The sequence below is a fragment of the Sceloporus occidentalis genome, unplaced genomic scaffold (genome assembly GCF_023333645.1).
Source record: "Sceloporus occidentalis isolate IW3139 unplaced genomic scaffold, rSceOcc1.0.p SCAF_3, whole genome shotgun sequence".
NCBI classification, from domain to species: Eukaryota; Metazoa; Chordata; class Lepidosauria; order Squamata; family Phrynosomatidae; genus Sceloporus; species Sceloporus occidentalis.
The window spans coordinates 115,084,261-115,207,962 of record NW_028316983.1 but is presented as its reverse complement, the minus strand read 5'-3'; the positions used below and the strand labels follow the sequence as shown (position 1 = coordinate 115,207,962).

The 123,702-nt window shown below is 41.6% G+C and overlaps 1 protein-coding gene across 6 annotated transcripts; it reads right to left on the bottom strand.

Moving 5' to 3' along the window:
• Positions 1–45,293: 45,293 nt before the first annotated feature.
• On the bottom strand, positions 45,294–108,511 carry RGS8 (regulator of G protein signaling 8). 6 transcript variants are annotated; one of them, XM_089515886.1, is made up of 7 exons: positions 108,213–108,511; positions 104,932–104,961; positions 86,587–86,645; positions 69,918–70,019; positions 68,144–68,208; positions 52,033–52,199; positions 45,294–50,941 (listed from the first exon to the last, which is right to left on the bottom strand). In XM_089515886.1, the coding sequence occupies exons 1-7, from the start codon at positions 108,321–108,323 to the stop codon at positions 50,759–50,761; spliced, it is 717 nt and encodes a 238-aa protein (XP_089372012.1). In that variant the 5' UTR covers positions 108,324–108,511; the 3' UTR covers positions 45,294–50,758. The 6 variants fall into 6 exon arrangements, with proteins under 6 accessions (XP_089372012.1, XP_089372013.1, XP_089372017.1 ...); XM_089515887.1 differs by having other exon boundaries at positions 68,144–68,205; XM_089515891.1 differs by lacking the exon at positions 104,932–104,961 and adding an exon at positions 81,528–82,022 and having other exon boundaries at positions 108,213–108,230.
• Positions 108,512–123,702: the final 15,191 nt, after the last annotated feature.

Sequence of the window (123,702 nt, the reverse complement as noted above, 5' to 3'; positions counted from 1 at the left end):
GGGGGGAAAGCAAGTACACTTCCCAAGATCCTAGTTACCTAGGCCATTTAGGAAAGATGTCCATCTGTTCCAGGACTGTGGAGCTAAGACAGTAAAAGAACAGGGGGTCATGCCCTCATGTTACCTGGGCCACTAGACACCATAACTCCCTAAGGTGATTCTATCACAGGTTTTTCTTGGCAAGGTATGTTCAGAGGGAGCTTACTCTTCATTAGAGGCTGAGAGAGTGTGACTTGCCTAATGTCACCCAATGGATTTCCATGGCTGAGCAGGAATTTGAACCATGGACTAGAGTTAGCCCTCCACATTTATGGCTTTGACTTTTGTGGATTTGATTATTCACAGATTTAATTAATATATTCTCTTTAGGAATGTCTAGATCAGTGGTTCCCAACCTTACTAATGCCACGACCCTTTAATACAGTTCCTCATGTTGTGGTGACCCAAACCCATGAAATTATTTTTGTTGCTATTTTATAATTGTAATTAAATAGGTGTTTTCCAATGGTCTTAGGCGACCCCCATGAAAGGGTCATTCGCCCCCCAAAGGGGTCCCGACCCACAGGTTGGGAACCACTGGTCTAGATCCTCCACTGTGACTCTATGGCTGATGCAGGTTGCACATGTTTGCTGCTCAGTTTGCGTTCCTTGCAGCTGATCTCTTCTTCCCTTTTCTGGAACCTTACTGAGGGAGGGGGGAGGTGCCATTATAATCCATTATATTTTGCACCCAGTATGGACTGTCCACCCCCTTCTGTTGGTCCACCTCTGCACACAACATCAGAGATGGTTATTAATGAGGAAGAACATACAAGTAAGAAGAAGCTGCAGCAGTTTGCTTTGCCTGAACTGTGCAAGATTCCTCTTCCTTTTAATCTTGCTTCTCCCTCCTCCTCTAGTTAATTGAATGCAAACTACTTTTGCACTTGAACTCAGTTTGCAACGATTGAAATAAGCTGAGAAAAGTGGGGGAAGGAGAGAGAAACTAGGGCCCGGTACATACAGGTGGGAAGCTGCATGCCAATTCTAGGGTTCGGGAGTGCACAGCAGTCGCACGCTCCTGAACCCTAGTACATACGGGCGCCATCATCATGGCGGCCTCCCATCCACATGGGGGCCGGCATGATTACGTACGCGACCTGCAGCGTATAGACATCGCTGGCAGGAAGGGGCATCATAGAGCTGTGTCGCAGTACATATGACGTCTCAAAAAAGAAGCCGCCTGCCTGCGCATCATTGCAGCACAGTTTGATTGCTACGGCAATGATGCACAGCAAAGAGAGGTGGTGTTTCGCCACTTGTCTGTCCAGGGCCTAAATTCTAGAACATTTTAAAAGCAGCTTAAAAAGTAGGATGAAAGAGGATTAATTGGGACTGTCCCTGCCAGATAGGGACAGTTGGAAACTATGGATTATTCCAACAACCCCACCTCTCCCTGGTTTTATTGAGGTTTCTGGTAAATTTCCACTACATGACTGTGCCGCAGTGCTGCCCTCTATAGCAGTATAGTAGTATAGCAGTATAGCTCTGTAGTAGAATGCCTGGCTTGCTTTACATTCACACAGTCCCATGTTCAATCCCTAACAACTCCTGCCTGAACCCTGGAGAACTTCTGCTACCAGTCAGTGACAATAATACTGGGCTAAGTGAAGTGACGCAGTGAATAGCAGTTTCCTATATTCATATGAGAAAGAAAAAATCTTCCTTGCTTTGGAGAGGGGCAGGAAGCTGTGCGGAAATCAGCGTACATCAAAGGCACTTTGACACACAGATGTGGCTCAGAGAAGCAAAAAAAAAATCCTGCTTTTTGTCATTCCATATGCTATATTGTCATAGAAGCCTCTTGAACGAGAAGGAGAGAAAAAGGGAAGCAGGAAATAGGCACAGATAGGCTGTCAATTGCAGGGGAAGGTATCTCAGGAACAGGATGAGCCAGAGGGAAAAGGCAGGAGGAGAGATGAGTGTTTACGGTAAATGAGGTGTGGATGTATCAGAACAAGATGTGTGCAGTGAATAGGGCTGATAATTGTTTCTATGCAAAACAGGGATCCTGTGGTCTTGACTGTTGCACAAAAGGGGGGATTTTAGCAGGTGTTCATTCTCCCATCAGAATAGTCAGGAAGCTTTTAGTTTTCAGAGATCCTTTTCATTGGACATAAAGAATATTCATCATTATTTAAGTATTTATTTATTTATTTGGCACAATTGGTATACATGATGCTTTACAAGAGCTGTTTATAGTTGTTAATTTAGCTGTTCCTTGCCCTGAAGCTTCAAATCTAAAGAAACTCAAAACAAAAGGAAAAGGAGATGATAGCTAGGGAGGGAATTAAGTCCAGCAGATGCTGGCTCCTGTTCTTTTCCTCCAAGGCAATGGCAATTGAGATGGAGGGAGGGCCTTTCCTCTGCTTCTGGGCCTTGGCATAGTGGAGCTGTGTCTGCTTCTTCTTCTCTCCCTCCGCGGCAATGGCAGTTGAGATGGAGGGAGGGCCTTCCCTCTGCTTCTGGGCCCAGGCATGGTGGAGATGTGCTTGCCTCTTCTTCTCTCAAGGCCAAGGCAGAGACAGTTGGGAGGGAGGGCCTAGGTTTGTTCACTAAATATGGTCTTACAAGATTATAGGTTGATATCAAGCTGAATATGCACTCAGCAGCAAATGTCAGTAGTCCATAAAACTTTATGTCTTCATATATTTGACTCTTGTTTTGGCCCTATGTTGTTATCTATAGGGGAAAATTTATGTAGATGCTTAATTAGATGCTTAGTTTATGCATGTCGTCACCATTGCTATAGCTTGGTTACATTTTTCATTCTCCCAGTAGCCTAAAATTATATAATCATGTGTTAGACTTGAGTATTATGAGAAATGTCCATGTTACTGCAGCTGGTCCTTGGGAAGGTGTGACACTGATGTAGCCACTTCCGACATCATCCTATTGCATGATGTGTACCCTGAAAATTAAGAGTGAAATATCATTGGAGACCCAGCATCCATGAAGAATGCTAACAGCCATGTATATTTCAGACATCATACAGAGTTCCTGCCTGGATGAGGCTCTGGCTGATATACTGTCCATACATTTGTTAGAGGGGAAGGCTCCTGAGAGATTTTTATTATTGTAGTTTAAAGTTTATTAGAGCCTTTGCTCCATTCACAGCACAGGTGCCCATCTTAGGTTGGTGAGTTTGAAAGAACCAAATTACATGGGGGGGGGGGGGAAGAATCCACAACAGAAGGGATATTTATTAAGGAAATACATCCTTGGATACAAATAGTCTGATCATTTCTAAATTAATCTAAAAAGAGAAGTGGATGGGAGGGAGACATGCTGCAGCATGTCCTCCCCCATCAAAGAGAAGACAAGTTAAGTCTGGGCTGTTTCTTTTTCTTTTACAATAGAGGGCAGTGACTGAATTAATCCTGAGTGAAACCCTGAAACAGGCAATTTTATCTACCCCAAACACTTTTGGGATAGGTGACTGAAAGAGGAGAAAAAAGCAAGCAGGAAAGGAAGACAAAAGATGTGAATCCCCTTCTGTCTGAGCCATCTCATCCCTGGTGGACAAGAGAGAAACAAGAACAAGTGCAGAAGCGTCTTTCAGCAACTTTGTGGATGCAAAGTGAGGAACAATGTGACAGGCAGAATGGGTAATGCACATACCACTTTTTCTATCTGCCAGTTTTCCCTAATTGACACAGCAGATGTAGATCTGATACTGTCTTGCTCCTTATGGTGTTTTAAACTCTTCCTTGGCTTTACTCCACTTTCCCACCACTTTAACCAGTACCAATCCTTCAACTGAAACTATATCTGCTAAAATTCTCCCTCCTCTTTACAGTAATGAAAGGGATCTTGTCCTGTGCTATATCACTGTCTTTTCTGGTTATTTAATTTTATAGATAGCTTCCCAACCAACCACTCATTCTGTTTGAGAGTTGGTGAATGAACAGTGATAATGCTAAGCATCCTTGGTTTTATCCTCTGCTTCTCCCCTGCAAATAAACTCCCCCCATAATTTGGCAGTGAATTGCCAGGAACAGCCAGGGCCTCTGAGTGATGTCTAAGTGAAAACAAATATGATCACTTAATAATAATAATAATATTGCATAATAAAAATTTTATTTGTGTTTCCCTGCCAATTGGATCGAAGTGGGGTTACAGACTTCTGTCTTCATGTGCTTCCTCCTGTCTTCACCATTTCCATGACAGATGTGGTTTATGTTAAAGTAAATGCTGAACTGAACACTAACAGCCACTATTCTCTAACTCCTTCCTAGAATGCCCAGCATTTCAGGGAGTCTGCTCACCTGTTTTAAAATTATTTATATAATGTGCCAGATTAGTTTTTACTTGTTTATATATCCAGCCTTCTTAGTATTTTTAAAACTAAAGCATCTAAAAAAAATTCCGCAAAACTGTGCCAGAGACATTTTGTAATGTCTCAAGCCCTATCCAATTGATGTTTCTGGTTTCTGCCCACTTTTGGTGCCAACTTGGAAATTTATTTATTTATTTAGAAAAGAATAAACCTTGAAGAAGGTGCATTTGGACTGAGAGCGGTACTGTGAGTGCTTCCAAACTATCTTCAGTGCTCCAAAAGTAATTTTAAACAAAATTAAAACCAGGCTACAAAGTGGCTCTCAGTGTTGAGCTCCATTTAACAGAATTGAATTAGCATCTGATGGTTTGTACTCATCCTTTGTCTCAAAATGTAGTTCCATCCTTTTAGCCAAGGTTAAAATGGCCCACCATTTTGCTTATATGTGGATACACCTTTAAACGTATTTGCCTGTAATGTGCTGTAATTTAGCCCCCCCAGCCCTGAAATGATTTTGATTTCCTTCCAGCCCTTACGATTCTACAACATAAAATAAAAAAGAGGGGGAGATTAATAAATCAAGGTTTGAGGGCAGGTAGCTATATCATACAGACCCAGTAAAAAGGTTTATAGGCTATCCTATTGCAAGGTTTGTAGACAGCTAGCAATAATATATAGATCTAATAAAATGGGATTCAGACGTTACAACCTCTCTGAGGAGTTTGCTGAATAATGCTTCTATATGATAGTGTGGAGCTCTGTGCAAAAATGTTAAGTTGTTCCTCACATTTATGTATTTAATTTCTGTCCCAGCTTTGGAGGCAAAGGATCTCAAAGTGGGTTAAACAAAATACTGTACTGCTAATTATTTGAAAAACAGTTAAAGATATTCCACTAAAAACACCAAACGTGTAATGTATTTGAAAGTATATACCCTGCACATCCACACATACACTGCATATTTCCCCCAAGTTTTCTCCTTTTTCCTTCTTCTCTCTCTCTGTTGAAGGCTGGCAAAGAAGTAACTCCATACCCTTCCTTGGGCCAAGAATCCTACAGAGTAAAAGCCATGGCAAAAGTATTGTTTTCCAACCCAAATGGGCCCAGCTGCTGCAGCAGCTGGGAGAACGCCCCTTTGGACTGCAGGATGCAGCAAGTGCCTTTTCAGTGTTTGTTCACGTCCGCCTCTTGTGTCCACACACACTCATCAATCATAGTGGCTTAAGAAGGAAGGCAGCAGGGAATAGGGGAAAGCTTCCTGCTCCGAACTGGGCAGCTAGAACCCAGTGGAACAGAGCTGTGGAGTGGGGTGGGATAGGGATGATGAAGAAGGCAAGAAAAAAAAGTGCTATTTAATTAACTTATTTAATTAACTTGTGTGCCTTTCCCATCTTGTCACTGGTGTATAGCACACACTGATGGAACAGGAATAAATAGAGGGACTTGGGGGCCATTCACATTACAATTTACCCCGGTTCTGAAATCGATTCTTGCATGTGAAGTTCATATTCACCCCGAATCCCCCACAAGCGAATCAGAGGCTTGCACACCCGTTCCGTGGCAAATGCCCCTTAGAGCGGGTTAAAAGAAATCAGCGCAAATAGCGTTTCTTTTGAGAAACCCCGGGTTCTTTGGAATATGAACTTGCCCCCGATCATGACCGGGGCAAACTGAGGGAGGGATTTAGATCAGAGGGTGGGCAAAGGGCAGGGCATTCCCTCCCATCATCAGAAGGGGGGGAGGAGGAGGAGGAGGAGGAGGAGGAGGAGGAGGAGGAGAAAGGGGCGGTGGGAGGAAGGGAGCCATGGAGGGGATCCTAAAACGGAGCAGGAGGAGGAGGAGGATGAAGGAGCTGGGGGAAAAGGTCAATGGGCATCCATGAGGAAGGAGAGGGTCTGAAGGAAGGAGGAGGAGGATTTCAAGGGGGAATTGGGTTGCAGGGCTACGCTGGGGGATGTAGGGAAATCAGACTGCTTGTTCTAGTTTTATTTCCTCTTGCTCCTGGATTATTGTCAGAGGGAGGTGGGGGGTGGTGGAGAAAGCTGAAAGGGAGGAGAGGGTTGGAAGGAAGGAGGATTGCCCAGGGAAGTAGGGCTGAGGGTCCAAGCTGGGGGATGTAGGGAAATCAGCCTCTTTTGACAATTTATGCACATTATTTTTTGGGTGCTTGCTTGTTCTACTTTCCTCTTGCTCCTGGATTATTATTATTGTTGTTGTTGTTGTTGTTGTTATATGAGGATGCTACAGGAATGCCTGTGCTGCATTTCCCTTTTATTCCCAATTCATTCCATGGGTCTACTTTAGTTGAAACTGACAGGTCATTCTCTCTCAGCCTCAGTGGAAGGCAATGGCAAAGCCCCTCTGAAGAGAATGTAGCAAGAGGAAAAGAGTCAGTTCATTTCAGGTCAAAGGCAGGGCATGAATGGAGCTCACATCAGGCACTTCTCCTCCCCCTTTTCATATTTTTTTAAAATTATTTTTGACCAAATATGCGCATGATTTTCTTTCTTGAGGCAGATAGAGCAGGGCTAGCGCCTTGTGCACTTTCCCTTTCATCTGCTCGCTTCCAGCAAAGGGGAAATGTTGGAATGCAAATGTTACAAATGTTGCAAAGGGCTAGACTTACAATTCGAATGTTACATTTTTTGCTCTTGTCAATTAGACAAAATGATACATGCTTTTGCTACTGAATTCAGAGGCAGCCCTGAATTGCTTTTAAAAGCAAAAAATAGAATGCATGGCAATTGCATCCTTTTCTGGCATTTCCGAGGTGAGGAATTTATTATTATTATTATTATCATCATCATCATTATTATTATTACATGTGTAAGAGGCATTCTGGGGGGCAAGGAGTGCAGGATGCATTAGCTTGCATGGGATTGAAAATGGGGACAGGGGCAGATCTGACCCAAATGCCCACATATACACGCAACACACAAAAAAGAGGTTTTTAAAAAAATGACACTTTGGGGCATTTTGTGCATGGCTCTTTAAAAAAAGGAGGAGGGAGGACACTTCTGATGCCCCTGCAAAACATCACCATGATGATCGCTTGATTGACAGCAGGCACCTTTGGCAGCAGGCAGAGAATGCATTCGATTTAAAATGCCCCTCTTTTTGTAGTGGGCACTTGCTAACAGAGAGATTCGGGGGAGGGACATCCGAATCAGCCCAGTTCCTTCCAATTCTTTGATGCCAGTCTGAATGGGGCCTTGGGCCCCTTTCACACTATGGAAATAAACCGGTGTGGAACCAGTTCATTTCCATGAAGTTCACACTCACCCTGACTGCACTTGGCGCAGTTGGCAGAGGGGGCACTGAAAAGCCCACTTAAAGTGGTACATTTTGCACCAGGCCTCTTAGCGGTTCTTTTTAAAAGAGCCACAATGATCTGCATCTTCAACAGTGTGACCACACTACCAAATCCCAGAAATGGAAGCATCTCTATTTTAAATTAATAAGTGGCAAACATAAACTGCAACAGGCTTAAAATGGCATGGAAAGATTCGATTGCGGTAAATGTAGTGGGAACACTGAACCAATTCTGAATCGGTTCTGAATCTGCACGGAGGTGCAAATCTCTTCGTTCAAAAAAAATAAGTGTGAATGACCCCCTTGGAAGAGTTACACACACACACACACACACACACATACACACACACACGAAGCTGTTAATCTTTGTTCACAGTTTGTTGTGTGCCTTCAAGTCTTATGGAGGCCCTAAGGTGAACCTATCATGGGGCTTTCATGGCACAGTTTATTCAGAGGAGGTTTGTCATTGCCTTCCCATGAGGGTGAGTGAGAGCATGTTACTTGCTCAAGGACATCCATTGAGTTTCATTAGTATATGTGTTATTCTCCTTTTCCCTTCCATTCTTCCTCTTCTGGTCATCATTGAAACTAAACACCCCACCCCTTCTAGGCATGAATGTTGATGTTAAAAGAATGCAGCTTACTTGCAGGCACAAAGCATAGAAAACTGCAGGCTGGAATGGTAGTCCCTTAGCTCTGGAGAGAAAATGTTTTGTATTACACGGTGACAGATGTGTTTCCACTATGTGTATCTTCAAGGATCACCTGCTTCTGTCTATTCTTGGCAATGTGGCTGTTGAATATAGAAATAATTACTTTATAGGGCATAGTCCTGTGTGGGAGTATGTGTGCGAGTGTCCATGACAGAAAGCTAGTCTGGGTCTTTGTGAAAAGTTCATTCACATGCAGGCGCATGTGAGAACTGATTTTTGGTGGGAGGTTTGATATACTTTGATCCATAAGTCTTGCCTATCACCTGGAGCCCAGCATGCAAGGTCAGCATTTGGGGTCACTTGCAGAGAGAGGTGCATTTGCAGATGACCCACTATGAAGAGCAGCAATTATTAGCAGCCACAGCAGAAGTAATAACAACCTTTAATGGAGTTCTTTGTATGCCATTGGCTCATAGAGGCAAGACTCCAGGAGGGTTTTTTTATTAATGTGATTGTTCTCTTTGATGCAAATATCTAGCTATTCCAAATCAAACTACAGTGGTAATAATTGTTGCATGTGCTGAGCTTATTGAAAGGATTCTTAATTAGGACTCACCATAGAAAGTGGGGCTGCTGTTGTTTTCAATTTATATTTTTCCCCTTCCCCCTATGAATAGATTTCACTTGGAGCAGCTTACTTCAGCAATTGCTTAGCCCACTTTCAAGTGGTTCACAGTGCTATAGCCTGCCTGTCACCTCTTTCCTTCACTTTTTCCCATCATAGTCACTCCCAAGGCCAGTTTATCAATGGTTCAGTTAATGCAATTGACTCCTTGCAAGATAGGGGCCCAGTACTAGTTGTTGTTGCTGCTGCTTTGTACCTTCTAGTCATTCTGACTTATTTCTGACCATAAGACAAACATATCATGGGATTTTCTTTGCAAGGTTAGTTCAGAGGAAGTTTGCCATATCCTTGCTCTGAAGCTGAGAGAGTGACTTGCCCAAGGCCACACAGTCAGTTTTCATGGCTGAGCTGGGGTTCAAATTTTGTTCTCCAGAGTCTTAGACCAATCCTCAAATCACTAAAGGAATAGTTAACTTCGGCCCTGAACAGACCGGCGATAAATGCCAGCATCAGGGCAGAGTGGGGACATGATGACCACCTGCCATGCTCCATCCCCCTTATGGCGTAAGATGGCATGCCCCACCGCATGGTGGGAGGCATCATGGTATTTCCTTGGCACAGCATGTACATGTCCTGCACCAAAGGAGAACCGAAAAGCCATGGCACCAGCAGCTATGGTGTCCTTTCCATGGTGCAAAAGAAAAAGGTGCTTTTTATGGCTTCTTTTTGTGCTGTGGACCTGCCTGTTTGTGGGTGTGGCATGCCAGGGACGTAACCAGGAGGGGGGGGGTTCATGGGGTCCGGACCCCCCTTCTGTTAAATACAGTGAATGGTGCATGCTGCTGTGCCGCTATGCCGAAGCCCCATTATAATAATGGCACTTAGTCTGGACCCCCCCCCTCCCCAAAATCCTGACTATGTCCCTGGGCGTGCAGTTGCTGCCTGTAAAACCCCAAAGTTCCTCTTCTTTCCCAATCACTTCCTAGATCGCCTTGATGTTTTTGTTATGATCAACATGTTATGTAATTGGATGTAAATACATGGCATCACAGTGATAACCACACAGAACTTATGTAGCCCAAAATGTGTTTACACTTGATGATTTTTGTCCTCCTGTCTACTGTATTTTTTTAAAAAAAAATATTTTATTCGTTTATTTGTTTATGCCACTATTCCTAACTGCATGGGCATAAAAGAAGCCTTATTTTGGGAACTGCTCCATGTTGTCCTTAGAGGCCTAGAGCTCTTGGAAGCAGGAATGTAAACTAACCAAAAGATTGGTGGATGTAAACACAGAGCTTATTCCCTCTCCAAGGTTGCAAGTAGGGTTGCCATAATTCCCTACCTCAAAACCGAGCAGAGTGCCCCTTCCTCCAGTCCCAGGGAGATCTAGCTAGCCACGCTGGTCGGGGCTGCAGGAGGTGGCGCTGCACTTGCGGCCTTGGTCTCAGCCTCAGTCCCAGCGTGGCCGGCTAGGTGGCACCTCCTCCTCCAGTCCCGGGGCAGGGAGGACCATCCTGGAGGGGGGAGGAGACGGAGACAGGCCTGAAGGAGGTTTTCTGCCTTGTTCCAAGCACATTTTCTCCAGTAGATATACAAAATGTGGCCTGGAGCAAGGCAGAAATCCAGGATTGGAGGGTCAAAAATGCCCATCCGGGACGGGACCTTTTTTGACTCTCTAATCCAGGATTGTCCCAGCCAAAACCGAGATATGGCAACCCTAATTGCAAGCCAACTGTCCTAATTATTATTATTAGTAGTAGTAGTAGTAGAAGAAGTAGTAGTATCCCATTTTCCCCCAAAATTGGGTCTCAAAGCAGCTTAACCTTCCCAAAGGCCCAAGAGAAAAGAAATTGAGTCAAGAAGTGTGGTGTAGTGGTTTGAACCTTGGACTACATGTCTGGAGACCAGGGTTCAAATCCCCACTCAGGCATGGAAACCCACTGTGTTACCTTGAGCAATTCACACTCTCTCAGCTTCATATAAAGACAAAAGAAAACCCTCTATGAACAAATCTTGCCAAGAAAATGCATGTCAGAAATCACTTGAAGGCACACAACAACAGCTAAGCATCCTGTAATTATGTCTAAACCATTGGGCCTGCTCTCAAAGTTTATACTCCAGGGTCCCAACCAATCACCTTAATTCAACCTCAGCCTCATCACAGCCATTTAGTCGGATTGATGCCAACAGCAATAACCCCCCCCCCCAAGTTCCCCCATATGCACGATGCACAGGATGTACAGGCACAAAGTGTGAAAGCCAGAGCTTAGTTGGAGTATAAGGCTACCACATGCAAAACCAGAGGGAAGGGATGGAAAGAGAAGGAAAGAGGAAATGGATGACAGATGGACAGAGTGCTTGGCAGAGGATGAGGAAAGGAGGAGAAAACGTGGGATGCAGGGAAGTGTAAAGTTGATTTTTAGTTGTATTCGTATGCTATTTATTTTGATGTTTTGTTTTGTGGAAGTTTTGCCCCACAATGTCATATAAAAATAATTTAAACATTAAAAAAAAGGACAGGCTGAGTAAGGACATCCAAGCAGAGTTGCTGCTTCATCTTCTGGCTGAGGCACTCCACTCTTGGCCTCAGAAGAACAAGCCGGTCCTGGGAAATGACATCAGGAGCAACAATACTTGTGTGTGGCACAATATGTGTCATGTGTGTGACACAATATGTGTCATATGTGTGACTGCCTACATAATGGGAAGAAGATGGGAAGAAAGTGGAACTGAGTGAAGATAGCATACAGACAGGAAAATTTGGAGTAGGAGGAGGGAAGAGAGAGGGTGTATCTCATCTGGTAGAAAAGGACTGCAGGAGGATTTTTGAAGAAAATTAATGAAGTAAAATGTTCATATTTGTAATCATAATAATGATGACGGTAATACAAACTTGGTACAGAGGAAAGAGGAAAGTTGTTATAGGACATGAATATAAAACCAGCAGGAGAGAATGATGATGAAGAAGAAAAACTAGTAGCTGGTGACAGTGTGAAAAAAAACGGGGAGAAGAAATGGTAGGAGATGAGTAAGAATATTTTCAGAGTATTTTGGAGGGGGAAAGAAATAATATAGGGATTTGCCAGTTAGAACCTCTGGATTGGCAAATTCTGCCTGAAATAAAGAGGCTGAGCCATGATTCTTCTAAAACCAAGGTCTGCCTTCACTTGAGGAAAGGTAAATTGTGGAACTCTCTCCTACAAGGAAATATAAATAGCAAGAAATGTTCACTGTTTCCAAAGAGGGAACAGATATCAATACAAAAAGTTGGAACTTCCTTTATACCAAATCACTTGATTAGCCTAATGTTATCAACACTGACAGCAGGTCTCCAGAGTTTCAGACAGGAAAATCTACCTGGAGAGGCACATATGCAAATGTAGTTTTGAGGCAATTGAAATGGTCAGAAAATAAGTTTAAGCAGCCACTTCCTGCTTTTAAAAGGAATTCTAAGTTACAATGTAAACTATTTGTAAAAGTGAACAGGCTGATCATGGAAATCTGTATGAACATTGATGCAGTATCTGTGGCAAAAGGGAGATAGATCTAGAACCTATATATTTTGGTTTTAATGAGAGATGTTTAATATTTAAAGGAATTTTGAGGAATGACTGTTATGACATTGATGTTGCTGCTTCTGTTGCAAACAGTGTGACTCAATGCAACCATAAAGACTGTTTGAATCTGTGGCTCCATAGACTGAACCATTACAATGTATGAAATTGGCCAGAAACTTGCAAGAGACTTAAGTTTCAAAGTATGCTGTAACAATAGGAACCTTTATTCCCCCCTATGTCCCTTTGCCTCCCAGGCTCTCTCCAGTGTCTTCCCAGACTCCCTCTGGGAGAGGGAAAAGGGAGCCACCATTCCCCCAAGTCCCTTTGCCTCCCCCATTGTTCCCTGGGCTGTTTGGGGGGCAATCAAGCAGTCATGTAAAAAAAGAAAAAATAATAGTTAAAAATGTTGTTCAGTGGGTCTCCTCACATGTCGATCTATGCATGTGGAGCAGGGGGGAGGTTGTAGGGGGAAGTAATGTGTTTACCATATTTGGAGGTCAGTGTAGCAATTTGCTATGTTTGGAAACCCGACAGAGCGCCTAAGCGATCGAAGGCTTAATTTTTAAAAAAATAAAATTTGTCTACACATGCAATTGCCTTACCCTGCTTCCCACTCCACCGAGGGAAAGGCTATGCGAACGGGAGAAAATGGTGCAGGTAATGCAGGAAAGGGAACAAGCAGGTGACACCTCCAGGCCAGCCCCTTGAGCACTGCTCCTCCCATCCCCAAGTTCCCGAACTGAACTCAGGAGGCACAGGAAAAACTTCTAAAAATGTGCACTCCAGATCCAAATTCCAATGGGAATGAAATCGGCGCAATGAGAATCAAATGTGCGCTCAAATGGGAACGATGCACCCATAATTTGATTCTTGATCCGCGTTATAAGCCAGTGGGAATGGGGTGCAAGACTATCAAATGTAGTGGCACCCCCATGTCTTTGAGCGCATTCCATTGTTTTTCGTGATCTATTACAATCAAATGTTTTGTGGTAGTCTATGAAACACATGTTGATTCTTTTTGGTTACATATGTAGCCATAATTGAAGAAGGAGTTCACAGTAAGCATAAAACAGAATTGGTAAATAATTGTCCCTGCAAATGTTGTTCAGGTCCAAATGTCATCAGCCCCAGCCAGCATGGAAAATGTTGAGGAATCATGGGAGCTGACAGAGGAAATGGAGATAGAGAAAAGCAAGTATCTTAAATGTTAAGGGGATCCCTTGCCCACTTCATGAACTTTCCTCCTGCTACAAAAAAAAACTGGAGCTATTTTTCAAATGGAGCTGCTCAAGACTGGCAAGCAGATCATTAAGCAGTTTGCATTCTTGAATTTATGTTTTTACCAAACAGTAAAAACACAAAATACAGTGAATAATAATAATAATAATAATAACAATAATAACCAACTGAAGCAATTAACACTAACAATGAAGATAATATTAAAATGATAAATGAAATACTATCTGTTTCAAACATAAAATTAATTTGTCAAGAAAAGGGAAAATATTTAAGGACCAATGTAGTTGGAGTACAAGTGCCAACATCCCACACTACTAGTCATGTTGGCTTGGGCCATAGGTTTCCTGTTGCTGTGCTTTATAATTATGGAACATTTGGGTTCAAAACTGACAGATGTCTAGTACTATATAGGTTTAGATTCATTTTATGGTATTTTTTTACCAACCAGCCATTATACATTTTTCAATACATTCAGAAATGAAATATTATATGCCAAGGCATTGTTCAAATAAATAAAACCATATACAGTATACTAAAATGTAGGGTAAGAGTGTCCATTATTCCTTCCATAGACTGGAGCACCCGGTACATGGTTGTGAAAGTCATCCCTGGAAAATACTGTGTCTGAAAACATTCTTGACCTCACTACAGATTTAAATTGTGAACAAAGAATGATCAACATGATCACCAGAGCGGTGATTTGAGCATTGGCCTACAACTCTGGAGACTAGGGTTAAAATCCCTGCTCAGCCATGGAAACCCGGTGACCTTGGACAGATTACATTCTCTGAGCTTCAGAGGAACACCACGGCAAACCACCTCTGAATAAATCTTGCCAAGAATACCTTATGATAAGTTCACCTTAGAGTCACCATAAGTCAGAACTGACCTGAAGGTACAGAACATGAACTACATCCAAGGGTACTAAAAGAACTGGCAAATGTAATATCGGAGCCATTGGCAATCATATTTGAAAACTCCTGGAAAACAGGAGAAATCCCAGCAGACTGGAGGAGGGCAAACGTCCCCATCTTCAAAAAGGGGAAAAAAGAGGATCCCAACAATTATCGTCCAGTTAGTCTGACATCAGTTCTAGGAAAGATTCTGGAGCAGATCATTAAACAGAGAGTCTGTGAACATCTAGAAGGCAATGCCATAATCACAAAAAGTCAACATGGGTTTCAGAGAAACAAGTCATGCCAGACAAATCTAATCTCTTTCTTTGATAAAATTACCAGCTTGGTAGATGAAGGGAATGCTGTGGATATAGTATATCTTGATTTCAGTAAGGCCTTTGACAAGGTTCCCCATGACATTCTTGCAAACAAGCTTGTAAAATGTGGGCTAGACAAAGGAACTGTTAAATGGATCTGTAATTGGTTGACCGGCCGAACCCAAAGGGTGCTCAACAATGGCACCTTTTCATCCTGGAGAGAAGTGACCAGTGGAGTCCCACAGGGCTCTCTCTGTCCTGCGTCCAGTGCTATTCAACATCTTTATCAATGACCTGGATGACAGAATTGGGAGCATACTATCAAATTTGCAGATGACACCAAATTTGGAGGAATAGCTAATACTCCAGAAGACAGGATCAACATTCAAAATGATCTGAATAGACTAGAAAGCTGGGCCAAAGCTAACAAAATGAAATTCAACACAGAGAAATGTAAGGTACTGCACTTAGGGCAGAAAAATGAAATGCACAGATATAGGATGGGGGGACACCTGGCTGAAATAAACTACATGTGAAAGGAATCTGGGAGTCCAAGTGGACCACAGGTTGAACATGAGTGAACAGTGCGATGCGGCAGCTAAAAAGGCCAATGCAATTTTAGGCTGCATCAATAAAAGTATAGTGTCTAGATCAAGAGAAGTAATAGTGCCACAGTATTCTGCTCTGGTCAGGCCCCATCTGGAATATTGTGTCCAGTTCTGGGCACCACAATTCAAAAAGGACATTGAGAAACTGAAGCGTGTCCAGAGGAGGGTGACTAAAATGGTGAAAGGTCTGGAAACCTTGCCCTTTGAGGGGCGACTTAGGGAGCTGGGGATGTTTAGCCTGGAGAAGAGAAGGTTAAGAGGTGATATGATAGCCCTGTTTAAATATTTGAAAGGATGTCATATTGAGGAGGGAGCAAGCTTGTTTTCTGCTGCTCCAGAGAACAGGACCCGGAACAATGGATGCAAGCTACAGGAAAAGAGATTCCACCTCAACATTAGGAAGAACTTCCTGAAAGTAAGGGCTGTTCGACAGTGGAACACACTCCCTCGGAGTGTAGTGGCATCTCCTTCCTTGGAGGTCATTAAGCAGAGGTTAGATGGCCATCTATTGGGGATGCTTTGATTGGATTTCCTGCATGGCAGAATGGGGTTGGACTGGATGGCCCGTGCGGTCTCTTCCAACTCTATGATTCTATGAACAACAACATGTGTAAGGACAGACTGCATGTGTGTGTGACAGAGAGTACACTGGGCCAATTCCAATTGCTTTATTTGTCCAGTGTTTTTACAATATTTTTAAGGGAAGAATCCATGTGAAAATACATTACAAAGGAATGCAGAGACGCTATTCCCAGACCATGCACAGCAGTCTTGGGTAGAATCCAGAAAGCACTCTGTTGGTAGAAACTTTGTTCCTATTTGTGGGGTTTATGTAATTCTTTTAATTCTCTCCCAACTCCCACTTTAACTTATCATTGTCCTCAAAGGGTGTTCTTTATCTTCTAAAGAAGACAAGCAAATATCCTAAATTACTATGCTATTGAGGGCAGAGTAGGCTCTTCCAGCTTTCTTACTGAGGGATAAAGGGTGCACAGAGAGCAGAAAAGGCATAGATCACAGTTAAATGACAGCAGGTAACATTTATGTTCTGACTTTGGATTTCAACAATTGCTTGAACATTTTTTAAAGATGTTCATATTTCCCTCTTGTCCATTAGTAACATACTAGATGGGAATTTGCCATCTGATTTGGGAAGCTAAGCAGAGTCAGCCCTGATTAGTCCTTGGATGGGAGACCACCAATGAGGACTAGGTGCTGTAAGCTGTATTTCAGAGGAAGAAACTGGCAAAACCAGTATTCCTTGCCTAAGAAAACACTATGAGATTCATGGGGCCTCCACAGGTCAGCAGGCAACTTGAAGGCACATACAAACTAAACACAGGAATTCTGAATCATTCCCATACTGTGCCATCTTTATTTTGCTTCCAGGGAAGCATGGGTGAATGGTGGCTTTTCCAGATCTAAATTAGTGCAAGAGGTTGGCCCATGCACCAGTATATAAGAGGAACAAGTTGGTGGTGTGTTCATTTGGAGACAAAGAAGGGAACAGCACTTGGGATTGTGACAACAAAACCATGATTAGGAGGCCCAAGTGAAGAGCACATGACCAGCACCAGATGCTCAAGAGGTTGGGCAGTCTGTGCAACCTTGACCCATGAAGGGGTTCATTCACCAGAAACTAATGCTGCCATCTTGGTTCATACTTGCTAAAAAGCCCACCAGCAGGTGGAGGTGGGTTTTGAAGCATCTGATCTTGGCCAGCCCAGCAGAAGGAGCACATGCTGCTATCCAAATGCTCTATGTGGTACAATGATCCTTTCTGGCATCCTCTCAGTTTATTCACTTCACATTGGCTGTTCCAATAGTCCCACCCTCAGATATGCTGCATTCCCAGAATAATGTAAAGACTGGAAGAAATTCAACTGGCCACCTGCAATTTGTAGCACAGGTAGAAAATACTACCCATGAGGGAAGTCAGATGTGGATATTGTCACTTTATAGTGAGTGGAGTGTTTGTACAAGGGGCATTGCATTGTTGTTTTTTTCTGAGCATTCAAATGACACAGTCTTTTTCCTAATTTGTTCAACTTCATTTCCCATCAGCAACTACTGTTATTTTCCTGCTGTGAAAAACCAAATGATTTAAAATGAAATGTGTTGATCATACTCCTCAGTGTGTTTCTCTAGCCACAACGTAACACTTTGAGGGAAATGTGTCTCATAGCATCTGTGCTGAGGAGGTGACTGGGTGTCTCTCTCCTTTGCCAGCATCTCTTTGATGATGATGATGATTTCTGATGACCTCACAGGAATGACCTATTCCAATGGGGCAATCAATCACATGGCAGCGTGGTGGCCCCAGCATTTAGCTGAATGCCAGGGGCACCTGTATTACCACGCTTTTGCCCTGCCAGAGTAGATTGGAGTAGATGCAATTACAGTATATCCTTCACTGTCATAGAGGTAAGAAAGCAAAGGAGGAAAGCAAAAGAAGAAATGGTGGAATCAGTTTTCCAGAAAACTGTGAATCAGATGTTGAAATGGATTGCAATATGCAATCCAGATGCATTACAACATGACGGACATGTGGAATAGTGCCAAGATTGCCCCAAGATATTACAGTTCAGCTAAATGTTATGCTGTGTGCTGGTGGTGGGATAAAGCCAATGTCATATGTACTTTACCACCTTCCACCACCCCCAAAACACTCCAGAGGTGTTTTGACTCATCAGGTAAGTTCTGGACCCACACTGGGTCAAGCTAGTATAGTAACAAAAGTGAGGGAGACAGTAGTGCTTTCTACATCATAGGACTGACCCATGTTTACTGCCCTGTCCCCCACTGGTGAACCCTCAAACTCTCAGGAAGAGGAGTGATAAATGTCAGAAGGAGGTCTCCATTGAACAAGGAGGTGGGGAGAAAGCAAGTCCCCAAGTGGTGCAGATTGTCAAAAGCAGGACCCTGGTTCCACCTACTTGGATTGACATTGAGGAAGGAAGATGACCTGTGTGACCACTAAATTGCTGGTAACATCACAACAAACTACTTGTCTGCTTTTCCTCTAAGTTGAAACAGGATGGCCATGCCAGTCAGGGTGACACCTAAATGTAATCTAACACTTTCTAAAGATTTCCACAGAGGTAGCCATGTAAGTCCGTTGTAGCAAAAAGAGTCCTGCAGCACTTAAAAGATTTAACAGACCTCTTGTACAGTGGGCCCTTGTTATCCACTAGGGTTTGGTTCCAGGACCCCCTTGTGGATAACAAAATCTGTGGATGCTCAAGTCCCTTTAAATACGATGGCATAGTAAAATGGTGTCCCTTATATAAAATGGAAAATCAAGGTTTGCTATTTGGAATTTATACTTTTTTGGAATATTTTCAAGCCGTGGATGCTTGAATCCGCGGATAAAAAAATCCGTGGATAAGGAGGACTGACTGTACCATGATTTATTGTTGGCTATAGCCCACTTCTGTACATGCTCTCTGCCTCAGTTGTACAACTAGGCAATGGCTTCATGGGAGACAACTTTCACATTATGACAATGTGGGCCCTAAAGCCCTAAGCACCACTGATTCAGTTTCTTGTTCTCAGAGAGTCAAATCAAAAGGGGTTAAGGGCTCCTCAAACCAGCCACTGGCAAGTACTATTTGCAGTCACCCCTTTTTGCATCTAGTTAGCAGTTAAGTAATACCCTGGGCGAATGAGAAACAGCCTGAGTCAGAAGGTTCCTAAATTCTTCTCTCTCAGCACCTTTCTGGAGCAATTTATAGCTCTGCCTGAGCCACTGTCTGACCTCCAGGCCCCAGCTTCTCCCTGACGCTTGCATTGCCAATTGTACATATGCTTGAGTATTGCAAGGCTGATGTGCCATCATCTTATTTTCGGATGGCCTCTGCTTATAATGATGTCACTGTGTCTGCTTCATTATGTCATCATTGAGGATTTCCAGCTCCTCATGAGAGTGTTTGCCCTTGGCTTGATTCAAGTGGCTATTTCCTAGCAAAAACGGTGCAGGGATCATGCATGACTGGCAAGCCCAGCTTCCTCATCCCAGAAGTGTGGGGGTGGTTTGTCATTGCTCAGAGCTGAGCAAGCTACACTTGGCAGCCAAGCACAGGCTCCCTGCCTCCCCCCCCCCCCCCGGGCGGAAGTGTTAATTTAATAATGGAAAATCTGGGAACTGAATGTTCCATTAAAAGCACCCACAGAGCTTAGCTGAGATAGGGCTCTTTTTTCCCCCAGTCTCTCCAAAACATATTAAGTTGCAAGAAGATTACCCCTAAGCATATATGAACACGGTGTTCTATAACAGCCTTTCCAGCTGTATATGTGTAATGCACCGACTTTTGCTTCGCATCTCAAATGTGCAGTCCTTCCGTTGAGGAGATACTACAGATGCTTGTGCTACAGCAGTTCAATCTGGAAATTTGGGAAGAGAGACTGTGGGACTTCAATGGGGACTTCCTGATCAGAGTTTCTTTCTCTAAACTGCCCAGGTCAGATCCTATTAGATCTAGTTGCTAGAAGAAAGGGAAGAGGCACCTACCACATTAGTATAAAACATGTCCGTTTTCCAGATGTCTATTGGGATGGACATTTCTGTGTTATTCTCTCAAGTTTTACCAGGTCTTATTTATGTAGTTATATTTTTTGGTAAATAATGGAATTAGAACACCAGTTTCTCCAGCACTGTGCTTTTAAGAAGAATTGTTCCTTCAGTTGAAAGATTTCATTGTTGAGACCGAGGCCTGTTACAGACTGCCAAAATAAAGCTGCTTTGGGTCTCTTTGGAGGCATGCTGTTTGGTGCTGCTTCCTAAGAATCTGGAAGCAGCACCAAAGCTGCACTCCAGTGCTTTGGAATGGAGTGTGGCTTTGGTGCAACCTCCGGACTCTTAGGACCCATGCATCATTTAAATAGCATGCCTCCAAAGAGACCCGAAGCAGCTTTATTTTGACAGTCTAACAGGCCTCTGTTGATTTCCTTGCTTCCATGACCAGTGTGCCTAGGGGAACTGGCATAGCTCTGACTGTTCTTTAATCAGATTTTGCCCTCCATTGACTTTTAAAGCTAAAAAGAAAGACAAAAGCAATGTAACACATGCACATGAACAGAGAGAAATTTACAGGGCAGAAAAGCTGACTAAATGAGGTTTAGTTTAGCACGAAACCTCCAGCTAGGCCTAGCTATGAAACAATATAATCTGTCAAACAATATCATGAGAACTTTCAAAAGAGCATTGGGCATTTCCTTTTCTGGGTGGAAATTACTTGCTTTTGAGTAGACATTATAGAAGGAACATCATGAAGGTAACTGCGATGAAGTGGCTTTAGAAGCTGAACTATTTGGGGGATGAAGTAGAGCTTCATAGCTGTTTGTCAGGCAATGGATTGCACAGGAGGAGTGAGATCCACCCCAGTTGTGTTTGATGGGAAAAGCCTCCTAGTAAGTGGCGGATTTTAAAAAGCAGAATTTGGTTGTGACAGTTGATCTGGTCTAGTCTGATCTGTTTGGTGGTTCTACTAAGAGAGATGGGAGGAAAAAAAAAGAGCTGACACAGAGATGTGGATAAAGGGTGGCTAAAAACCTGCCGAGTGTTTGATTTTAACGTAACCATACTGAGCTTGGTTAATTCACATAAGATACTGAATTTCTGTAAGTTCCTCAGTAAAAGTTATTGTTTATTTTATAGTGGTTGACTCTGACTGAATTGATTATGATACACTAAAAAGAAGAAAATACATGCTACCTAAAATATTAACATTGGTTTATGGAGACACATGGAACCCTAGCTCTTATACATTTGTGGTTTGTGTTAAAGCAGTGAAAGTAGGGCAAGTTCTGAGGTTGGAAGGTGAAATTAACCTATGTCTTAAAGAATGTACCATCACAGTAACCTTTTCTCCACAATCAAGTCCTAAATCTGTCATCATTTTGGGAGTAACAGTTAAGGATATTTTCCTCAGGAGAACAGGAAGCAGAAAGTTAATTCTCCTCATTCTGTTTACATTCTGTGGTCTAATATTGACCTTCTCCCGATCTACTATTTAATTTTTTAAAACCCAATAAATTAATTGCAATCATGCAATTAGCATCACATATAATTTGATCTCTATAGTCTTTGTGTTTCTAGTGCATAAAATGTCAAAGATGAATGTTCAAACACACAAATTTTAAAGGAGCTCAGATCTTGTGCCCTAGAATTCAACAAAGGCCTGTTACAGACTGCCAAAATAAAGCTGCTTCGGGTCTCTTTGGAGGTATGCTATTTAAATGATGCATGGGTCCTAAGAGTTCGGAAGTTGCGCCAAAGCCACACTCCATTCCTAAGCACTCGACTGCAGCTTTGGTGCAGCTTCCAGATTCTTAGGATGCATGCATCATTTAAATAGCATACCTCCAAAGAGACCCGAAGCAGCTTTATTTTGGCAGTCTGTAACAGGCCAAAGTCTTTGTTCATACTGCCCCAAACTAGCAAATAACTACACAGTTCATGACCTCTGTAGACATTCAGTTCCATAGATAACATCCATTGTGCTTAATCTGAGCCAGGGTTTGGTCTCAAAACCTTGTCCACAACAATGCCCCTGAGAAATAGGAATGAACCATGAAGAGCAGGCACATGATCACAAACAATATATTTTTCCCCAATAGTGCACAACCATAGCCACAACTCCCATGCATACAGAGACAGAGTTAAATATTCCAGTTAGCTTACTGAATTTGCTGCCAAAGAATGTGAAGGCCACTGTTTTAGAGAGGGTCAAAAGGGACAAAACAAGTATGTGAAGGATATGTCTCTGGCCAGAGCTTGGGAAAGTTATATTTGTACAGTATTACAGGATCTTGATTCCCCTAGGCAGCAGGGCCAGTGGGAGATTCTGGGAACTGTAGTCTACAAAAAAGTAACTTGAACAAGTTCTGCTATCAGTTTTGATAGCCAAATGGAACCTCTTTGCTCAGACACAGCATGTCTTTGAGTATCAGATGATACTGGAAACAAAAATAAGAGAAGGGTTTTCCTCCCTGTGTGCACATGGTGGTTAGACTTATGGTCTAGGGATGGACCCTCAGTCGGAGTCAGTGGGGAAGCTCTTTCTTCGTAGGCTTCTGATGCTGTAGGCTTCCAATTTCATTTTGTAGATTAATAACTCTCCTTTTAGAAGTCAACTAGTGCTTTAGGACAACCAAATCTTCATGCTGTGTGACAGATGGTAGGAAAGCTGCACCCCGCCAGCCAAAATTTGCAATTGTTCACTGACAGCGGCTTCTTTAATCCTGCTCTCTGACACTAACGCACATATAGTATTTTTATTTTACTTGCGAAAAGACCACAGTTCTATGCAACGTCTGACCTATATCTGATAGACCTCTTCCCCATAATAGACCTGCTCTGTGTTTAACATTGTGTCATCAAAGTGGCCTATTTTTGTGAGCCCTACACTTCTTCATGCTGCTCTGGGCTCCTTTCCACCACCACCCTGATGCCTATTTACTGTGCTGTTGCACTGGTAGGCAAATCACATACCCACTTAGTAGCTTCATCTATTATTGACAGCAGATTTAGAACTCAGAGGTTATTTTGCATTTAAGATTTGATGTTTCTGGCTGCAGTCCCTTCTTTTGAGCTCTGTGTTGACAGTACTAGGCTAACTGTCTTTCACGGGGCAAAAAAAAAAAAAAATGCACTGAAATCACTTTAACATACTGCTTCGATGTCTGGTTCCCCACTATCACCACCACCACAACTGAAATAAAAAAAACATTTTTTGTACTGAATAACCCAGAGATGGTCTTTAGATTTTAAAAAAATGTTTACCACAATATATCTCTTAATGCCTGAGTAGTGATTGGTAAAAGGGGTTTGCAAAGCAAGAACAATGGCTATAATGTTCCTTGACAAATGTAGGTGCAGAAGGTACAGGGAAACTTGGTGAACCTGCATTTTGATGAAATAAATGCATGATTCAGACTAAGTTCAGGCTAGGAATCTTAAGGAGCAATTGCATAAATCAGATGCAGGTTCAGAAAGTAGATCAGAGGCCAGATGCTCATCTGGTGTAAATTGGTATGCTCCCATCCTTTCCAGAGAAACAACACCAATCTACACAGGCAGGAACACTAAGCCAAATGCCTGACTAACACAAGGATAGATTGTATTTATGCCCTATTTATGTCTTATTGGATCAGAGAGGTTAAGTGGAGGCAGATGCCTTCCCTGTCTGTTGAGCCATGAACCCACTTTGGGTTTTATTCCTAATTTAAAGGAGCTGTCCACGGTGGTAAACTCTATTTACTTCCTTTAGACTAAAGTCTGGAGCAGATTCTACACATCACTGTCAAAGAGACCACCACCCGCCTTTGGTGGGCTTGCTGGTTCATCTGTATGTGGATCATATCTCTGGTCTCTGCCCATATATGAAGGATGGATTCACATCCAAAAGGGATGCAGGAAGGTTAATCATGCAGAAAGTACCCTCCCAGCTGTTTTTCCTCTCCACCACCAAAGTGGGATGCTAAGGTTGATGCAAGTAGGGCCCAAAGCCATACAACTGCATTCTTCAAACATTACTGGAGCTGCACAGGATCCACCTGAAGTGCAATAACTGCACTATATCAGTTACTTATGGGACTACTTGATTCACACACACACCTCTGCTCACTTGATATGTGTGGCCTGCTGTGAGTGCCATCCCCACCTGAGTTTGGATGGATGACAGGACCTTTTCTTCAGTGACTCCCAGTCTGTTGAATCCCCTTTCCTGTTAACCCTCCATTTTAGACAACTACCCTGTTTAAAAGAGTTTTTTAAAAAAGAGCAAAAATCAGTGGCTTATATGAGGATTTGATGCTGTGCAAATCCTGAACTTTTAAACTTTTAGAAAATAAATCATTTTGCCTGCAAGCTTGCAATCTTTTAGTGACTTATGGATTTCAGGTTTTTGGCTTTGTTTTCTGTTATTGGATGGTCTACCTGGGATATTAACAGCAAATGAAGAGAAATGCATTTTTATTTATAGTATCTCTACATTATATTAAAAGTTTTCCTGCTTGTTGTTCCTATAGCATATTTATAGGCCTTTAAAAAGTGGATTGAAGGGAGAGATGAGAAAGAGAGAGACCACAGGTTCTAGATGGAGAAGAAGAAAAGCACTGATGGTGCAGGAACAAAAAATGGATGAAAAAAGAGATGATGAAACACTTGGACATAGTTGAAGTGATAGGGTTCTGGGGAAAAAACTATGAGAAGAGGAAGACCATGCAAAGGAACATGTGCAGGACCTTGATTTACATCATACTTTGCAAAGAATAAAAACTTTAGAGGAGGGTGTCCTCAAATGCCTTCTAGATGGTGGGAGACACTTTTGCCATATTTGGGCCCCCATAAGCCTTTTCAAGCCCAGGAGAGGCCTTTTTTCTAACAGCAGATGTCTGGGTTATTTTGTCAAACAGTCCTGGGGAGGCCAAGCATATGGCAAACTTTCCTCCCACACCCACGAGAGGGAGCATTTTGGGGTATTTTAAAATATTGTGTGTGCGTGGGGCACTGGGTACACCTTAACTCAAACTTTTTACTCCGTGACGCCCTTTTCATCTACATGTGGATGTTGTGCCTCCCTCAACGTAAAATATTTTGTTTATGTAGTGTGCATATTTTTGTTTGCGTCATTGGTGGCATCCTATTGATAGTACCCCCCTCTCTCACATACACCTCTTGTGCCACATGTGCCGTCCAGCTTAACTGTGAGCTCTCTGCCTCTTCTCTGCCTCTTCTTTTCATTTCCCTCCCTTACACCTAAGAAACTGTTTCATGCTCAGTAAGGGGCATGCACCTGCTCCATCAAAGACAAAACCTATAGAGAAGTTGAGTAGGAAAGTCATAAAAAGGAAAACTGATTTTTGCTATGCTTGAGACTGGAGGAAGGCATAATAGGGAAATGTGCAGATGTGGCCATAGAGCCTTTTTAGCAGCCTTGTCTTTCTCCTTTCTTCTCCCCCAAGCTGGGCAAGTTGGCCTCATGCACCTACTAGACCAACAATGGAAACTCTGGAAAAGCTGAACAAGAAATGCATTTAAAAAGGAAAGCTATATCTGAGGTTGGAAGAAGGTGCAACATCGGAACATGCTTAGTGTCACTGTTGCAGGGACCAGTCAGTCCACAACAATGCATGCACACACACATGGGCTTGCCCTTCTTTTTTCACATGTACTGTACTCGAAGGCTGATTTTCCTTGCAGTCCCCTCTTGAGCAACTATTGTATGCCCCCCTGAGGGGCGGTTATCCTGTCCCACAGTTTGCTCACCCTTGCTTTAATCCTGATTTCCTGAACTCCCCCCCCCCCGCCCCCATTACTGCTATGACAATCTGTTTCTATACATTATTATTCTGTATTAGATGCATATTCCATTCTTCTTTCACAGGTCAAGAGCTCAGTGCTGCTCTCCTTCTCATTTCCCTTCATGAGATGAAGGCACATCTTTAACCCTCATCCAGGCAGATGGCACATTTTAGTCTCCGAGGGTCACATTTTGTCACCGAATGCACACAGAACTAGACCTTCAAAGTGAGCATTTTATGACATTGCCAACTGAAGAGTTGTCAGCGCTGTCCTCAAGTTCCAGCCATCTGCCATCTACAGATGTCGTTGCTGTTGCCGTTCTTGTTAATGCAGACCAAAAATGCCTGGGACTAAATTGTTCTCCTAGATCTATTCCATTTATGTTTATTACATTTTTTGTTGCTGACAGCTGCTAAAAACAAATACCCACCATCTCAGGGAAAACATTCATTTTCTGGGTCTGGGACTTTGCCTTTGACTCTGCACCCACAATCACTTCTGTGTACACAAGGCAATTTTATACCCTGCAATAGCCTGGAATTCTCACTGGGCCCAGAAAATGCCTTACATTAAGGAAGTACATTACATTACACTAAAGGGGAGGTAATTTTTTAATAAAAAATCTGCTTGGATGAAGGGAGTTATCTTTGCACTACAATTACGGTTATGCAAACATTCCACCTCAGCTGACTCTCTAGCCAAAAAGAGGAAAGAGCTGACAGGGAGTGGAGGACAGCATTTATTATACAAGCCATTAGATCATAGATCAAGTGACGCAAATGCTGATGATTTCTTTTTGAACAAACAAACAGGTAGAACTGAAGGAGAACTGAAGGAGATAAGGAAAGCACCAATGACTTGGTGCATGTAAAGAAATCAGGGTGAGAAAGGTAAGAGCTGAAGGAGAATGTCACCTGGCAGAAGAGGCTGCAGTATTTTATCCTGGAGATAAAGAAAATATGAGTACCCTACAGTGAGTGTGGGTGAAAGTAACCCGAATAATAAGCTTGAACAGTAATTCGTTTCTGTATTTTCTGGATCTGTGCTTATTTGAATTATCGCAGCCGACGTGAGGCCACCTTTCTTTTTCCCCATCATAGTCCATGAGACTGGCTGCCTCTCGGCAGTTGTCTCTTCACAAACATTGCCCCCACTTTCTGAATTTGGCTTCTCTGCGACATACATAGTTCTGTTGCTAAGGAAAACAGCTGATGGGCCCTGGCCCATTTTAGCAAAACAATAATCTTGTTGCTATGAACATAGATTTAGAAAACTGGTATCATTTTCTCATCATGGAGTAAAGATTTTTAGTAGACTCCAGTGCACACTTTGGACGATATGCCCAGCACAAGCTGAACAAGCCTTAACAACTGGATTTATCCAATGTTCAAATATATATATGTATGGAAAAATAGCCCTACAGGCTTAGAAAAACTGGATAAACTACTCTGAGAGAGATCAGTATGGTGCGGTGGCTTGTTTGTTGAAAGACCAGGGTTCAAATTTCCACTCAGGCATGGAAACTCCATGGTTACACTCTTTCAGCCTTAGAGGAAGGCAATGACAAACCTCTTCTGAATAAATCTTGTCAAGAAAACCCAACAGAAGGATCTCCATCAGTCAGAATTGACTTGAAGTCACATGTAAACAAATTCTGAGAGAACTATGCTTCTTTATGGAGCAGGCCTTGGCTGGTATTCTGATGCATGCTACTTGATCAAGCAAATGCAGCTTTAAAAAATGCACCATCTATCTGTAATTTGTTTATCATTGCATTAAAACACAGCAGTCTGGATTTTCTCCCTTCTAGAAAGTCATAAAATCATAAGAGTTGGAAGAGATATCAACAGTTTGTCCAGGGTGGGGGGAAACTATAGTCTTGTATCATGTATTGAAATATGCAAACTATCCTTCTGAGTTTATGATATGCAAACTATATATGCATCCCTCCACATTTGTGGCTTTGATTATTCATGGATTTTATTAATATGTTCTCTCTAGGAATATCTAGATCCTCCAGCGCAACTCTATGGTCAACTTTAACCAAAAGGTGCACTGAAGGACCTAGAGAGAACACTCCACTAGGCATATCTAGCTCCTCTGGTGCAATTCTAAGGTCAATGTCTGACAGATGTTGACCATAGAGTTGCACTTGAGGACCTAGAGATTCTTAGAGAGGTGTTCTCTCAGGTAAAAACAGTGTTTTTGTTATTTGCAGTTTTTCCACATTCACGGGGGTCCTGTTCCCCTACCCCAGTGAATGTAGAGGAACAAGTATACTGCTTTTGGCTTCTGGGATAGTTGGAAGGTTATTGCCCAGTGGGGCTGATGCCTTTACTGACTCTTTACTGACTTATGTGCATTTGTGTGTGTCACACATTGACAGCAAGATGCTGGGTCATGCCTGGCAGTCACACAGATATATACAGCTGATACATGCAGTAGTCATCCTTCCCACTATTTACTATAAGCAAAAGGAAGCATCACATCATAAAACTTTGATAAATGTACAAATTCAAATATGTAGTAGCAGGCTTGCAACATTAGAAAGCCAACCCTAGTCTAGAAATGAGTAAATCCACATTGTACTACACGGTTGTATAATGTGAATTTACTCATTTCCAGACTAAGATTCCATATAAACATACTAAATAGTTGTAGGTTTATATGGAATCTTTACTGATGGGACAGTGTAGGGGGAAGCATTTTGTCACTTTGCAAAAGTGTTTGCACGACTTCAAGTTTTGTCTTGTTGAGAGTAGAAAAACTCTCATGCCACTATCATCTCCTCTCTCAATGAAGCAAACACATTTCCCCCCCTGCTTTTCCTATGCACTATTAGAGGTTGTTTCAGCCCAAGAGACAAATATCATGGGACTTACAACCAGGGAATCACTGAGTTGGAAGAGACCACAAGGGTCATCTAGCTCAACCCCTGCCTTGCAGGAATACATAGACAAAGCACTCCTGAGGGATGGCTGTGCAACTCTGTTTTAAGACTTTAAATGAAGGAGAGTCCACCCTCATAGGCTGTCTATTCCACTTATACATAGCTCTTACCATCAAGAAATTCTTTCTAATCATTATGTGGACTCATTTTTCTTGTAGGTTCATGGTTCTTCCTTTGTTGTTGCTAATGCCTTCAAGTCATTTCTGACTTATGACAACCATAACATGAACCTATCATAGGACTTTTTGGGCAAGATTGGTTCAGAGGAGGTTTTCCATTACCTTCCCTTGAGGCTGAGAGAGTGTGACTTACTCAAGGTCACCCACTGGGTTTCATGGCCAATCTGGGAATTGAACCCTGGTCTCCAGCATCAGAGTCCAACACACAAACCACTACACTGGCTCTCTTCTTCCTAGGGAAATAAAAAAAGATGGACAGGCTCTTTCAAGAATGATTTTAGACCTATGGTGGGCAACTTGTGGTCCTGTAGATGATGGACTACAAATTTTAGACCTCTGCTGGGCAACTTGTGGCCCTGCAGGCATTGGATTATAAATCTCATTAGCCTTGGACAATGGTGAGAAATTTGAGGAGTTTCACTCTAACAGCACTCGGAAGGATTACATGTAGCTCACCACTTTAGAAGGAGGGCTTTGAGCACAACCGTCAAAAGGCATGTGCCACTAATCTATCTGTCCTTAGCAGATATTTTTAACTAGAAAAATGAGCAAGAAGCAGTAGCAAAACATGGCAAATAACATCATTGAAATCCCTTATAAAATTCCATGAATGTGGATGCCCAAAAGTAGTATTTCAGGGAAGAAGTGGTCTTCCAGAAAGTTTGTTCATCTGATCCTCTCCCCTAATCATTTGTTAGAAGCATATGGATCATTCTGCTACACTTTGCCTTCCTTCTTTGTGCACCTTTGCCAAGGGTCACAGGCTTTTTAAGACTCTTGTTTCTATAGTTTAGAGTAGCCTGTGAGGGTATGGATATCTAGATGGGTAGCTTGTAGCACAGCTTCTTGTTTTCTTCATCTGCTTTGCATCTTAAAGGCTGGTGAGAGGCTAGTTACTCTAGTCAGACATGACAGCAGCAAGCTTTCCCTTGCCAATACCTGGTGAAAGCACTGCCAGCATCTGTAGCTTCCTTGTTCTCTCTCTAAAGAAAGGAAATGTTTGCTTCCCTACACCCAGGAGGAGGGTACAAAGTGATGGCAACATTTTCTATGGGGAGAAGGCAGGCCTAGCTAAGTATTCACCAAGTGACCACTCTAACAAGAGCAAACTACTCATTTTATATATTGCTGTGGTGTAGTGGTTTGAGTGTTTGACTGTGACTCTGGAGACCAGGGTTCGATTCCCAACTCAGCCATGAAACCCACTGTGTGACTCTGGACAAGTCATATGCTCTCAGCCTCAGGGGAAGTTAGGAAGTCATAGGATGAAAGAGATGGTATGGAGAATGGAAGAAGGAGAATGATAAAGAGATGGATGAAGTTGGTAATTTGAACGGCTCAAATTTGGAAGTTTAGAAAAATTATGTGGGTTGGTGGCTGGTTAGGGGAACATAAAGTGTTTCAAGAAAGCAAGAACAATAAGCTAAACAAGTGTCTCAGGAAAGTACATGGAAGAAGAATAGAAATTAGGAGGAAGATTTTAGGTGTAATGTTTTATGTGTTATGTTGACTGATCGGTTGGTTGTTTTGTAAAGTATGGAAGTTTTTAACATCTTAATATGTTAATATATATATATATATATATATATATGTATGTATGTATATATATATATATATATATATATAGAGAGAGAGAGAGAGAGAGAGTAAGGCAATGGAAAACTTCCTCTGAACAAATCTTGCCTAGAAAACCCCATGATTAGTTCATCTTAGGGTTGCCTTGAGTTTGAAATGACTTAAAGGCACAAAACGTACACATATAAAGGCTACTGCCTATTAGAAGTCCATTGGAAGGCAGTTCATTTCTTAAGAGAAGGGACAGGAGAAAGAAGTGCCTTTAGTTTTTTGTGGGGTTTTTAACAGGCTATGTGGCCATGTTCTAGAAAAGTTTGTTCCTGATGTTATGCCAGCAGCTGTGGCTGGCATCTTCAGAGCTGCTGGCAAAATTTAACAAGCTACTGCTAGTTCAGAGAAATGCAAGTCCTCCCTCTTCTCATACCAGGCAAGGGCTTTTATGATAGTAAAAGTGAGACTCTGTCCAGAACGTTCTGCTACTGCTCTTTAAACTGGTAAACACAGGGTTGGGGGGACCCTGAATAAATGAGCATAGAGAAGAGAAGAGAAGAGAAGAGAAGAGAAGAGAAGAGAAGAGAAGAGAAGAGAAGCGTGTAAAGAGAATAAACGGTCACTTTGAGATAATAGGTGGAAGCAGCTCTTTACTTAGGTAGATGCTTCAGAAGCCAGCATGGCATAGTGGTTTGAGTGTTGGACTATGACTCTAGAGACCAGGGTTCAATTCTCAGCCTGCCCATGAAACCCACTGGGTGACCTTGGGCAAGTCACATTCTCTCAGCCTCAGAAGAAGGCCATGGTGACCCTCCTCTGAACAAATCTTGCCAAGAAAAGCCCATGATAAGGTCACCTTTGGGTCTCCATATATCAGAAACGACTTGAGGGCACACAGTACATGCACACATCAGAATGGGCAACTCCTAGCATTATCAGCAAGCCATCACTTTTTCAACTCTCTTTCCTTATCTAATATGTTTACGGCAAGAAAAAAAAAGAAGGAAGAAATGGTGCAAAAACACAGGAAGTTTGCAAGCGTAAGGCAATGTTGCCTGGGCCACATACATTTCTGGGAAAGAGGCAGGTTGATGGCACACTCAAAACTTCAATTAATTAATTATTTTAAAATAATTTTAAAATCCCAATCTAGGAAAACGCTAGATATGTTGCATTACAAAGCACAGCATGGACAGATATTTGAACCATGTGATATTGTTTCTTTACCGCTTAGTTATAGTTTCAGTGTAAAAGTTATCCCTTGTTGAGTAACAAATGTAATCTAAAATTTTTGTTGTGTGCCTTCAAGTAGTTTCTGACTTATGGAGCCCTGACTTATGGAGCCTTTGAGGCTGAGAGCATGTGACCTGCCCAAGACTACCCAGAGGATTTCATGACCAAGATGAAACTTGAACCCTGGTCTCCAAAGTCATAGTCCAGCACTCAAACCACTACACTACACTGTCTCACACAATCTAACATAGTTACTCCTAATTACTCAAGAAATAATTTGAAGTAACTATTCAGATTTATATGGAAATGAGGGGTGAGGAATTCAATTTTCATGGATCAAATCTCAAAGTAGAACGCTAGCATGGATGTAAGTTGCTTTTATGTGACAGCTAAAGTGTTAGCTTTACCCATCAGGCAATGTTACGGTCCATTTAAGTGATTGAAAACAAAAGAGCATGCAGAAGCCTCATGTCTGTGAAACGGATGCCTCTTCTGTTCTGTCTGTCCATTATGATATGTGGAAGGAGTTTGTTCAAATAAAAATTACAATTGCCAATGAAGCTTTCAAGGCCTATGTAAGTCTGTCATTTTTAAAAGCCTTTTGCCCTGTATTTGCATCAAAGTAAAAAAACAAAAACAAAAACTGATCAACTTTTTTAGCTATTTCAACTGATTGCATGAATTATTTCTCAAAAAACACCACCCAAAGTTCGGAAGGACCACTTTATGTTTCCAGGAATAAGTTCAACCCATGAAGAAGATCTGCCTTAAGGGCTGGTTGGGACCACAGTGTGCCCAAGTCATGGTTTTAAGGTTTCCATGCAAATCTTGGTATTATATCCTTACAAAGAAAACCTGTAACAGCCAATTTATTAAGAATGTTTCTATTTCACTTTATTCAAAAACAAACAAAGCAGAGATGACCGCAGTCTCCACTTTTATTTATATTGGTTCTCAAGGTACTGAATGATGGAATAAGACAAGATGAAAGAGTCTCAGCAATAAAAAAATTAAAACTTTGTGTAAGTTAAGGCTATTTGCTGATGACTTGGTGCTAATTCTGGAAAATAATTTAGAAGCTATAGAAGTGTTAATGGAAAAATGAAAAGATTTTGGTGCATTGGAATGCTTTAAGATAAATAATCAAAAGACAGAGATGCTAATGAAAAATATGAATGGAGAATGGACAAAACTGGTTTTAAAATTGAGGAGAAAGTGAAATACTTAGCTATTACTGTGTCAAATATGAATTATAAGTTGTTTCAAAATAGCTATATTAAGACATAGAATGAAATTAAGGGCATGTTAAAATGGGAGAAACAAAATTTGTTACCGTTGGAGAGAATTTTTTGGGTAGGGAAAGAATTTCTATAAAATGATGTATTATTGGTATTATATGACACCAGAAAAATTGTCTAGACTGAATAAAGAAGTATTTCTAATGTATGCTGATGATCATAGGTGGTGGGCATGCAAAAAAGCAAAGGAAATTTGTATTCAGACGCACACATATACACACATTGATGCAGTGGGTTTTAAAGATTAATATTGAACTAAAACTGGAGCGTTGTTTGTTTGTTTTTGTGACCAATGGATGTACAGTTGGAAAAGAGTCATGGAAGATTATTTCACTATATGACCACATCAAAAAAATGGTTATATCCACAAAGATGGAAGAAATCAGCATTACCCACTATGGAGGAATGGTTTTTGAAATTGATAGATTTAGCAGAAATTGACAGATTGTCTGGTTTGATTAGATCACGGTTAATAGTTTATTGCACTGCTATTTTCCATCCTTCCCTCCAGAGCTAGGTATGGGATGAAAACTTTTAAACATGGATTTTATCGCACTGCTCCATGCCCAGGCAGGAGGCATCCTGTACCCAATCTGGATTTCTCCTGTACTTTGGAAAGAACAGGAAAATCCAAAATTGGAACTATGACTGTAAGTATGTACTTTTAAAACTAATTTTCCAAGTTCAGTAGGCTCTATGCTACTGAAAGTCGAGTACGACAGGAATGACATCATGCACCAGAGCTAGATAAATGCTTAGTAAAATACTGATTATTATTCAGGCAGGCAAGCAAGTAGGCAGGCAGACAGAATACATAATCTGGCTCTCAGTGGGTGAGAAACCGGATGCAGATCCTGGATGTTAAGTCTCTATATAATACATAAGCATATTCCAATCAAGACTTGCTGGCTGCTTTGCCAGATTTGATTCCCAAAACGAGTCTGAACCTTGTAAAATGACTGCAGTCATGCACAGCAATTGCAGAGAACCATCATCGGACCAGCCATGTGTTTTTCCTCATCCTATTTCTTCCCGAATATAATACAGGCAGCTATGGCCAATGTGGTTTGAGTGTTGGACTACAACTGTGGAATCAAGGGTTCGATTCCCTGCTTGGCCATGAAACCGACTGGGTGACCTTGGACAAGTCACAGTCTCTCAGCCTCAGGGAAAGGCACTGGCAAACCTTCTCTGAACAAATCTTGCCGAGAAAACCCCATGATAGGTTCACCTTAGGGTTACTGTATGTCAGAAATGACTTGAAGGCACACAACAATAAAAATGGCCAATTTCTGTCAAGACTTTTCCCACAGCAATGCCCTGGTTCATTCTCTGAGCAATGCCCTGGTTCATTCTCATTCTCTTTACATTGTGTTATCCTCCCCTCTTAACCCTCCTTGATTCCCCCCCCCCCCCCCCCCACTATTTCTGTCTTTCTTCTTACAACAGAAAACCTGTGAAGGAGTAGAGCCAGAATGACTGTAAAGTGACTTATAGCTGCCTGCATGATATTAAAGGTCTCATCTCAAACCCTCTGCAGAACTGAAGGAGGAAGAAAAATCAGTATTCCACAGACATTTCTACTACTATAAGTGGAGGCTAAAATTTAAAAAAACCAAGGGAGTGGAAGATTTCTGTGCATGTATTAGCAGTCAGAATGTCATAAAAGTGGCATGGAGATAAAAGGAGAGGAAATTGCAGAGGAATGGACAGGAGAGAGAGGAAGGTAGGGCAAACCAGGGAGAAGACAGCTCAAGACTGACAGGTCTATTCTGGTTTAACAATTTCAGTCCAGAGAAAAACAGGAAAGAAATGGTATGATCTGAATACTAACTGCCACCGTTATCTTCTCTGAAAGCAAAGGACTCTGTAAGTGGAATAAATGGAAGTCTGCAGGTTGTCAAGGGGAAGAACAGCAGGAAGCCCTGTGTGCACACAGATGGCACATTGGTGGAGGGTATTCATCAGCTGACCTACTGGCAGGGAGCTGCCCAGGCCGTTCCAGACCAAAGCACAAACCCATCCAGCCCAGCACTCTGTTCACAATGGCAGCCAATGCAGATCCTTTAAGACCTGTGTTATCTGTTGTCCCTGTAGTACTCCACTCAGCAATCTTGCTGCTGTATTTTGTATTAGCAGGCCAAAAACCCTAGACACCAGATCCCATCTGATCTTGGAAGCAAGGCAGGATCAGCATTGATTAGCACTGGGATGGGGAGCTCCAAAGAATATCACATGTTGTAGGCTAGATGTCAGAGGAAGGAACTTGCAAAACCACCTCTGAGTATTTCATGCCTAAGAAAATCTTAAGAAATCCATGGGGTCTCCATAAGTCAAGAAGCAACTTGGAGGCAAGCTCATACACACAGCTTCCAAGTCATATTCAAGGGCAGCTCCATGTAGAGTGCACTGCAGTAGCGTTATTGGGAAGTTACCAAGACGATTAGAAAGTATCTAGATTATTGCTACTTCAGGCAGAACATTGGCAGTATTAGGTTTTGTGGAGGATGATGTAGAAAAGATAATAGGTTAGCCACACTTTTATTAGTGACCATAAGAAAAGCTATGCTGGATCAAGTCAACATTCTGTTCGCAAAGTGGTGGACCAGATGCTGTTGGGAAGCCCACTAGTCAGACCTGAGTGCATCCTCAAGCTCTGTGTTGTGTTCCTCAGCAACTGATAAAAAGGGGCATAATTCTGTGATACTGAATGTGAGTCATAGCCATCCCAACTAGAAAGTGCAGCCATTGATGACTTTATATTCCATGTATTTGTCCATTCCCCTTTGGACAAATGTGCTGCTTCAGTGAAGGTGGAGTTGAAAGTCCCATCATATTTTATGTCTATTCACAGGCCCTGAAAACGAGAATCCATTTTTTCCATTCCCCCACCCCAAGGGTGTTAAGAAATTGATATATCTGTGTGAGGTAAGGATGGGACTTTGCTTTCTAGGAAAACCAGTAGCAACTGAGCGTTCTCTGCCTTCATGTTTTAAACCATAGCTTTGGCACTGCCAACAATGGCAAGAGTATTGCTATCAATGGATCTCATGTTTTACCACCGTATTTGCTGAGGGGTTGCCTTTGGATCAGGCACTAATGTTTTGAGAACCAACTTGGATTGGTTTATCAATATTTGCCTCATATCTCTTTTCCAGATAGGTTGAAACATGCTGCCTTGAGCCATACTTCTATAATTTCTAGGCATGATTGCTTCAAAATACGTTGCATAGGGCTGATCTTCAAGACAGCTTGCAATCTCAAAGCTGTATGCTTTTAGACATGTGATAAGTCTCCATATTTAATCTGTTCTGAGTTCATTTGATTCCGTGCCATTTTCAAGATGTCAATTTTAACCTTGAAGACTCTGTAAACTCTAGACCCTCATACCTCACTGAACTATCCCTCTCACCTGTTGGGACCCAGTCATGCTGAGTAGCACAAGGTGATGACTCTTAGCCATCTCAGTATAGAAGTGCACTGGGAGTCAGGATACCTGTGGGTTGGTTGGTGTTGTGTGGGTTGGATGGCTTGTGGCTAGTTGGATGGCTTGTGGATAGTTGGATGGTTGCTCAGTTACTACAGACGGTGAATAATGATGGGAGTCAATGAGAAGAGTTTGTAGTCACTATGTTTATTGAATAGCCCAAGGGCCGTTTCAAAATATTCAAAACATAGTAATACAAGCAATGACACACACTCACACATATAAAATGTTAATATAGTGCACTAAGTACAATATACCACAATACAATATAGATACGTATGAATAACCTAAATATGCACAGCTTATATACAGACTATACAAATCTAAATAAAAATATACAATATGTACCGAAAGATATACAAATAAACAGGTAAGAATAAAAATGTTAAAACAGTCCAACAGTAATGTGTAAGATAATTACCATAGGAAGTAAAATAGAATTAAAATGGAAGGTAGAAATTACATTAAACATCCTTCATCATATGTCAAATCTCTTCATCACCCTTACAGTTAACACCAATCATCCCCACATATCTAGATCTCGACAGTGATGCTTTATGAAGGAACCGAGCTGTGGCAATAGATATTTTTGAATCTTGTACACTCATAAAGTATGATATTCTGATGTGGGTATCCCAGAATATTGTTTGTTTAATATAGGGAACAAGGTATTGATCCCTTTCCTGTTGGTAGAGATTACATCTAAACAAAATGTGTGCTAGATCCTCAATTTCGTGGTCACCACAAATACAAGTTCGTTCATTATAAGGGATACCCTGGAATCTCCCATGTCTTACCATGATATCAAGTTGGTCAAACCTAGCTCTGGTGAATGCCTCTCTGAGATGTTTTGGGATCTGTATTTTTAGATAAGTTGGCATTTGAAAGGACCGTTTGTATTGGCTCAACCATTTTAAATTGCCTACCCTGCTGAGGGTGGCTATATCTTCTTGGGCCGCAGTATCCAAGATTCTTTGTTTTACACCCTTTCTTGCTTAATCTTTCGCTGTGCAGGAAGAAGAATTTGTAAATATTTGTATATACTGTAACTCAAGATAAAGGACCTCCAAGGACTTGGAAGACATCAACTATGTCTGTGAGTTTATTTGTTTAAGTGTGGAATGTGGTCAATGCATTGCCAATACTTTAATTTGGACTATTTCTTCCATACTCTGCTACATTAAGCTGCTTCTAAGAGAGTTGCCCTCAGATAGCGCTGAATGTTGGCATCGCTAGTGGATCAGAGAGTTTTGTTCTTGTTACTTCATATCCAGCAGAGGAGAAGAAAGCCAACAGCATTGTCTTTTCATAAGAAAAGCAACAGCCAAAAGCAGAGCTTTTACATTGAACACTCCAAAGCTGTGGAACCTCCTTGCTGGAGAGGATGGGACAGTTAGTAGTTGTTTTTAATAAAAATTGTGTATGATCAGTCCAGCATGGTAGTTTGTGGGCAGTACAACAAGGTGGCCATGTTGTGCATGTAGTAGGAAAGCCTACTGTATTCCATTTTTTTTAAAAAAATGTAAGCTGAGTTGAATTCCAACTTTTGAAAAAAGTGGGATATAAAATATAATGATGATGATGATGATGATGTCTGAGCCCTTGGAGAAAGACTATCTACTTAGTACCCATAGTAAACAAATTGTCTGAGGAACACTGGCTTCATTTAGCTACAATACTTCTTAAATACAGTGGAGCCCACTAACACAGGCAAATTTGTCTATTGGTCTTTTCTGAAACATGTTTTTCTCAATCTCTTATTCAGTAGTATCATTGGGGGGTACGGGAGGTGCAGATCACATTGGGTGACACCCCAGAAGAGGTGTGACACTCCAGAAGTGGGAGTGATACCTGATCAGCCCCCTGCACCATTTGCCATGTGCCATCTGTGCACGCCACTCCATCCGCGTGCACATACCACCCCATGCCCCCCTGTGTGTTGCTCCCATCGCTCCACCCCCCATGCACACTGCTCTGGTGCATGTGCTGCTCTGATCCACACGCGTGCATGCACTGCCCCGATCTGTATGCGCACACTCTGTCCCATGTGCCTCCCTGGCCCCGTAATCCCAACTGGAAGTCCTGCCCTGGATGTCCCGCCCTCTCAGAAGTCCCCCTGCCCCCGCACTGGATGACACTTAGTGCAGGAATGTCACTGCACTTATTATGCAAATGAGTATGAATCTGAACTCCATCCACTATCATTAACAAGAAATGGCAAAGACAACACCATATGTTGCTCCAGTTAGACAGACAAGTGACATTGCAGAAAGTACTGTAGCACTTCAAAGAGAACAACCTGTGCTTAAAGAAAAAAAGACAACCTTTTCAGGTATAGTCATTTGCCAATAGCAGAATGAAAGGGCTTGCTTAGACAAATACAAAGGCTCGTTTGCTCATTCACAGTGTCTGAGGCCTACTGGGGTATGCTTGCCTTATTTTTATTGTTCTTCTGTTGGATGTTATACATATAAGAAGAGGGAGAGTATAAGATTTGGCTCTGGAAGACCTGGGTTGAAATCAAAGTTCACTGTGTGACTATGGCCTACTTACAATATTTCAGCCTAACCTATGATGGAAGATCGTTTTCTGGTTAATCCTGAATTCCAGGGTGGAAAGGTAGAATAATATAACAATTACACACAGATGCCTGCTATCATGAATGTAGGTTAAGTGGGCTGGTCTGTTTTCCTTACACCTGGCAAAGTTTCTAAAATAGATGTATATGGATCACGTGAAAATCTGGTGACTCAACCGTGCTGTGGCAATTTTATTCCATGCTTGACTAAGTTGACTTGGTGTTAAAGGTGGATTGCTCTCTAAATACTGCATTTGCTTCTCTGGTAACTCTCTCCAGGGTAACATATAGTGACTTAGAAAATATGTCCCATTGTACCACTTTGGGGGTGGGCAGGGAAGCATCTTTTCTAGCTGCTTTAGCAGATGGGGACCCTGCGCTAACTCTCCTGCTGCAGCACAGTTTTATATAAAGCTAAGCAAACAAGGGACCGGCTGTTGTTATTTCTGTTTCCTAGAGGGCCTGCTTTGTAGCTGAGAAGGTAGGCTTTGCAATGATTTACACACGGCCAGGGGCTCACTATCATGATTCAATGCCACTTGCCAGCTGTTCTGTGAACTGAATTATGGTTTCCTTAAAGGCCAAGGTGAGGAAAGGATCTGTCACTTCTTTCTATATCTGGGGCTTTCAGAATTTCTCCTTCAGGGAAGACTTTTCATATTGAAAAGGGAGACAGATGTCATATTAAAGAACGGGTACCACAAATTCTTCACCTATAGAGCAAGTCTAGTATTGTAACTACACAGCATAGAGAAGTCCTTTTTTTTTTTTTACAACTACCAGAATCTCCCAGTCAACTCAACCATTGGCCATAGTAACAGTTTAATTAAAATCCAAAAAAGTAACTTCGAAATTTTACGCAAGCTGTATAGCAAGGGACTGAGTGTCTCTCACCATGATAGTTAGCTGGGATGTTTTGTCAGTTTGTTCACTTCATTCAAACACCATCTACAAACATTATGGCCTTAGTCCGTTTGTGGGCCCCGACTAAAGTAGACCACTGATTTTCAATTTTAAGTTATAACTTATGTAAATTCCCGAGTGGATTTACACTAGTAGACACTAACAGTGGTATTTAGGCCAACAAGGCAATGAAACCTGTTGAAACCCTATAGAATTGAAGACCAGACCAGAGAGCACCACATAAACAGCTGAACGGACTATCAGGTATCTTCTATGATTAGACATGGCAGTTGGAGCTTCACATTCTGCATTGAGAGGTATGCTCTGAATTGAATGAAATGCTGACAGAGTTCATTGGTGAAGCATCTTCATTGGCTAATTTCACTGTACCTTTACTTATAGGAATGGGGAAAACAAAATAAAAAGGAAACAATGACTTTAAATATCTTTCTGGAAAGGAAATTGGAAAAATAGTGCATAATGCTTGCTATGCTTGCCTTTTGCCATCTGAAAGAGTCAATTCACTTACTATACATATGTACTGAAAACAGTAGTTTGAAGGAACGGTTAAGGGGAGTAATTGCCACTTTCAAGTGTGTTTCTGTTTCATGAGTGGTATTGTTCATATTTAATTTCCATGCCTTTTTTCTGTGGAAGGAGGAAGGCTGCACTAAAGAATGGGAAGGCAAGGAAGAAGATAGTGTATATGCACAGCTATGCATGGACTTTTCGTGCAGACCTCAAAGATGCTTAATGCTTCTCTGATTTGAGTGTTTATCCATTTGATTCTCAAGGCTGTATTTAACCCTCTACTGAAAGACCTAACTGTATGTGATAAATCTGAATAAGTTTCACTCTCTTTCAAACATCAGTGTGAGAACAGGAGCTCTCAGGAGGCTGGGACTCATGCACCCAACACTGTCATTTCATGATGAGATACTGAAGAAAGTGATAACCTGACAGCTTCAAGTAGTCTATGATGACATGCCCTATGAGGAGAGACTTAAGGAGCTGGTTATGTTTAGCCTGGAGAAGGGAAGGCTAAGAGGTGATATTATAGCCTTGTTTAAATATTTGAAAGGCTGTCATATAGAGCATGGAGCAAGCTTATTTTCTGCTGCTCCAGAGAATAGGACTCGGAACGATGGATGCAAACTACAGGGAAAGAGATTCCACCTCAACATTAGGAGGAACTTCCTGACAGTAAGGGCTGTTTGACAGTGGAACAAACTCCCTCGGAGTGTGATGGAGTCTCCCTCCTGAGAGGTCTTTAAACAGAGGCATCTGTAGGGGATGCTTTGAGTTTCTGCATAGTAGAAGATTGGACTGGATGGCCCTTGTGGTCTCTTCCAACTCTATGATTCTATGATTACACATAAAGTAAAGCATACACCAGATAAAATGGAGGTAGTTGGGGTAGGGAAATCTTTTGAAATGGATCGAAGTGCAGTGCTTCTGTACTTTTCTTCATGCTTGAGAGGAAAAATATTGGCAGTTACAAGTCACAGGGTCATAGGTCCATAGTCCTTGGGAGTGTAATCCTTGGGAATAAGAAAGTGCAGCTGCAGAAATTTCATCTTCAACACAACTTTTAGAAAAAGAAAGGCCCTCCTGACCAACCTATTAGTGTTACACTATAAATATTTCTGAAACCCCCCCATCCCTTTTTGCCTTGCCCCACCCCACTCATTTGGCTTATCATTTGGAAAATGGTAGTAGAGAAGAATCTCATCCTTACAATTCTTGTAAACAACACCTGATGTTTCCAGATGATTTTTTTTAATTACACACCATCTTTAATTAATGTAGAAAATCCATGATGGAAGATATGAAGCAAAAAAGCTTACTAGAATAATATCACATAATTAAATACATATAGGTACGCTTTTGTTTTTTAATCAAGTGTAGAGCTGAAAAGGAAGCATGACAGTAATCTCAATATACCAGCTACAACAACTTTTAAACTAATAGCAGAAGAGGAGAAAAGAAAGCCCCCATCCCATCCCTCTCTGCCATCTTCAGCTGGCGAACATTGCACAGTGGTTGGTGGTGGTGGAGGAGGAGGAGGAGGAGGATGTGAGGAGGGATACACAACAGAAAAGGCAAAGTTAAACCAGGTGTCCAAGAGGATCCAAGGTTGTGTTGCAAATGGGATGAAACAATTATTAAAATTGCTTTCATTTTGAATGAAAAGTTTTCAGCCATGCAAATGCGCACAGCACCCAGAGACAAATTTTTGAAGAAATGCACAATTACTAAGGAGCATTGTTCTTATCTCTGTGGGATGCACTCCATGGCTCTATAGCACAGGAGGATCCCAAATGGCCCTCAAGATGGTAGGGAGCAGCAGACAGGCCTTATGCCAGTGCTTGGACCAACATGGGGAGGCACTCTCTTCCCTATTGGGGCTCACAACAGTCACCCTTTCCCTTTCCTATTACAGTATTCTGAAAACATATTCTAGGCAGGGTGAGTATTATAGTTTTATTATTTACTTCTCTTACAATAAAATGGTGTTTACTCCCATATAAATAAGTTCAGCTGAAGAAAATAGCATTTTATTCCTTCAGTCGTGGCAGTGCTGTAATTCATATGAATGTAAAGCACAAAACACTTAAAGTATGTCTTTTTTAAAAAAACCAGGGTTGGAAAACAGTTTTTGTTTTTTCTTCTTAAATATATCAAAATGTAGAAGCATGCATGAAATGGTTGCAGGAAGACGGGAGGGAGAAAATGAATTTCACTTCACTTTACAAATAAAGCAATGAAACCACTAAGTCCAGTTGCGTAGCCTTTAGGGGTGCGACCAAAGACTAGAGGGGGGCACTCAGTATGTAAAATGATTTATGCAGAGTCTTTTGGCAGGACTTGCACAATTGGGAATAGGAGCCCAGCTGCAGTGGCAAAGGAGGAGAGGCACTGAGGGATTGGCATAAGGTATGTTTTCATATTGCTCTGTTATGTTGTAAACATTTTATTTTATTTTATTTATGTAACTATACCAAGTAATACTTAGTCCAGTGTGCTATTATCCTGCTTTGAGAGTAACAGGAAGCCTAGAACTTCCATTACAAAATGGTGCACACAAAATGCAATGTGATCTGGCACATTTTATATATTATTCTACACACACACACACACACACACACACATATAGAGAGAGAGAGCATAAGACACAAAAATGCTCTGCATCAGAGACAACATGCTTAATAATACAGTTATATCTATCCAGCCATGAAGAAACTCAATTGAATTGTATCCTTGGAAGTTGCATTGCTTAGAGAAAAACCCTCATACACTGCTGCCTCTTTTTGTTGACTTCCTTTTGCTTATTTAATTTATGAATGTTTTAAAGGGTTTTTGTTTTTTATGACAACACGCACCTAAGTAGCAGAGCTAAAGGACAAATTATACCTCAAATGACTATATAAAGCAGGGATGGTGGATCAGTCTTTTTTCATTTTCTCTTTCTGTCACATGTATTCACTTAACTTTGCCCTACCACTTAATATATCATGTTTCTTCCATCCCATTTCTACATTAATCTCTGATTTTTTTTTTTAAAAAAAGCATGAAAATCTGCGTTTGACATTTTTTTTATTTCCTCTTAAAATACACAGTTCTAAACTGTTTTCTCACAAAACAGGCATTTTAAGATGCACATGTAATGAAAAACTGTGTTGCAACCCTTCAGGAGGTGCAAAAACAACTGGCAAGCTCTGTTTTCATCTACTCATTTGTCTGGGAGGCATGGGCCAACTCAATTTATATTAGAATTAGGAATGTAAAAAAACATTTGGAAAAAATGATCATTCTCCACAGGATAATTATTAACAAATAATGGTATTTTTTACTTATGTATGCAGGAATAAAACACAGCAGAATTTCTCCCCTTTTTGTTGCTTTTTGCACAAAAATACTAGTTTTGTGCAAAACGTGGCTGGAATTCTGTATCAGCTTATGCTCACCTAAGTACTTAACTAAGGGCCCATACAGACAGGCCAAAATAAAGCTGCTTCGGGTCACTTTGGAGTTATGCTGTTTAAATGCTGCATGCGTCCTAAGAGGCCATAAGCTGTGCCAAAGCTGTGGTCCAGTCCTTAGGAGTGGAGCGTGACTTTGGCGTGGCATCTGGCCTCTTAGGATGCATGCATCATTTAAACAGTATACCTCCAAAGTGACCCGAAGCAGCTTTATTTTGGCCTGTCTGTTCGGGCCCCACATTAGTTCAATATAAACTGATATAGGATTCTGGATATAATTTTTTTGTGCAAAATATTGTGTTTTTGTACAATTTTTGCAAAAGGTATGAGAAATCACCAAAAAAGTCTCAAAATGTTTCATCCAGAAAAGAGAAAATGTTGATGCTTTTAATTCTCCCAACCAAGAACAAAATGAGTGAAGATTTACAATGCAAACTGAAATGTACAAAGACTGAATTTCTCTGTCTTCCACAATATATAATGACTATTGAAATTATGGTGGTTTTCCTGAATGTGTAGTGGGAGAGCCTATAGATGGCCATGTATGACAATAGCTATCTCCATCATCCTGTACAGAAAGATACAGGGGCTGCCTACAGGTGCATCTATACCAGTGGTTTCCAACCTTCCTAATGCCGTGACCCTTTAATACAGTTCCTTGTGTTGTGGTGACCCAAACCCATGAAATTATTTTCATTGCTACTTCATAACTGTAATTAAATAGGTGTTTTCCAATGGTCTTAGGCGACCCCCTTGAAAAGATCATTTGACCCCCAAAGGGGTCCCGACCCACAGGTTGGAAACCACTGATCTATACCAATGGGATCTTTCTTGGCAAAGGTTGGATTATGCACTCTTCGGGTTTGATAAATTTCTACCCTGTAGCACTGGTTTATCTGCCTTTATTTTCATTCATATGAAAGAATAATAGGTATTCACTTACATGGGAGAAAGCAAAGGGAAAATATACATTATGTGCATATACTGAAGGATATGAAGAGCATGGAAAAATTATTTGACTGGAGGAGTCTGGGAACTGTAGCCCCAAAAAGGAATTTTCCCAAGCACTTAGAGTACTAGCTAGGTCTTTTTCCTATGGACTTATACTTGGAGTGCCAATCAGATCCCTGTCCCTAAATTGTCCAAGACTTCAGCCCACTTTCACTTCCCTATGGAACTCAGTAGGAAAACAATCTTACACAGCTCTCACTCTTTAGAGGCACTGCCACATTCTGGGTTCTTTTTCCTGAGTCAATTATATGAAACACAGGACACATAAAAGTTCACATGCATGCAGATATTTATTTGGCATGACTGCTCACTGAAAGGACTCTCAAGCCACACATATGATGATGCGCTGCTTTCATGTGATCAAGCAATCTGTGGCATGGCTGCAAACACTGCTCGAAGTGAAAGTGAGATATCAAGAATGTGAATCCTTTGACTGAATGGATGTTTTGAACTATAAACCCTACAGTCCCTGACTATTGGCCATGCTACTATGATGTTCAAAATCAAAACTTTTCCACCCATTTTCCATGAGATGCCAAAAGCCTTGGGATACTGAATGCATGAGTGTTTTTTGTGTGCGCTGCCTAGTATATGAATTGACCTTCAGTCGTAAATAATTCTAGTAATAGTGGAGTCTGACGCACACAGAACGTTAAGTATCTAATGCACTAAATAATGTAATGGCTTTCTTTTAATATCTTTAGGCTATGGCAGTTTTGAGAGAATATTTTCTCCCTGAATTGCCTGTAGAAGCTAAACAAAAGGCAAGATATTTATCTTTGCAAAGATACAGGATAATAGAGGGTATTTCAATAATTGGGGCCCCATTTCCATTCCTTGGTTTTATTAATATGGGAGGAAAGCATTCATCACATGCCAGTTTTAGTGAACATGAGGCCGTGATTTTAGCATTACAGTCCACAATGCGTACCAATTTCCCCCATTAAAATGAGACTTTTAAATGGTTAGACTATTTTTGTTCCTCTCTGTGTGTATTTGCGTGTGACCTGCTTACAGAAAGAAAAAAATAAATAAAAATGTAATAGTTTCAGATGAGAAATTTCCTTTCATAATACTTTATTAATGTTATTGAATCTCTCTTATAATCTGAGCTATTGGGACAAAAGAAAATGTAGTATGCATGCAGAAAGCTTGTGCTAAAGTTCCACAGTTTCCATGGGATGGGGAGGGGGTATTTCTAGCATAGGCACAGCTTTTACTTGAATGATAAACAGCCCAAGCCTATGCAGATCATCTCAGAGGCAAGGCCCATAGAGTTTAGTGGACCTTACTTCCATGTAGGTATTATAAGACAGTAGCCTGAAGTGGGAGATATGAAGAGCAGCATTAGGGACTATAAAATAGTTTTACAAAAAGCCTCCAAAAGCTGCTAATTCACATTATTTTATATTGACCAGTATCCCTGCAGGTGCCTAGGTTAGTCACCTGTGGTGCTCAAAGCCAGGAAGAAAATAAAGAATGTATTCTCTTTTAAATTATAAAAGTTCCCCACCTTTGACATCCACTATAGGTGACAGCTAAGTTGTTAGTTATAGTACAAGCTTGCTTAAGAATATTTTGTTAAAGTACTGGCCTATGTGGTTTGCAGATTTCAGGCATCCAGAATAAATGCATCTGGCATCCACCGAAAGTATCTGTATGGAAACGGCTTGACCTGGCTTCTCCAAAGGGAGCCAGAAAATTATTTTCACATCAAAGTGGCTTTAAAATGTCTCATCATGTCAGAAATGTCTCCAGCCTGACTTTCTCCAGATGGTCAAATTGAACTACAGTCACCTTTATGACTGGTTGGGGTTATAGGAATTGTAGTCCCAACAAATCTAGGAGCCAGGTTGGGAGAGGCTTTGTTTTTCCTTCCTCCCATCTTTCCGATCCCCACACAAAATCCTTTCACTTTGTCCAATCTACATAAAGGCCATTTCACCTTGAAGATTCTGAGAGATCTAATCATAAAAAGTAACTTTTCCAAAGTCTGGCCCAAATCAGAAAATGTCCATAGAATCCCATTGTGCTGTTTTCCCCACAGGCTATAACATTCAGAGTGAAGACCAGATATTGCGTATTTTTAATGCTTGTTTGTGGTTGTATACCTTCAACCTAATTCTGACTTATGGTGATCCTGTGTGACCCACTCATGGGGTTTTCTTGGTAAGATTTTTTCAGGGGTGATTTGCTGTTGCTTTTCTCTGAGAGAGTGTGACTTGCCCAAGATCACCCAGTGGGTTTTGGTGGCTGAGCAGGGATTCAAACCCTGGTCTCCAAAGTCATAGCCCAATGCTCAAATCACTACACTGGCTTTCATTTTACATACACAGAAATAAAAATGAATGGGAAAAATCCTTGCACTTGCCAGGCGGGAAAGCAGTCAAATTAGCATTTTCTTTGACATGCTAATTTTCTATGTGCTGCTTTTCCTTGGATGCATTAAGTCCAATTCATTCTGGTGTCATAATTGTCCAGGAAAAACTACATCAGTCTTCACCAACCTGGGGACTGCTAGATGTTTTGGGCTCTCCTATCACCTCAAATATCTGGGGCTGCTGAGATCTAGCAATGAAAAACAACTGGTTAAGGAAAGCTGAGTTACATTATGTTTTTGCTACATATGTAAATCGACTGTAATGTGACAGTCCATGTGGACGGAGTCAGAAGGAAGCATTCTGACCATCTATGTAGAGATATGAAATGAATCTGCGCAAGAAGTCACACAAATATTGGCAGATTCTCTATAATCGTCTTAGGGCACCATTGCACAAGAGGTTTGAAGAGGGCAACCCTTTGAGCCCACTTTTATTTGGTGTTTTTGCTTCCTCCTCCTTTCTCCCCACATGCAGTGCAGGCAGCAAACATCGTGGGATCATTAAAGGGCAGCAAATCTTTTAGCGTTATTTTTATTTCATACCACTATAGGGAACCCGGTTTCGATTTACTGCCTGCAGCAGCGTGAAATATCTTGAGCTGTCGCTGTGCTGAATGGAAAATTTGAGAAGCTCCAAAACAGGCTGAATCTCTCTTATCACAAAGCTTGGAAAGTTCGCTTTTCATAAGAAATTTGTTCCCATCACCCAGTACAGTGTTTGAAAAGTAATCCACTTTTATTACTTGTTGCAGTGATTGGAAAAATAACTCATTGCATTACACATTGAGTTGCTCTACCACTAAGCTGGAACTGGCATTGGGATGGTGGGGAGGATAATTGTTTTATAAATGGAAGCCATTTTCTGCCTTATTATTCAGCTATCTCCTATTCTAGCACCTGCCCCTTACATCTCATCAATGCTTGTAAACCATGGGGTTTTGTACCTCATATTTGCAAGAACATACAGTGCAAAAGATTATGACAGACATCCAAACATATGCATTTTTCTTACCCTGTGAATGCTAGTTTAAGAACCCTGTTTCCTTGTTCTCTCTTTATTGCATAAAATCCCAAACCCACCCTCACCCCAAAGTTTATCCTAAAATATTTGTTATCTGCAGATTTTGGTACCATTAGGACTTGACACATATCTACATGAAGTCTACTGTAAGTTTTGTACCTTAGGTACTAAAATACAACATATGCACATATACACATCTCTAATTGGGCATGCTGCTGTATTATGAGACAGACAGACGTGAATGCTGCATAATATCTAGTATCTATATTTATATGCACACACCCAAACAGAGCTTCAAGACTTGGATTTTCATCTGCAAAAGATCTCTTTTTTTTCTAAGCAAGTACTCTTTCAGCAGGAACTATATATCCTTGCATGTTTGCAGAGCACCAGTATGAGTCAATGAATGATAAATAACAGTCAATGATGATTATAAATAATATGATGGTGGAATTCAGTGCCACTTTTGTCCATTGGTGCAAGAAAGCAGAAGAATGGTAGTTTTCGTAAATGTCTAGTGAATTGTAGAAGGAATCTCTGGACTTGGGTAAGCTTCTACTTCTTTAGGATAGCCTTCTGCAACATAGCACCCTCTGATGGGTTGGACAACAACAACTATCAGTACTAGCCAGAAAGGAACAATTATGGAACTTGTAATTCAAAAAGGTTTTGAAAACTCCAGGTTGGGAAACCTGATGTACTTGTTCCTAACATGCCAGACTGTTGAATTTTTTGTCCAGTAACAACATTAAAATAATAATAGTAATTAATAATAATAATCAGGTGAGATTCTGTTACAGGCCTTTTAAGATATTTTTTTTAATTCCCTGGAGAAGGGCTTTTGCTCTTTAGACTGTAATAAGAAAAATGTGTATTGATTTTCTCTCCAGGACCAGCCTTACTACAAAGCAACGGATTCCAAAGGGAGTACCATTTTTTCCTGGCTTCAGTTTCCATTCTTTAAAAAAGGGAGTAGGGCTAACATTCACAATAAAAAAGAGAAATGCTTGAAATGTAAAACAATTTATACTGACTGGCTATTTTCAATTCTATATAAATAGGCAAGGGACAACACTTTTAAAGGGTAGAGAATGCTTCAGGATTACATTAACACAAAACCACAGAAAGTGGAGCTCATTGGGTCATTCTGTGTTGACCTAGGAGTTAGTTCATGCTCTGTCTGGCTTTAATAGCCAGATAGTTGTCCAAACTGATAATAATGCATACCTCTGACATACTACATCAGTAAATTGGTGAACGTCCAAATATACAGGGAAACAGTGCAGCGGGACCTCCTGTCAGGATTAGAGTTCCTCATCTGCAAACTGCATAACCTTTGATGAACCGCAAAAGGCTGTAAAATTAAGGGAAATTTGATTGCAAGTTTGCAATTCTTCAGAGCTCTGCTGGGCTCCTTCCCAAGACACTCTGCCCTACGTTAGGCAGAGTGAAACATCTACTTCAGGCAGCAGATTTTTGATGTCTTGAAAGGCCAGTTAGTTACTTATTTTGTTATCATTGTGTTTTGACTGCCAATGATGGGGAAATGTGCTTACGGGATTTTCCGCCTTATGTGCCAAAATAACTAGCCTGGTTATTATTTAGTTATCATGCATGATTTGGGGGTATGGAGGGGTAAGAACCACAATTTTTATCTAAATCTGAGGCAACAAAATTTCTTGGGCCTGTCATTGTTTCCAGGCCCAATAAATGACCAAAGGAAATGGCCTCGCTTGTCTTTGTCTGCTACCTCATTGCTTGCTTGTTGCCTGCCACCATCTTATATGCTTGGTTAGCTATTATTTTGGCTAAAGATGAATTACTGTGATCTAAGTAGTTCTTTGTACATGGTAGTTTGACCTTCCAGCCAATGGTTTCTGGACCTCACTGACAACTTCTCCTTCATCCTACACATACTCAGTCTGAAATCTGGCTTTTGCTGCCTATGGCCCAGCATTGATGATTATTTACAGACTGGCCTGGTGTAGTCGAATTTTAGTAAGCCCGGCTTTGGGACTGGTGAATCCAGCATAAAATATAGGGCAGATGTTACACTCCTAAAAAAGCATCAACTGCTGTGTGTGTACATGGTCTTCAGTTCAAAACAGACATGCCTGTGCACACAAAAGAGGACCCCAAGAAAGCAATGGACTTAAGTTGTAAAATGTTTTTACACATATACAGCCCAATTTCTCCACATTTCTTCCATTCCTCCTCTCATTCTACTGCTGTTGCAACACCAATGAACTTAATTTCACATGTGGAAATGGATGTGGCCAGTGCAGGAAGCTCATGGTGACTTGGGAGGGACAGCTTCCCCAAATCCATCCCTGATCTAGCTGAGCCTCCTCTGGGTTTGAGACAGCAGGTCTGTGTAAATTTTGGACCTCAGGAACCTGGGGTAAGAGTCTTTTTCCATGAGGCTGTAAATTTTCCCCTGTGCCTGGTCAAAGCATGATGGCGATGGCTCTTGTATGTTCCTTCTTGTCACCTCCCGGGTCTGAAAGTCTATGTTCACCTGGAAAAAAAATTAAAACAAGGTAGTTTATTGGGGGAGCTCTCCTATTTCAAGCAAAGATAGCTTTTGTTTGGTCACATTTGCCCATAGAGTTTATTAGACAAGGGAAATTGGAAGTATAATCCAATGGCAATTCGAACGCAATCATGGGGTTTAATGTTATTGTGTGATAACCCACTACACGCAAATTTGGGCAATGGGAAGTCAGTCTGAGCGCAATCATGGGGTTTCACGTTATTGCATGATAGACTACCACATGCAAATCCGGGCAATGGCATGCTATTTTCGGGCAATGGGGAGCCAGTTTGAATGCAATACGCATTCACGTAAATTCGCTGAACTAGTGAATTCACGTGAATGCGTTCTGGTCCGCTTTCTTTTCATTCGAAATTAAGAGAAATTTCTCACTTGTGATAAAGTCCCATATCTATCAATTTCTTGTAAGCTGAAAAATGAAGGGGGAGCCTGTTTAGCACAATGACATACAGTGCCTTGCTGAGGTATTCACACTCTTCTTTGACTTTTCCAGGTTTTGTTGTGTTATAACCTGAAACTGAAATGGATTCAAGTGGAATTATAATCACTTGATGTTCACAAGAGACTCAGCAGTAAAAAGGTGCAAAATTGTGGCACAGCAGTTAAACAAATAAGCAAACAAAAACCCCTGGTGCTTGCTGCTTAAGTATTCACTACCTTTGCTGTAACACTTCTAAACATGTTCTGGTGCTTCCAAAGACATGTTGCTGAATGGAGTCCACCTACATGCAGTTTTGATGCCATATGATTTTATGGAAAGGCCAAAAAGTTCAGTTTTGTTTCTGGTATGCTCCAGAGATTGTTGGAGAAAGACTCAAAACAATAACTAATAGTATGGAGATCTCAGCTCTTATTTACTGACCTTTTAGAAGACCACAACGTGAAAAAGTTACTCATTTGGAATACAAATCCCAGAATCCACTCAGCCAGCATGACAGCTAGTCAAATTGGCTGAGGGATGCTGGGTGCTGTAGTCCAAAATAGTAATATTTCCAAGTTCAGGTATCTGTTCAAAACTCATCCTGCTAAAATAACCATGCCTTCTCTCTGCTAACCTCTCGTGGTGCTTGCACATCAATAAATTCTTCAAAAATCCTCTGAGCCTTGGAAGCCAGCTTAGCAGTAGACCTTGTCTTTTTGAACTCCTCACAGGCCAACCAGAATTCCAGGTTTTCCTCACTGAATTCTGTCTTCAGGAACGCACGAAATGCAGCCACTCCATCTGAGAAAACAAACAAAGAAAATATATTATTCATATTTGAAATTTGGTACCAGGTTCAGTTTGCGCATTCTCTGCATCGTTCAGTTAGTAATGCAAGGGAGGGGGGAGGTTGTCTTTGCAACACTTTTACTTTTCTCCTTGGAAATGGAAATTCAGCATGTCAGGAAAAGGGGTAGGCTACAGCCTTTCGCCCCATTGTGTTTGTTTCCAACAACTTTTTAAAAAAAAGAAAAACAAAGAAAGGATAAGATAAAATAAGAAAACTACTCAGAGATTTTAATCCCAGTTTACAGAGACAGTACCATCTCAGGATCCCAGCATACCATTCTGTGGGAGATGTAGAACCAGGCAATTATGACTATTGTATCCCCTTAAGATGTGAGTTGATAACACTGGAAAAAGACTCATGCTTTAAATCAGGAGTGGACAACAGGGAGACTACATATGGGAACAACACTTATTTTTGTGTTCCCCATCATCTTCTCCCCACCACTTGCAGTTGAATTTTGTTGGCACAGTGGCAAAACAAATGACCATTTTCCTTTAAAATAAGGCCTGCAAGAAGTGTGCACCGTTACAACAATGATTCAGCCTTAGTTGAATGTGAATCTGTACCTTGCAGCCTTTTGTGTCTCATTTGCTATTTAGAATGCATTTATCATTGTCATTTGTGTATAAAAATGATAATTCCCATTCTAATCATTACCGTTTTAATACAGATTGACAGAGAAGAGCACAAAGCTTTGGCTGCTGGCTTTTGGTAGATTGTGAGTGTAGTTTTATCTCATTGGTGCTTAATAATAGTGATATTTTGCAGAATGTGTTGGGGCACCCTATTCAAGTATGATAGTCATTAAACTCAATGGCCACAGTCCAGGTAAAGTAACTTGTGCCTCTACCCGGTTTCAAACAGGTGGTAAACCTATATTTGGGCTGTACAATGACTGGCTGTAGGTGAAGACTCACATTCCAGTTAATAAACAAACAAATCCACCTTCAGGGAAAACAAGCATGAGAGAAATAAATGTTCCATCTCAGTCTTTCCTCTCCATATGCTAATTTTCCAGGTGCAGGGATGTTTGTGAAGGAACATTAATTCACGTTAGCCTCTGAAATCCTACTGCTGAGAGACAAGCTCATAATGAGTACAAAATAAACCTAATCCCACTGAGATCAATGGAATAAGTAATTTACAATGAACAACATTCAGACCTACCTTGGCAACTGGAATAAGGTGAATAATGTTGAATAACTAGAACTTTTCACTCATAAGGTTCTAAAACTCAGGCTGCAATAGGCATATGTAGGATTGCACCATAGCTACATTTTGTAAAGATGAAATGTGGGGTGCATCTATACCAGCTGCTTAATCCGGTGCTAGTCTGGATTATTATGGCCTTGAACTGACCATGATGGCAACCACATGCACTGGACAGAATCCAGTGCAATGCCACATCATTGTCCATAAGGGCCAGCCAAGCTAACCCCATATTAGCCCTGCTAATATGGCCTTTTCCCCTCGGTGTCACTGCCACCACCGCTGGAAGAGTTGGTCAGGCAAACCACTCAGATTATTTGTACATATGTGCACATTTCTAAAATCCCAACCTGTGACAACCAGGCAAGTATACAGCCTTGCAAGAATTTGGCTGTCACCTTTGCTTCTGCAGAGATCAGAACAGGGCACCCCACCATGGGATCAACAATGCAAATGACTGTGGTGCCCCACCACCCCAGGACTCAGATTCAGATAGGGAGATAGAGAGGGAAGATGCGTCAGGGGGGCAAGAAAGTGAGACAAACTGCCAGACTAGTGAAACAGAGGGCGAAGGAGGCATGGTAGTACCTGAGCAACAAGACATAGAAATAACAGCACCTAGCATATCAGAGAAAAGGAGGGAGTATGGAGATCGGAACCGTTAAGAATCAAATGGAACAGCTGCATGCTGAAAACAGGCCATCAATTCTGACATCTCCTTTGGGAAACTTGCTGCTCACAACCAACCAATTCATTGAATGTAACATTCCTGGTTTGTGCTCCTGATTTGTGTTGCCTCATAACCTCAGACCGAGCTTTTGGATCTCCATTTTGGACTCTCATTTGGACAGATTGCTTGACTGTGTTTGACATAGTTTATAGTGCTATGGCATCCTTGCTGGTGAGCCACACATCCCTCAGGAATTCTCCTGTGTTCTGTTTCCTCCTGTACTATCTCTTGGGGACCTGGACTTGTGTTGGCAGTAAAACAAGACAGGGTTACTCTACTCACTCTTCGGTGATTTCATGGGAACGCTGTTCTGACCTCAGCAGAAGCAACAGTATGCCAGGCAGGCTTTACACAGAGGTCCTGCCTGTGAGGAAGCATTGCAGTGGATCTGAGAACAAGTCATCCCCTTTCACTGCTCTTTCCAGTGTAGGGGAAGGGGAGTGATGTGGCACTTTTGTATATGGACAACTGGATCTAATCCAGTCCAGTGACTCACACACACACAATGAACCCAAGATCACTCCAGGCTTTCCAGAAAACACCAGAGTTTCCCCCAACTTTGCTTAGTTCAGAGAAAATTCAGAATAAGGGCCAAAAACCACAGTATCTCCCTGGAGGTAGCCATATATCATGAGGACTGCCAAGACCAGCTTTGGGATGAGTATGGAGTTTTCCACTGGTGTAAGTCATTCATGTATTGTTGTAAGTTTCCTTTGGGGCTGTTTTACTCAATTATGAATTTGTCTTTACAATGACTATGGGGCATTTATTGCTTTGCTCAACCAAGAAAGTTTGTGGGTATTTAGTTGGATTCCACTACAGGTTGAAGAGTGTGCTATTTTTCCCCTCATCATCACAATCATGTTAAGCTCATGACTGGTGTGGGAATTTGTTAATGGTGGCAGCAGACTAGCATCTATCCTTGCATTCATGGGATAACATTAGAAAATTCTGTCAAGTCTATATCTCTTATGTTTATTGCATGGCACTCTGAGGAACAGGAATGGAAGGGAAGGGAACAGAACGGGGGAGAAACATGTTTTATCACACAAGAGAACACCGCTGATGCCGCCGGGAATCCCCAATCCATCCCCCAACCGTTCCACAGCAGCCGATTTTGAAGAACGGTTCAGAATCATTCTTCAAAATCGGCTGCTGTGGAATGGTTGGGGGATGGATTGAGGACTCCTGGTAGCATCGGCAGCATTTTCCTATGCGATAACACACATTTTCCTCCCATTCCGTTTCCTTCTGTTCTGTTCCCCTTCTCCAAGTGCTAGGCAATAAACCTATCTGTTCTGTAAGTCAACTCCTCTCTACCTAGCATATTGAAAGCTTCTGATTTGTTTTGAAATTCTGGGAGTGCTTTGCAGTGGCGTCACTAGGGTTGGTGTCATCTGGTGCAGTAACTCATGGTATCACATACACCTACTGACCTCCTCCCATTTCACACTATACAGAATTCTTAGTAATGCTTTTTTGCACTAATGTTACTTGTAAATCATAATTGCCATATACACTGAATGTAATGCTAATAGTTGTGACATAAACAACTTACAAAATTAAAATTATACCTTCAGATGACAATATCTTATGCACAGTCTAAATATATTTACATATACATAATGAAGATTTGGTTAAAATGTGATGTTTCTAAAGAAAAAATTAAAAGAATAATTTTTTAAAAATCCCCAAAAAGTTTTTTTTAAAAAAATAACATTTTGACATTTTCAATTTTAATTTAAAAATTCTGGGTCCTCTCCCTTCTCCTCCCACTGAGCTTCATCCCACGCCCACCATTTTTTAAAGCCTTTTGAAAGGAAGTAGATGAATGCCACAGCCCATTTCTGCCCAAAGGTGGGTGTTTGAGGAGCAGTAGTGTCACCCCTCCTTAGGGCGTTACCTGGTGTGATCCGCACCCCCCAAGTGTTTCCACTGGTGTTTTGTAATATGTGTTATAGATGTTGGCCATTTTCAGTATTTGAGCACTATTTGCCATTTAAACTTGTTATAGAATGCTGTCTTTTGGCCCCTCTGACACATGAGCAGATAACAGTTCTCCATGTGTTATGTCCGGGAGCAGTCCACTGCAAACCAATCTCCACAACACTTTGAATTTTGGAAGAGTTGGTCAGGCAAATCACTCTGATCATTTGTACATATGTACACATTTCCAAAATCCCAAGCTGTAACAACTGGGCAAGTATAAAAGGGAAGGGAAATGTAGCTCAGTCTTTAACAGGGAACTGGCAATTTAAGACACTGTCTTGTGAGCTAAATTCACTAGTTTGCAGATTTTTCCCAATCCACAGCTTGTTACCAGCTGGCTTCTTGGGGAAATTTTGCTTTTGTTTTTAAAACACTCTGTAAACAGCTTTTCATCATGTGCTTCCTGACTATACTTTTTCCATCTTCCTCATATCATTGCTGGATTTTCCAAAAGCAGAAGGATTGCCAAAGACGTGAGGAAAAGAAAAGGACTCTGATGAATCAAGAGCACTTTCTCATGACTGATATGCTGAGAAAGACCTCTGTACACAAGAGAGCAGTCTAAAGAAGTCAATGGGCAGAATCACCAGCTGGAGTTAGGAAATCCTACACAGACCTCTAGCTAGCCTCCTGCTCTGAGTTTACTCTGTGACCTTGTGAATAAAATAAATGATAGAAAAGGGACTAGTGCCTCAAGCAGATGTTTATTATCCCTTCTTCACTTCTACTAAGGGGCCATTCACACTACATTTTAACCTGGGCTCCAATCCGATTCAAATGAGGGTCATTCATACTTGCACTGGGGTTTCCTAACCCAAATTGGGGGTCATTCATACTTGCACCGGAGTTTCCTAATCCGAATTGGGGGATCGTTCATACTTGCGCCGGGTTTTCTAACCCGAATTGGGGGGCTGCAGGGTAAATATCCCATAACCCAGGGTTTTTGGGCATGGATTTACTTGCGGTTCTTTTCAAAAGAACCGTTTTTTTGCCAATGGGAACTTGTAAATTGTTCCCATTCGACCCCTTCCTTCTTCCTTCTCTCCCTCCTTCACCCCGATCTTGCCCCTGCTGGCACCCCACATCCCTCTGCTTCCTCCTCCTCTCCCTCCTTCACCCCGATCTTGCCCCCACTGGCACTCTGCATCCCTCTGCTTCCTCCTCTCCTCTCCTTCTTTCCTCTATCACCCCTGATCCTGGCTCTGTTTGGTCCCTCCATCCTTCTGCTTCCTCTTCTTCCTCCTTCCTCTGTCATCCCGATCTTTCCCACCCTCCGTCCTTGTGCTTCTTCTTCTTCCTCAGCCACCTCCACTCTTCCTCCCCTTCCTCCTCTCCCCCTCTTGCCAGGATCATGGCATTTTACCCCATTGGCAAATGTGAACGTAATCCCAGGGTAAAATGCAACGATCGTGGCAAATCAATGCCACAGACAGAATCGATCCTGGCAATCAAATGCCACGGAGAGATTCAATCGTGGTATTTCTAAAAATAACCCGGTTTCCACACCAAGTTATTCTTTCAGTGCGAACAGGGCCTAAATCTCTTCCCCCAAAAAACCTCAAAACACTCAGACTCTGTCCTGGGATAACCTGTATATTTTGCATTTCTCAGAAAGACAACATTTTTAGGGCAGGTAAAAATAAACTGGGAGCAGCATCACCGTAATGTCTGTTTGCTTAGAGAAAGGGAACGGGATTGCTTTTGCCTCATTGTCATCTCTAGACACACACATTTTGTAGGCATTTGAAAGGCTGCAAGCCCCTGCAGAATCTTTTAATGAGAGATTAAATAGGATGTGTACATTGATTTCATTTTATTCAATTTATGCCTTGCCTTTCTCCCAAAGAATGGCACTTAAGAAGGCTAACAGTTCTCAAATAACATAAAATATATACAAGTGAAACAATAAAACAGATTGAAAACAGAATTAAAATCCACCAGTAAGGGAAAGAACAGCGCCCACTAGATTAAAAGCCCTTCAAAGGCAACTCAGTTTAATTGCCAAAGGCCCTCCTGAATGGAAAACTCTTTGTTGCCAACAGAAGGATAACACGGAAATTTACTGTCTCGCTTTCCTCAGGAGGGAGTTTCACAGCAAGGAAGAGAAACTGCCAACCGCTTTTTGGGGTGTGTTATGAATGATCTGTCTGAAGCCTAGGGTTCATAGGAGATGTTACCTAGAATAGTGGTGGTGTTGATCCATGCCTTCCAGTCATTTACAGTTCATGGCAACCCTAAGGTTTCTCTTGGGAAGATTTGTTCAGAAATTTGTCTTTGCCTCCTTCTGAGGTTGAGAGAATGTGACTCGCTCAAGGTCATCCAATGGGTTTCTATGACTGATTCAAACCCTGGTCCCCAGAGTCGTAGTCCAACACTCAAACCACTACACTGGCTCTCATTAGTGTAACTATTGCTAAATGGGACAACACATATTTCACCAATGTCTGCTCCCAGTACAACTCTGTTAAGCTAAAGTCCATGACGTTAGATCCTCAGATTGTAAATTGCCTGACACCGCAGATAAAGCAAGCGATGACATCATTTTGTTTATTATCTTGTATCTAGATAATAAATTGAGTATCTAGATAGTAAATGGTAAATCTTCATAACCTTTTGAGACATTACTAGAGCATAGAGAAACTGAATACAGCAGAGCCACACAGCAGCATATTTCACACTGGTTCAAAAATGGTGCTGAGGAATCAGGACTCCGCAGGATGAAGCACAAGGTCTTTTTGAGCAGCGGGAACAACTACATCATCTGACATCCACCTCAAGGTTGCCTCTCCCCTCTGATCTTACAAAAGGCGAGAGGGTGGATTTTCCCAGCAACAAAATGGCCTTGTGAGCTATTGCAGTTTAATGAAAAATATTGGGGAAAGCTTGGCCTTGGATCAAGGCTTATTATCTTTACAAAAGGTCTGTTCATGGTGGAAATGAAAAATGTAGAGACTGTTTGCTAATAGGGACCACTGCAGTTGACTGCATTTCTGAATATAGCTCAAGGACTTGGATATGGAGAGTGTCACGGTGAGCACCTGCACTTCAAAATTCATCATTACCTCTGAGACAACACAAATCTTCCTGGTCCCTCAAATACATTGAGATTGTTTCAACAGCCTTTTCTGTCTTCATGATTTAGAATCTGAGGACAGGGTCAGCTACACAACCCTGCAATATCCACATTGCATCTTCACTCCACTAACACATAGAATCATAGAATCATAGAGTTGGAAGAGATGACAAGGGCCATCCAGTCCAACCCCCTGCCATGCAGGAAATCTAAATCAAAAGTTTAAAGACCTCTAAGGAAGGAGACTCCACTACACTCCGAAAAAGTTTGTTCCACTGTCGAACAGCCCTTACTGTCAGGAGGTTCCTCCTAATGTTGAGGTGGAATCTCTTTTCATGCAATTTGCGTCCATTGTTCCGCATTCTAGTCTCTGGAGCAGCAGAAAACAAGTTCGTTTCTTCCTCAATATGACACCCCTTCAAATATTTAAACAGGGCTATCATATCACCTTTTAACCTTCTCTTCTCCAGGCTAAACATCCCCAGCTCCCTAAGTCGTTCCTCATAGGGCATGGTTTCCAGACCCTTCACCATTTTAGTCGCCTTCCTTTGGACATGCTCCAGTTTCTCAATGTCCTTTTTGAATTGTGGTGCCCAGAACTGGACACAATATTCCAGGTGGGGTCAGACCAGAGCAGAATGGAGTGGAACTATTACTTCCCTTCATCTAGACACTATTGATGCAGCCTAAAATCGCATTGGCCTTGTTAGCTGCTGCATCACACTGTTGACTCATGTTCAACTTGTGGTCTACTTGGACTCCTAGATCCCTTTCACATGTAGTTTCATTCAGCCAGGTGTCACCCATCCTATATCTGTGCATTTCATTTTTCTGCCCTAAGTGCAGTACCTTTATACCAGAGATCTGTTGTTTCAAGTACTACTAGAAAAACTATTTTTTTAAGGCAGCAGTGTGTGGGAAGTTTGGAAGGATTGCATTCCACTTCCCGCTCTTCCTTTTAATATTAAAGCTAGACACTGCCCCCTCCCCCAAAAGTGGCAGGCACTTGAAAAATGATAATTTCAGGAAACATTGTCAGTTTGACCTTTGATCAAATCACGTTCAAAAGCTGGGAGCTCAAAATCCAATTCTCTAACCAGCGCTTTAAAAACAGATATTTGATTTTCCAACATACTAGCACTGTTTAAATCATGTGTACTGAACCCTTGCAAGTCATAGAAAATTACATCACTTTGCTGGGAACTGATGCCCAATTCCTCTTTCTCTCTCTTTGTGAGTGTGGGTGTGTGAGGAAAGATAAGGGATGGAGGAGAGAAGGTGGAAATGCCAACAGGGTGTAGAGGTTGGGTTGCCATAATTGTCCACTTTTACCAGGGACAAATTCAAGACCAAACTGTAGGACAACTGCAGGACAAAACTCAGCCCAAAATGTAGGACATTGAAGAAAAATGGTGGACCTTAAATGTCCTACATTTTGAGCTGAGTTTTGTCCTGCAGTTGCCCTACAGTTTGGTCTTGAATTTGTCCTACATTTTGTCCCTGGTAAAAGTGGACAATTATGGCAGCCCTATGTAGAGGTCACATACACACATGACAACCAGGGCAGGAAAAAGGAGGAAATATTTCCAAAACAAGCCCAAGCAATTGCTAGCATGCCCTTCCCGCACCATGTCTGACAGTTGCAGTCAGGATGAGGATTTAAGGACAGACTGTCCTGATAGATGTTGGCCAAATGATGAGCTCTGTGTCCAACCCTGTCAGGGATGCAATGTGAGATAGGCTGCATTTTTCTGTCTCTTCCAGCATTTTGTCAAAAGGAATCTTTATCCGTCTGGCCAGAAAATCACTCCTGGCCATAAAATCTACAGAGAGAGTGAATCCTCTCTCTCAGATGATGGTCACGTCCCTTTCCTTTCCCTCTCCCTCCCTGTCTCTTATTATTCCCCCCATCCCACCCTATTCTCCTGACTCAGTTTTGCATCCAAGAAGCTTGACTTTGTCCTCAGAGATATGAATTTAGGAAAAATAACAAATTAGAGCAAAGAAGAATAAATTCCCAGATGCATGCTCATCTGATGACTGCGACTGGAAGTGACAGCATGTGTGAAACTGCCATTACAAGCCAGTTCCGTTAGAATCTCAGCTGAGACAGAGCTTTACCATTATTTCAAACTCAGGACTAGCACAAGCCATGCTGTACAGCCATGTGAAATAGAGAGAACGCTTTCTTTTTAGGTACACACTGGCCCTCTCTGGAATTATCCTCTTCAGTTGCAGTGCATAGCATCCCAGTACTAATGGAATCAGCCCATTGCATCTCTTTGCTGTCAGTGTGGCCCTTCCTTGTTTGTTTTTTCAGTTTTAATTTGTAGCAATTCAAGGTAATAAAACAATTGCAAGGTCAGTTATTCCAGTTTGTACAGGTAAGGTACCACTGAGACTTTTAGGGGCCTTGTTTCTGTTAATTCATTACTTTCTATCTGTAGCAGGGGTGCAGCCTGAATGGTCTCTTTATTACCCGAATGTCAGTTTCTCTTCTCACAGAGCAGGGAATAATTACAGATTTCCTCTTTGTCACCCCTTTTCCTTTCTTTTTTAAATAGCAGAATAGTGCTATTGCTCTATAAGAGGGGGAAACCAGAAGAAATGAGTAACTACCATCAACCTTCATATTAGAAAAGAAACTGTCATTGGGCCAATAAGAGATAACGTCAAGGAGAAATGAATAAGCTGTTCTTTATTAATCCTCTTTCTCTTTTCATCAGTGAACAATGGAACAGGTTTCCAGAGGAAAACTTCTCATTCACAATTATTTCCTTATTTTATTTACAACATTTGTATGCTGCCTAGTTGTTTGTATAGCTTATTGTAAACAAAGCTAAGAGAGAAAGCCATACAATTAAAGGCCACGTAAAATACAGCAACAAAACAATGCTCACTGCATCCCCTAATTTAAATGCACATGTTAACTAACACATAGCTGGGAATGTTTGCTGAATGGGAACAACTTGGAGTAGACATGGCTAGATCATATGGAGCTGTGTGAAATGCTTCTGTGGAATCTCACTTGTATTCCACTTCCACCTGCTTCTGGGAAAGCAGTGCTTCAGTGATGCTAAAGGGTGGCAGGGTGGAAACAAACCAGCATGTGTTCTCTTTAACTGTCACTAATGGCCGATGAAGACATTGAATGCTAAAGGCATAAGTATTTGAAAGGCAGTCACAGTGAGTTGTTTATGCCTAGAGTGAGCCCTGTTCTGCAGTTTGCATAACAGACCTACATACTGGCAAGTCTTGGCCTCCATTTGTGGTCCAGGAAGGTTGGCTGTCTTTTAAACATTTAAACATTCATTCTTTGCCTTGTTTCTTTTTTAAAAAAATCTAAGCATAAACACCAGTCGCAAAGCCATATAAGGGTTTTGTACATTATGGGAATTGGAGGCACTGGGGGCAGGATCTGATAAAATCACTGCTAATAACCAGTCTGGGACTATCATAGCCAGATCCTCATCCCATTCAAACTGAATTACACTTCGACCTATTTTTTCCCCTCAGAATTTGCACTACAAGTGGTAAATATAAAACCAACCCCACAGGTCCTCCATCATGGCGGATCACTGGCTTTCTTCCTCTAGAATGCCACAGAGCATGGCTGCCCAACTGGGTGGGAAGCAGCAACCAATAGGCTCAAACTCCCTGGTTTGAATTTATTAGCGGGGGACTCAGCTGGAGTGCAGCTCACAGGTTTCACTCTGGTCTGGTAGGTAGATATATAAGGAACTGCTAGCTGGCCAGCTGGGCAGTTCCTTGAACCCTGTTTTCTCTTTAGCCATGGGTATATTTACTATATATGTGCTGGTTCCAAACATGCACATGCCACTTTGTCTAAGTACTGGAAAGGTTGTCTTTATCACAACTTTATAAGGTGGTCAGCATGACTCCTGGATCCGGGTATCTTTTACCAGTGTCTGTACAGCAATGGTAACATATGGGGGTCTGGGAGGGACTCAGGGGGTACAGGGTGGAAAATCCCAGTGCCCATGTGGGAGCAGACACATTTCCTGCACCCCCTGGTATCAGCTGGATCAGGTGAAGCTAAATCTTTCTTTCTGTCATCCCAGAGGTCCGGCAGCTGGCTGGAGTAACAGGTTCATCGATCAAGACCAGGTTGGTCAATACCAGAATCCAGACCAATAACTCTATCTACAGCTGTAATGAATAAAAATTGTGGCCATCTTTTTCTCCATTTTAACTAGTATATTGGTGTTCTTTAACATGGAGTGGACCTTGCCCTTGGACATACAAAACATAGATAGCAACAGTACTAAGTTTACCGACATTTCCATGCCCAGCTGAGACAAAATAGGCTTGGTTAACACAGAGACGATTGCGTTTTCTTCTAGATGTTTTGGACTACAACCTCCATAATCCCTAACCATTGGCTATGCTAGTTAGGACTGAAGGTAGCTGTGGGCAAAAACATCCAGAGGGAAGGAGCATTCCTAGTTTAAAGATGAAGTAAATGTTCACGTTTATTTTTAAATTTCTGTATCCATTTGTTTGTTTAAGACATAAATGACTGTAACATCTATAGGACCATAGCATTAATTTCCCATGCTAGCAAAATTATGCTTAAAATTTTGCAGCAGATTCCAATCATATATGGAGAGAGAAATCCCAGAGGTGCAAGTGGAGATCAGGAAAGGAAGAGGCACTAGGGATCACACTGCAAACATACAATGGATAATGGAGTGCACCAAGGCATTCCAAAAGAAAATGAGCATGTGTTTTATAGATTATAACAAAGTCTTTGACTGCATAGATCGCAAAAAGCTATGGAATGCTCTCAGTGAAATGGGAGTGCCACTACATTTGATAGTCCTGATGAGGAATCTATACCTAGATAGAAGACAATATGACAGACCCTGGGCTAAAAAGTCAGCCTCTTTTGCAATGAGTGCTACTCTGACAGATGAACAAGAGTTCACTGTATTTTGGATAGGGTAGTTACTTATCTGAAGCAGGTATGCCAAACATCTGACAAGGTTAAGGAATTTATTACACAAGTCCCTTTCTCACTATGGTCCTGCTAGCAAGGGGAACCACATACTTACTGGTTTTGAAGCATTCCCTCTCGCACATCTTCACAATAGTGCGAATGGCCTCACACTCTCTTCTACACTCTTCCGCATTCCTCTCTAGCCCAGCCTGCCTGCCCAATACCCAACCCAACATGCTTTTCAGGGTTGTTGTTGTTGTTATTATTATTATTATTATTATTATTATTATTATTATTGGGGGGGTTAAAGCAATTTTGAAGGTATCCTAATAAGATTTTTTTAATTAAAAGAAAAGAAAAGAAAGTTTAAAGGGGGACAGTATATTCTGGAAAAGCAAGCGGGAAAGGGGACAGAGGGAGAGGAGGAGACACTGACACAACTTGGCAGCCCAGTACCAGAACTGCTACTTATCACACCTGAGGACTAATGGGATAGCTGCACATTCGGAGGCTACAAGACATGCTCTAACCACACTTAGATGGCAAGGCAACAATGAGATGGAGATGGCATCATGCTGCAAGCAATGCCAAAAGCATTATTTTTTTAACTTTAAAAGCTGTTTGAAACCCGTGTGTCATAAAGTCCCAAGCCTTGCCATGGTGAACATGCCTTAAGGACATCTAGACTGAATTAATGCAGTACCTCTATGTGAGGCTACCTTTGAAGAATCTTTGGAAACTGCACTTGCTTGAAAATACAGAACACAAATGCTGGTGGGTACTCACTTATAACATCCTATGACACCAGTCTTGCAGAGTCCTATACTGGTGGCCAATCAAGTCCCAGGGGCAATTCAAACTGAATTGTTGGTGATTACTTTTAAACCTCTAAATGGCTAACTTCTAGCATACCTTATTCCAATCTTCCCAAGGCCCCCAGGTCTGAAAGAGAAGATCTTCTCTGTATCTCAAATTTGGTTGATATCAGAAAGAAGAGTCTACCCTGTGGTCACATTTAAATGTGGAACTCTTTGCCCCGAGAAGCTGAAAGAGGATTCTTGTAGCATTTCATTATATGTCTTTTCTCTAATTAGGATTCTGTTTATTGGCTACATCTTCCTCTGGTTTCATTACACTATTTTTTCTTTGTTTTATTGAAATTTTATTATGTTTTAAAGATTGGTTAGATTGTTGTTTGCTGCTCTAAGTGGTGCCTAAGGGCCTGAAGGTTGACGTTTTCATATAAATACTTTAAATAAGGCCTGTACTTCTAATGTTTTAAACATATTTCATGACAATTTCTGTTACAGTAACCCCCACCCACACACAGAGAGAGAGAGAGAAAGAGAGAGAGAGAGAGAGAAAGAGAAAGAGAGAGTGTGTGTGTGTGTGTTAGAAAGGAGTATTGTTAGAGAGTTTAGCTAAAATATATTAGAGAGATTAGCTAAAATATACTCCACAGGGACGTAGCCAAGGGGAGGGGGGGTTCTTGGGGTCTAGACCCCCCTTCCATTAGAAAAATGAATGGTGCGTGCTGCTGCGCCACCGCGCCCAAGCCCCATTATAATGGTGGCACTTAGTCTGGACCCCCCCCTTCCTAAAATCTTGGCTACGTCCCTGTACTCCAGTTTGTAAAAAAAAAAAAGTCACTCTACAGGTTGTTTCCAAATATCAGCAGAAATTTGAGCATTCCCTGCATGAGATGTCAGTGGAACAGAATAATATTTTCATGACTAGCACTGGGATAATTGATCAGTCTTAAGTGACAAAAAGCAAGCTGATTATATGGTGCTGGAGATGTATATACAGTTTATGTGGAAATTGCAGATTGCAGGCTTTTCGCTACTAACATAAATTACATCGTGTTACAACTAAAATAAGGAGCTTTTCCTTACTCAACAATGGTGTGGGTGGAAATCTGCAGCCTACCTTTGAAACTTGAATGCCCAATTCTGATTCTTTTTAATTAACTTGTTAGGCAGCTTGGAAAAATGTCAAGATTCAGCATTAAGGCTAGAATCTCAGGTTGGTTGTGGAAACACACTCAGGAAGTGTGAGGGAATGCCATCCCCCACATTTGATATATCAGAAGAGATGGCACTGATGCGGAAAAACATCCTTACTGCATGCCATGATGTCACCATGCTGTGGACTTCCCCAATTCTGCCAAGTGCACACAACACCATAGAGTTGGGATTCACATCACACAGCATGGTTCACTAAACACAGTGAGTTAGCTTCAGACTTTGTTGTTCTTGTTGCTGTTTGCCTTCAAGTCATTTCTAACTGATGGCAACCCTAATGGGAACCTATCATGGGGTTTTCGGGGGCCGACAGTGTGTGGTTCACCCAAGTAGTTCAGATTTAGCCACACTTATATAAACAAAAGTCGTGAGTCAGTTGTCACTTTGATTTCAATGAGTCTACTTTAAACATACCTTAACCCCATGAAAGGGAATGCAAGACTAGGTATAAGGTAAACATGTTAATTGCAAATTAGTCTTGCACTGGTCCTATATAAATTAATATAAATTTCAAGCAGGCCTAAATACCCTAAAGGCACCAGATCCAATCTGATCTTGGAAGCTAAGCAGGGTCAGAACTGATTAGTACTTGGATGGGAGACCATCTACAAATAACAGGCTATATTTCAGAGGAAGGAACTAGCAAAGCCACCTCTGCGTATTCCATGCCCAAGAAACTTAAGAAATTCATGTGGTTGCCATAAGTCGACAGGCGACTTGAGAGCACATACACACCTAAGACCTTTTAAGCAAAAGAAGCTATGCTAATGAGGAAAGTGAACTCTCTCCCTACTTAGCAGTCACTATAGGATAGTAAATATGAGCCAATCTGAGGAGAAAAGTGCTTGAATCAGCAAAGCAGGGTGCGATAAAACTAGAAAATGTAGGATGGATCTCCTTCCTTTGCCATGCCAGTGTGCCCTTTTGTTCCATAACACATAGAGAAGAGGGAAATTCACCACATCCCATATAATAGATGAACAGGGAGACACATGAGCAAACAAATATGATTTTCCTGTCATACAGTTAGGCCCTTACATTAGGGTTGCCAGGTCAAGATAATACCAGGCAATGAGATTTCAGGGCAAAACCCCAAGATCTAGAGAGGACCCCCTTGTGTTCTCATGGAGGTGGGCGCTGGTGATATTACAAGGGTGATGTTAAAAATGGTCATCCATGTTGATGCCATTAAACATGATAGCTTAAGCTTTAAACATTTTTACTATGGGTATACCATTCAGCTAAAAGACACCAAGTCCTAACAAATGAAGATAACTGACATACAATACACAAATATGTTCTTGTCTTCTGATTCTTCCCCTTCACTCTGAGGGCAAGAGAAGTTCTCTGGCCCAGGCATCGTGTTCTGGAAAACCGACAAATTGTCTGAGAACATTTTTTGCTCCTTCCGCTTGCCTTCTTTTGGCTGTTGCAGTACAGCTGAATTTTGATGGAAGTCAAACCAGGGATGGAGGCATCAGAAATAGGATGCAGCCTCCGCAATGGGTTGAACCCAGAGAGCTAGGGTGGGAGCAATGACTTTCTTTCCTATCCCTGAAGTTGCCTAGCCCTAAAATGCACTGTTTGTGGTGCTATTACACTACTTTCCCACTTGAGATTGTTGTCAACATGGGATGTCACACAGAAAACAAACCAAATATATTTTCTTTGTTGATGTAGATTTCACAGTGAGGTGCCAGACTCAATTTAAGCAGATGTCAAGTTGAGACTTGTACGGGAAAAGGCTCAAGACCTACATTCTGCTATATCTCTTAAGCGAGCTTATTCCTCTCCCCCTTGAGGCCTTCACAGAGCAATTAACTAATAAATCTTATCATTAAAAACCATTAGTAAATTGCTAAGTAGGTAGGGCAAAGGATACTCTAGAGAATAAAGGCATATTTACTCACATTTGTGGGAGAGGAGGACATCAAAAGAGTCTGCCCATCTGGTAGCTTCCTCTGTCGATAATCTTCTATGAGAAAGAAACAGACAATCAAGGACTATGGTCATAGGTGAAAGTCTTTTAAAAATGAAAAGGAAAGTTTTTATACTTCTGTATAAAAATCAAAACCCAGAAAGGTTCATTTTTGGACTACAATTCCTAGAAGTACCCAGCTAGAAGATTCTGGAAATTGCAGCCCCCTTCTACCACAACCCCAACTTTTAATTAAAATAAGTGCTAGATCATATTCTGTGACCCAAATCACTTTGGTAACATTAAAAATCAATTCGTGTTCTGTTCCTCTATATTAGAAATGAGCTGTAGATAGAGCCAGATTTGCAGGTAGGTCTCTGGATGATGTGCACTAGATCCACAAGGATATCTAATTCCCACTTGTTGAACAACATTTTCTCTCTCCATTCCCTCCTACTTTTTCTAAATTATGTGAATTAAAACAAAAATTTAGGAGTGAAACTAGGAGTGGATTTATGGGTTAAAGGCTTGTAAGATCTCTGCTGGAACTGGAAACAAATTCCTGGACTAAACATGTGCTTAGAGGTCTCTTGTCTTTAACGATAAACATATTTCACACCTGGCTTCAGTTGGTGGATCTCAAGATTCCAGTAAAAAAAGGAAGGAAGGAAAGTAAATGCCAAATACTAAGGTTTGTTAGTCCTTGTTCTACATGACTTTCTATATAGAAGCTGACATAATTTTGCAAGGGCAGGAGCGGGAGAGATGTTGTATTCTAGGAAGAACTGGAGGAAGAGAAAGACACAGGTTCCATAGGTCAAAAATTTTCCTGACTCTGGATCCAACTAAAATAGCCCTCTGCCACCGCCTGCAGTATTATTCTGAGGCTTGCTACACTTTCCCACTTATCATCAAAGACATGATATGAGATTCTAAAGTCGGGCCTGTGTAGTTTGGTAAAAAGGAACAGGGAAGCGGAGAGTATTAGATCTGGACATCAGTGCTGGGAGGGAAGGTTAATGCTTTCAACACTGGTTTCTTGACTTTAAAATTTCTACCATTGCTCTACAAGGGGAGAAACCCAGATAGATATGATATGAATAATTGCAAGTATTCCCTCCCCCATACATAACAGCTGTGGGGAGATTTTAGTCATGTAAACAGAATGAGGAGTTTAAATCATACATACAGCCACAGGGCTGACTAGCTTCAGGGTGGGTGGCTGCTATTAATTAAATTGTTTTTTTAACACTAGGTGATCATAGTGTTAGATTTGTCCTAGTTTGTCCCTTACAGACATCACTGAGTGCTCTTCCAGACACAGGAAATGTGTTGGGAGGGTGTAGGATTTGTTCCTACAGTTCTGGGTTTTCTTTAACTATCCAAATGATGTTTCTGTTGTACTAAAATATTTATTGACAATTGCTTCCACCAGCTGCAACATTTTATTGTGTTGTCCAGTAGTTTATGACTTATGGCGACCCTATCGCTGGTTTTCTTGCCACGATTTGTTCAGAGCAGGTTTGCATTTCCCTTCCTTTGAAGCTGTGACTTGCCCAAGATCACTCAGCAGGTGTCCATAGCTGAGCAATGGCACAAGCAGCCCCAGACGTACAACTTAGAAGACATGCAGTAATGGCTCGCCCACAAACAGGTAACATTCTGACAAACACAAGAATGGGATCCATGCCATGTGACAATAATGTCATATTGCAGGCAAGGAAAAGAGGGAAGTGACACTGAAAAGCAAGCTGGTGTCTACTCACTTCAAAGCCCGGTTAGGTTTGTCTGGCAGGATGGCTGTGAAATCACTACATGAGTCCGATTTGTGAGACAGGCAGCCCAGACGAGTCCTCATCCCTCTGTTTCTGCAGTCAGTCATGAAAGGTAGGGGAGCAAATGAAAGAGAAAAAGAGAGGATAATTAGTCGCACCGTCTAATTCAATGTAAAGACAATCTTGCTGGATCAGACCCAGCACCTTCTGACCAACACTGGCTAGTATCAGAGACTTCTAGGAAAGCCACAAGTTGGGCAAAGAAGTCATTCCTCTACTTTTCCCACCATAGAAACTTATATTTATTGCTATACTGCTTTTGTACTGTGAGATTTCATAGCTACAAGGCTTTCACATTCCTCATGAATTTGCCTCACTGCTTTTCATGGGCATTGCTATGGCATGAGAAAGCCAGGCCATTACAACAGCTATCATAGTGTCTGAGGACACAGCCCAGGGAAGACTAAAAAAAGTACCTGCACTGAAAGAAGTAGTGTTTTACCCCCTCTTTCTTGAATCTTCTGCCAAGTTGTTTAATTGCACCACCCCACAAGTGCTTACACATTGTAAACCACTTAGGGAGTGCTTAGATCACTGATAAGTGGTATAGAAATGTATGTGATATTGCTATTGCTTGTGTTATGGGAGAGGGTTTTTTTAGGGGAAAAAAGATTCTTCTTCTTTACTCATTAATTTGGTATACTTATAATCCCCCATCTCACTGTGACATGAAGGTAAGTACAAGTTCTCGAAAACTGTGTCAGCAACACAAAAGCTCTGGCAGGTTCTGAGTATGGCCCCGGTGGCGGACCAATGCAGTAGAGAAGTTATTACCAGAAGATGGGGGACTTTATCACACATGAGTAATTTCTCTTAATTTCGAATGAAAAGAAAGTGGGGCCAGAATGCATTCACATGAATTTGCTAGTTCGGCGAATTTACGTGAATGTGAATTGCGTTCGAACTGGCTCCCCATTGCCCAAAAATAGCATGCCATTGCCCGAATTTGCGTGTAGTAGTCTATCACGCAATAACGTGAAACCCCATGATTGTGTTCAGACTTACTTCCCATTGCCTGAATTTGCGTGTAGTGGGTTATCACGCAATAACGTTAAACCCCATGATTGCGTTCAGATTGCCATTGGATTATACTTCCAATTTCCCTTGTCTGATAAACTCCGGGGTCACCAGGAAGTGGCATTGGACTAAATGTCCTACAAGATACTTTTGAGCTCTATGATCCTTCTATCTTTTCTCTTTTAACCAGTGCTACATTTACATGAATACTCCCTCCTCCCTAAGAGGAGGGACAAGACAGCATTAATATTACCTCCCTCCAAGACATTCTGAATTGCAGCTCCATTTCCCTGGTCTGTGAATGAAGTGAATGAAACAAAGTGTGGCATCCACAATTGGAAAAATGTAGGTAGGGATACCCACTTTTAGAGCTGCCCCCCTTCATTAGGCAGAACAGGGCAGCAGCCATCAAGCAGCTGATTTTGAAAAGGCAGCAAATTTTAAGTTACATAATGTATTTTTAACACATAGGGGGAGGCTGTTGTGGCACTTCTTGACTCAGATGACCAAATACCTTGGTCAGCCTTGACTGAAGATGGGAGTGGAGCAGTTTTCTGTTATACCCAGGTAGACTGTGGCCTCACCTACACTGATGGGGGGGAGGGGGGAAGCGTCACTTTGCATTTTCCTGGCCTGCAGTGACCCCCATTAATGCCACACCTACTAGAAAGCAAAACCTATCAACCAACAGCCTTATTATTTACCTGTCAATCTTGCCACTTTGTATGCCTCCCCTATCCAATCTTCTTTCCCACTTCACATCCCAGAGTGGGATCATGAATAAAGGAGGAAGTCTAAATGTCTCCTTTTCCTTGACTATCTGATTTATTTTTTAAAAATGTGTTTTTAATGTCTCCTGATGCACACAAACACATACAAAAAACTGTCCATCATCTTCACTGCAATGTCCAGCAAGGGTGCACTTCATCCCAATTGCTGCTGCACCCCCCCCCCCAGCAGAACCCCACTGGTGAAGTTGCTCTAAGGTCAAGCAATGGTGATGGGGTAGCCCCATCTACCCCCTCACCATTGATCTTATGGCTGGGCTTGGCTGGGGAGAGGCAGCAGCAAACAGCATAGCACTCCACTGCTGTCAATTGCAGTAAAGGAAATGGGCAGCTTTCTTTTCCATGGTGTATTGGGGATAATGGAAATAATGTTAGATCGGGCTACCCACTCCTTCTTCCTTCACCCTCCATGCCCAAGTGAATGAATAAGCGAGGGAGGGAGCACACACATGGCTGAGGGGCCCAACTCTTGCAAATATAGAGAGCACAAGTTAAAAAAAAAGTTTATAAAATACAACATACGCTTCCATTTCAGAAGCCCTGCTAGCCTTCAGTTACCATACTCTGAACATAAATTGGTGACACACACCAAGCCTGCCAGACTAGTCCCGCCATCCAGTTAGCCTACCCACCTTGATTCCATCCCAGCACAAATATGTAAAAAGATATGGTTTTTCCTAAAACTACAGAGTTTTTAAAATCCGTACTAATTGCTAAAAGAAGCTACAGTATTAAAACAGGGCATATGTTGTGCATTCCAACAGAGCTGGAAACAAAATGAGTTCACGGTTTTTTGCCTGTGCACACAGTCCCATAGTGGCTTTTTAAAAATTATTAGCCTAGTGCTATTGAAATCACAACAGCCCAGGGAGCCCTGCCAATAGCATGAGGATTTGAAGCTTTATCTCATTTTTAAATGCAACAGTTGCATTAGCGTCTGGGGGTTACAAATCCACATTCTGTGCCAGATGCTAACTTCCACCTGGTGGATATAGAATGGCAGAAGCCTAACAATCCTGAGCTGTGAAGGTGGATGGATGCAGAGCTTATAGGAAGCAAGAGGTTTATGTAATCTTACATCATGACTTAAAAACAAGGTCATGAGAATTTCAGATTGAATGCATGTCCCTCCCTAATCCTCGTGACTGCAGAGAAAAGCTTGCAAGAGTTTATTACAGTTTGACGCAAAAAAAGATATATACACACACACAAAAAAACCCAAACAGCTAATTTATGTCTGTGTTTATTTTTAACTAAATAGAACTAATTAAAACAGTGTCTGTGTTTTTTAACTTCTCAAAACGTAAAGGTGGCTTTTTGTTTATTTGGAAAGGTCATTTTGCAGAGGCTGCTGGAAAAGTCCCTGTGGTCAAGATCAATTTCTCATTTACTCCTGGCTACTCTGTGAAGAAAATTACTTTGTTTTCCTTGGAAAAAAATTTTTTTTCACCCACACTTTCCTGACCAGCCTATTGATTTAGGTGATATGGGCATCAAGCTAGTCATGCTGCAATTATTATGTAATGGCAGGTTAGACAGTTTGGACATTCCTCCCAAAAGGCAAGGCAAACGGATATTGAAAAATACATTTTGAAAGCAATGAGTATATTCTTTCCTTTCATTAAGAAAAAAAAATGCAGTGCAATCATATGCACATATGAGAAGACAGCCTCGTTCAGTTCATTGAGCTTACCTCTAACTTAGCTAGGGTGTATTAGATTGCCCTGAAGGTATATAAGACTTCAGCCTACAATTTTAAAAAGATTACAGGCCTATTGAAAATGATTTATTGAATCTAAAATGATTTCCAGTCAATGGTCCCTTAGACAGACGTAAGCAGCTCTGGCTTGCTATTAAGAACCGAGCTAGTCATATGCGCATTTATTAAACATATGTGCATCATGGAGAGTTCCATTTTTTTACACAATTTGGAAAGTTATTTTTAAGAAGGAATGACTGCAATGGCCGGGTGAAGCTGCCCATTACTGAGCAGTGCTAAGCGTATGCCCTGGGACTCAGAGCATCCTCCACCCACTAATCCATTACAGACAGTTTCAGCATGTAATTATATTTGTCCTTTCCAAACTCTGACTTTTTATAACGAAACAAGTGTGCACAGCAAAGGTGGTGGGGAAATTAGCCCCTCCTTTGCCTTACTTTGCCATGTAACAAACTGGGTTGGCAGAAGACTGCTGAATACAGGTGAGCATGGCAAGAGAAGACAGAACAGAATTTTGCCCCCTTCCCTTGCCCTCACCCAATTACATCTTATTGACCACACACACACTTGTGCATTTGCCAATAAACACAGCGATGTCTATGTAGTCCTAAGTATAGTTGGCCCTCCATATCCACAGATTCTTTATCCATGGAGTCAAATATCCATGGCATGAAAATTGTGTGTGTGTGTGTGTGTGTGTGTGTGTGTGTGTGTGTATTCCAAAATACAAACCTTGATTTTGCCATTTTATATAAGGGACACCATTTTATTATGCCATTGTATTTAACTTGAGCATACATGGATTTTGGTATCTATGGGGAGTCCTGGAACCAAATCCCAATAGATACCAAGGGCCTACTGTATGTACAGAAAAGGGAACAGTGGCCAATCACATCCCTTTGACAAATGTACCTGAATCCTAACCTCTTTACATTGGTTTGGAATTGAGTGACCACTGGGGCTGTTGTTGTTCTTCTTCTTACTGTTGAATGCTGCCTTGGGATGTTTTTATCCCCAAAGGAACATATACATCTTTTAAATAAATAAAGAGCTAATATGATACTTCTTTGTATGACAGAGCCACTTTAAGCTACAGAGATAGAGGTCCAAAACACACTGCTGAAATGATCCAGTTTGAGACCACTTTAAACTGCCCTGGCTCAGTGTTCAGGAACCCTAGAAATTGTAGTTTATTATGGCACCTGAGCTCTCTGACAGGCTAAATGTCTCACAAAACTATACTACCCAAATTACCTAGCACTGAGCCAGGGTAGTTAAACCATTCCCAGACTGGATTATTTCTGCAGTGTGTTTTGGACCACAGGATTACTTTGAACATTTTGGATTACATTGAATTAAAATCTGTCAACAAATGTGGAAAACAAAACAATGGCCCAGAGTCTGGAAATGCTCAATATACATCCCACTCCCCAAGAAAAGGAACACCAGGGGTTGCAGTAACCACTGGGCCATTCCATTAATCTCTCTCACAAGCAAAGTGATGCTGAAATTCTACAACAAATACATTTACCATATATGAAACAAGACATGTTAGATGTCTAAGCTGGATTCAGGAAGGGAAGACACACTAGGGATCCTATTGCAAACATACGTTGCATAATGGAGCATGCCAAACAATATCAGAAGAAAATCACCCTGTGCTTTTTAGATTGTAGCAAAGCCTTTGATTGTAGATAATGGAAAAATATGGATCACTCTTAAGGAAATGGGTGTGCCACAACATTTGATTGTCATGATGCATAACCTGGACTCTGGACAAGAGGCTACTGTCAAGACAGAATACAGAGAAACGGAATGGTTTCCAATTGGAAAAGGGGTCAGGCAAGACTGCCTTTTATCACCTCATCTGTTTAACATGTATACTGAACATGCCATTTGTAAAGCATGACTAGATTTTGAGGAAGGCTGATCCTTCCTCCAATTCTCACAATTACAGATGATACCATAGTACCAGCAGAAAATAGCAAAAATTTGGAACTGAAAAAAGCCAGGAAAGAAAGTACAGTACAAAGGCAGGTTTGCAGCTGAACATTAAGAAAATAAAAATAATGACCACAGATGATTTGCATAACTTCAAAGTAGACCGTGAAGACACTGAAACAGTTAAAGATTTTCTATACATTGTTGTTGTTGTGTTATTAACTGCCCTTGAGCTGAACCTGACTCTTGGCAACCCTATGGATGAGACATCTCTAAGGCACCCTATTCTTCACTGTTCTGCTTAGGTCCTGCAGATACAGACCTGTGACCTCCTGGCTGAGTCTAGTCATCTGATGTGTGGTCTTCCTCTCTTTCTACTGCCTTCCACCTTTCCTAGCATTATTGTCTTTTCAAGTGTCATGTCTTCTCATGATGTGGCCAAAGTACTACAGTCTCAGTTTCGTCATCTCAGCTTTCAGGGAAAGTTCAAGCTTGTCCTGTTCTAGGATCCATTTGTTTGTCTTTTTGGCTGTCTATGGTATCTTCAGCACTCTTCTCCAGCACCAAATCTTAAATGGGTTTTCTTATCTGCTTTTTTCATTGTCCAGCTCTCACATCCATACATAGTGATGGATAATACAATGGCTTGGACAATTCTTTTATATATATATATATATATATATATATATATATATATATATATACTTTATTAAGTTTAAAACACAAAACAAAGCAAGATTTTACATTCTTAAACATTGCCATGCAAACAATCTACAAAATTACATCAGAGAAGGTCTTTCCTTGAACCAAAGCTGTTTCCCATCTCTTTCTAAACCCTCTTTTAAATCTGCTACCCGCTCCTATTTCATAGCTGCCCTTTCCATTCCTAGTCTTCTTCTGATTTCTTGAATGCAGTCTCCATTCTGATCAGTGTTTGATCTAATGTATGGAAAATCTTTTAACTATTTCAATTTCCTCATTGTCTAGGTTGAATTTGTGTAGATCCTCCATGGTCATTATTTTAGTTTTGTTTATGTTCAGCATTAATCTTGCCTTAGTAATTGTTCCAAGTTTATGATGTAGCAAAGTCATTAATCACAATGGAGATGGCAGTCAAGAAACCAGAAGTAGACTGAGACTTGGAGGGGTAGCTATGAAGGAACTAACCAAGATCCTGAAGTGTAAAGATATATCACTGAATACTAAAGTTAGAATTGTTCATTCCATTGTATTTTCCATTTCTATGTATGGTTGTGAAAACTGGACAATGATAAAGGCTGATAGGAAAAAAATCAACTCATTTGAGATTTGGTGCTGGAGAAGAGTTCTAGAGATACCAAGTACTCCGAAATAAAATAATAAATGGGTCCTTGAACAAATCAAACTCAAACTCTTTCTGGAAGCCAAGAAGAGAAGACGTGACTCACTAGAAAATAGCAATAGCAATAGTAAGTACATTTGTATACTGCTTATCAGAGGACTTAAGCACGCCCTTTAAAGCCCTAAATGGCTTGGGTCCAAGCTATCTCAGGGACCGCCTCCTCCCGTACAATCCTCCCCGCGCTCTCCGGTCCTCTGGGAGGAACTTACTGCAGCCTCTAAAATCTAGGCTTGCGTCGACCTCCCAGAGGGCGTTCTCTGCTGTCGCCCCCAAACTCTGGAACGAGCTGCCAAATGAGATCCGTCAGATAACATCATTAGACAGCTTTAAAAAAGTGGTCAAGACGGATCTCTTCCGACAGGCCTTTCCAGATTAACCATCCCGGCCCAGGTTCCCTGATTCCCTCATTCCTCCCGTGGCCCCATCTTAGTGATGGTTGAGGATCAACAGAGGGATATCAGGGTTTTTTAGTTTTTAATTGTTGTTTTTATGCATTGATATTGTGTTTTAATATGTTATACTGTTTAATACTGTCTTAAGGGGGGAGGGATAAAGTGTTTTTAATTGTCATATTTTATATTTTACTGTTGTTAACAGCCCGGATTGGTTTGCCAGAGGGAGGTATACAAATAAATATTATATTATTATTATTATTATTATTATTATTAAGTGGTTTGCAATGTGTAAGGTAATTGCCCCAACAAGCTGGACACTCATTTTAAGGACCTCAGGAGAATGCAAGGCCGAGTCGACCCTGAGCCCCTGGCTGGGATTGAATTCGCAACCTTATGGTTTGTGAGTGAGTGACTGCAGTACAGGTATTTAACCACTGCACCACCAGAGCTTGGCAATGTGGAAAAGAGAAAGACCGCATTACAGATGTGTGGACTCAATCAAGGTAACCATGGCCCTGAATGTACAAAACCTGAGCGGGGCTGTTGAAGACAGGATGACTTGGAGGTCTCTTATTCATAGGGTCACCATATGTTGAAGTTGACTTGACTGCAGTCAACCACAATAATAATGTTTGCCTCATTCACAGCTGGGTTGTGAATCTACAAATTAGAGGCTGGTCCCTTTTCCATCTTAACTTCTGTGAATCTTTCTGCAGTAGAAAGGGTGAGAGAGAGCTTCACACTCTTGCTCTCCATGCTTCACAAAGTCCTTCAGCCCTTTGGCAATTACAGGAATCACTGGCCAGAAGACATTTCAGCTGAGAGAACACTCCATTCCAACACATCCTCATATACACATCCCTCCCCACATTCCAGGACAGGTCTTTTGGAAAGGCCGATTGCCTCTTCTTCTCATCGTTCGCTAAAGGATCATTAAAATAGTTTGAAAATCACTCCACTACACCTCATAGTACTGGCACTTAGAATCTAAAATCTGTGATAGCTCAGGTCATTCTGAAGTCATAAACTGGGCCTCAAAGTACTTTCTTCTCTTAACTTCACTGCGAAACAGCCTGCAAGATCTTTTTATCACTGCACAGTTAAATATAAAATGACATTTTTCGATGCCATCTGGAAAGCCTTTGCAGAAAGCTTTGGCACTGTTTCCGTGATACTTTCACTGTGCCCACTTCTCCCTTCTGTTATTATTGCTTTTGGATACTTTCTATTTATTGAATAAATATAATTTTAGAGCTAATCTAAGTGATAATCTTCCTAGCTCCATGCAACCTGCCCCACAGTATTTTGCTCCTGCAGAAACACAAAACCCAGGGGACTTTGGCATGCTCTATAGCATAGGGGGCATGGGGGGGATGGGGGTGTGCAATGCACCAAGTGAAACCCTAAGGGGGGTCACAACACTATCCCCAAACATCTGCCATTGGGCGGAAATGGGCTGTGACATTTGCTTCCATCCACTTAAAACACTGAAAAGATGGTGTGTGAGAGGTGAGGCTCAGTGGGAAGAGAAAGGAGAGGCCCCAGATTTTTTTAAAAACTAAATTTTAAATTTTAATTTTTTAAAAATAAATATTTTATTTGTTTGAAAATTTCTTTTAAAAATCACATCTTACAAATTGTCACTTTAACTGCATGAAACAATGTACTTATAGACCTGTGTGTATAATATTGTAATCTAAAGGTATAATTTTAATGTTGCATGTTGTTTGTACCATAGCTATTGCCATCACATTCAATGATATATGAGAATTATGATTTATGAGTACTATTAGTACAAAAAACATTATTAAGGATTCTGTATGGTGTGGTATGGGAGGAGGTCAATGGGGCATGACACCATGAGTTACTGCACTGGGTGATGCCAACCCTAGTGATGCCACTGTTCCAAAGCATTTGCTGACCAGATGTGCACAAAGCATTCCTTGTAGCTGACAATATAGATAATTGTGCTGCAAAATCTGATCTTATTTCAAACAATTTAGAAAGGGTAATTTAAAAAAACCCAAATAATTTGTCTACAACTGTTAACTAACATCATTGGTCTTTTACCCAAATTAAATATATTTACATATTGTCTCTATCGGCACTCTTGTTTTGAGAGTAAAATTTAAATTTGTCTAATGACTTATAATAAACAAAAACCATTGCTCCTGCTTGACAGAGGGAAAGACCATTGTGTCTTCATTTAATTCCCTAGTACTGTAACACACTGAAACTGTGCTACAAATGAATAAGAGCACCCTTAACTTGCAGCAGCAGCAGCAATTAATTTATTTATTCATTTTATTACAATGCCATCTTTCTCCCAAAAAGGGACCTGAGGCAGCTTACAGATAAAATCTTTTTAAAGATTTTACAATAATTAAAAAAAAAACAATTAAAATCAACTGGCTAAAATAGTATAAAATGACATAAAAAACATCCATTTAAAAAAAAATCTAAAGCAAATACTCCGTATAATCTTCTTGTACTAATAAAAACTATGTCCTAGTCAACCACACTTTTCGTGGATTACTCAGCTAATTAACCCAATTAAAGTGTGCTTATATTTTCTGTGCATATAGATATCATAAGTCTGCCCTTTTCTTTTGACACCTGATCATTCTATAGAATGATACAGACATTTTACAGAAGGTTAACATAAGGTAAAAACCATGAGTCAGAGGATCCAGTTCTCAAGCAAGGCAGATTGTATTTACCAGCCAATTTTATCTGGTAAATTGAAGTACGGCTGCTAATTCAAGTGACCAGTTCACTTGGCAAGAGAAAAATCTATAGTATCAGTTACATTATTACATAATTAGAATTTTATTCCTCATTTCCTCTGATGAGCTCATGGTTACCTTCCCCATTTTATCTTCAGAACAAGTCTGCAAAGTAGACTAGATTGAGAGATAATGACTGGCCAAAAAGATACTAAAAGAACCTGCAGATTGAGTCAAGATTTGAACCTAGCTTTGCCAGCCTTGGTCCAACATGCTAATGACTAGTATCTAGCAACTATAGTACTTTAGAAAAGAATAGCTATGCATGCCCTAATAACAATACTGTATGCCAATGTAGAGCAAAAGGCTACCAAGGCCTCACTGACTAACAGCAACCCACTGGTTACAAAATACCACACTCCTGTTGTGTAAAAGAACTGAACACCTAACATAGTCTGCATCCGCATTGTAGAAATAATCTGGTTGAACACCACTTTAATTGCCATGGTTAAATGCTATGGAATTCTGGCTCTGGTGCCACAACAAACTACAATTCCCAGAATTTCATAGCATTGAGCCATGGCAATTAAAGTGGTATCAAATTGGATTACTTCTGTAGTGCGGATGCAGCGTTAGTTACTTTCAGTGTTTTCGGGTTTAGACGGTTTTAATATCTTCTATCAAACTCTACAACTACCAATTTTGCTTGCAAGTTCTGTTCTTGCAAACAGAGTGAAAAATCACCAAATCTCTCCATTCAGGCACATGACATACATCACTGCAATACTGCTTAAACATGCCTGGTGTCTAAGAGGAAAGGACTGAAGGAGGGAATGACAGTGCACAGAAGGCACAGAGACTACGGCAAGATAGATTAGGTATGGATCCTCATCCTGGGTAGATGGGATGCTGCCAGTAATGGCCAGAATGGCAAGCAAGAGATAAAATCATAAAGAGCAGAAAAGGAAAAGCATGGAGTAAGAGAAGAAGAAAGATTTAGTGAGCTTAACAGTCTTCTGTCTAGACTCCTGTAATTTGAAAATAAGGTTGCAACTCCTGTAGTTGTATGATAAATTCTGAGATGGTAGAATGGGCTGGTGCCCATCACAATTTTAAAACACCTTGCATGATGTTAACTAGTACATTAGGGAGTGGGTTGATCTATGACATCTCTCCTTTTGTGCTATTCTTGACTGTGCTTATGAAGAGTAAATCCTCAAATGATAATGTCCATCAGAAAATTTAAAAGTTACTTTTTGTAAATTACAGCTCCCATTGGCCATGCCGGCCGATAGGCTCTGGGAATCCAGAAAAATACAAGTACTATAATTTTTTTAAAAATAACTTTTTCAAGCTTTGTTCATCACCTGTGCTGTGAATTGATACTATTTAATTTGTCATTTTGCTCTGCTGGATCAATTGATATTCCGGCCCATGTCCCATTGAAATCAACAAAGTTTGGATCCAAAGTTAGGCTAGCAGAATCCTCCCAAAGAAAGAAATGGACTAAAGGGGAAAGAGAAAGATGAGGAGGGGAATACATTTGAGAGAGGAGCTATTTCTTAACAGTTACCTGTTAAGCATCAGCAGTGTTGCCATGCAGGCATCCAGTTAGTTAATGCATTCAGTAACTGTCTTGTTAGGATGTAGTTTCCAGGAGTCAAGACTTCAGGGAAGAAAGAGCAGCAATGGTGTATTCTGTTACTTAAAATCAAAGGATCCTTTGCAAAAGCTGATAACTGTCCTCAACCCAGTTAATTCTCTTGCCTCCTGGAAGCGACAGCTGGATTCCTTGTACGTTGCTCAGAACATAAGATCAGTCCTAGCAGCAAATGCAACTGTTGTTATCACTTCCTCTGCACTGAGGCTAAGGTCCAGTTTTCAAGTTGCCAATGGAAGAGCAGTTGAGAGGTTGCAGTAGCACAATGTCATTCAGCAAAAGCGGGTGTCTTAGCTCTGGGCCAAACTGGATAAGGAGGACAAGGTACCCTCATGCACCTGTAATCCATTCATGTCAAGGCTGAGGTTCCTGGGCAGGTGCCATGGGAAAACTGGCATTGAAACTGGTCTGTAAACAAAATAACAGGAGGGCTTCACATAGCTGTCAATTGATGCTTTTTTAAAAAAAAAAAAATCTAATAGTCACACAATATACATCCACACTATGATTGTATGTCATGATAAATCATGGTATAGTTTGCTGAAAATTTACCTGTTCGTGATTAACATCTGCTAAGACGTCATGGTCAGTTTAACCAATCTCAACCTATTACCTGAGGTTTTGGTTTGTTGTTGGCATATAGGCATTATCCTGTTTAACTCGTGGTTTTGAAGAACTAAGCCCACCGATCTGAACTCCAACAAAAAGGGGCTGGAGAGAACCAAACTAGAAATGGGGAAGAAAGGTTCTTATTAAATACCTGAAGGAATCTCATGTAGAAAATGGAGCTCTTCCAGAGAACAGAACATGAAAAGAGATTCCACCTAGACATTGCAAAGAATATTGTGATTGTAAGAACTGCTTGACTGCCTTAAGATGCAGTGGACTATCCATCTTTAGAAGTCTTTGAATAGAGATTGGATGGACATTGCTCAGGAATGCTCTAGCTGTAGATTTCTCCACAGTAGGGGGTTGGATTAGATGGCCCTTGGTGTCCCTTCCAACTTTGATTCTGTGGTTCTATGATTTGTTGGGGTATCTGCCATGCAATTTACAGCATAAACCAACAAACCATGGCTAGCATAAACCACTGCTTGTCATGATATGAAATTTACATGCAACTGCCCATGACCAGGATTTAGTAGAACAGGTAGAATGACAAGCAGAAAGGAAAAGGGGGAGAAATAGTGATGAGAACTTTGGTGAATTAGAACCTAGTACCAATTTGTCAAGAGAATTTAGTTGTGAATGTCATGGTCAGAAGCTGAGTGATGCAAGAAAATAATGACAGCTGTTGTAGTGTTAACAGCTAAGGGCCCAACTACACGTTACCTTTGTAAATGCCAATTCCCAAAGAAGTGTTTGCAGGAGGAGAGGGCACAAGAAGAACACTGATTGGGAAGGATCACAAGCAGGATTCTAAAACTTCCCGTTCTTCTAGCTCTTCTGTAAATATTCCCAGGATAGTATTAAACTCATTTTCCCTCCACTGGGGTCAGAAATCAGCACGATAGAAGACAGTGGAGGGAAATGCTTTAAGGGAGGCATTTGCAGGTGGGAAGTGCATCATCTTCACATGCATCAGTTCTCCAGTTCAAATTCCCTTTTCATGGCCATTTTCCACCTCTGCCCAACCTGCTTCAGATCTTGGAGTGTTGCTGCAAACAGAGGTCCTGGAAGAGGCTGTGCACAGTGTCCAAGTTAGATAAGCTACAGTTTAGGGTAGCTTGCCAATTTGTGACAATCCTACGATAGGGTTTTCTTGGCAAGAGGCTGAGAGACTGCGACTGGTCCAAGGTCAACCAATGGACTGCAATGGCTGAACTTGGATTTGGATCCTGGTCTCTCAGAGTCCTAGACTAACATACTGTTTGACTTTGACTCCTTATATAGGGTTCCTAAATGTTTAAAAACCCAACTACTTTAGAAAAACATATTTGGGAGAGGGGACGTAATGCTACAAGCTACTTAAGCCTAAAATAATTTAGGGCCTCAGCATATCTTAACCTTCTTCTGGCTCTGGGGCATTTGTAGTGGAAATGGTAGCCGGGAAAGATTAAATATTGTCTTGCTACCAGTTACCGTGACCTGAAGATACACTCATTCCCTACAATTCCTACACTTCCCTTATGACATGCTTCCCCTCTAGCATCTTGTTTTAATCCCATAGGCCCGGTATAGACCGCAGGTTTGCGGCGGCCTGGGGCCAATTCTAGGATTCTGGAGCGTGCAGCATCCGCATGCTCCGGAACCCTAGAATGTATGGACGGTGCTATCTTTATGCAGCACCATCCATACGGGGAGGGGGGGGGGGCATCCATGATGCAAATGTGGTGCCATGTCCGCACCTCCATGCACCACACTTGCATCATGGATGCATCACAGTGCGCCAATGGCGCACTAATGACAGTGTCCCTGTGCGACAAGAAGAACCTGTTTTTTCTGGGTTCTTTTTGATCCGGAGGGACACCACATGGTTTGACTGCAGCGGCATCCCTCCAGAGGAAAACTGGGCACCTTCAGTCCACCCCTTTGAGGCAGTCTGGAGAGCCCCATAGATTGAGCTTGTATGAGCGCCATTCAGATTTTGTTTTGCCCTTTTAGGTCAGGATAAGAACCTGGATTTATTTGCAAATTCTGCCTTTGCTTGAGCCCCATTATAATGAATGGGGCTCATATAGTGTGTGGCGTGTGCGTGCCATGGCCACGCACACTATAGAGTATTACAGCACAGCTTCTGCGTAAACCGAAAGCAGCGTATGGCACACCCGCGTATGGAGCGGGCATGCTGTATTTATTTATTTATTTATTTTTAAAGACTAAAAATCCCGGAATCTCCCAGCCACTGGGAGATTGTGAGAGCTGTATAGCCCCCATAAGTAACTTTTCCCAGTTAGGCTCAGGACTGACCTAACAGACTGGCATCACACTAAATGTTTTTTAATGAAAAGGGGTAACAATTCAGAGAAATAAGGGTAGGACTGGCCAGAGGCAAACTTCCTTCACATTTTATGCCTAAATACCCTAAAGGCACTGGATCTCTTGGAAACTAAGCAGAGTCAACCCTGGTTAGTTCTTTGATGGGAGACTACCAGGAAATATCAGGTGCTGTGTGCTATATTTCAGAAGAAGGCAAACCACCTCAGAGTATTCCTTGCCTAAGAAAACCCTATGAAATTAATGGAGTTACCATATGTTGGCAAGTGCAAACAAGCACACACAGGAGAGGGAATTTCAGAAGCTTGTTGTCTTCTCATCCTTGGCTCTCAAACAGCATCTATGAAAATTCCCCTTCCTACAGGACTCTGCAGGCACACAGCCCTCATCTTCTTTTGTGTGTGTTCACCACAGTGATCAGCAAAATAGAAATGGCTGGGTATATAGGTTTTTAAAGACATAAAGACTTGCATGGTACTGGCCAGTCTTAAACATGAGCCCTGATTCTGAGTGAAGTGGAAGAGTGAGCATACATAACTACAACTAGCATTAGTGGTCTTTAGCAAAGCTTCGCTGGCTCTCATCCTCAGCTCCATATCTGCAGTACCAGTAGAGGTCAGGGACAAGGATGATTCAAAACTTACCTCTGCATCAACTCCTTGCCCTTATGTGTATTGCTGTTCTCGCCTGCATCTGCATTATGGATGTTAAAATAGTGGCCTACCTTACATGGCTGTGGTACTAAGCAGGACAGCATAGATAACAAAAGGGTGGCAGCCTAGAGGCGGGGAGATGGCTCTGAAGGCCTTTAGAATTCCAAAATGGGCTACCAGTGGCCATCCATTGAAAAATTTGATTATGTCAACATACACCCTTATTTTCTAACTAATGAAGTAGGGATTGCACTACAGCCTACCAAGTGCATTTCTTTTAATCCCTCCTTTCCAACTGTCTGCCTTGTATGGCATTTCACCTGAAATCTGTCCTTGCAATGCTCTAAGCCCCTTTGAATTTCCTTATTAACACAATCTCATACACCCCTTCAGCCACATGCGAAGCTGGAGCATGTAACCTACCTTCCCCAGATTCCACTAACCAGAACCTTCAGTGGGTGAAACTGGCTTCTCTCTACCTTGTCCTGTCTCCACACTGCTTGCGTTGCCACTGCTCAAACTTTTGTGGATACTTGACCTTCCTTGTCATGCTGTTTTTGGAGAAGTGCAGGGATAGGAAGAGGCAGAGGGTAGACAGCCCTCTGTTGCAACCATAAAGTTGCATGTGCTTTAGAGTTGAGCTCACATGTCATTTGGCCTCATTTGGAGGGCATCTTCTGAACTTCCACTGGTCCATGCACATACACCTTCCACATCCTCCAGCCTTCTGGCCCTCCTCCAATTGCATCCTTGTCCTCTCCTATATTCCAGCAGGATTTTCAGTCTGTTAATGCTTTTACAAACAACAACAACAACAACAACAACAACAACAGGCAAATTCTCCTTTTTGCTCCAATGGCATAACCCTTGTCCTTAGCACAATGGGGATGGGCCCATCAGGCAAGGACTTTTTCTGAATGAGGGATCTTTAACTTTGTATGGCAGAATGCCTAGCTAGTCCCACCTGCTTCTGGCACTTGCTTTGCAGAGGAATCTCCTTTTCCTTTTGTAATAAATAAAACAGGTGCAAGGAGGATGCTCAGATACAGATTGTGGAGGAAAGGCAGTGGGGGAAGAGGGGGAAAGGGGAGGGTTTGCCACACAATCAGAGCAAAGCATTACAGCACCATCAGCTATAACATCATCTAATACATTTGGATGATGCTCTTTCACAGAAGAAACAACAATAAAGGGTCAAATAGATGCACATCTCAGGGGGAAACAAATAAAATCTTCCCTTTTCCTAGCTTTGTTTTCAAGGGGAGGGATGAAGACAGGCAGAATGGCCCTCAGATGCAGACACAGGGAGGGCAGAATAATTAAACATGGATTATGCCTCTCAGACAGACAGACAGACAGAGACACCAAGAAAAGATACTCACTGCCTTTGACCTGTCCTCGTGCTCTGAAGGTCTTTGCCAAGTGTGTGATCACAAAGGCTCTATGGAGAGAATAGAGCAAATGCTTAAGGGGGGATACACGCCACACAGAGAGACACACCTCCCTTGCTCCCTCTCTCTTTTTCTCTCTCTTTTTTCCCCCAAGCAGCAGCTCAGCTGAAAGCTCTCCCTTCTGCAGATCACATTCAGTAAACACTCAGCAGGCTAAACTAAGCAGGCTTGATGATGGGCTAGCACTGCAGAGCCAGCTCCCACATTTCCATTGGTGGGATTTCAGAGGCGGCCCACCTGATCAGAGCATCTGGGAGCACCTTCCTTCATCCTTTGCCTCCTCCTTTCTAACCTGATGGCAAATCCCTCTCTGGCTTCTACCAAATTAAAGTAAAGTAATCCACCACTCAAGATCAGTGTTAGCAGGGAGAATATTCACTGCCAATGTCTCCCTGTATTCGCACCCCTGTAAAATGCTCCATTTGATTACCAATCCTAGGAGTCTGCAGGGAACACCAAACCGCATTGCTTTAAATAAGTCCTTGGTGGATTTAGAATGGGTTGGTAACTCCATAGAGGGTTCAATTCAGACAACCCCTGGAGCGGGGAAAGGGGGGTGGTGGAGAGAGAATAGCATCAGCAAGATTAATTAAAGAGCACCAACGCCAGCAAAGTCAAATTGCATCTATTAAATGCCAAGACAGGTTTCTAATTGGGTGCAATTGTGTGATCAACGCAGCTAATTTCTTTTAAAAGGTAAGCAGAGGCAACTAAATAGAGATGTGTGAATTCCTCCCTGCGTCAACTCATCTGGAGTTAGTGTCTTCTCACATTTTCTCATGCTACTTTGCACCTTACTGTCATCACCAGTCCAGATATCCTGCCAGCTCAAGTACACCTCCACATTCTTCCTTCCTTTTGATTCTAGAATGGGGTGGGGCACATTTCCAAGGTGGTTGTTTGTTGCTGTTATATGCTTTCATTTCCAAGTTCTGGTGGCCCTAAGACTTTTTTTGGCAAGATTTATTTAGAGGAGGTTTGTCATCCCCTGAGGATGAGAGTGTGTTACTCACCCAAGGTCATCCAGTGGGTTTCATGGTCAAGCTGGTAACTGAACCCTGGGTTCTAACTTTTTACAATAAGGTGCTTTTTTCAAAGTTTAACCTAACAGCCTTCAGAAAGCGGGCTCCTACTGTTTACCGTTAAAAGGCATTGAGCATATATTCCATCTTTCCCTCTGTAATTGAGTTTCTCTGGTAACAACAACAAAATAGGAGGAATAAAAGGAAAACGCTGGAGAGATGCAATTCAGTGATATTATCGTCTGGACCGCCCATACATTTCCATGAATGAGAAAGCATCCCCATAATTCAAGGCCATCCCACTTTCTTAGTTTAATGAGTCAAGACCAGATTGTGTGTATAAGTACCTTACCAGGTAATAAAGAGGTACAAAGTAGGAATGTCCATACTTAGACAGATAGCAGATGTTGTTTTGGAAGACCTGACCCAAAGGTTAGATTAGCTGGGCACTTGCCTGGAATGCTGATCTGAAGCTTACTGGATCTGTGTTTGTTGCATATGTTAACTGCCACAACTACTGCGGCTCCGAAACATAGGCCTCCAAATGCTGTTGGACTTAAGCAGAAGCCCCAGCCAGTATGGCCATATTGAGAGAAAAGTGAGATACAAGTGCCCTGTATCTATTATTATTATTATTATTATTATTATTATTATTATTATTCTTTCTTACCCGCCTCTCCCCATGGATCGAGGTGAGAAACAACTATAATTAACAGACACACCACATCAGTTAAAACACATCAGTTAAAGTATACATCAGTTTAAAAGGACATGCATACAATTTAAAAGAACAAGATATGAGTCCAATGCTCATATACACACATATATTATATATACACGTATATATACACATATTAAAGCAATCCACATTTAAAATTAATCATTTAAAATTCACAATTTACAAATCATTTGGGTAAGCCTGCAGGAAGAGACTGGTCTTTAATGCTGTTTTGAATTGAGACAGCATACCCAGCTGTTGAATCACTTCCAGCAGGTCATTCCACAGTCTAGGGGCAGCTGAAGAGAAAGTCCGCCGGCTGACATTTGCCAACCTAGTCCTGACTGGAGTAAATGTACACCAGAGGACCTGAGCGTACAGGGTGGATTATATGGGAGGAGGCAATCCTGAAGGTAACCTGGACTCAAACCATGTAAGGCTTTTATGGTAATAACCAACGTTTTGTACTTTGCCCAGAAACTAATTGACAGCCAGTGCAGTGACTTTAATACTGGTGGTAATATAATCATTCCCAAATGTCCAAGTAATTAATCTGGCTGCTATGTTTTGAACGAGCTGAAGTTTCCAAACTTGGTACAGAGGTAGCCCAATGTATATAGCCTATTACAAAAGTCCATCCATGAAGTTACCAGTGCATGCTCTACCATCTTTAGGTCCTACAGCTCTAGGTAAGGGCACAGCTGGAGTATCAGAGAAGGTGATAGTAAGCACTCCTGATTGTCACATCTATCTGAGCTATCATTTGAAGTGACAGATCCAGAAACACACCCATGCTGTGAACACAGTCTTTCAGGGGGAGTGTAACCCCATCCAGGACTGGTTGACCCACCTCAAAACTCAGGTTAGGACACTTGACAGTAAACACCTCTGTCTTGTCTGGATTCAGCTTCAGTTTGCTTCTACCATCCATGACTTGAAAATATTTTTGAAAATAATCCCAAAAGCAAACCTTGATTTTGCCATTTTGTATATGGGGCACCATTTTACTGTGTCATTGTATATAGGCCTGAGCATCCATGGACTTGGGGGGGGGGGGTTTCCTGGAACCAAACCCCAGGAGATACCAAGGGCCCACAGTATAAGTCAAATAAATGAATATTACTTATGATGGATACCAGTTGCATTATGGGTGCGACCACTTTGATTTAATCCATATTTCACATCAATGTATTAGCTTCTCACCCACAAAGAGAAAAATGAGAGAAGGTAGTGTGGTGTGCTTGCAAAATGATTGGCTGCACTAAGGGCTGCACTTAGGGAACCTCTGAGAAAGCACAAGGAGATGTTCAAGTATTTTCACACTAGTGTGGCTCCCCAGCCAAGGCCATGACTTGCAGCCAGATCTGGGCGTTTAAGAAACAGAAAGGTATTTGATCAGATAGAGGCAGAAAGCCTGGCTCCCATTGTTTGGAAGGAAGAAAAGGAGGACCAAGGTCTGGAGCTGTGAAAAAAAATACTGTGCAGTCTTTTCACTAATACAATGAATGGCTTGACATGCTTTGAGGGTGAGATTCACTTCTTCAGAAGCAACAAAACAGAGAGATTTCCTCTTGCTACTGTTTATAAAGTTTCAGTGGCTGTTTTAGGAGCTCTGTGTTTGTCAGTGTCCGTGAATTTGTAATAAAGTCATGTTATCTATGCATTGGTAAAGATATTATAAATATTTTCTTCTGCTTTTAATACATTTCTTTGGTACTACTTTTGTATAATGCAGTATAATATTTTGTATTTGCAGGTCTTTATGTGGCTTTCACTTGCTTATTATGTGTCGTCATGCTTCTGTTTTATATTTTGTAGTTTCTGAATAAAGGAATCACATTCCAAAAGCATGCTGAGACATTCATCATATCAATAAAAATACCTTTTTCTCAGATCACTGGACTGTGGTCTTCCTTTACCTACTTCTTACAGGCCTTTTCATCTTGTGCTCATCTTTTCCCAGTGTTTACACCAGAGTTTGGAAATGTTACTTTTCCCTCGCTCTAATCCAGGATTCAAATAAGTACCTTTCCAAGTTCTGCCAATATTTATACCAGATCAGCCAAGATTTGAACCAAGAACCCTCAAATCCTCAATCCTTACAATGAAACTATTAAGGTTTGGAGACTGAAAGACCATAGGGTACTGCTGTAGGACTTATTGACATGGGAATCAAGTCGTCCACTAGATGTTGGACTGTAGCTCCCAGTGTTCTTCAACACTAGCCATGCAGGCTTGGGCTGCTGGGTCCTGCATTCTGACAGTATTTAAGAGCCACATGATTCCCACCACCTCCTCTAGAACTGTAATAGTCCATGGACCAGTGCCAGTCACTGGCAGATTTGTGGGAAGGAAATAAATAATTATAGCCAATGGGTACTGATTTAGTGCTGGTCCCTGGCACACTGGGGAAAAATAATAGCCAGTCCCCTACATCAAATAGCCTGAGAAGCACTGCTCTAAAATTCTCTAGGATTCTCTTGCCATGACCTGAGAATAAATGCTTCCAACTTGGTCAGGCCTGGACAAAAGTCAAGCCAACTGGCCTCATTCTGCTGGTAGATTACATGAACTTCCATTCCACACCACTGTGATTCTGCACCCTGAAAGGGTTTTTGAGGCCTGAGTACGCCTGAGTAGATCCTTACATTAATCACTAGGGATTTCCCACAGAAGTCTTAGAACCCCTGAGAGTGAGATACTTGGAGACTGGTATGGCATGAATTCCAAGAAAACCTGTTGTTTACTTGATTGCAAACTTAATTCCCCAGCAGGCCATGACAATTGATAGTATGGGTGAACGATCAAACAATCAGATGTGGTTTTCAGCACAGATTCAAAACTCATATGATACTCATATTCTACCAAACCCATTCAAAATTCATTCTTTGATAGTATGTTTCCTCTTTGAAAATCAACTCCTCAATTGTCAGAGTGGAGGGCATACACTTTACCAGAGCCAGGCTAGATTAAAATCTAGTTATGAGGGGAAAGAATCAGGCTAAATAAAACTAGATTATACTAGCAGTTATTTATGGAAACGTATTCCTTGGTATTAATGAACCTATCGTCCAGTTCTTATAAGACATACTGAATCACTGTTATAACAGAATAAGCAGCAAACTGAACAGAAGAGACTCAAGGCCATTCTCTAGCACAGAGTGTGAGGTTACATGGTTAAAACTAGAATATGTAGTTTGAGTGACAGAGAGATTTATGCCTCCTGTATGACATACTGTCTTAAGAACTAACAGCACCAGCCTTCTTTGAGCATTGGGGGGGGGGGAGTTGGCAGGGGAGAGTTTGGACAACATAAACAGGAACGTTGATTCCAGGGACAATGGAAATCACTGCTGTGGGAGCTTAACTGTGTAGGGCAATTCAAGCTTCCTAAGGCTTCAGCCTTTGTTAAGGAAAATAAAATACAGTCGGCCCTCTCCTTACGCGGGGGATCCATTCCGGACCCCTCCGCATAAGGCGAATTCCGCCTATGCTCAAACCCCATTGGAAACAATGGGGCTTGTGCATGGCGCAGCGGAGGCGTGGCAGCATGCAGGCGCCACGGGTGCACGCGCCCATTCAATTGAATGGGACGCACCGCCCCTTCCGCCCCGCGCTCTCCCCGCAGGTTGAGCACATAAGCTCAAGTCTGCGTAAAGCGCGCCCGCATATGACGCGGGCGCGCTGTATTTGAATATAAAAAATATCAAAGCCAAGCCTGTTAGGGTTTAGCTTTAAATCAACAGAGTAGCAGAAATGTGTCCTTGTCTAACTATGCTCCTCTAAGAACTGAGTCTGACTCAAAAACAACACAAGTAGCTTGCAGTTTAAACAAAAGTTTACTAATGGCTTGAATCTGCATATGAATAGAGTATATATCCTAACCTAGCTAATGAATAGTTCACGTAAAGAAGAAATCTTTATCTCACCATCTTTCCAAAGAAAGCTGGAAGAGGAGGAAGATGGGGACCCCAATAGGGCAGGAGAAAGTCTTTGTGTGAGAGAGAACTTCCCAAAAGGAGGAGTGACCTGAATCATATGGTTTGTTTATCAATTTCCAAAGTTATTGTCCCGTGATTCAGTAGGAGCAAATAGGATGTCTGCATGAGGGGAGACAGCAGGATTTGCAGGCAAGAAAATCTATCTATCTAAGGAGGAGGAGAGAGAATGCAAAAAAAAATCTTTCAACAAACTGCTCTTAAGATATTTTTAAAGACATTTTAAGATATTCAAAATCTTTGTGAATAAAGTTTTAACACATGTTGAAGATATCCAATCTGGAAATCCAAAAAGTTCCAAAAACCTAAACATTTTACCACCTGCTCCTGCTTTCAAAGCGGCAAGGACAGTGCTTTTGCTTGTTCGTCTCTCAGATCCTCAGTCTCTCTCCAGCCTCACGTATTATACACAATATAAGTAATGAACAAATGAGATAAGAAACTGGGAAGAGACTCAAGGTCCTAAGAAATGGCAGGAGGCATCGATTTTCAACAAGCACGATACTTACATTCCCACCACTTCACAGATCCCCAGTCTCTCTCCAGCCATGTCTCTCTGTAGCCTTGCCTCTCTCTCTATCCTCAGAAATATGGTACATACTATTGTATGTTGTGTAGTGTGTGTGTGTATGTGTGTATTTACAGGTATTCCAAAATTCAAAAACATCTGATTTGGAGGTGCGCGCACGCACACGCACACACACACACGTACATATCATACCTCCATGTCTGGCTATAAGTGCAAATTAGAACCCCTCCAGACTAGAAAAAAAGTCTCTGAAAGTCTCAGGTTTGTTTGTGTACATAATGATTTTATTTCATTATTCCTGGGCAAAGTAGAATGAAGATGGTGCTCCTTAAGCTCTTTGGGTTATGAGCTATTTAACATTTCAAAAGTAAGCACTAGACTTCAGACTGGACTCAGAAGCAAACAGGTAAATAATCTAATTCAAAGGGTTTGGTGCAATGTGGTTTATACCTGGAATCTAGGATCTGGATGAACAATTCTTGCTGCCCAGTTTTGCACTAGTTGAAGTTTCTGGTCAATCTTTGTGGGCAGAGTTTTTGGAAGTGATAACTCAAATGACAACTCCCAGAACCACTCTACCAGTATGGCCACTGGCCACATTATCTGAGGGATTATTGGAGTTGTAATCCAAAAGTATAGGTTATATTTCAAAGGAAGAGCCTGCCAAAACCACCTCTGAGTACCCCTTGTCTAAGAAAACCCCATGAAATTCATGGGGTCATCATAAGATAGCAATTTACTTGAAGGCACACATAGACACACATTGGTCAGCAGCAGAAGCATGGGGTGGCTTATGCATTCTGTCTCAACTTTTCAATTGTTGCAAGATGTCTTCAATCCTTTCAGGACTTCTGGAGTTTTATAATTAATTGATCTGCCGTGAAAGGTGCTGGAGCTGTTGACAATCTTTTAATCGAAGAGGACATTATTTCAAATAGCATGGTAAAAGCATTTTAAAAGCATCTGAAAAAGTGGAATGTCAGAGTACTAATCAGACTCTCAGTGCCAAAACAAAACAGCTGGAAACGGTGATGACTGTGTCCAAGTCTGGGCACTACAGTTCAAGAAGAGTACTGATAAGCTGAAACATGCTCAGAGGAGGGCAATCAAAATGTTGAAAGATCCTGAAACCATCATCTATAGCAGGATAATCTAAAAGTGTAGGCTATGTTTCAGAGGAAGGGACTGGCAAAACCACCTCTGAGTATTCCTTGCCTAATAAAACCATATGAAATTCATGGCATTACCATAAATTGAGAGGCAACTTGAAGGTACACACACACACACACACACACACACTCCAAATAACTTTCCCAAGCTCTGGTTGTGGGCAGCCTCATTCATAATGCATTACAGCAACTAAGCACAGAGATTACGAGAGTACAAATCACCATAGCCAGACTATCTTTGTCTAAGGAAAATGCAACTGCCAGTCCAACCAAAGTTGGTAAATGTTTTTCAGACCACCTGAGCCTCTGGGACAATGCTTGATCCAAGTGTATGCACAAGCAGGGCACTTGTTCTTTCATAGTTAGTGTGACCTCATTGAGAACCTATTAAACACCAGCTTCTTGGATTCTTGAACTAGTTGCCCACAGTGCATCACCAACATGACAGAATTCAACTTAAGCATCTTGGCCTTCATCCACTCCATTACTGAGTCCAATCCAGACTGTGGGTTGGCACCTCCCCAGCCTCCCCAGAGAGATTTTCATGCCTGGAAATAAAAGACATACCCCTGGCAAAGTTGCGTGATTGCGCTGACGATTTTCAGACACATGGTGCTGATCCTTCAATGCAATCATACAACTTTGCCAGTAGTATGCCTTTTACTCCCGGCCTTTTTCCCAGTATGAAAATATCCCATGTGAGATAACTTGGAGAAACCATGCTGGATGCCATCAATAGGTACCTGCAGAACTGGCTTGTCATGTGGTAATCCCAGGACTAGAAAAAGAAGTGTGTGTTGTACGGATAGTGATGGTATTGTCAGTACTTTGGCACTCTAGAAATATAATGCCAGTTTTCATCCCCAGTTAAAGTTGGTTTTGCTGCAAAACAAAGCAATTGCTTCTTTCACATCCATTAATGGCACCAGACTTTCTGTATTAGATTTGCTTTTTCCATCCTAGTGGAAATAAGAGTCTTAATTTTGCTCTTTCCAATTCTAACTGATGAAGAATCTTTAAATAGTTTGTGTCATACGTTCAATCCAACACAAGAGGATTTGCCAGAAGACATCATCATAACCTTCTTTGCCTCCAATATGATAAACATTGTCAAGCAGCACTGTTTGTCACAGCTTTAAGTACCACTTTTTCCAGTAACTCAACATTCAAGGAAAAGAATTCAGTACTCCTAGCCATTTATATGCCTAGCAATTTGTATCTGAAATGAAAATTGAAAAAACTTGCCCTCTCTCTTCTTTCAAAACCGGGTAAGAAGATTTGGCAAGCACCTGTTCTAACTTTCTGCTGAACCTTTTGATGTGGTATATGGTTGAGCTTCAGCTTTATAGTTATTTTTTTATATATATAGTACATTAAAACTTCAGGATCCTAAGCATATATGAAATGTGCAGGATCATCCCAAGCATACAGTATATGAAATATATCCTCCACCTTTACTAGTCCTAGACTTTCTGCCATACAGAGGGTCTCAGACATACCCATTGTCTGCTGCACTCCCCCCCCCCCCATATGACATTGTCTACTTTGCCAGTTCCTCTCACTCGACACAACCCCATTCTCAACCTCATCTCATGTGTTTCAACCAACAACACACCCATCATACTTTGGGGAAACCACTTCAGTGGTGGTACAAAGGTAAAGGCCTATCCTGCTATTGCTTTTCAGGATAGTAACCTGTCTCATGTTGAGTCTGGAGACCAGGATTTGATTCTCAGCTTGGTCATGCAATCCACTGGGTGACCATGGGCAAGTCACACTCCCTCAGCCTCAGGAGAAGGCAATGACAAATCTTCTCTGAAGAAACTTTTCAAGAAAAACCCATGATAGGCTTGCATTGGGAATTCCCCAGAATCCAGAGAATTTAATTAATTTCTTTCTGGGGATTTTGACTGAATATTCCGGTAAATATTGGGAAATCCTGGGGATTTTGGTAAAACATTCCAGGGAATATCTTCGAGGCTTGTTGGCAACACTGGCTATAAGTCATAAACACAACAACAACCCGCCTGCTTACAGACACAGACTCATTGGGATAAACAACTGACCATTCATGTGGGGAGAGGAGATGTGTTACCAGCAAAGGGAGGGAGGTAGTGATACTCTAGAAGCAGCCATTCCAGTTATATAGGGTAACGAGAGATACAGAAATAGGAGACAGTTGCACTATCCTGGGGGGAACGTTTACGATAGTGTGTAGTCTCACTTCCCAAATAATCTCCCATCCCAAATAATCTGGATAGCTAGGGCAGCAATCCCTTGCCAGGTTGGTGAATGGTAATGAATAGTAACACTTGCCATTCCAGACTCCTAACTGAAAAAGCTGACCTGCTGGTGGAAAGATCCAGGGGGGCAGTGAGCAGAAAAGTGGGCAGTATGGGGGCCTTCAGGCAAAGTATTGGTGCGCAAGAAAGACAAGGCAAACCAGCAGCCTTTGGCACCATGGGGAACATCAAACTTTTTTTCAGGGCCCCTTACAATGAAAAAGCAGCCTCACTGATCATTTCTTGTGGTGGTGTCTCCCACCCTTCACCTGCCTGTGTGAGCTCCCTCCCTTAGCCACATCTTTCACTGGTGCTGGTGGTAGTTGGAAAGTTCTTGTGAGGTTTGAGTGCAGAACACTGCTTCTATGGCTTGGAGTGATGCCATTTTGGGACAGACTAGCTGACTGTAGCAAGGAGTTTGAGTGGGAGAGAAGCGGTAGCAAAAAGAAGCTTTCAAATCTGGGACTCTTTAAGCTTTGTGAGCATTGCTGGGACTTGGCTGGCAGGTTGGAGCTGCTCTGCTGCTTCTGTTTTGTTTTCTTTCATTGAAAGAAGAGGTAACAGAAGAAATAAATTTATGTTATGTTGTGGGGGGCACTTGAAGCTGTATAGGGAAGACATGTCTCTGGGGAAGGAGAGGAAGGAGTATCTGGGGTCAATTCTTGGAAGGAGTCTTTCATCTTGAAGCAGCTTCTGTAGTTAAAATTTCTCCATGCCAGTCTCCAGTCCAGAACATGTGGCCTCTGTAAACCCCCAACACACACACTGGCTGTGCCCCTCTCCACACCAATGAAAAAAGATTGAGAGTCCTTCCTCGCATGGAGAGGCTTCTCCGTTTGCACCAGGTCACCTTGGGACCAGCAACCAAGCAGCTGGCTGAGCAGTGACCAAGAGGCCTTTTGCCCACACTAGCCTTTGCTGGAGGGGTGGCATGAGGGGAGGCTGCTGCTGCTCCCAGGGTTACCAGGTGCAAAGGGAGCAGTGACCAAGCAGCCAGTCAAATAGCAACCAAGAAACCTCTCAGCTGGACTGGCCTTAGCTACAAGATAGACACAGGCAGGATGTTTCTCAGTGTTGCTCAGCCAGCTGCTTGGTTGCTGTTCCCAAGCTGACCAGGCGCAAAAGGAGCAGGAACTGAAATTGGTTGTTTTGAATTTGAAGTAGAATTGTAGGCTTGATATCAAGAAATACTCATGGGAGAGGGGTGCTAGTCACCCCTCTTGTCACCCAAGAAGAAAGGGAGCAGTAGCTGGAAAAAGTCTGGGGACCACTGTGTTAGAGAGACCTGGTTGGATGAAGTGTGGGGCTTGTTAATCTCTCTCACATTTCCCACCACAATTCTCCGTGTAGCAGCAGGTGAGACCTAGGGTGCATGGAACTGGAGTTACAGTAGTCTATTGGGATGACATCCCCCTGACCAGGTGCTCTATCCCTCAGTCTGCAGGATTTGAGCGTGTTTGTTTAAAGGTGGGTGGCTGGGACAGAACAGGGATTTTGTTGGTGTACTGCCCACCCTGCTGTTCAACAGTTTCCCTTCTTGAGCTAGCCGGACTGATATTGGAATCTCTGCAGGGGACTTCAAAATCTATGTGAGGCTATCTGATCAGAAGTGGCTCACGATTTCATATCAACCATGGCAACAATAGGTCTGTCCCAGTTGGTAATTGGCCCTATTCATGCTGCTGGGCACACTCTAGAGTCAAGCCCTTGTTTTCTGTTCAGGAGTGGATGCTAGTGGTCTAGGAATGGAGGAGCTTTCTACTGTTCTGTTGTCATGAACAGTTCAATTCTTGTTCAGGTTTAGACTTGCTGGTACTCAGACCCTCTGCGGGGGATAGGGGATCTATTAAGGTGGTCCATCCCAGAAGACTAATGGATCTGGATAGATTCTTGATGGCTCTTGGGGAGTTTCCTGATGCCTCCATGCAAAGTCCTGCAAAGATCCTGCAAAGTCTTGGTTGACTCTGGAATGGGGAAATGATGAGGGCGGTAGACATAATAGCTCCTTAGCACCACGTCTCATGAAGAGGAGCTAAACCAGCCTCTTGGTTTCCTAAGAAGTTGGCAGCAATTAAACAAATGAGATGGTGACTAGAGTGACAGTGACATAAAATTCATAGTGAGTCAAACCAAACACATACTAAAATCTATCTGAAGGCCTGTGGTGGGGCAATAAAGGTAGCAATAAAGGCTTTTCTGGCTAACACCTTTACCCCTGCACAGAACCATTCAGGAGAGCTTTTTGATTGGTATGGGATTTGTTATCTGGTTCAGAGTAGAATGTAAGCAACTCAACAGCTCACTGTGAAGAATTGCCCACCACTTTGCAGTCAAAATCACTTGGATCTGACAGACACCAGAGTTGATGCAGTTCCAGTGGATGTAACTTTGGCCTCTGCTTGTCAAGAGTTGATGGATACTTTTCAATTTGTGCAGCCTGAGGATGTGGACAAGATCCTTGGAGAGGTGGGAGCCACCACATGAGTACTAGACCTTTGCCCTTCCTGGCTAATTAAACAGATTGGAGGAGGACTGCCTGAGTGGATAAAGGAAGTGATTAATGCCTCCTTACAACAAGGCAAGGTCTGAACATCCAAACATGGCTGTGGTAAGACCTCATCTGAAAAAACCTTTCGTGGATCCTACTACCCTAGATAACTATAGACCAGTCCCCAACCTTCCCTTTTGGGGCAAGGTACTAGAGTGTGTTGTGGCTTCTCAATCTCAGAGGTTCGTGGATGATCCATTTCTGGTTTCAGACCTGGTTATGGGACAGAAACAGCTTTGGTTGCCTTGGTGAATGATACATTTATTCATTCAGAGTTTTTATGCCCCACTCTTCTGCCAGAGTGGCTTACAAATTGTTAATTAGACATTTCCCTGCCCCTGGGCTTACAATCTAAAAAAGGCATGACACAAAAGGAGAAAGGAATGGCAGTGGGGAAGAGGATCAAGTCCAGTGGTTGGTTCTTCTCTACCTCTGAGGCCAGGGCCATGGCAGATGGACTGGAAGGAGGGTCCTTCTCCTGGCTAGACCTGGTACAGTTCCCACACAGGCAACTAGACAGGAGGAGTGTGCCCCTATTCATTTTGCTGGACATCTCCACTGCTTACAACTCTCTTGACGCAGCAGCTCCAGTGGCTGCTGGTCTGTTTGATGACACAATTCAAAGTGCTTTGACAAAGCCCTATATGACCTGGATTCAAGTTATTTGATGGACCGTATCTCCCTTCATGAGCTCACTAGAGGGCTCTTTTGTCTGCCCCACTATTCTCTCAGGATTGTTTGGTAGGAATAAGGAAAAGGGCCTCCTTGGTGGCTGCTCCCAGGCTTTGGACCTCCCTCCCCAGAAAGTCCAGGATGGCCCCATCCATGCTCTCATTTTGGTGGCAGATTAATTTTTGTGCAGGCTTTTCAAATTGATGAAGGTTGGGCTTTTAAATGCTTATGATTCAGATTTTAAGGTTTGCACATAATTTTTTTAAAAAAAATATTTTTACTGGTTAATTTTTTTACTTTATAAATTGTTTTTAAATGTTATCTTTATATTTTATGTAATGACAATTATAATAATAATTCCCCCCACTCTGAACTTTCTTCCTCAAAGTCTTTAAATGTTATGCAGACTGAGTGTGTATGTGCCTTCAAATTGCCTGTCAATTTGTCACTGTTATCATGACCACCATGAATTTCATAGGGTTTTCTTAGCAGAAGTGGGTTTGCCAGTTCCTTCCTCTGGAATATAGCCTAGAGCACCTGGTATTCATTGGCAGTCTCCCATCCTAGTACTAACCAGAGCTGATGCTTCTTAGTTTCTAGGATCTGATGGGATATCATGCTTTGGGCCCTAGATGGTTATTTGTTGGCTAGCTATCCTTTCTTCTCACCAAAATGCAACTGAAGTGTGGAGGCAGGGGAGGGAAGATGCTGTGGAAAAGACAGCTGGAGTTTGGGTGAGGAAAATCCTTTCCATTTAGCTAACTTCCTTTAACATTTTCATCAAAATAAAATGGACCTTTTTCTTCTGTCATATAAACACCATATCTTCTGGTTACAATCAGCCTTCCTTATCCATGGAATTTTTTTATCCACGGATTCAAGCATCCAGGGTTAGAAAATATTCAAAAAATGTATAATTCCAAATAGCAAGCCCGTGTTTATGCTTCAGTTACTAAGCCTGAGAAGCCATAGTGAAATCATACCCTCCAACATTTCACAGATGTAAACCAGGACATGTGTTCAAGAGCAATAGGATGTACATTTCTATACCGCTTATTAAGCACTCCCTAAGCGGTTTACAAAGTATAAACTAATTGCCCCCAACAAGCTGGGTACTCAATTTAGTGACCTGAGAAGGATGCCAGGCTGAGTTGACCTTAAGCCCTTGACTGGTATTGAACTCACAGCCTTGTGGTTTGTGAGTGAGTGGCTGTAGTACAGGCATTTAACCACTGCACTACCAGGGCTTGGCCAAGCATAAGAGTATGGTCAAAATGGCAAAATTATTTAATGAGTAGCCAACACATGAGATAAGAGAGGCTACAAAAGTTTCCTTTTGCCCTGGGAAGGTCAAGATTCAGCACCTTCCTCTCCTCTTCCCCAGCTGAGTTAATTAAGTTTAAATGACTGTTTATGGCAACTGAAGTAAACTGAGGACAAAGGAGGAGAAGGAGAGAAAAACTGGGACATTGTAAAAGCAGCTGGAAAAGTGGGATGAAAAGGGATTAATTTGGGACTTTGTTGTTGTTATAGTTGTGTGCCTTCAAATCATTTTGATTTATTGTGACTCTAAGGCAAACTCATCATGGGGTTTTCTTGGCAAGTTTCTTCAGAGGGGCTTTGCCATGGCCATCCTCCGAGGCTGAGAGAGTGTGACTTGCCCAAGGTCACCCAGTGGGTTTACACAGCCAAGTCGGGATTCGAACCCTGGTCTCCAGAGTCTTAGTCCAACACTCAAACCACTACACCATGTTGGGACTGTCCACATTAAATTGGGAGAGTTGGAGGGGTGAAAATTTGCGAAAGGGCTCCTCAAATTTCATATGGTAACTCAACAAGGTAACTTAAATCATGTCAATGGATCTGAAATATGGCAATAGCATATCTACTCATCCTGTCCATAGATGTAACTGAAGATCACTGCTTACTAGGAAGACCAAGAATGATGATGGAGAAGTATTTGCCCTGCTCTGTTTTCCCAGCCCAGGGTTGTATTAAGACAGGGGCAAAATGAGGCATGTGTGTTGACACAAGCACTGGGACAAATGTAATTAAATGGACAATAAAGAGAATTTGATTTCACAAGGTCCAATATTTTAGAAAGCCTCTTTTGAGGCAAGAGAAGAGGTTTATGGAAAATTCCTACTCAGATGGCTCCAGTTCTGTCTGAGGGTTGTTTGTTTTGTTTTTCTAGCAATTTCCGTGAAGCCAGCCTCGTTTAATAGCTTTTATTAAAACAATCATTTTAGTATTAGGCTTGAATGCCATCCAACAAAAATTTTAAATCTCTTTAAGAAATCATTTTAAAATAATTTCCGCATGACCTAGTAAACAACCAAACGCACAAATCATAAATACATGCTGCACTGGAATGAGACTGCCAGTGAGATTCAAAGGAGAGCTGGGGGGGGGGGGGGAGAGGGAGGCGGATTTGGGACTCAGCAATCTGCTTTCCTCCGCATCCATCCAGTCCTAGCTATTTGGAGGATGCTTTCCCCACCCTCTTAGAGCTTAGAGTTTCTTCCATTTCAGCTCTTTCTCTCTGTGTTCTACTCTTCTTCCTTTTCATCTGCATTCCCCTTCCTTTGTAACACTTCTTCTTTCTTAGAACACAGGCAATCCTGATATGGTGCTTGGATCAGATCCTGGTGCATGACACCACTTTTATGGATAGTCACAGATGAAAAGCCCCAGGTATTATGATTTCAACCCATAGCATCACCTGAACTGGTAGTCTGATGTAAATTCAGACTGGTCACTGCCACCAATGAGCTCTAGCTAAAGAAGCCTTCAAGCCTCCAGCCACCTAGAGGACACAACATGTCAGATGGTACTCCCAAGGGTCATTCACACATTGTTGTTTTTAGCGCAGCTATGCGAATAATCTCACGCACACATTCCGGGTTTCTTATTCACATTATGGACTGCATCTATGCACATCTCTGTCAGTTCGGTTACTCACATGTGTCAGCACTTGAATAAAGATGGAGTCAATGATGCAAATGTATTCGAAACACTTCAAGGCATGCAGAGTTTTACTCTGACTTATCTCGGCTCTGTTTGCATTCACACATCCAAGAATCTGAATCTTTTAGAAAAACTTGGGGGGAAATCTGACATTGATTATCCCAAATTAACTGGGGGTTTTGACAGCCCATCCTTGTCTTCTCATCCTTCACCTAAGAGGAGAATCTTTTTCTCATGAGGAGCTCTGTTTCAGTCTCTGGTAACCCTAGGTTGGATGAGGCTACAAGTGTTCAAACAGTGGCAGACTATACGTAACCCTGGGCAGATGCATGTTCCAGAGGACATGAATATGGTCTGCTATTTTTAATTCTTCCTGTCTTTCGGTGTTAAATCATGTCTCCTGGTGACGCCTCTGAATTCTGAGCTATGTGCTATTCAGCACTGAAGCAGAACTGATCTCTAAAGTCACTAAAGGGTTCCTCCTGGCTTCTCTCTTTGCACACAATCACTCAGAGTTCCTGCAGTTTACATACACAGCAAAACCAGAATCTTAAATTCCCTGCCTCCCCCAGATAGCAGAGGCAGTGCAGACAGATGACAAATGGAAATGCTAAAAATTGTGCTCTGCTCTTTGAGTGAATTCGCTTGGATAATTACACTTTGGGAGGGCCCCATTCAAGAAGAGTCACAGAGCATCATGAGGATAAGTATATTGATTTTCGGCAAAGGAGTGTGAGCAGAATAAAGAGACTATAGCATAAAGATTGAGACAGATGAGCAGTTGAGTACAATATTGGCTTCTCTCTGTAGCTTTCAGATACATTCTTTTTGCTGCTGCTGCCACTGTCAGTACATCAATGTCTGAAATGCAACCTCCTTGGGAGAAAAAGGCAAGCTTGTTGTGAAACCTGTGAAAGGTCTTAAATTGGAGGTTGTATACTAGAGAACAAAAAAATCTTAAACCCATTGCCTACTAGAATGTCTGCAAGCCACAATCCTTTTCTGACTGAAAAATAAACAAATGGGATGTGTAGATAATGTCATAGGTAGGATAGCTAGAAATGAAAAGCAAGTAACCAGGCCATTCCCCTTTCTGCCTTTAAAAAATAAATAAAGCTGTGTTCTTTGGGTAAATAAACAGCTTTGGTACTGTACCAGAAAAGGAAACAGTTCTGTGCTGGAGTTCTAGAAGAAATTGATCACACACCAAAACAGGACATGTTGGCAATCCTGGGCTATTGCAATGCAAATGCAGGAAAGAGACCAGAACGTTGGAGGCGAATTTGGCCTAGGATCAAGAAATGAAGCAAAAGAATAAGTGATAAAATTTTCTGAAGCAAAAAATGTGTTAACTGCAAACACATTCTTCATGCAACCAAAGAGATGATTGCATGAATAGACATCACCTGATGGCCAATATAAAAATCAAATAGACTATGCAATTGGAAGCAGAATTTAGAAAAGCTCCATCATTTCTTCAAAAACAATACCAGGAAGAGACTGTGGCACAGACCATGAACTAATACTATCAAAAATTAGAGTAACACTAAAAAAGAACACTAAATCAATAATTGTGCCAAAACACAATCTGAAAAACATTCCTGTAGAATCGAATGGTAATGCAAAAAAAAAAAAAAATGTGTTGCACTATTAAGCCTAACTGACCAGGAGCTATGGACATTGTGAGGGGGAAATTAAAAAAAGCACTATCCACTACCAAAAAGGAAGAAATGCCTCAATGGATAAAAAAAAAATGAAACTCTTCAAGCAGTTAAGGCTAGACAAGAAACAAAAGTAAAAAGAGACAGAAATAGCATCTGAACCCTGAATGCAACTGCTGAATGCCTTGTGCACAAAGACAAAGAAAACTACTATAACAGTTTTGGCAGAGAAATAGAACATGACAACAAAAAGGTAGAACAAAATACCTCTTCCACAAGATCCAAGAAATCAAAGAGAAATTTAAACCAAGAGAAGGGATGTTCTATGACCGGCAAGGGACACACTACACATGATCAAGAATAAAATGACAACGGAAACAATACACTGAAAAACTATTTTTAAAAAGATGATAGGGTGGCAGATTCCTTCTTCAAGAACCACTTGAAGATGAACCCACAATTTTAGAAAATGAAGTAGAAAATGCACTCAAAGCACTTGGGAGAAATAAATCACCAGGAACTGATGGCTTACCAATTCATCTCTTTCAATCAACAGGGGCAGAATCCACTCAAATTCTAACTAAACAAATATGGAAAACAAAACAATGGCCCACAGATTGGAAATGCTCAATCCCCAAGAAAGTGACCACTGGATCATTAAATTAATCTCTCCCAAAGCAAAGTGATGCTCAAAATTTTATAATACTTACTTTTTCCATATCTGGATCAATAAATGTCAGCTGTCCAATTTCAGGATGGAAAGACACAATAGAGATGATATTGCAAACATAATGGAGCAACTGTTTAAACCCCCAATTTTCCCCTTGTGATAAAGTCCTTTGACTGTGGGCTCTTCCAGCCCAAAGCCTTGGGATTTTGTCTGTCAGTCATAGGTGGCTTTAGCTGTTCCCTCAAAGCAGCAACATGGCAAGGATTTGCAGCCCATTTCCTTTGTCTGCTGGAACTCAGCAGAAGCCATTAAGAAGCCAACCAACCAGGAGCTTTAAAGCCCTAGACCTTATCTGTACCACACTGGCCTGGATTGGCTTTCTTGGTCACTCCACATCCATGGTCAGGATCATGGAGTATGTTGACTGACTGCAGTTCCTAGCATTCCTCACCACTGGCTGTACTGCTCAGGGCTGGTGGGAACTGCATTCCAACAACATGTGTAGAAAGGAGAGATGGTTTGCACTCTTGCTCTGTCTCAATGGTGTGGATTTTTTTTTCAATTTCAATTTCAGAGAAGCTCTCATTTCCCAGAGGAGGATCAGGCCAAAGGCAAAAGTGTGAGAAGCAAAATACCAGATAAAGCTTTTTAATGCTCTTAATGAGGCCAAGGTAGACAATTTGCTTAGCACATGTGTTAATTGCATTTTCCTTAATATCTAACGTTACCCTCCAGAGACACATTTCAACTTTTTAGTTGAAGTTTCAAACAAGGGAAACTGCCAAAACAGGAAAATAGGGTGAGAACCCAATGCTTCACATTCCTTCACCTGTGCTCTTTACTGTATCTGTAAGCTCTCTTTCTGAAGAGAGTATGGACTTTATCAAACAGGGCAAATTGGGGGGGGGGGGAGTTTTAATGGGCATTAGCCTGTGAAAATCACGTGATCACAGTGAGCATTTTCACATGCATCATGATTAAAGAGGACTTATCCTGGCAATAAACAGGTAATAACCAGCAACAAATCATTTACAGGGATACTCTGTGAATGATTTGTTGTTGGTTATTACCTATTTATTACTGGGATAAATCCTTTTTAAACATGACGTCGTGTGAAAATCTTAACCGCAGTCACGCAATTTTCACAGGCTAATGTCTGTTTAAACCCCCACTTTTCCTTGCATGATAAAGTCGTTGTTGTTGTTGTTGTTGTTGTTTTCAGAGAAGGAGTTACAAAAGAACTGGGATCACAAATATGAGAGTTATTATTATTATTATTATTATTATTAACCTTTATTTATGAAGCGCTGTAAATTTACACAGCGCTGTAGAAGGACTGTTAACTTTTCCATGTTTTTCTTTTTTGCCTGATAAGACACCTATGGTTTTAACAGTTGCACAACAAACAGAATTTCACCAGGTTAAGCTTTTCCCAATGCCTAGACACAAACTATTGTGGTGTACTAGTTTGAACATTGGACTATAGCTCTGGAGATCAGGGTTCAATTCCCACTTGGACATGGAAACCAATAAGAGTGACCTCGGGCAAGTCATAGACTCTCAGCCTTAAAGGATGACAATGGCAAACCCCCCTCAGGAGAAACGTGCCAAGAAAATTCTATGGTAAGATTTGCTTTAGGGTCATCATAAATCAAAAATGACTTGGAGACAACAACAAAAACAAAAGTGAGGAAAATGGCTCCCCTGCTGAAATTCTGCTTGTAACCCACAGTTAAAGACATGCACAGGGATCCTGCAAAAGGAAAAAGATATAAAAGGAGGGGAAAACATAACTGAGGGGCAAAACACACTGCAGAAATAATCCAGATTGAGACCGCTTTAACTGCCCTGGCTCAGTGGAGTTTATCACATGGGAAGAATTTCTCTTAATTTTGAATGAAAAGAAAGTGGGGCCAGAACGCATTCATGTGAATTTGCTAGTTCAGCAAATTTACGTGAATTCGAATTGCGTTTGAACTGACTTCCCATTGACCAAAAATAGCTTGCCGTTGCCCAAAATTTCATGAGATCACCTCTCACGCAATAACGTGAAACCCCATGATTGCATTCGGACTGACTTCCCATTGCCCGAAATTGCGTGTTGTAGTCTATCACGCAATAACGTTAAACCCCATGATTGCGTTCGGATTGCCATTGGATTATACTTCCAATTTCCCTTGTCTGATAACGTCCAGTGCTAGGGAATCCTGGTAACTATAGCTTATTGTGGCACCAGAGCTCTCTGACAGAGAAGGCTAAATGCCTCACAAAACTACAGTTCCCAGGATTCCCTAGCATTGAACCAGGGCAGTTAAAGCAGTCTCAAACTGGATTATTTCTGCAGTTTGTTTTGGACCTGAGATACATAGGCAGCCATAAGATTGGGAGTGGATCTAGTCTGTTTTAGTCAGCCTCTTCCCTACTGCTCATTTTGAGGAAAGAAATGGACCTTCATTGTTACTTCTTTTGCCTCTTGCATGTAGTTGCCACGTCTGTCAACTGATAAAGGCACTTCAAAAAGAAGCAGCCTGTTGGGCACTTTAGCCAACGCCCTCCAGTCAGCTTGCATTTTCTCTGCTTTATTTGCAAGCTTTCTCACTGTCCCTTGGAGGAGTTCTATTGATTCCGCAACCCACTCCCCTCTCACTCCAATTTAAAAGAAGAAAATGACTATGCCAAGGCTATAATGGTGCGCTAATCGCTGCTGTTTATCACAACAACATGAACAGTCAGAATGTCAAATACAAAAAATGACAAACAGCAAACAATCTTCTTTCCAGAGCAACATCAACAAAACAATTAATACAAGGAAGGCCACCTTGACACTAGAAGAGCTCATTGTCACTATTTTTCTATTTGTTGTTGCTATTACTGTCATCATCACCACCACTATCATCAAAAAGCTTTCAGTTCATCTCGCTGCAACAAATGCCTCCTGCAAAAGCCATACAATTTGAGTTTCTGCTGGCTGACAGCTCTGAAGAGGTGTGAGAGGGTTTGTGTGTGAACAGGAATGAGTGCAGCACTGTCTTGTTTGGAAGCTAGTCTCTTTCCTTTTGTTCAGTCATACTGGAGAAGTTAAAGACCAATTAACATATTGAGAGGAATACACAAGTGTGATTTTAATGGAAGTGACAGCTGAAGAAGAACCATTCGTCGCCCCCCCTCCGCTTCCCAGTCACCCATTCAGGCCCACTACTAAAACCCTAGTGCCACTCTTAAGGAGATTATGTCTGATCAGAGAACTGAGGGCCTGCCACCCCATCACAAAGGTTGTGCTAGACACATTAACTGTCATAACCACATGTACCCAGACCTTACCTGTCTCTTAGTGGTCCGCACAGCCGTGGCGGCTTGGGTTTGGCTGGTGCTGGATGGGCACGTCTCGCTGAGGCCCTGCTGAACAACAGAGTCTGTGGCCTCTTGGTACATCGGAGAGCTTGAAGAGTAGCCAGCCTGACCACAGTATTCTATCTACAATAGCCTTGGTCGCATGCTGCTGAACCAGGCTTCTTAGCTCTGCAGCTCATGAAAGAAGAAAAGGAGGGAGGGGGAATGAGAGAGAGAGACCAGGGAGAAGCGACAGAGTGAGGATGCTCCCTCAGATGTGTGTGCACCGAGAATTGAAATGCACAAAGGACAGGGCAAGATAGCACAGGCTCACAGCCTGACTTGCTCTCATTATTCCAGCACACTGACTTTTGCCTGAGGCTCACTCCCTCAAATTCAGCTGTTTCAAGTGCAAAATGATAAGAAGTGGGGAGGGGGGAGGTTGATCCCACTGGGATCATTGGATTATAAGAACTGTGGAAGGGAAAGGCTGAACTGAAATTCACCTTTCTGTGTGCTGGCGTTTGTTTTTGGCTTCATCACAAAAGCAAAGGGGTAAAGGAACAAACAGAGGCAATTCCCTCTGTATTTCTAGATGGATTTGCCCATGGCTGTGAGCTTATCTTTTGATGGGTGAAAAAATGTCATGCTCTTTCTGACAAACATAAGTGGGAATTAATCCAGGATGCATTGGGTTCCAGATAAGCATGTCCAGTAAGGAGCAGGTTCAGGTGCCTTATTATAACAAATCTGTCTTGTAATGAACCCAGAATGTGGAAAAACCACAGATTTTTCAGCTCTTGGAATCCTCAGCTATCCCGGCCAGGTGCTATTCTAGGAACTGTAGTCCAAAAAAGTAACTTTTCCAAACTATAATTGAATGGGGAGGGAATTGGCCAATCTGTTCCAACTGGCAGCAGCTGTCCAAGATTTCCAGCCAGCCTTTTAAGCCTTGACTGCCACCTGAGATCCTAGTCATTACAGATGAACTTGGGACCTTCTGTATGCAGAACATATGCTTGCTCTCCCCACTCCCCCCGCAACTCATCTCCCGCTCCCTCTCTGAGCAATTCTCTCTTTCCAGTCAACATACTGCTCATTCGTTGGCTCTTGGGCATTCCTGAATCTACTGGCCCTTCCTCACCACTCCATGCAGCCCTGCAGGTTATGCATACTTGTTCCCTTATACAAATTTTGAAGAGAAATGTGCTTCTTAGCTATGAGCTACCAAGCAGCTTATACCTGACAGAAGCTGGCAGAGTTAAAACTTGGAACCTTTGGGTCTGCACACGTGGCTGATCAGGATGTTGAGTCACAGCTTGAAGCAATGTCCAAGCCCTACACTGGTTCTGCCTACCTCCGATTGTCATTGGGTGCTTCTAGAACAACAAGGCCTTATGCTCTTCTATTGTATGTGTCCTTTGGCTGCTGTATGGTTTGCTTCTTGTCTTATCTCTGAGTTCATCCATCTCTTCTAAAGTGGCTTATTCCCTTGTCCTCATTTCTGGTTCACTTCTCCATCTGGCCCATGGTTTGTCCTTCTGTCCTGATTCACTCATCAGTTCTGGCTTTGCCTAGGGCTCTAACCCAGGTTGCTCCTTGATTTTAGCTTCTGCTTCTCTCTGGATGCTGATTTCTAGTGTGTTCAGCTCTAACATTCTGGCATGCCTTCTTGGTGCTGGGTCTCAGCTGAGTTGATTCTGCTGCATCCCTCGCAGCCCTCACACTACTTAACAAGGTTTATTGTTTTACAAAGGAACAGAGGTCTTGTGTTTTGTTTCAGTCTAGCAGGCCATGTTCTGCAATGCTTGCTTTGCAGGAGCAAAGGAGCACCATAGTTTGACCAGATGAAATATTTGTGTAGCTTAGTTAAATTGCCAATGTTATTAGTTTAGGTCAGGAAACATTAACAAAGAAAGTACATACAGTAATGAGATCCCCCCCCCCCAAAAAAAGCAGACTATCACATTTAGAGGGGAGGGGAGGAGGTCAAATTGAGTATCCTCACTGAGAATGTTAAATCTTGATAGGACTTCTTTTCTACCTCTTCCAGCTTTCAGGAGGAGAGGCTGTAAAACACCACAATTTGTTGGCATATCTTTCTTAGACACAAAGGGGATGCTAGGTAGAATAGCATGTATTGGACATAACTGGTATCATTTGATAAATGCTGTCTTTATAGATGAGGGATGGACAACTTCAAACAGAGGAGAGGCTATTTTTCCGTCTTGCACCTGCCTGGTTAGTTACAGCAGAGCGTTTCAGCAACCTGAAGTAATGTGTTTCATTTCTGGCTACCATTTTGGTATTTTCAGCTGATTTTATTTGTTTTGGTGTTTGTCTGTTTTGGGAGGTTTGAAGGGTAGGGAAGCAAACTCTTGATTTTTTTATGCAATTTTAGGAGATTTGGGGTGGTTTGGGAGCAAAAAATCTGAAAAACTTCTAGGGAGCCCAAGGACCACATTTACAGGTCCCAATGGTCACATGCAGCTCATGGGCTGCACATACTCCACCCCACTTATAGAAGGAATTCTGAGTTTGGTGAAGGGGATACAGTATTTCTCAAGATCAGAAAAAAGCCAAAGGCACTACTTCCTTCCAAATGCCACTGCAGATGCCTTTACCTTTAATTTCCCATAGAAGGACTTGGTTACAGTTCAACAAATAGACGGAAGGCAATAAGGGGATTGCATATCTTTTCCTCTAGAGGAGATGTGACAGCTTGCTAATCAAAAATGAATCATCAGTGACCAACAACAGTGGAAAAATATTAACAGATTGGCATTTATATATTTTAGAAACATTTGTGACTTTAGGTCAATATCTGTCACTGCAGAGATGGCACTGCAGTAACTTTATTCCAGGCTGATCATTCTGGACAGCAAGCTGCACAGGAAAGAAGATCTTTGTGTCATATTCTTCCAGGTCACCTCTTAGTTTACTGTTACTTCTATCTTGGCACTGAACTCTCATTCATATCAAAGGTATTCCACAGTTGTGAAACAGCCTCCCCTTAGTGGCCTAACTGGTGCCAATGCTGCAGTCATTCCAGAGCTAAGTAAAAACATGGATTTTTATTAAAAGTCTTGGGGACCTAATTGATTTTATCCAACTTCATACATGCATTATGATTTCAAATTATTTTAATTGACAAAACTTATTTCCAATGGTCTGAAAAGCTGGCTAGACTATGTAGTTCCCACTTGACTCCCCAGTGTTATGCCTTCATCACTTATGAGCAGGGCATCTTGTGAGAAACATTAAGCTTTGCATCAGAAAAGAAAAAGGATAAGAAATTAACAGAGATTTCCACTGTTGTTGTCAAAATGTTGAAGGAGCTAAGGCCCGGTACAGACAGGTGGGAAGCGAGCATGCTCCCAAACCCTAGTCCATATGGACGTGGTGGCCTCCCATCCCCATGGGGGCTGCCATGAGGATGCAAGCAAGGTGCAGCGTCCGCAGGTTGCAGCGCCGCTCTCGCGTCATCAGCATGCAACATGGCATGCTCGTTGCATTACATTTTGTCTGGGTTCTTTTTGGTGCGGAGGGACGCCACACGGTTTGGCTGCTGCAGCATCCCTTGGGAGCAAAAATGGGCAACTCCAGCCCACCCTTTTGGGGTGGTCTGTCGAGCCCCTAAGTCAATTCCAAACTTGATTTTGCAACAGAACAATATGAGAATTTTCTGGTCCATCTTTCAAAAAAAAAAAAAAAAGTGAAAGGTAAATCTGATGCAATATATGAAACTGGGTAGCTTAGAAACTGAGTATCCCTTGGGACTTCTGCATCAATATGCCTATGCTGGAGAGTGCTCTGCAGGAACAGAATGCTGCTGATGCTGAGAATGAACTTGACAATGACCAGCACACTGTAGCCGCACATTCCAACACTAGCCAGGAACTGAAAAAGAAGAAGAGATGGGGGGAAAATATAAGAGCTTTGTTTATTGATGAGTGACTATTTTGGTTCGAGTTATGGTTGTCCTGACAAAGACAAAGATTATTTCCTCTGGGATTTTATCACTAGTAAATTAGAAATGTGCCTGCTTGTCATATTAAATTGCATATGATTCCCTGAATGCTTGTACTGCTAGTAGCCTGCTGAGCAACTGCCCTGGAGAAAAGAAGGTTAAGAGGTGATATGATAGCCCTATTTAAATATTTGAAGGGATGTCATATTGAGGAGGGAGCAAGCTTGTTTTCTGCTGCTCCAGAGACTAGGACCCGGAGCAATGGATGCAAGCTGCAGGAAAAGAGATTCCACCTCAACATTAGGAGGAATTTCCTAACGGTAACGGCTGTTCGACAGTGGAACACACTTCCTAGGAGTGTAGTGGAGTCTCCCTCCTTGGAGGTCTTCAAACGGAGGCTGGATGGCCATCTGTCGGGGATGCTTTGATCTGGATTTCATGCATGGCAGGGGGTTGGACTGGATGGCCCTTGTGGTCTCTTCCAACTCTATGATTCTATGATTCTAACACTCTTGCAGTGCACCAAACCAAAATGCTGCTGCTGCTTTTATTTGTTAATTTTAGGATTTCCCCCCTCTTTTATATTGTTCATATTGGTTACATTGATTTTATTGTATGCCACTCCGAGACCCCATGATAAGGGCAGAATGTAAATATGGAGAGGGAGAGAAACTCTTCCAGGAGAGCAACATAGAGTGGAAATGTTGTGGTACTGTGGACTGTAATTTCCAGAGTCCCCAGCCATTGGCCATGCTGACTAGCAATTCTGGGAGTTGTAGTCCAAAAAAACAGCTCCCCCAAGCTCCAGATGGGGAAAGCCCATTTTCAGCAACTGTGGGACAGGATTTTGAATAGGATTTCACCCAACAGTTTGAAAAGTGCCAATAATTTCACCTCGCACTGTCTGTTCAGAAGAGCAGATGGCACTTGCTTCCTTCTTGTTCCATTAACTCTCAAGAAGAGTATTGCTGCTGAGCAATATATAATGGGAAAAGAACATGGTCATACTGATATAAAATATAGACTGTACCTAATGTTTGGGATGGGGAAAGATGTTTCCCATGCGTGATGCATCCCAGTAGTAAGAATAAACACTTGCTCCGTCCCATCTTTAATAGCTGTGCGCAAGAAAGGATTTGAGTATGCCTGCCCCTGTTCAAACTTCTTCTGAATAACTTTGAAAAGTGTGGGAGCCCAGTTCTCTTTTACCTCTGCTCAATATTGCTTCTTTGAAAGTTAAAACATAATTTCCTATTCTAAACCACAGATTTGTAACTTTGTTGCTCTAAGATTCAAAGTGACATTGAAGTGCCCCTATAAATATTAAGCAGTGTAGCCTCAGTGTAAGAACAATTGACATTCTCCCCCATGTTTCCGCCTAGTCTTATTTTGTTGCAAATTAATAGAACTGAGCCATTAATACAAACTCTGTAAGACTGCTGCTGCTTAATCTGTTTGGGTATGGATATGTTTCCTCAATGCTGCTTCCATATAATGGAAGGAGCTGTGAAAATGTAATAGTTGTGACTGGAATCTTGTATTCAAATGTATATGTGCATGTGCTTTCAAGCTGCCTGTTGATTTATAGCAAACTAATGAATTTCATAGGGTTTTCTTAGGCAAGGAATACTCAGAGGTGGTTTTGCCAGTTTCATCCTCTGAAATATAGCCAATAGCACCTGGTATTTGTTGGCAGTCTCCCATCCATGCATTAACCAGTGCCGACACTGCTTAGCTTCCAAGATCAGACAGGATCTGATGCCTTTAGGGTATTTGGATCAGGGAACAATTCCTTTTGAATTCAGTGGACATACATGAGATCATACTATGGCCTGTTACAGACTGCCAAAATAAAGCTGCTTTTGATCTCTTTGGAGGTATGCTGTTTAAATGATGTATGCATCCTAAGAATCTGGAAGCTGCACCAAAGCTGCACTCTGGTGCTTAGGAATTGAGTGTGGCTTTGGCGCGACCTCTGGACTCTTAGGACCCATGCATCATTTAAACAGCATCAGGGACGTAGCCAAGGGGGGGGGGGGTTCTTGGGGTCTGGAACCCCCCCTTCCATTAGAAAAGCATATCTCCAAAGAGACCCGAAGCAGCTTTATTTTGGCAGTCTGTGGCCTGTTACAGACAGCCAAAATAAAGCTGCTTCGAGTCACAGTGGAGCTATGGTGTTTCAATGATGTATGCATCCTGAGAGTCCAGAAGCCACACCAAAGCCACACTCCAGTCCTTAGGGCTGGAGCGTGGCTTTGGTGTGACTTCTGGACTCTCAGGACGCATGCATCATTGAAACACCATACCTCCACTGTGACTCGAAGCAGTTTTATTTTGGCTGTCTGTAACAGGCCGGTAAGAGACTGAGGGATGGAGTGGAAAAGCCAGCGCTCACATATCTCTGCCATGAATTTAGCAGATTACCTCTTAGGTTATTTTCTGTTTTTCAGCCTCAGACATCATCTATAATATCAAAGTTCTGGGCTGTTGACAATGCAGAAAACTGTCTGTAAATACTTTACACACCTGACTGTGTTAAGTAGTACCCTTATGAATGTGAACGACAATAAAGTCCAAAATCCACAAAACAGTGATACTTTAACACCTGACTGTGTTAAGTACTACCTTTATTACTGTGAACTACAATAAAGTCCAAAATCCACAAAACAGTGATACCTTTATGGGAATAACCAAAATGCACAAAATACATGTTGCAAGCTTTTGAAGCTCCACTGGCTTCTTCATCAGGCAAAAGGGTTAAAAATCACACAAGAGGGAAATTTATGTTAGTGACAATCCTGCATTTTGCCAAGATGTGGCTGTTGTCAGTTCAGGTGGTGTGGAGGGACATTCATACAGGCAGCTCTCTCCTCCTCCTGGCCATGTGGGTACTCCAGGAAATTAATTTTTAAGTTCCAATGGCAATGAAAAAAGAGATGCTCATCTTGAGTTCAAAGCTGCTCCCATCCTTGAATCTCAAGAGGAGTGACTCTTTTTGTCTTACTAATGGATCTTATATTTTTATTTCTTGGAGCATGTTTGACTGATGAAGAAGCCAGTGGAGCTTCGAAAGCTTGCAGTACATATTTTGTGCATTTTGGTTGGCCCCATAGAGGTATCACTGTTTTGTGGATTTGGGATGTTCTTGTACTTTGCTATGTGGTCAAAACAGCTACCGCTGGATAAATTATAAATGTAATGACTAATTAAAACATAAATTAAAACTCTGCTTTCCACAGGGTTCAAATGGCAAATGCGTATATTTGGAAAGACTTAAGTTGATAGATGCTAGTATTCTACAAAACAGAGGCTGCATCTGCACTGCAGAAATACTCCAGTTTGACACCACTTAAATATCACGGCTCAATGCTATGGAATTCTGGGAATTGTAGTTTGTTGTGGCACCTGAGCTCTCTGACAGAGAGGGCTAAATGTTTCTCAGTTCAATTCCCAGAATTCCACTGCACTGAGCCATGGCAGTTAAGGTGGTATCAAACTGGAGTATTTCTGCAATGCGGATGCAGCTGGTGGTGGTGAGGGGGAGAGATGGTTTAAGTATCTGGTAGTAGGGAAAGGAAAACATCAAGAAGTCTCAAAACTTTGTCCTCTGTGAATGATATTGGTAAGTGAGATATGCAGGTTATCCAAAGCCATCACATCAAATTAGGCAAGTCTTTTGGAATTAACTGCCTCTGTCCTAAAGTGTGTAGGATTATTGACTACATAACCCAATGCACAGAAGGTAGGGACCAACCAAAGTTTCTTCACCTGTCAGCCCAAGGGTCCCTTTCTTCTCCAATCCTATTCACAGGCCATCTTTTTCAAATGCACTTTCTTCTGTGAGAGTGAAAAATTCCACTTTGTCAGTTTATTTTATGTGTGAAGACATAAATTTACAGCAAGATGTTAATTCAGGAAGATTTTTTAAAAAGGGGTTCTTGATGCTTATGTAACTGTGAAAAGTCACAGCAAAAACTGCGCCACCATGAAGAGCAAAATGTGTCTGTTTGGGGGGGGAAACTAACTTGGAGTTTTTAAAAGCAGTACATTTTACAATTCTGTGCAGGCACAGAGGACACAGAAGTTGACAGCAGACTAATGCCCCCGAGAACTCGGCTTTTATTCTTTCATTTTTAAAAATCAAGTTTTTTTAGTTCCAGTGAAAACTCAGGGGGTATGACTGAGTAAAACTTTCAATACCCTGGGCTAGTGTTTCAGTGCCCTACATTTTAACGTCTTTATTATTTTCCTTCAAAGAGTTACTGTCTTGTTTCTGTTTGTTTTTTAAAAACCCTCTGGAGATAAAATGCTAAATTCTCTTGCTAGTCAGTGTAGTCATCATTTGGATAAGAGGACCACTGCTAGCAAAATTGCCTCTGAGTGTTCCTTGCCTAAGAAAACCCTGTGAAATTCATGGGGTCACCATAAATTGACAGGTGGCTGGAAGGCTCATGCGCGCGCGCACACACACAACACTCTCTTCTCCTCTCTACTTTTTTAAAAATACCTCTCCATCATAGGATGTTCTCTTTTAATTCTGGGAGAATTCAAAGACATAGCAAAATCAATCTGCAAAGGGATTTTGTCGCTCCTTTGAGACTAACTGAAAGAAAGGCCTTGGTAGCATGAGCCTTCATAGACTAGTTGAGCCTACTTCCTCGGATGCATGTTTAAACAATTCTCGGGTGATTCTTTCCCTGGTGCACCTCCAGCAGATCTTGGGAAAGTTGTTTTCTGTGCTACAGTTTCCACAATCTCCCAGTCAACACCCCCCCCCCCCCCAAAAAAAAATCTCTCTTTTCAGGGGGCAAAGTACAGAATACTATCAGTAATGGAGCCTAGTAAAACTGGAGAAAAACCATTCTGTGATATCTGACCAAAGAAATGCTATCATCCTAGAAGACAGGTTGTCACTTCAGGTGTCTATATCAAGTGGACATCAATACAGTTTTGGTACTGCTATCAGCTTGGGGCTGAAAGCAGCTGTCTGTAAAATCACCTTTGAGTGAGAAAATTTCTTCCCCTTTTTTCATAAAAATGAACAAGAAATAAGTTCTTTCTTTTTCTTTTTTATAACACCTAACTAGATACCTGTCACTTTTGTTTTTTCTGATGTAAATTCAATTTCTAGGAAAGATCTTCTTTTCTTTGACTGAATCAAGACCTATAGTTATCACATTAGAGAGGTGTCATGGCTTTCACGTTGCATTTGTATTCAAGAGGCATGGCCATAAGCAAGTGTTTTACTGCTTGTTTGAAGCCCAAAGGTATCGTTGGGGATGTTCTGTTTTGTGCTGGATTAAAATTGGAAGCCTTTTCCATCACACTCAAAGGGGCATATGTATTATTTTAGCCAACAAAGGGCCTGTGTCTTCTGTGTAACTGCAGTACTTCATTTCCAATGTCCTACTTTCCCCACATCCAGTCAGAAAGACTGAATATAAAACCATACATTCTGGGTAATGGTAATACTCCTGGGAGCCCCGTATGGCTGTCAGATATACTATGAACTGCATCAATGAATCTCAAGAGCATTTCCAGAGGGAGAAGCATACTAGGAGTTAGAAAGCACATGTGGTTATTCTGCCTCCATGCTCAATAGATTTTCTGCAGTAAGGAAAAAGACAGAAGCACTGTTTAGTACTTGGGTGAGAGACTGCCAACACATACCAGGTGCTGTAGGCTATGTTTCAGAGGAGGGATCTGGCAAAACCACCTCTGAGGATTCTTTGCCTAAGAAGACCCTATGAAATTCATGGGGTCGCCATACATCAACAGGCAATAGGCACCACACGGTAGTGGGGGAAAAAAACAAGTGAAGGCTGCAAATGGAGGATGACTTTTTCTTAAGCCCCTGTAAAATTAAGCCAATGGCATGGTAAAATCCTTTGCTGAAAATGCCCTTTGTGCAATTCCAATCCCCTTGTGGGTTACTGTCATTATCCATATATCTATCCAGATAACAATGATCAATACTTAATGGAACTTAGTAATGTGAAAAAAATGCAGAATGATGGATATGTCTGACCAAACTTGCACAACCAGTATATTTTATTTCAACCCCCTGAAATCAACTTCTGCATGCCCTAGGAACCTAAATCTAATGATGCAGATGACCATCTGATGGCTAATATTTGACCTGAAAGCCTGTAGGTCTTGGGTGCAGGAAAAGACGTTGGGCATAATGCCTGAGACACAGACCTGGACTGGACCCTGTGTGACCCTCCAGATGTTATTGGATTGTATCTCCTCTGAGGCCTAGCCAGCATACCCAATGATGAGAAATCATAGGAGCTATCTGGAGGTCCACATATCTGTTCCTTTCTTCTTTGGATATCTTTATATTTGATGTGAGGAGAGTGAAACAATAGAAACACATGTGCAGACATCCTTCTGGTGGATGGGAACCGGCAGTAACAAAACGAATGTGTGAGCAGGGGCACGGATTTAATAAGAAATCTTTTTTTATTGATAACAGCAACACACACATAAACCACAATATAAGCAAACTATTAAAACTAATATAACATAAGACAAAACATAATCTTACATTCTGTATATACAAATACATACTTGCAAGCAAAACTATCTACAGTTAACATTACAACATTTATCAAGAGTCTTGATTATATTCTAATCACAGTCTCAAAAGTGGCAGTCCCTTGCCAAAACATGCATGAACAGCATCAAAAGAGGCTCTCTTCCCCATACCGACCCATTTTCCTATTCCCCATGGTAAGATCAATGGAGCATTAAAGTGTTCATCTATTCACACTTCATTCAGGAAAACTGTATGCGAGACAGAAATATAGTTCTCACCTATGTGGCTTTGTACGTGGTTCAACAAGAATTATAGCTTTGGAATGCAATCCTGTACTATATGAGAGTGAACTTTCTGGAACTCGGTGGGACTTACTTTTAAGGAAATATGCCTAAGACTGTGCTAGTTGGTGAATATATTTTCAGGAGAGTGTAAACAGATGGGGCAAATCACAGAAGAAAGCAATGAAGATGCTGTGAATGAATTACCTACAAATTTAGAAAGTGGGAGTGGGAACTGTAAATGCTTCACAACACTGGTTGCATTGAGTGAGCACTGATCAGCCAAATTATTAGCAATTCCTGAGAAAACCAACCTTAAAGTGCAATTCCAGTTTAAAAATGAACCCAGTGTCATATTGTGAATTATGGCATTTACGATAAATATCTCCACAGAAGATTTCCTTAAATCACAGGTCTTCTGATGCAGCAGCATTCTGGGAAATGCCTTCTGGGCAAAATGCCTGCTCATTACAGAGTCCCTTGGGGAAATGCACTTGGCAGCATTTGGAGTCTTTTCCTGCTTATACGTTGGCCTCTTTTCCATTTTTCTTTTTAAATCATAGTTTTAATTCAGTGAATGATCAGGCCTTGCTGTCTCTTGCTTCCTGAAACACTTGAGGTGATTCTGTGTGGCTTTGGATTTGGGCTCTTTTAGAGTCAAAGCTGGCTGTCTTTCTACAATTAATTTTTTTAGAAGGATGAGGACACAGACTGGCATAACACTGGCATGCAAATGCCAATAAGGGAAGAGCATGGAAGCCCAACCAACCCAAAAGGCCATCTGACCTCATGGCCCAGAACAGGGATAGACTAGTCATTACTTTCAAAGAGCTAGGTGCACCTGCGTATTCAGTTCCTGGTGGAGAACGTACTGCCTACTTAATAATGCATGTAAAAGTATCACACCTTACTTGCTCTTCATTTAAATACGCTGGCCACACTCATTAGACTTGCCCCAGGGCTTAGTATGTTTTTTAAAGGAACTAATTAATTTACTCATTAATCTAATCATACAACTGGTCATTACTGTCACTGTGATCCAACAAGATAACTTGCTGGGTTACTCACTGCTAATGAGTTACCCTTGCTACAAATATTGTGCCACTGAAAAATAAAGAAACATTCTCCCCAGTTTTTGTTTTGGGCAGCCAGCCTGGCAAGTCAGCTTTTCCTGCTTCCCCTCACTTCACAATGGAGATTATCACACCGGCAAAAAAGACGGCCGCATAGCATTATGCTCCTGTCAGTATTGCGCGATAATGCATCATCATCACATGATGTCACAATTATCTTGTGAATAAGGAGGAATTCTAGCACCACTTTTTATTCACAGGGATTTTCTGTGAACAAAAAGTGGCACTAAAATTTCTCTTTATTCTTGGGATAAACATGTGATAGTCTTCATATTATCATGCAATACTGATGGGAGCATAGTGCTATGCTCCTGGTTTTTTTTGCCGGTGTGATAATCTCCAATAACTCCGTCCCTCCTTTTTTTTCTGGTGACAGCAGCAACAGGGGAAGACAGACTAACTTTTTCAAAATATTTTTTAAAAAGCAAAGGCATTCCACCTAACTCGACTATTGTAGCTCATGTTTTCACTTCTTTTTACCGTTATTCAATCTCTCCTGTTGCTGGCTGCCAGCATGAGACAGGCACCCATGTGGCTCTTCCATCTCCCATTGGTCAGAATAAGTTGTTGCCTTTTGTCAAACGTATTTTTCCAGCACAACAAAAGACACGCTTTTACTATCTTCTCCCTCAGGAAGGGAACGGAAGTGCATGTGGAGAAGTAAAGCGAAAGCCATTTCGCTTTCTGTCTCTAGGTACCACTTTGGTGGGAAGGTAACAGTCTTCTGTGCAGTCATGCTGGCCACACGATCATGGAATTGTCTTTGACAACACTGGCTCTTCAGCTTAGTAATGGAGATGAGCACTGCCCCCTACAGTCAGACATGACTTGACAACCTTGACAAAGGGAAAACCTTTAGCTTTTTAAAAAATGGACAAAATACAAGATAAAAACACAGCATAGCAAACGAAAACACATACTTTACCCAATGTGATGCATGGCTGTTTTGGTAAACCACTTCCACAATCATAACCTGAACTACAATTCGTCTTCAGCTGACACCTAATTACACTGCAGGGTGCAATGGGAGTGTGTGCCACAGCTGAAGAAGAATGGGTTAACATTCCTCTCCTCATGTGCTGTGGCACCCCTCCAAAAATTCCCTGTTTGCACTAATCAAATTACTTTAAATATCGGCTGTTACTCAGCTATGTTATTACTTCTGTACTTGGTTGCTGGAGAGGGCTACAGCTAGAAAGTGGAACCCCCAAATTTAAGGAAACTATTAAAGGACGCTGGGCGATTCAATTCATTTTGGATAAAACACTTTCCAGGATTAGGTGTGTAAATCCCTAATTATATTTACCCTCCTATCTCTAATTAGATTCATATTTTTTTTTTCCGGGTGAGGGTGGAAAACATTTCACTTTGCTGCAAAACTGTGCAATCTTGCACCAAGGAAAACTTGCAGTTTTGTTGTCTTTTCTTGTTGCTGCTATTGTTTTGGTTTGTTTGCACATTTAATAAAATACCCAGTACTGGAGGGGGTGGGGGGAATAACTGCTGTTTCTTGGCTGAACAAACTATATAGCAGTGGATGTGTTTTGTATAGACTGAGCAGAGCAGCTGTCCTCAAGGGAAAAAATCCCAATATTGATTTCAATAAAAGCTGCTTGTTCTAATTTTCAGTGGCAAAGAGGTTTCTGGAAAAAAATTATAATATTCAGGAATTATAGAAAACAAATTAGAAAAAATCACTTCTACATCTTAGTTTCACACTAGAGGCAAAACTGACAAAGATAGTTAGTGATTACTTGTAGTGCAGTCTTGTCGTGCTGAAAGGGCTAGATTTGAGAACTATATGCAGTGGTGCAGCAAAAGTCCAGGATACAGCAAAAGTAGAAGTATATATTGTACTATAATTCTATAGGCCAAGAATGATTGTATAATATAGAAAATCCTAAAAAATTTCTGTACAATCAAGTACAGAAGGAATTTCAACCAAAGAAAGGTGACAATGTTTGATCCAAAGCCAGCAATGTAATTTGTTGGGTTACAATTCCCAATACAGTCGCCCCTCCTTTCTCGCAGACTTAAGATCCGCATAGTCACAGAGTGGCATCCTCCGTTACTCTCAGTGTGACACGAGCCTATGAGGGGCTTGAATATCTGCGAGTCTCCGTTTTCGTGGGGGTATGTGTGTCTGGAATGGATCCTCCGCAAAAATGGAGGGTCGACTATATATCTACCCACCATCACTGGAGGATTCTGGGAACTGCAGTCCAAGAAAAGTAATATTTTGAAGCTCTGGTTTATTCATAGTAAACTGCATCTGTTGAGGTTCCCTTATGCTGTCTTATGTATAAAAGGAAATATTTTCTCTGTGGTGTTTTTATTTTATTATATTTATTATTGCATAGCCAACTTCAGCACAAAACGCAAAAAGTGTCACAAGAACACTTGATAGCTAAGAGAAAAAGAAAAACTCCATCCTCTGATGTACATAGTGTGGTTTGGGAATTTGTGTGGATGACATAATAGATCAATTTTTTAGAATAATGCTGTAAAGGATTTGTGATCATGCCCTCTGCAAAAGCCTCTGTGTATGTCTCCTTTCCCATTGAGCAACTGTGTAAGCTAGTTTGCATTCAAATATCGTTTTGCATTGATGGAGACATGCTAGATAAACTATTCCTAGACAATTCTGACAAGTTTTAAGGAAGAGATATTGAGTTGTTGGACAACACAGTTTTTCACAGGAACAGCACCTTCTCTTTTCTAGTTACTTATGTTTTCCAGATTCTTCAACCTTTTACCTTTATGTCCATAGATGGGTGGGGAATCTGGGATGGTGCAGCTACTAGACAAGTTTATCTGTGCTAGAGTTTGAAAAAGCTACAGATTTGGACTACATCTCCCATAACCCTCCCAGACAACCATAGGTAATTCTGGGAGCTTTAACCCAAAAACTAGTATACTACAAAATACAAAATATAGAAAACAGTGATATCTTTATTGGTAGTGCTGTGGCCACTGCATATATTGCAAGCACCAATCCAAAATGACAGAATTCATAATTTTTAATGATAATCAGAGCTCATTAAATCTTGACTCAATTTAGCACTTGTAGCAACAGTTTTGTAATATGCGCCAATGTATATTTTAAAAAATTATGTGGGGTTATGAGCAAATGTAAAAAAAAAATGTTGTATGGGGAGGACATCAAGTCCTCTAAAAAAAATAAATAGGGGAACATCTTTTTAATTTAAGAAGTATGGTTATTCAGTCTTTTTGAGAAAATATAACATGCTGCATCAGACCTGAGGTTCTGGATGCTGGAAAAGATAGTTAATACTGCTGGAAACGATAGTTAATAATGATGAAAAAAAATTGATGAGGAAGGAAGTCGAGTGGATTTTAAAGCTGAAATCTTTGACACCAAGTGGTCTCAATGAAGACTCCATATATATGCTGTCTTATGTATAAACAGGAATATTTTGTGGAGCTGAAATCCATGAAACAACTATAGCACAATTGGCCCATAACGAATGTGACCAAATAGAAAAGTGAACCCAACTTTTTATTCCTGCTTTACTGTCATTGTACATGAAAGGTT

Coding starts and splice junctions, on each gene's coding strand:
- RGS8 (XM_089515886.1), bottom strand. CDS start 108,323: ATGTACCAAGAGGCCACAGACTCTGTTGTTCAGCAGGGCCTCAGCGAG. Junction 104,962..108,212: donor TGCGGACCACTAAGAGACAG/GTAAGGTCTGGG, acceptor GAAATTGGACAG/CTGACATTTATTGATCCAGA. Junction 50,942..52,032: donor ATGTGCAAGCACCACGAGAG/GTTAGCAGAGAG, acceptor TTTTTTTTCCAG/GTGAACATAGACTTTCAGAC.